Consider the following 144,179-nt stretch of genomic DNA (forward strand, 5'->3'; position numbering starts at 1 on the left):
TAGATATAGATAGATTGGTCAAGAAAATAGACAAAGTAGATTTATAGGCGACGGAAAGAATAATTTGTAGAATATTTCAAACGTTAAAGAGCGAATTTGTCAATGATTAAAAAGCAGCGCAAATATTGTCAAAAAAAAAAAAGCAGCGCAAAAGAAAATAAGAAGCAGAAGAAAAATAGTGCTCTTTAATTAAAATGACAGCAAATTATTTTCCATTTACACAATAAAAGCAAATTAATTTCAATTGTGTTTGACATTTAAATTCTTTTCATTAAAGACTGCTTTAATTATAACATCAAAAAGAAGAAAAAAATGCTAAAATATTTTTGAATTAGAGTCATTATCTTTCTTATTTTCTTTTAAATTGTGGTTTTAAAGTTATACTAGTAGGAAACCCGTGCCGTCGCACGGGTCTGGTCGGGATTTCACATTACTTGTATCTAATTGTGACTTGCAAAATTCTTTTATATATATCAAACATTTATGCAATAGTTTGTATTTCATAGATATGTTCACATCTACCCGTGAATTCAGATGAGTTAATAAACTCCAATTATAGTTAGTATTTCATAAATATGTTCACATCTACCCGTGAATCCATATGAGTTAATAAACTCCAATTAAATCCAAATGATTTAATTTTAAAAATTTATTAAATCTATTTTAGATATTATTCTATTTTTTCAAACCTAAAATATATGACAACTCCCGTCAAATTTCAAATTTACAAATTTTACAAATCTAAAATGTATGACAGTATCCCGTCAAAAGATTCAAGAGCAAAAGATAAAATATTTAAAAATTAAACAAATAATTAAAATATGAATATGTTATTACAGTAATTAGATCTGAATATCTATGGTTATACAAAAATAAAAATTTAAAACCTATGATAAATAATATATATTTATTCTTAGATATTTTAAAAAATCACATTAAGTAATTTTTATTGGATAGTGTAATAAATATAAGGATCTCAAATTTAAAATGCTTTGTTAAATTAATTCTAAAATAAAAAAATATTTAAAAATTTCATAATCTATTTTTTATTCTCATTTATACAAATAATTGTATAAATAGTTAAATTTATTATTTTCATAAAATTATTTTAAACTTATTCCCATTTATAAAAACAATTGTAGCTTATTCAGTTTATAAAATTGACTATATTAATAAATTTTTATCTTTTATCATTATTTTTTATGATTACCATTTTTCATTAAATTTTCACGACTACTATTTAACATATTTTTATCATGATTACAATTATGAAGCTAATTTAAAAAGATTCTGATAGGTTTTAGTTATTTCATAAGTTTACAAAAATTATAAAATCTCAATTGATTTTGTTTTGTATTATAAACCTTCCTATAAAAATCTAAATAATTTCAAAATATATTTTATCTCAAATAACGATCTAAATAATTACAAAATAATTTTTATTCTTATATTTTATAATAATAAATTAAATATTTACTCTTGGAATAAAAAAAAAGTTATAACTTGTAGTAAAAAGAATAATCGTAGTTTTTACTTTAGTTCTTATGTTTACTATTTTTGTAAAATATGTGATTTTTATTAATATTTCATAAAAATACATGATTTTTAATATTTTTTAGTAACTAAATGTTATTTAAACTATCATAATACTTACTTTCAATTTTAAAAAAATAAGAAACTCATTTTTTAAATAAAAGTTGTTTAAAAATTATAGTAAACATTATCACATTAAGTTAAAAAGACAACTCTTAAATTATTTTTATAGTAAAAATATTTTAAATTTAAAATAAATTACCAAATAAAATAAATCAATAATTAAATTTTATATAGGAAAGAGAAAAAAGAAAAATCTTTTTTATTCTAAAAATATTGAATAATTATTAATAAATAAATTAAATAATAATTTAACACTTATTAGTGTAGATAAAAAATTAATTTGACATTTATTTTTTATATACAACTTAATATATATTTATTCATTTTTATATAAAAATTCAAAAATTTAGGCAAAAATTTACTAATTCAAAAAAACTAAAACTCAACTTTCATTAGTATCAGAAGAAAAAACACATTAAAGTAGCGCTCAATCGGCTAAAATTCAACACTTTCACATAGATAACACTTTCACATATCATATTTATACTACATTAGCTTAGAGTAGTTATTTGAATACACATGAATATCTTCATCCTGCCAAATAAAATAAAGATGTTTTTTTATTATATGAAAAATATAAAAATAAATATGATAACACACATCAGACTTTAAAGATGTCATTTTATTATGTGAAAAATATAAAAATAAATAAGATAATGCACATCAGTCTTTTCTTAGTCTGTAAAAGAAGTGATATAGATTATGTTTTGGATTACAGATTTATATATAATTTGTTTCTCTTATGGAGGAAAGAAGTGATATAAATTAGGTTTTGGAGTACAGATTTATATATACCTGTTTCTCTTATGGAGGAACTGCATCTTGGAAAATATATATTTTCAATTAAGGATCCTCTCCTCCTGCCTTTTTCATTCATCTGTCATTCTTCCATAAATACAATGGTTGGAAAAAAATAAATGAATAAAAATCAAATGGTTAGGATTATACAATAAATGAATAAAAATCATAAATACAATGGTTGAAAAAAATAAATGAATAAAAATTAAATGGTTAGAATTATACAGAAATAAATGAATAAACAACTATCTTCAGTAAAAACTGTATATTATTTTCTATATTTTTATAAAGAGACAAAATTTACTTTTGATGCGGGGATAAAGCTTTATGATATCTGTATTAATTAAAAAAAATGATAATACATAATTGTAGAAATGTAAAAAGAATGATGAATTTATCTTTTTCATAATAAATTTATGTATTTTTCTATCACAATTGTCTCATGTTCTTTTATCAAACACAAATATTTATCACTGACATTTTTTTGATAAATTGAAATTTTAATATAATTTATTATATTTAAATAGAGATTTTAATTATATTTCATATATTACTAAAATTTTAAAAATAAAAACTTAAATAAATTTAATAACTACAACCACGTAAATTTTGAATACTAAAAGTAAAAGCGTATTTAAAAAAATATATTTTTAAACATTAAAGGTAAATCAGATTTAATATTAAATAATATTTGCTTTTATTTATTAGATTTTAGAAAAAAACTAAGTCAAATTAAATTAGGAGTTAAGTATTTTCTTTTTTGTTATATCATCTCATAATATTATATATGGTATGATTTTTCCCATCCATAAAATATTTTAAATGAATTCATAAAAATAATTTGTAATTATTATTTCTATATCAATAAATTTTTTCTCATTAACATGATTTATTTCTTGAATACTCTATTTATCATATTTTTTCATGAATATCATTTATCATTAATATCATTTATATTACCATAATAAAGTTAATTTGTAAATATTTTGTTTTCTTTTAGTAATTTTATAAGTTAAAAAATATATAATTCGAGTTAAGAAATCAAACATAGTTAGAGAATAAAATAATTGTTAGATATTTATTTCCTTTATTTAAATAGATCATAATTTTTATAAAATAATTGTTAGATATTTATCTTCTTTATTTAAATAGATCATAATTTTCATAGATTTACTTTCAAGTTAATCATACTTTATTATGTTTTTATACGGTAACAATTATAAGGAATAATGTTTCAACTTTTGCAAAAATAAATCAATAGCATAATATTATGAGAAATAATATTATAGTTTATTTTCATTAATTAAATTTTAATGAATCAATTAAACTTTTGATAATAATTTAATTGAATTAGTTGATCATTATTATCTTTGTACATAAATATTAAAATAGTCAATTAAAATCATTGGAAATAGTACCTAAGAAGTCAATTAAAATAAAAAAATTCAATTTATTCATCGATTTAGTATAATTCTTTTGTCATAGATAATTAAATATAAAAGTTATCAATTTTTCAACAAATTTCATTTTTATGAAATTTTATTTATCTTCAGCTGCAGAAAAACTCATGATATTTATTTATCTGGAAAAAAAATCTTTACAAACATATTATTCATATCATATATTCCAGAAGTGAATGAATTGAAAATTGAAAATTAGATAGTTTGGTGCACAAATTAGATAATGGTTTTTATCTGCTGATTTGGTGCACATCTTACATAATTGTCTTGCTGGAACATAGTCAATTTCATAATCAAATAAAAAGATCTACCTCTATTTTGCCTATTTGTAATATCATATTTAAAAAAAAACAGTTTGAGTAAAAACCTACTCTTACCCACCCAACAGACCGCAACAGATTATAATAGATGATTACAAATATAACAGTTTATAATAGATGATTACAAATATAACAGTTTATAATAGATGATTACAAACATACCGCAACAAACCTACTCTTACCCACCCAACAGACCGCAACATAGATGATTACAAATATAATCAGTTTATAATAGATGATTACAAACCGTCCGCAACAGTTAATAATAGATGATTACAAATATAATAGTTTATAATAAATGATTGCAAATATACAATAAGATTTCTGATTTATTAGTGTGAGACAATTACTCAATACCTCTCACAAAGTGAGGGATGCACATATGAATACTCGAATGATTAAGTTATTTAATTTCATAGTTCAGAGATTCATGGTTTAAGACAGTGCATATGTGAGTCATAAGTATGTGATTTAACATATTATCCCGAAATTGTATTTGGCACTTTTATTTTTTATTTTTTAATTTCACAATTGTCCATGATTAAATTTGAGGTTAGATTTTTTAAAATTTTTGATAACGTATCAAATTTTTGATAGCTTGTATATAAATTTCTGGTATGAATTTTTTAAAAATTAAAATAATTTTTTTTTATACCACCGAAATTTTTTGATAAATTTGTTTTGTTGAAAATGAACTAACGAATTTTTCAAAAAATTCAGTAATTTTGAAAAATTCTTAAAATTTCAAATAAATGCGAAATTAAATTTCATTTTTTTAAAGGGCATAAAAGTAATAGCATCAATTATTAGGAGGTGTCAGATATAAGTTTTGAGGTGGCATCTTGAATCCTCCATAAATAGGAGGGTTTTGGATTTAGAGACAATTGTCTCCTTGTTAGATAACGCTTTGAAATTGAACGGATCCAGACTTGAATCGAGAACGAAACACTTTCCGTATAGTATTTCAAGCACTCTCGAATGTCTTAGAGTTTTGATGCAGGAATACTCAGGATAATTAAGTTTTCTTCTAAAAGTTACAATGCTTGCCTACTACAATATTTACCAAGAACTGCATGTTTTCATTCTACAACACTTCATAAAGTATTGTCAACTTTCGAATTCAAAATTCAAAATAGAAGCAACGATACAAATAACAGCAACGATAATAGCACTGACAAAGGCCGCCCGTCGGCCGTCGTCTCATTAACACCGTGAATAGCCCGATTGCTCTGATGCGTTGTGCCTAAGTGCGGTCTACAAGCCGTCACTAGCGCCTCTATGCCCACGCCCTCGGTACCAAAGCCGATGTCGTCGGTAAGATGTTGTATAAATGAGACAAGTGACATAATATTTTATACCGCCACACTTGTCCATGTCACACTTTATCCTCTTTCATTCTTTTGTAAGTTGATGATATTAACTATTTATAAAGGCTTTCAATATGAATAAATGTTTTTATGTAAGACTATATCTCATGCAATTATTAGTATTTATTCACTTTTACTATTTTGTCGTTTTAAAACATATTTTTGTAATTAATTTTTATAAATTACAACACTCCTTGCACATGTGTCAAGAGGTTCTTTAAATTTTTTTATCTAATAATTTAAATGGAGTTTACATGTCATCTCAAATAATTTGAAGTAGGGATGACAACGAGACGGGTCAGGTGCGGGTTTCACACTATCCAAATTCGCATTCGAAATATTAGGTAGCACCCAAACCCAAAGACTATTCAGGTGGCAAAATAACACCCACGCACACATCCGTTGTGTTTGGGTTTTTTCATCCAAACCCGAATCCGTAGTAAAAAACATAAAATACATTTTTCCTACAATTTTTTTACAACTACATATATATATATATATATATATATATATATATATATATATATATATATATATATATATATATATATATATATATATATAATATTATGAGGGCATATCCTATGAGAATGTCTTTTTTATATGAGAATGCGAGAATGAATCTGAACCATTGGATTTTAAAATAAATGGTGGAGATTATGTGTGAATATTTTTTTCTCTCTCCTCCATCATTAAAATAAAAGATTGAAGAGAGATAAAAAAAGATTCACATATAATCTCTACCATTTATTTTAAAATCTAATGATTTAGATTCATTCTCATATAAAGAATGCATTCTCATATGATATGCCATATATATATATATATATATATATATATATATATATATATATATATATATATATATATATATATATATATATATATATATATATATATATATATATATATATATATATATATAAGCGGGTGTGAGTTTCACACTATCCAAACCCGCATCCGAAATATTTGGTGGCATCCGAACTTGAATCCAAATTCAATCAACTCGGATTTTTATCTGTTGATCCGGATTCGGATACGGTGGGCCCCGCGAGTTTGAATCTACATGTCATCCTGATAGGAAGTTGTTCCTATCAAAACTAGGGTTTATAGAATAGGAAAGGAAAACACTAAAAGACTAGAGAAGACAAATAAAAACTAATTAAAAAGATAAAATTCATTTGATTTCTTCATATCTAAAATGTGTCAAAGACACTACATTATATAATATCCCAAATGGATAACCAAATAAATCTAAACATTCAAAGCCCACTTAAATAGAAATAGAGAAAGCCCAATTAAATTCAACTAATAATATTAACTATCTATCATTACTCACCCCTTCAAAATCAACCTTGTCCTCAAGGTTGTAGAGAAGAAAAGAAATTGTTGATAGAATAATGTCTTAAATCCCACTGTTAAGGTAAGGTGCTCCATGAAGAACTAAATAACCAATCAATAGTTTCTCCTGAAACATGAATTAAACACCAAGGCCATAGGAATGTCATGACAGTAAGTGAAAGGTCTTCCAAGATCTTCAGGATATTGTGGAGGCAACCCATCTTGAGAAATATATTAATTGCACAGTAAATACTATCATCCACTATCCTAGCATGATTAGGAATAACAATAGCAAGTGGCTGAAATTTTTGCAACTTTAAGTTAGCATCAGGGAGTACTTCTTCTAAACAACTATCCATCAATGCCCTGTTTACTGATAGAGATATTCCAAATCCATTTCTATCTATGTAAGTATGAATCCATTTACCTTGAACAAACACATTAACATCATAACAAATGGAAATGACACACATTGGGCTCTGATAAGAAATTATGCTTTGTTGTACAATTTCATTGAGCAATTTAAGAGCTTCTCGATGTCGATTACTTTTAGCATCTTCACATACAATAAAAGGAGACTTTCCCCCAAGCTCCAAAGTTGCGGCCTTCAAATTGCTTTTAGCAGCTAGTTCAAGGATAATTTTTCCAGTAACAGTTGAACCGGTAAAAGCGATCTTATCCACATCCATATGACTAGCAATAGCGGCACCGGCAGTTGGACCAAAGCCATATACTATATTCAAAACACCTGGAGGAAGTCCAGCCTCATGAAATAGTTTTGCTGCATACAAAGCAGACAATGGTGTCTGTTCAGATGTTTTTAGAACAATAGTGTTGCTACATGCCAATGTCGGTCCAACCTTCCAACTAAACATGAGAAGAGGAAAATTCCATGGAATGATCTGACCAGCAACACCAATTGGTTCATGTAATGTATGCACCTGTGGCCCGTCGGCTGGAACTGTGAGACTATGAATCTTATCTGCCCAACCAGCATACCGAATTAAGCGTGTCAGCCTTGGAACTTCAATTTCCGCAGATTGTTCATATGGCTTCCCATCCCAAGTCTCAAGTGTTGCAAGTTCATGATTATGCTTTTCAAGCAAATCCGCAGCCGGTAACAATATCCTTTGCCTTTCCTCTTCCACTTCTTTCTCCAAACAGTGTTGAACGAAATGTTTTGAAAAACATGCCAGGAACAGTGACGATGTTTGAATGAATATCTTATCTGGTGGTTTTGGTGGAATCTCAAAATCAGCATCATCGTGAAAATATCCACTGTTGGAACCATCCGCTAGCCATGAGACAATACGTTGTTCAGACATTTTAGCAAACACCTTTTGTGCAGAGTACACCCAACCAAAATTTGCATAGAATTTTATCAAATAAATCAACCATTGTGTGTCATTCTGATAAGGTGGTTTTGGAGGCGGAAGTAAAGCCCGGTTTGCAATCCAGGACTCTTGCATGTTAAGATATCCTCCAGGGTCGAATAAAGGAAATGAGTGTTGGAGTGACGTTATGGAGGTAGTTTTCATCGTCGCCTTCATCGATGGAAACGTGAATGCTGAAGAGAAAGTCACGAGTATAACATAAGAGGAATGATCCATACCTTTATCCTTGCAGACTGCATTGATAAGATCTCTTTGTTCGCCGGCCACTACCGAAACAATGTCGAGACTTGTTGCTATGAGCTCATATGGTTGAATCGTGTTGTCGCCATCCTGATTTTTTGGCTCGACAAACAAAGGTGTGTGTAATGAGATTTCTGCCGGAACAGGGGATTGAACGACGAGATCTTTAACCGATAACGCTAAATCCAGATCTGAAACAACATGTGAAGAAGAAATTTGGTTGGAATCGTTGATTCTTTCATCCACCATTGTTGGTTGTTCATCAATGTTATCCCCTTGCACCAACTGTTGTGGTTCGACCTCCAACTCCTCTTCATCTGGTAAAGGTAGAATGACTCTCCACTCAGGCTTAAATTGCCAAAGAAACATTGTTGTGAATAAGTCCCAATCCACCCACCGATGACATGGATACCAATGGAGCCACCATGTTAGAGCTGGTCCTTTCATGGCAAGTCCAGCTACCGTCATCTTCAATGTTTCTGGTGTAAGCCATTTTTTGAAGTATTTTTCGGTGCAAAGCACCCACCAATAGGCATCCTCTTTGCCGTCAAAAATAGGGATTGACATCTTAGAATCTTCATATGTTTCAGAAAGAAAATCTTGCAAATCTTTTATTTGTGGAGTGGTTGTCGCTTTATGTGAATGATATGTTATGTGTTGAGAAAACGGTGAGTGTGAATCCGGTGAGTTTGCTGTTTGTTGTTGAAAGGTATGTTTGATGTGGGTTGAGTTGAGGTGCGTGTTTGATGTTGTTGCACTAGTACATGAAGGCTGCAGATGTGGTGTATAACCATGGGTGTAGTATAAGTTTTGTGAAGGGGTTATAAAGGAGATGTCGGTGGAATAAGATGGAAGAGTTTCGAATGGAAAAGATGGAAATGAGGGATTGATATGAGATGTAAGAAAGGGGTTTGTGGGATAGGTTTGATATTGATGAAGAGAGGGGTTTGTGGGATAGGTTTGATATTGATGAAATGATTGTGTGAAGTTGGAATACTCCATGGGAGAGATTGAGTGCAAGAATGAAAGCACCAATTGATAAGAAGTTGTTCCTATCAAAACTAAGGTTTATAGAATAGGAAAGGAAAACACTAAAAGACTAGAGAAGACAAATAAAAACTAATTAAAAAGATAAAATTCATTTGATTTCTTCATATCTAAAATGTGTCAAAGACACTACATTATATAATATCCCAAATGGATAACCAAATAAATCTAAACATTCAAAGCCCACTTAAATAGAAATAGAGAAAGCCCAATTAAATTCAACTAATAATATTAACTATCTATCATTAATTGATAAGAAGATTTTCTTATCAAGTCTATGAACTAGGGTTTTAAAGAAAGAACACTAAAAAAATTAAGGAAATTAAAATAAAAGATAAAGATAAACTTTGATTTCATTCATTGATCCCAAATGTCTCTATGAGACTACAATATATACTACTCTAAATGGATACTAAACCTACAAGCCCAACAACTATTAAAGGCCCAAATACAACTAGAATCCAATAACAATAATAATAAATAAATAACTATTATACCCTTCTATCATTGCCGTCGGGTTCACTTGAACCTTGTCCTCAAGGTTCTAAAATTCCACACTAACTAACAATAGGACTTCAATAGAATTTCTAACACTATTTGTTCCACCATCTTTAGTATGTTTCACAATTGCTACTCCTTTCTTGACTGCCCTTGTAATGTAAACAGAAAAAGTACAGCCCTAGTAATGTAAATAGAAAAAGTACAGCCCTTGTAATGTAGATAGGAAAAAATAGACAATAACACATATCATAGTTGAAAGTGCAGCCACCCAAAAGAGATTCTTTTTCTTCCTATCAATATACTTTGTTGTAAGAAGGAAAGCCAAGAAGGATACTCCAATCACTATTGTCTGCCAATTCCAGCAAAAGCTATATGAACATAGGCAAGAGACATCATAACTTTCACTGCCAGTGTAAGATCTAAGAAGGTAACAGTCATACTTTTCATTATCTTCATTAGATACTAAAAGATTAATCATATCTTGATCAACAGCAGCACCGTAAGAGGGATCAGGACATCTCAGCATCAAACATCCTGGACTGTCGTTAATTGAAGTTCCAATATATCCTCCCTAGCATGAAAAGCAATATGGATGGCTGTAAGAAGCAGTTTGAATCTTTGAAGGAGGATAAACTTTAAAACATATGCCACAAGTAAGCTCATTGGCATCAGGATTCCCATAAACTTTCTTCGCCAACAACTCAGTTATTTTTCGAACTTGTTCTTCATCAGCAAACCAAGCATCATTAACTTTACTGACGCTCCAATTATAGTGACGAAATAGGATACTCGCAGCACCCCGCGGTATGGAAAGAACTGCTGCTAATCTACTCACATCATCTTCCTGCTGTTGGCGGATACCTGATTCTTTCAATATAGTAAAATTTTGCTCAGGTCTGCGAGAGCCGGCGGGGTCAGAATCATCTCCATCATTAAAGTAATCATCAGCATCATCATCGTAGTCGGAGTAGTAATCCATGGGAGCATCTTCGGTTTTGCCACTGTAGAAATCGTCATCGAGAGACTCAAGATCGTTGGCATCGTGTATTTCATCTTCAAAATCTGTGGAAATGTCGGTTAGTGTACCTTGGAGATTACCTTCGTGAAGTGCTTTATTCCTTGAAACATCAATGAGTTGATTGTCCTTCATAGAATTTATCTCCCTCTCGATCATCTTTGTTGCATGTCGAATCACTTTAATCTGCGGTCCAAGCCACTGATGCGATGTTCGAAGCACATACCTATCTTGTTTCCGCTTCTGAAGTTGATCAATTTCATGAACTTTTTGTGCAGCCTTAAAGTAATAACTTCCATCTAAAATATGTTCTGTTATAGCAACAACCTCAATTTGACCAGGATGATGTTTTAACTTATGAGTCAAATGGTCACTGAATTCAGGATTTCCTCGCATAACCTCGGCGAAAATAACCAACAGAAGTTCTGAAAAAAATGCAAGTATATTTGTCTCAAAATTAACCAATGCATCCAAACTTAATCCAACAACATTACCATCCACCATGGCTAAACCTTCTCTAGGTTGCAACTCGAAAATACTAGTTTTGATTCCAGCTATATGAAAAGCTTCTTTAGAATCGAGAATTTTTCCATCAGGTCCAATAGATTTTGAGTTCTGTAATTCAATTAAAATCCCAACAACATATGATAAATGAACTAAGTCACCTGATGCATTGATTGTGCTTCTTAATGGAAGATACAATGTTATGTTATGGTTCAGAAATGTTGCTATTGCCTCCATGATTTCAATAATCATTTGTGAGTATCTTTGGCGCAGTTTCTTGATTCTAACCAACATGGATGATCCTGTAGTTGTATGAGGTAATGTTTGAATTAATTCTGTTCCATTGACGAAAATTCTAGCATTCAAAAATTGTGGTTGTGTTGTCTCTTTGGATAGTGACCGTGACTTTATCTTGGACAGTTTTCCCAAATTCATGAGAAATTCTGTAATTCTTCCCCTGTCAGTGCTTACAGATTGAAAGCTCATAAAGCATGAAGAACGGTCCATATCAAAACTTTCAAAGATGATGGCGAAGTTGTGGTTTAGACTACAGAAACTGATTGTGTTGACCAATGTTAAAACCCCATTGACAATACCCGAATCATCAACAATATTGCAGAGGGGTTTCTTGGAAAGTTGCGGTGAAGAACCCAATGGAGAAGGTGTCCGAGCAAAGTAACATGAGAAGTTGGCATCAAGATCTACCTCAGTGACGACTAACACAGATGAATCATAAATTGTTGGATTCATGAGGGACGATGCCATGGCCGCGATTCCGTCGGGAGGTTCTGGTGGGGGTATCTCATCATCGATTAGAACAATAGGGTTGTCGAAATTTTTGCGCGTTACTTCCGAGGAAATGGGTCGTCGATAGGAACCCACACAGGCTGTGGAATGTGTTAATGAGCAATGAGGAAGGAATTTAAGAAAATTAGGTTTTTGAATGCAAGAGCCTAGTTATTGTGGTGTTTCATCTTTAACAGTGTCACCAAGATTTTCAAAAACGTGAGAAGTAATGTTGGAGGAATTTGGGATTAGAGACAACCCATTGTCCCAATAATTTGCAACCTGGGCCTCTTCCTCATCTTTTGTCGATAATAGGGGTTGCTTATGTGGTGGTTCTGTTTCGATAACCAGATCTAGTTCCTCCTCCTCTTCTACTTCCTCATCTAAATCCATGAAAAAATGTCTCCATTTGGGTTTAAAATGCCAAAAAAATATTTCTGTGAAAGTATTCCAAGACATTGATGGATGAGGTTGAATCCTCCATAGCCACCATTTAAGAGCACATCCTCTCATTGCCATTGCAACTACCTTCATTTTCTCCCCATCCTCCACAATATTGTTGACTCTAAAATATTTTTCAATTGAAAAGATCCACCAAGATGATTCTTCTACTCCATAAAAATTACGCCAGAACCCCATTTTGCAGGAATGAGATCGAAATGAGAGCACCAATTGATAAGAAGATTTTCTTATCAAGTCTATGAACTAGGGTTTTAAAGAAAGAACACTAAAAAAATTAAGGAAATTAAAATAAAAGATAAAGATAAACTTTGATTTCATTCATTGATCCCAAATGTCTCTATGAGACTACAATATATACTACTCTAAATGGATATTAAACCTACAAGCCCAACAACTATTAAAGGCCCAAATACAACTAGAATCCAATAACAATAATAATAAATAAATAACTATTATACCCTTCTATCACATCCTTTTTTTTTTGATAAGCAAAATATATTAAATCGAGTACTAGGGGTACTCAACCCAATACAACAGGAACCAAATTAACATAGCTTTAAACATTGTTCAAGAAATCTAGAGGAGAATGCATCCAATTGTATAGATTTGTGACATGCTTTCCCTTATTGCTAAAAGCCATCCAATTCCAAGACACAACCTTAACATTCATCACTAAATCTTCAAGAATGCAGCTGCTACTGTAAAAAATAACAAAGTTCCTTGTAATCCAAATGGACCATAGCACTGCTAACCATATTATGGCCATATTCCTCCTCTTAATTTTCCCATCCAAAGCCATAGAGAATTGATTAAAGTGGCTTTCCCCTACATATTCCTCTCCCATGTCTATTTCCAGCCACGAAAAAATGCGACTCCATACTCTTAACGAAACAACACACTTAAAAAATAAATGCTCCAAATCTTCAAACAGGTTTCCGCATAAAACGCATACCTTGTCTTCTTCCGCCAAGTTGATCCCTCTCTTTGCCAATTGATCTTTGGTTGCCAATCTATTTATCATCACTCTCCACCCAAAAATTTTGATTTTTGAAGGAATCCTACCCTTTCAAAAACCGTGCAGAATCCCTATTTGAAGAGAAAATCGGTGCAAACGGAGTCAAAATAAAAAAATTATGAACTGAAGGTTGTGTAAACGGGATGAGTTAATGGTTGTCTTGGTATTTTTTAAAGTTAAAATGGTGGTATCATTTTAAATTATTTTTAAAGAAAATTCAACGTAATTATAAAATAATGATGAGTTTTAGAAATTAAAATTAAGAAAGCACATTTTATAATTTTGTCTACAAATTTTTTGTTTTACATTTTTGTTGTATAATGTTTTTTTATAAATTTCTAAAGTCCAATTCTATCTAATTCAATTTGATTCAATATTTGTACAGCTTTGTTTACGAGATTGAATTGTGTAACTTAGTTGTTAAGATTTATCCAAATTCGTCATGAAGTTTAATCAATAATTTTCTAATTTGACCATAGATCCGTTGATTTTGTGGCCATACCAGCAGGATGAATGAGTCGGTTTTTAAAACATTGTAATTTTAATAAATTTACACAGTGATGGGTTTGCGTTCACATATTAAAAAACAGAAATGATAGTTGTACACTGAAAACTACACCCACACCGTATATTCATACGGTTTCATGTCCCTTTCCTTTTTTTTTAATAATTTTTTTGTCTCGATTTTTGTGTCAAAGCTAAAGTGTTTTTAAAAAAGAATATGGTGTAGATACGGTGTAGTGGTTTTCCAATGTAAGCATAGCAGACCTGATTAAAAAACGACCTTTCGGTAGTTTGTGAAATATTTTATTTGAATGTTTTTTACAAATTTTGTTTTTTCCGTTTTTTAGTAAAAAAATATCTTTGGCTGACATGTGACAAGACACAGTCTGTAACTCTGTATACTGTTGCAGTCACCAAACATGACAGCTTTTTTTATTGAAAGGAAAAAAACTGAAGTCACTAGAAACCATAACGTGGTTTACGAGGCAGGCGCCCACTTGTTTATGTTTATCACATTTTCAGATCTTGTTGGCTCCCACGCACGAGTTCTACATCGAACCGTAAAAGGAAAAAAGATACTAGTACTCCTCGGGTCCCACTAAGACATGTCTTGTCTTAGAAAATGGATTTATTCGAAAAAATAAATACTATTAGAAAATAGATTTAGGAAATAGAATGGATCCTTACTCCTATTAAATTCTGTTTGGTAAGAAAATTATTGAGTTTATAATTTATGTCTTATAGCATATAAATTCATATGACAATAAAAAATTTGTTTGTTAATTGTCTTTTCATCATAAATTTATAGTTTATTTTACTGATTTATAGATTATTTTTCCAACGTTATTTCAAATAATGTTTAAACTTATAGCTTAAAGCTTATCATTTTTTCTTTTTATTTTGCCCATATTATTTTAAATAAAATTCATACCATCCTTTTATAATTTAATTTTAAAAAGAATAATTATATATTAAATCCTTTTAAGATTATTTTAATTTATCAACTAATTAAACCCCTAATTTTACCAAAGAATTTAATTAGCTTATCAGCTATGAGTCATCAGCTATAAACTATCAATCATCACCTATTAGTCATAAGTTATAAGCTATCAACTGGCTTATCAGCCGACCAATATGTTTATCAAATAGAGCCTTAGTATATTTTAAATTTATTTTTTCTTTTTAAATTATATATATGAGATATGATCAAATGACACTAAGGTTTCAAAGTTTAATTTGACATCAAATCTTAACCGTTAAAAAATAGATCAAACGGTCATATAAATAACATATTTTTTAGCCGAAAAAATATGATATATATATATATTTAATATGACCGTCAGATCATTTTTTAACGGTTGAGATTCGGTGTCAAATTAAACTTTGACACCTTTGTGTCATTTGATCATATATATATATATATGATCAAATGACACCAAGGTGTCAGTTTAATTTGACACCAAATCTCAACCGTTAAAATAATTAATCAAACGGTGATGCTAAATAGCCTATTGTTTAGGAGAAAAATATGCTATGTATTTTTTTATTATTATTTTGTTTCATTTAGCATCATCGCTTGATCAATTATTTTAACGATCGAGATTTAGTGTCAAATTAAACTTTGACACTTTTGTGTCATTTGATCCTATCACTATATATATATATATATATATATATATATATATATATATATATATATATATATATATATATATATATATATATATATATATATATATATATATATATATATATATATATATATATATATATATATATATATATAAGTGGGAGCATTTTCTAATAAGAGGTGAGAGAAATAAATATCAACCATTGGATTCATCAAGAGAGAGAATGTTAATACATTAATGTGGCTATTAATTTCTCTCACTTGATAAATCAAATGGTTGATATATATATATATATATATATATATATATATATATATATATATATATATATATATATATATATATATATATATATATATATATTTCTTCTCTTGCTTACATTTTGATATCTTAGGAGTATTTTGTAGAGGTTGAAAGTCCAATAAAGACTCACTAAAGTTTTCAAGGAAGTCCAACAATCCGTTTAATCAATGGATAAATACTCTTACATGCGTGACTCTTCACATTTTACTTTATCCATTTTTTATCTCTATCACTAGTGCTAATCTTGTAGATGCACCTCTGTGATCCCTCGCATCAAAGACTTGCAACACCATATTTGGAATCCAACCTTCTAACTCAAGCATAATTCTGATATGGGTTGATCTTGTATAGCTTCTTCAGGTTTAGGTTTAGGTTCAGGGTCATATTGAACAAGGTTGTTTTAGTCTTGAATGGTTTATTTAAGAATAGTTCCATGTTCAGAATGAACCAGGTTGGTATCAACTTTTGGTTGGGGAGTTTAAGAAGTTGTGGACTCCAAATGAATGGCTTGGAGGAGTGTGACACCCATATGCATAAACTCTGATTCATCAAAATCAGAGCTCGAGGTCGATGAAGATTGAAAGCTTAAGGATGTTATAGTTTGGTACTGAGGGCTAGATGTTGTTTTAGGTTGTTCTTATGGTATGATTTTCATGAAATGATCATTATCAGTCATGATGTTTAAGGGAGAGGGTTGTTCAGATACTAGAATAAGTGCTAGTTGGTTCTGTTCAGAAGTGAACTAACCAACCAGGTGTCTTGATAATTCATCTAAGATAGATGGATTAAGGATAGTTTCTACTTTCTAGTATATGAATTATGGTTTCAGAGTCGTAGGTTGAGGTAGGTTGAGGAGAACTCATAACAGATTCTAAGGGTAGATCCATGTCATGAATTAGTGAGGGTGTATATTTAGATGATTGTGAAGGTGATTGTGAGGGGTTGACGTTTTAGTTTTAGATGAGGGACAAGAAGAATCTAATACTGACTAAGAGATAAGATCCAAAATATTATCTATTTTTACAGTTTCTACAACATCTGGAGTAGCTTCAACAACTATCTCAATTTCCATAACAACTTCTGGAGCCTGAGTCTCTGCAGAAACCAATGACACTTGTTGAACCCCAGCCTTAGAAGATTCTCCAGCAGTCTTTAAAATAACTTCATCATCTTCTACTTCTTTGGCTTGGTGCCTCATAAACTCAACATCTAAAGGCCCTCTTTTAACTTCGTTCTTCGGAACAGATGTCAGAAACTTAGCTCTATCATGCATAGATTCTCTAAGTAGGTCATGAGGTTGCTTATTCATCTCATTGGCCTTCCTGACTAAAGGTTAATCATCTTCCTTTTCTTCTTCTTTCTCTTCATATTAAATAATCATTTTCCCGAGTTTCTTCTTCACAAGAGTAGTCGTGATAAAAAAAGTTCCCTTCAAAGGAGTTCTTCTAGTTGCTCCATTCCTTGTCTTGGTAGGCATCAAGATAGTAGAAAAGACTACCTCCTTCTGAACTAATCCAATTTCCTTCTTCTTTGGTGGCTTATGAGTTTCTTACTAATCTTCAGAAGCAGACACAACCCTCTTCCTTAAAGGCTTGTACACATTTATTGCTGCCTTTAGAATATCATCCATAGTTAAAATAACACTAGTGTATTCTATGGCCATCTTGATATATTCTGAAACACCTCTGGTTGTCCAGCTTAGAGATGATAGGAAAATCCTCAAATTAGGCAATCTTGATACAGTGGTACTTTTGATTCTTAGACCAACTTCTGACTTCATAACTTTAAATTAATCGGAATTGAAATATCTGAATGTTTAAAATTCTAAAAAAATTGAAATAAACATTTTATACTTTGGATTGTAGGAATCATGTGTAAAAAAATATAAAAATAAAATTAAACCAACCTTCTACACCTTTAGATTGTAGGATTCATATGTCCAAACATCTCAAAAATTTAAATTGAGTATTTTACACAATTAAATTATAATTTTTTTTGAAAACATTCAAATCTTATAAACTGCATTTGTAAAATAATTCTAATTTTTTTAAAGGGAGTGTTTAACAATTTCTTATAACTAAATATTATAGGATTTAAATATTCAAAATATTAAAAAAGTACCTTTGTATTATTAATTGGCACATGCGGCCCAACTACCCGTCGTTAAATAAGCCCACACATTTCTCATCCCTCCATTTCATGATTTCTGTTATTGCCACCTTTGCTTCAAGAGCTCATGTACAAACTAACTTCAACTTGTACGTAAGTTCTTAATACTGCAGTTATGGGTAAACTATCTCAATTTCAATTTTGATTCTTTCATATGTAAATTCTCAGTGAAGTTTCAACTACTATGTTGATTACTCTATTGATAGTTTTATAATTTTAATGTTTGGTTAATGTCTTAGATTTTTGAGATGATGTTGAAGTTGGTTTTCAAAAATTCAAAAAGAGAAAATGAGGAAGGTGGATAGATGTGTGTTTGGATTAGGAGTGAACTAATATTCAACCCGGACTTCTAATTCATTTCGGTCCAAATACAATTGGTTGGTTATGATAGGATAAAAAATATGGGCACCCTCCTAATTAAAAAGAGTCGTAAGAGAAAAAAAAGACATCCTCCATAATTTTATAAAAATCATTGTGAGAGCAAAATGAAAAATATATCCACCTCATCGCATCTTTGTGTTTATGATTAAAAAATTTATAAAAATTATTGTGAGAGAAAAAAGAAAAATATATCCACCTCATCACATCTTTGTGTTTTTGATAAAAAAATCCAATAGTAAAAATATTTATGAAATTAAGAGTAGAGGATCTAAAATAGAATGAGCACCTAAAGTTATGACCTGGGTTTTTATTGCAGGAATACTTAACAATTTTAAACGTTAAATGGTATATTTATAGGGTTTGTTTAAAGCATATGACTGATGATGAAACTTTATTTTCCTCTTTCAATACTAAGATGAGAGGTTTTATCTCTTATGGTGATAAAAATAAGGAATTTTTTTAAGGTTTTGGTACCATCGGTAAGTCCCCAAGTCTAACGATTAGAAAATTTATTTCGATTAAAGGGTAAAGCACAATTTACTTACTATAAGTTAACTAAGTTACAAGGGTAACATTGAGACCTTTGATTCTTCTAGATGCAGGGCCATAAAATCTAAATTAAATGAAACTTTATTTACGAGCTCAAGAAGTGGAAACATCTACACGGTGAATTTAAATGAAATTCCTTCAATTGATATATGTCTCCTGAGTACGATGATGATTCTTATTTATGACTCAAGAGAATAGCTCACATACATATGGACCACTTAAACAAGTTGGTCTACAATGTTCTCGTAGTCGGTCTGCCAGACTTGCATTTCAAAAAGAATAGTATAAGTGATGCATGCCAAAAGGGTAACCAAGTAAGGGCCTCTTTTAAAACAAAATATTGTTTCCACATATCGGCCCTTACAACTGCTCCATGTGGATCTCTTTGGCCCATCTAGAACCGTAAGTCTTGGTGGTAACATTTACGCTCTTGTAGTTGTGGATGACTACTCTCTCTACACCTGGACATTATTCTTATCTCAGAAAAGAGACGTGTTTGTTGTCTTTCAAAAACTAGCTAAGGTTATCCAGAATGAGAAAGGAGTAAGCATTGCATCTATCAAAAGTGATCATGATGGAGAATTCCAAAATGAGGTATTCGAAATATTTTTAACAAAAACGCTATCTAACATACCTTTTCAATTCCACTGACTCCCCGACAAAATAGGGTACTAGAGAGGGAAAATAGATATGAGTAATAGCTTGCGATGATGATGCTCAATGAGACAAATCTTTCAAAATAGTTATTGGTTGATGCAGTAAGCACTGCTTGCTATGAATCACATCTTCATAAGACCAATTCTAAAGTGTATGCCCTATGTGCTACATAAAGGAAGAAAGTCTAATATCTCTCATTTTAATTTCTTTGGGTGAAAATGGTGTATCCTTAATAACGGGAAGGATATTCTCGAAAAATTTGACCCAAAAGCCAATGACGGCATATTTATAGGATATTTCACTTCGGGCAAAACCTTTAGATATTTTAACAAAAGAATCCTAATTATGGAAGACTATGTTCATGTTAATTTTGATGAAAATAACTCAAAACCATTGGAAATAAAGGCTATTGATTGTATAGATATAATGGAAAAGAAAAACCTGGAAGAAAATGATCAAGAAGTAAAACAAGGTCAAAGTCAAGCTTTAGATCAAGAACATGTTCAAGATCCAAATGAAGACGCTCCTTCAGATCATCAAGATCTTCAAAGAGAATGAAGGTTGGCCAAGGACCATCTTATCTCTGAGGGAATTACTTTTCGACACTCCCTTAACAGGGTTTGTAACTTTGTGGCATTTGTTTCACAAATTGAGCCAACAAGAATTGGAGATCCTATCATTGATGAACATTAATCTCTTTCCATGCAAGAGGATCTAAATCAATTTGAATGAAACAATATTTGGGAACTCATTCCCAAAGCCTCAAAAAATTAAATGATTGGTCCCTATTGGGTCTTTCGTAACAAGCTGAACAAAGATGAAAATATTTTAATAAACAAAGCCATACTTGTTGCGAAGGGATACAATAAACAAGAATACATAGATTTCGATGAAACTTATGCTCATGTAGCTCGTTTAGAGGCAATAAGGAAGTTATTAGCTTTTTCATGCATCATGATTTTCAAAATATTTCAAATGAATGTAAATAGTGCTTTCTTAAACAGTTACATCCTAGAAGAGATATTTGTTGATCAACCTCCAGGTTTTATCAACATAACTTTTCCCAATCATGTTTTCAAGCTTAAGAAAGCGTTATATGGTCTAAAACAAGATCCTAGAGCGTGGTATGATCGTCTAAGCAATTTCTTGCTCGAAAACAAGTTTCAAAGAGGACAAGATGATAAAACTCTTTTTATTAAGAAAATTGGACATGAAACCTTACTAGTTCAGATTTATGTTGATGAAATCATATTCAATGCTACTAAAAAATCCTCGTGCTAATATTTTTCCTGAAATGATGGAGAACAAATTCGAAATGTCATAGATGGGGGAGCTTTGATACTTTCTAGGATTTCAAATTCACCAAGCTAAGGAATGAACATTCATAAATCAATACTAGTATTCTAAGGAGATTATAAAGAGGTTTGACATTGAGAAGTCCAAAGCTATATAAACTACAATGGCAACCTCTTATAATCTAGACAAGGACGAGAATGGAAAACTCTTAGAGGAAAGAAAATATCGATCTATGATAGGCTACCTCCCTATGTCAATGCATCATGTCATGATATCATGTTTGTTGTGTGTTTTTGTGCTTATTTCATAGCATCCCCAAAAGAATTACGTCTTAGTGCGGTCAAACGCACCTAAGAACATAATAAATGGGTTTATGGTACCCTTATGGAGAAGATTATGATTTATTTAGATAAACGGGTACTGATTTTGTTGGGTAAAAATTGGATAGGAAAATTTCCAAAGGTACGTGCCAAGGAAAACTTATTTTCATATGATTATGAATTGAATTTGGAATCTTAAATCAATCATCCATATATTAATATGATAAAATTTTCCTTCTTTTTTATTCTCTGTGATTATATGTGATCTATGTGCTATGTTTTACCGCCTTTTTATTGTGTCAAAGGGGGACAAGTATACTCTCAGGGGGAGTAAAGTATATTTTTTATTAATGTGAGGAAGAGTTTAACCATTCAAAATTTTATCTGTGTGTTTTATATTTTACCACATTTTTGATAAATGCGCTGTCATCATCAAAAAACGAACTTGAAAGGAACAGAGTTATGAAAGGAACTTGAAAGCTTCAGAGTTATGAAAGAGAGGAAGTCTGAAAGCTCGTATGATCGTGTCTCTATGAGTGACCAGAGTCCTGTTGAAGTAGGAGAGCAAATTCTAAGATGCTAAGGAAAATCACACCCCTCACACACAAATAGGCACACCAAAAATACTTTTAAGGTCTCTCTATATTTGATAAAATCACCTAAAAATAGTTTTAAAGTCTAGCAAACTAATTAATGGAATATCTAATTGATTGGATGATTTTTTTCAACTAAATAATCAATTAGACCTAAAGATGTAATATGTAATTTTCACTAAGTTGAGTCTAAAATTGTTTGGGACTGTCTCTTAATGATTGGTAATAGCTAAATATCAAAATATTCTATTTGTCGCTCGAATAATCGATTATTGGAGTTTAATAATCAATTATCCTAATTGATTATGACATTGATTCGGCCCCAAATTATTTCCACTTGAGCCTCATTTTCTCCTATATTAAGGAGGCCTCTGCTCATTCAAAATCACACAAGAATTCAGACTTTTCCTATTTCTTAACATTTATCACTCTCTTCCTCTCTTTTTAAATATTTTCTTCACCAATTGTTCTTTAGTTCCCTGCGAGTGGGAAATGTTTGTGAGATAATTATTATACTGGTGTATTGCCATTATTTTATTTTAAGAGTACGATACTCTTGAAGGTTCGAGTTTGGTTCTTGAGATTAACCCTTGAAGAATACTTGTTTGGTTAAAGAATTCAAGATGGTAAAAGTTGTGTTTGGTTATTGATATTAGTCGGCAAAAACTCTACTTGATTCATGAGTTCATCTTGTAGAAAAGCTCTCTTTTGGTTGAGGGAATAAGCCAGTGTAAAATCTCTCGATTCATGGGCATAACTTGTAAAATTTCCTCTAAAAGCTTGTATAAAAGGTTCATGGGCATAACTTGTAAAAACTCAAGTTATTTAGTAAACTTTCAAGAATATCTCTTGGGAATAGGACTAGGCCAACATTCGTCCGAACCTATATAAATCCAGGTGTCATCTCTATAACATTATCTCTTTAAATCTTGTCATTTAATTTATTGATGTTTTTCTCTCTGATTTTTTCCATACTAACATAAATTGTTTTTTAAGTAAGAATTTTTTTAAATTAATCACAAATTATAAATAACACAATTCACCTCCCCTCTTGTGCTTGAGGTCCATTTGAAGAGTATTATAAAGAGAATGGAAACTAAAATGTTTTAGAGGTGATAATGATGGTGAATATAGAGGTCAATTTGAAGAGTATTATAAAGAGAATGGAATGGCACTTGAGAAAACTATTCCAAAAATGCCTCAACATAAGGGAGTTGTAGAGAGAATGAATCGTACGATTAATGACAAAATCAAGTGTATGATCTCTCATGCAAAGTTATCAAAAGCCTTTTGGGGTGAAGCATTGACAACTGCAATGGATTTGATCAATCTTTCTCCTTCTATTTGACTTGATGGTGATGTTCCAAACAGAGTATGGACAAGGAAAGATATCTCTTATGGTTACTTGAGAGTGTGTGGCTACAGGGCTTTTGTTCACATTCCAAGAGATAAGAGATCCAAGCTTGATAAAAGATCTAAACAATGTGTGTTTATAGGTTATGGTCATGAAGAGTTTGGTTATAGATTATGGGATTCAGTTGACAAGAAAATTATCAGAAGTCGTGATGTGATATTTCTTGAAGACCAAACTATTTAAGATTTTGATAAAACAGAGAAGGCAAAATTTGATGGTAGAAGTTACACCGATGTTGTGCCTAAACCTTCTAGAGGAAATTTTATTGATGGGGGAGATATTCAGGTGTATGATGATAATGTAACAAATGACCAAGAATCTTACACTACTACAAAATGCGTTAACAACAACGCCATGGTCACCACGGTTCTTCACTACACCGTGATGTCATCTCTAAAATAAGGGGCTACCATATTATTTATGTTTTTTGATTAAAAATTAATTTTATATAACAATAGTTGAGTAGCCAACCCTGGTAAAACCACCAAGCTTTCATGGATTCGAACCTCAGCGTCATTATATATATTATTCCTTTAATGTTAAGGCACACCTTTTATTTTTTATTTATTTTTATATAAAAAACTTAAAGGGAAATGACTACAGTTGGTACGGTCCACCGTTGTGATATATGTATAATAAATAAATACTTATCATTACGGTTGGTAGATAACCGTTGTGAACTAATTTCCCCATATATAAGCGAATTAACTCTCACTTATTTACAGTAGCGCCGTTTCCTTCACAATGGAACTTTATTACCTATTTTTTCTCTTCTTCTTCGCCATTAGCCGTGAATATTCGGCTTCATACGTTAAGGTATTTTTCTTCTTACATTTTATTATTGGATAGTTCCTTCATTATCTCGTTTGTTGCATGTTGTTTTTGTTGATTAATTGTTCTCATTTTTTCAGATTCGTCTTCACTACCTTGACAAAGACTATACTTTAGCTATGGTACATATTGTTTGTGTAGCTATGGAAAAAGTACAAGAAGCATGAAACTATGATGGAAACTTCATCCACCTTGTATTTCTTCATAGCTTCACAAACAAGATGTTTTTCATGGTTATTGTAGGACTAAACAAGAACAACACATTTTAGTTAATGAAGAAACAACAGCGGCAACAAACTTCATCTAGTTTGAGATACAATAAAGAAATATAAGCATGAAGCTGTTGTGTAAGATTCTTCCTCCTTATATTTATTTTTCATTGCTTCACAACTAGATGAACTTCATAATTGATTCCTGTTCCACGATTAGTTTCAATAAAAGGTGTGTTCTAGAAATTTATAATATATCTTTTTCATTGCTCACAAATTTATAATATATGGTTCTGTTGTATGATGTTGTTTGAGTTTATTGTATTCTATGTAGATTGTTTGTTTCACTAATCTTTCATTAAAAATACATTTATTTAAATTGACATAGAAACTTATAATATGAAAAATTAAGTTGTATTTAAAAACCAACTTATACAAATAAATGTTTTTCGGATTACTTGCATCTCATCATTCAGTTCACACTCTTTAGCATTTAAAATCTGATTCAATGACCTGATTCCTTCAATACATCGATATCTTCTCTTATAGTGTAATTTGAATAAAATCTAATTATTGGCTGGGTCTACCTCATTGTTGTCGCTTATCGTCGTGATTGTTATGATAAGTATCATAACAATCACGATGATAAGCGACGACAATGAGAAAGACCCAACCAATAAATTACTGTTGTTCAAATTAATCTAGAATCGAAAACACAACAGGGTACTATTCCAGATAAGGACTAGCAGGTTATACAAATTGTTACAAACACTCTTTATGTTATTTGGTGGACTAGAAATCAATATATTTATACTAGCAAAGCATTATCTATTAAGGGAGCTATTCAAGAGCTCAACCATCTCAACAATAATGACTATGTACTCAACATTAACGAGGAATAACAAATGAGGGGATATCCATTACCAGAATGGGAAAACTATGGTGAAAAATCTCAAAATCTAGGTTACTGAAAAACGAAAAAGTTATAATTAGAGTAATCAGGAAGAGGGTATCAATAATCAGCTCAACAAAAAGGATGTCATAAGGGTCAATGAAGAGAAGTATGTTATGGTGGATCCAAATCTGTATTGTAAAAAGCAGAGCTCCTAAGATGGAATAGAGCCTATTTTTTGGATTATTATGTTAAAGGGATAAAGTTTTCACCTTTATATAGGGATGATTAATCTTTGTTAAAGAATTCCTGGGGAATCTTCTCAATAGAATTTTTCTATACACAGTAAGAAATTAACCCTTTAACTATTTGTTTTAAGAACTCAAATTTCTTACCACCTCATTTTTTTGACACTTTTATTTTAATGCAATTTATTTTACACTGATATGACTTGAAGTAAACTACTATATTTTAATTATGATTTTATACTGTATAAATAATCTTATCTTAATTATTATATATTTATTATCTATATAATTAATGTTTTATTGACCACTTCATATATATATATATATATATATATATATATATATATATATATATATATATATATATATTTTTATATAAAAAACTTAAAGGGAAATGACTACAGTTGGTACGGTCCACCGTTGTGATATATGTATAATAAATAAATACTTATCATTACGGTTGGTAGATAACCGTTGTGAACTAATTTCCCCATATATAAGCGAATTAACTCTCACTTATTTACAGTAGCGCCGTTTCCTTCACAATGGAACTTTATTACCTATTTTTTCTCTTCTTCTTCGCCATTAGCCGTGAATATTCGGCTTCATTACGGTTGATTACATTTGATTGAAATTTTCATTGTTAAATGTATTTCAGACCCATTTTATTCATTATTTAAAAAAAAAGTGTGCTATATTATTAGTAGGGGTCCAAATCGATTAAAAAAATTAAAAAGTTAAATAAATCGAATAATTTTGGATATGTTTGGATTCTCTTTTATAAAAATTGTTCATATTGAATCAAATTTTAAATTAATTTTTCAAAATCGTTTCAAATTGAACCGAACTTCGTTCATATTTTTAATATTTTTATTAGTATGATAATTGAACCGAACTTCGTTAAACTAATTTATTAGTCATTGAAATTAAATTTATTTAAATACTATTTATTAGTTTATTTATTTATTTTTAATATTTTATTAGATTAAAAATAATTGAACATTCTCATTATAATTTTAATTTTTAATATACTATTATAGTACTTTTAATCTAGTCAATTATTTTATAGTACTTTTAATATTACTACTAATATAAAAATTATAAATTATAAGAGAATTGATTTTGCCTCTTTGTCACTATTTTTGCATAATCTTTATTATATTTATAATATTTGAATCCTCTCTTTTAAAATAAAATAAATTGCACTTATCTAGATTTGTAGCTTGGATATAAAAAACCAATCAAAATTATGCCACATTAAATTTGATCAAATTGGAATGGATTTTTTAAATTAGTCTTACAAAATCGAATAGAATTGTGAGTAATTTTATCATTGAAATAGATGAATTTTTCTTTCAAAACCGACCCAAATGACATCTTGAACTAATTCTTATTGTGATAAATTCTAATTCAAAAGCATGATAAAGTCCCTTAAATTCATAAGATAAAAACAAAAGATTTCGTCAAGAATTGAACTGAGTTTGAGTTGGCCTAACTCATTCAAACAAATAACGTTAAACTAAATAAAACTACTAGCTTATAAATGACGATGAAGACAATATTGATAGTGGTGGTTCAATCAAATGTATTTAGGAAGTAAACTCAACCTTTAATCCATTAGGGTGAACAAGATTTTAATTTTTCTAGTGAAAGTTGTCTCTAATAAAATTGTATATCTAAGGTTAAGATTTGTTCAAAAATTTTATTGTCATAAAGAAATTATATATATATATATTTGATCCCTCCTTATATATATATATATATATATATATATATATATATATATATATATATATATATATATATATATATATATATATATATATATATATATATATATATATATATATATATATATATATATATATATATATATATATATATATATATATATAATTGTCTTGGTCAAAACTCTATTATATTTCCATTAGAAATTATAATATAAAATTTCAATTAAAAAATCTTCTTTTTCTTAATTTATTTGAATATTAATTTTAATTTCTAGTTTAATGTTAATACTCTATATATTATACTTTGATTGTATATAATGGTGGTCAATATAAACTAATACTTAACAAAAGTAATTTCATAAAATTTTATTATATATTATTTTATTTATATTATGTGGGAAAAAAGTGAGAGTTATTGACCAGAATTAAATTTTGAGTCTGAGTTGGTTAACTCACTCAAAAAATCTTTTCTGAATTTAGAGATTATAAATAAGAGTTTCTCAGTGCAAAAACAAGAAGTGCAAAAACAACTACAAAGTGTTATTGTACTGCAAGAGAAAGGGGAAGATCATATACTACTGGGTAAGATTCACGAAATTCACTACAATACATTTAAGTTTTATTTATTGTTTAAAAGAAATAAATTTCAAATAATTTTTTTATCTATAGTATATTTTTTATTTTATATCTATGATTGATTTGTAACTTTTTAAGTGAAAATAATATATGCTTTTATCCAGTGTTATTGTATTTTCTTCATGGGCATTTATTTATTTTTAAGATTTAATCAAATGTTTCTTCCTTGCTGAATTTTTTTCCTAAAAAGGATAAAACAACATATTTAATATGTTAATATTTTTATGCAATTGTCACTATATATTTGATATATATAGTGCCTAGATCTAATGTATATATCTCTTATTTTAATTTCTTCTTCTCTTTCTCTTATTTTTGTTTCATTAATTTCTATTGTACTTTTTTGATATATTTTTGTTTTTATTTTATCTGTTCATTTTTTTAATCAGGTATTGAAAATGGTGAAAAGAAAGAACTCACCTAACAAAGAAGAAAAGATTGATCTAAAGGTAAAAAAGCAAAATCATGAAAAAAATTGAGATTATTGACGGAGTAAAGCTATATCTCAAAGATGGTGAACAAAAATTGACTTCTACAAGTAAGTATAAAGGTGTTCGACTTAGATGGAGAAGATTCTCGGCTGAAATTCAAGATCCACTTGCAAAAAAAAGAATATGGCTAGGTACTTTTGATACTGAAATACAAGCTGCAATGGCTTATAGTCAAAAGATGGACGAGTATGAAGAAAGGAAATTAGCTGAAAATACACCGTTGGATGACTTTATTATTAGTCCATCATGCAATGAAGGGGGAGAATCATGTAATGACTATGATGATCTATCTGATGATGATGACGACAACGACATTGGTGGTGGTGGTTCAAATCAGATGCAGTTGGGTACTCATGATATGTTAGAGATTCAACCTTAAGCCTATTATGATGAATAAGATTTTTGTTTCGCATGTGTCGATGAAGAAATTATATATGTAAATTTAAAATTTGCTCAACAATTTCTTAGTCATAGAGAAATTGTAAATTTTTATTTTTAATTTAGTTGTGGATAAAACTCTATGAGTAAATTAAGTTGTTTTATTCAATAAATTAATTATGTATGTCTTTTATTATAAAGTTTTTTGTATATTAATATTTTATCAAATTCAATTCAACAAATAATATATTTAAAAATATAAATAAAAGAATTCATAAAAAAAATTATTGCCAATGTTTTTTTTTGGGCAAATACGCTAACTAAAACAATAAAAAAAATATTCGATGATTGTATTTGTGAAATTTAAAATTTATGAAGGGTTCTATTGAGTAACACTAAAAACACTAAAAAGGTGAAAGTTACTAACAAGATACTTTTTGTTTTGTTTTGGGATTCAATTTATATTTGTTCAATCCTAAGAATAATTTTTTTTATAAATTTGGAATCAAATACAATTAATTTTATATAACTCTTTATATATATATTTTTAATGTTAAACGGATATAGTGTTCACCTTTGAACAGGGATGACTATTTGTTTTAAGAACTCAAATTTCTTACTAGTTACCACTTGATTTTTTTTATTCTTTTATTTTAATAGAATGTATTTTAATTTTACACGGACTTGAACTAAACCATTATATTTTAATTATGATTTCATATTATAGAAATAGTCTTATTTTTATTATTATGTATTTATTAGCTATACAATTAATAGTTTATTGACCGCTTCATATATATTAAAAAATATATATAAATAAAAATAAAAATAAAAAATCTATTGGTAAATAAATTTCTTCAAATTTTGACTAAAATTTAAATTTTTAAAATCTAAATTCCAATTTAGCATTTGATGAAAAAATTTCATTTTTAACATTCTCTCAATGTATTTCAAACCCATTTTATTCATTATTTCCAAGAAAAGCAAACTTGTGCTATATATTCGATAAGGATTTTCAAATCCAAATTGATTCGAATAAATTTTCAAATCAATTAAAAGAACTAAAAAGTTCAATAAATCGAATAATTTTGAATATATCTGAATTCACTTTTATGAAAATTGTTCATATTGAATCAGATTTTAAATTGATTTTTCAATCAATCCAAACTGAACTAAAGCGTGTTTATATGTTTAATATTTTTTTATTAGTATAATATATTATATTAATTTATTACTTATTAATATTAAATTTGTTTGAATATTCAATATTAGTTTAATTTATCTATTTATTTTTAATATTTTATTTGTTTCAAACATAACTGATCATTCTCATATTTTAATTTTATTTTTTAATATAATATTATGTTGTATATTACTTTAAATTAAGTATTTTGTAGCATTTTAATATTAATATTAATAAAAAATTAATTTGTAATTTAAAAATTACAAATTATAAAAGGGTTGATTTTGCCACCCAAAAAGCGATAGTGACACAATTTATTGTTCGTTTGCCTATTCTATATATAATCTTTATTTTATATATATATATATATATATATATATATATATATATATATATATATATATATATATATATATATATATATATATATATATATATATATATATATATATATATATATAATATCTTTAATATATTGAAACAGAATACATGTTTAGGCGCTAATTTTAGACCAAAATCCTGCCTAAACACGTGCATCGCACGGGGTAAAGTACTAGTTTAAACGTAATAACTATTTCTTTTAAAATTAAATGAATTGCACTTATCCAGCACAATGACAATGGTCGCATATGGATATTCTGAAACAATAACAATGTTAAGATTCAAGACCTTATTTATACTAGTCATAGTAAAAAATTAAATTGAGTTTAAGTTGGTCTAATTCACTCAAACAAATAACGTCAAATTGAATAAAACTGTTAACTTATAAATGACGATGAGGATCTCACTCAAACAAATAAATACAACATAGATAAAGTTGTTAGCTTATAAATTACGATGACGTGGTGGTTCAAATCAAATGTGTTTAGAAAGTTAGCTCAACCTTTAATCTATTAGGATGAACAAAATTTTAATTTTTAAACTGAAAGTTGTCTTTAATGAAATTATATTTGTAAGCTTAAGATTTGCTCAACAATTTTTTTGTCATAGAAAAATTATAATATTTTATTTTTAATTTAGTTGTGGAATGACATTTTAAGAATAATTTAAAGTTTTAGCATAAATTAATTAACCAGCTTTTTTTATAAGGTTTTAGAATATTTAATAGTTTATCAAATAAATTCAGTTCAACAAATAATAATTTTTAAAAATATAAGTAAAAAAATCAAATATTATAAAATTTTACTGCTACAAATGTTTTTTTTGGAAATATACTGATTAAATAATACTAAAATATTCAATGATTATATTTGTAAAACTTAAAATTTGTAGAGCGTTAAATAAAGAAACACTAAAATATTATTCTAATTGACGATTTAGCTAATTTGAAACTGTTGTGAAAAAACGATGTCAAGAACAAAGTATAATAGGGATTAGGGAAGATAAGAAGAACACAAGAATTAGTTATAATTGATATTCTTTTACTTTCTCTTCAAACAAGATTACAAGTTTGCAAGAATAACAAATAACCTCTCTCACCCTAAATTAGGATTTGCTCCTTTTTCAATGATGAGAGACTAGTATGCTATTTATAATAACCTAACATACTAACTAATTGGCTTTTTCAGCAAGGCCCATTACACAAGCCAACTTAATAAACAAGCTAACTTAACAAATTAGGGTTTAAACACTAAATCTAATTTAACAAGCTAACAACCCTAGCATCTTCGACATCTGCATGCTAGACCCATCTTCGACTACAGCATGCACACTTCGACACCAGCATGTGAACAACCTTCGACTTCATGCTTAACTCTGTCGAACTACCGAATCAAGAAGCTACCTTCGGCCATACTACAGTTCGATCCAATATCTCACAAATCTCCACCTTGGATCCAACTCTACAACGTCAAGGGAACAAACTAGCTTTCTTCATGCAGCTTTATCAACTGCATACAGTGGAAAAACTTGCAACTCGGCAATGTCTTGGTGATCATATTAGCAGCACTGTCTTCAGTCGAAACCTTCAGCACTTGGACTTCTCCACACTCGATTACTCCTCTGACAAAATGCAGCCTCACATCAATGTGCTTAGTTCGCTCATGATAGGCTGAATTTTTCGACAGGTGTATTGCACTTTGACTATCACATTTAACAATGATACCTTGACCTTGAAGTTTCAGCTCCTTTGCAAAACCTTAAAGCCACAATGCTTCTTTCACAGCTTCAGTGAGAGCAATATATTCTGCTTCAGTGGTTTATAGAGCAACAACCTTCTGAAGTGTTGCTTTCCAACTAATTGATGTGCCAAACATAGTGAAAACATATCCAGAAATAGATTTTCTAGAATCCATACAACCTGCATAATCAGAGTCGACATATCCTTCGATTGCTGCTTTACTATCTTCACCCAAGGCTCCACCATAAATTAAGACTCTGTTCAGAGACCCATTTATGTACCTTAAAATCCACTTCAATGCTTGCCAATGAGTATTTCCAGGATTCTCTATGTACCTGCTTACAAGACTTACTGCATATGATATGTCGGGTCTAGTACAAACCATAGCATACATCAAAGAACCAACTATATTAGCATATGGGATGCTATTCATATAGGCTCTTTCGACATCAGTACTGAGACACTGATCAATACTCAACTTGAATTGAGGGTTTGTTGGAATCACAACTGGCTTCGAATTCGACATACCAAACTTTCCGAGAATCTTCCGTAGATATGCCTCTTGAGATAAGCATAACTTTGACTTCTTTCTATCTCTTCGAATGTCAATTCGAAGAATCTTGGAAGCAGCTCCCAGATCCTTCATATCAAACTCCTTATTGAGTTCAGCCTTCACCTTCATCACATCTTCGACATTGTTGCTTGCTATGACAATATCATCCACATAAAGCAACAAAATAACAAATGAATTACCAGGTCGAAATCTGAAGTAAACGCAGTGGTCGAACTGACTTCTAATGAAACATATGCGTGCCATGAACTTTTCGAATCTCCTATTCCACTGTCGAGGAGATTGTTTCAGCCCATATAAAGATCTCTTTAGCTTGCACAAATAGTCTTCCTTCCCCTTTTCGACATACCCTTCAGGTTGCCTCATCAGGATCGTTTCATCTAGATCACCATACAAGAACGCAGTCTTCACATCCATCTGTTCCAGTTCAAGATCGAACTGTGCTACCATGGCAAGTAACATTCGAATGGACCTATGCTTCACAACAGGAGAAAACACATCATTGAAGTCGACACCTTCTTTCTGAGTGAAACCCCTTGCAACTAACCTTGCCTTGTATCTTTTCGACGTCACTCCTTCAATTCCTTCCTTAACTTTGAAAGTCCATTTACAGCTGACTAACCTTGCCCCAACAGGTTTCTTGATCAGTTCCCAAGTATGATTATCATGAAGAGATTTCATCTCATCATCCATGGCCTTCAGCCATTCAGTCTTATTTCGACTCCTCATAACTTCCTTGTAGTCTCTAGGTTCTTCGTCTAGAACCTCACTTGCAGAGATTAAGGCATAAGCTATAAGATCTGCATACCCAAGCCTCTAAGGTGCCTTTATGACTCTTCTCGACCTATCTCTCGACAATAGGTAGTCATCGTCAGTTTCCTCAACTTCCTCAGCATCTTCGGCTTCTTTTTCAACTTCATCAGGGATATGCAATTCAGCATCAACATGCTCCACCTCAACAGGAATCTCTACCTGTTCCAGCTCTTCGTAAGATGTTTCTGTATTTTGACCAACATCAACAGTTTTCTTAAAAGCCATTTCAACTTCATTGAAAACTACATCTCGACTGGTGATACACCTCCCGTGACATGGCTCTAGGCACCATAGCCTATAAGCTTTGACTCCTTCAAGGTATCCCATGAACATGCATTTCAGAGCTCTAGGTTTGACCTTGTCTTGACTAATGTGAACATAGGCTACGCAGCCAATTACTCTCAGTTTGTCGAGATCTGGTGGAGGTCCCGACCAAACTTCTTCAGGTGTCTTCATATCTAACGCTGTCAAAGGACATCTGTTTATCAGATATGTTGCTGTCGAAACAGCCTCAGCCCAGAACACCTTCTTTAACCCCGCACTAGTCAACATGCATCTGACTCTCTCCAAAATAGTTCGATTAAACCTTTCAGCCAAACCATTTTGTTGTGGAGTACCTGCAGTAGTTCTATGTCTTGCAATACCAGAGGGCAGCACAAAAACTGTCGAATGCCTCATTGCAAAATTCAAGGTCATTGTCGGTTCTCAACCTCTTCACCTTTCTGCCAGTCTGATTTTCAACCAGAGTCTTCCAACTTTTGAAATTCTCAAAAGTTTCATCCTTAGTCTTCTGGATGAATACCCATAATTTTCTGGAATAATCATCTATTATGGATAGGAAATACCTTGCTCCTGAATGTGATGGACACCTTGCAGGCCCCCAAAGATCAGCATGGATGTAATCAAGGGATCCATGTGATGGACACCTCTACAAGATTTTCCAAGTATACAGGGTTCACAAAACTTCAGCTTTTCGACTTTGTCTCCACCAAGCAGATTTTGTTTCTCTAATTCGACCAGACCCCTTTCACTGACATGGCCCAATCTCATGTGTCAGATTTCTGTCTTCGACAAAGGTTTCGTGGATGCAACATTTGTCGAACCACTTACAACTTCAGCCTCAAGGGTATACAAGCCTTGTTTCTTCACGCCTCTCAAGACTTCTTTCGAACCCTTCATGACTCTTAGGATACTTTTCTCTCCTTGGAAAACATATCCTTTCTTGTCGAATTCACCAAGAGAAAGTAGATTTATCTTCAATCAGGAACATACCTGACTTCAGTCAACAACCTTATTGACTCATCATAGAGTTTGAAACTCACAGATCCAACACCTGCAATCTTGCAAGCCTTGTTGTTTCCCAACAATACTGATCCACCATCTTGATCACATAATTCCTCGAACAAGTCTTTGTTTGGAGTCATGTGCCAAATGCAACCTGAATCCATAATCCACTCTCTTCTCGAGTCACTGCTTGAAACCACAAGAACATCAGATGATTTGAAATCATCTTGAACAATGGCTGCATTGCCATTATCTTTACCTCCATGATATTTCAGGCGTTCAGGGCACACCTTTCTTGTGTGACCCTCCTTCTTACAATGATAGCATCGAATGCCAGATGCTTCGCCACTGTAAGATTTCGACTGGCTTTTACCCTTCTTCTTGTCAAACTTACCATCCTTTCGTAAGAGTTTTTCTTTAACGGTCAAACCTTCGCCAACAGTCAAAGGTTTATGCTCCTTTCGTTCGTTCAGGTCCTTTGAATATAGGGCTGATTGAACTTCTTCAAAGGTCAGGGACTCCCTTCCATACAAGAGAGTTTCTTTGAAGTGAGCATGGGATCGAGGCAAAGCGCACAATAGTAACAATGCTTGATCTTCATCATCGATCTTTACATCAATATTTTCAAGATCAAGAATCAGCTTGTTGAACATATCCAACTGCTCAGCCAACACTTTGTCATTCAATCATCTTGAATGAATACAAAGGCTGTTTCAGGTAGAGTCGATTTACCAGCGATTTGGTCATATACAAACTTTCAAGTTTCGCCCATAACCCTGATGCCGTCGTCTCCTTTGATACCTGTATGAGAACCTTATCACCAAGGCTCAACAAAATTGCGCTGTGTGCCTTCTCGATCATAGTCGTCTTCTCCGCTGTCGTTAATGCAGCATTCATGGCTGCCTCTCCCTTCAACGCTTCCAAACAACACTGCTAAACCAGTAGGGCTTTCATCTTCAAGCGCCACAGACCGAAATCATTCACTCCGGTGAACTTTTCAATCTCATACTTTGTTGACGGCATCTTATCCACGCTCACCGCACCAATTTGTTATGAAAAAACGATGTCAAGAATAAAGTATAATAGGGATTAGGGAAGGTAAGAAGAACACAAGAATTGGTTATAACTGCTATTCTTTTACTTTCTCTTCAAACAAGATTACAAGTTTACAAGAATAACAAATAACCTCTCTTACCCTAAATTAGGATTTGTTGTTTTTCAATGATGAGAGACTAGTATGTTATTTATAATAACCTAACATACTAACTAATGGACTTTTTCAGCAAGACCCATTACACAAGCCAACTTAATAAACAAGCTAACTTAACAAATTAGGGTTTAAACACTAAACCTAATTTAACAAGCTAACAACCCTAGCATCTTCGACATCTGCATGCTAGACCCATCTTCGACTACATCATGCACACTTCGACACCAGCATGTGAACAACCTTCGACTTCATGCTTAACTCTGTCGAACTGTCGAATCAAGAAGCTACCCTTCGGCCATACTAGAGTTCGATCCAATATCTCACAGAAACAATAAGTAAATGAATTTAATTAGAATACAATGACGGTATAAAGAAATTTTACACGGTCAGTGAATCACAACCGTTAATTTGTTAAAATTGTTTAACTTTTATTTTAATTTTGAGATTTATTAAAATACACTTTTAGTGTAAAATTACACCATCATTCTATTAGAATGGAGTATTTTAACACATAAGTATGGAATTAAAACTAAAAATAAATAAATTATAATTAAATTATTTTAATAACTATTTTTTTCATAATTCTCTCTTTCCATGTGTTAAAATACTTCATTTTAATTGGATGATGGTGTAAAGTTGTTTTACACTGACAGTGTATTCCAATTAATCTCTTTCATTTTATTTTAATTTTTTTAAAAATAATATAATTGAGTGGTTGTGATGCATTGACAGTGTAAAATTTTGTACACTACATGACAATTAAACTCATATTTCTTTAATTTTCATTGTTTTTTATTTTTATTTTTTTGAGATGGTGTTATTTCACTTTTTTAATTTATTATCATATCCTCACATTTTATTTATATTTATAAAAATCTTGAAAATCAATTTTTTATATATATAAATTTGGAAACAATGGTTTGTAATTTCTTTTTGGCGGGTTTTTCCCGTTTCTGTGTAATCAGATATTGAGAACATTTAGTTCTCCGTTTTATTGAAATCTTGCTTACACACAAAAAAAAAAAAATTACACTTATGTTTTTATGTTTTTGTAAGACTCGCTCATAACAGTTTTTTCCTATACACAAAGAGTAAGAAATTAATCCTATGATAATTTGTTTTAAGAACTCAAATTCCTTACCATTGTAATTTTTTTACTGTTTAATTTTAATAAAATTTATTTTACTAAGTTAAAACTGATGACTTGAACTAAACCATTATATTTTAATTATAATTTTAAATTTTATAAATAGCCTTATAAATATCATTGTATAATATTTTTTCACCAATACAATTAATTGACCATTTCATATATATTAAAAAAATGTAAATAAAAATAAAAGCAAAAATTTATTATTGAATATATTAGTTCAGATCTTGACTAAAATTTAAAAATTCAAAATCAAAATGTTAATTTATTTTACATTTGATCAAACTATAATTTTCATGTAACACTCTAAATTTCGAAACTTTTATTTAAAAAATTACTCTATAATTTAAGGTGTCACGGCAACAACTCTTCAACAATTCGAAAATATTTAGCAACATGCAACAAAATAATAAATAATATACAACATTTGTCATCACACGCTCGCCATATATTAGGCTCATTGCAGCGGAAAATTATTAAATCAAGTAATAACCACATAGCGACTCCATAATTTAGTCTCGTGACGATATAACTTTCATGAAGTAATTAAAACGGAATTGTATTGTTCAAATCTCAACAACTTCAAAATTTCAACAAACATGGTATTGAACTTCAACAAAATCACAATAAGCAAAAACAGACGTACGTTCTCGTGGAGGCTTCTTGAAATATTTGGGTTCATGTAATATATAAATTGCTTAGTTTTGAGGTGTGCTAGAAGAATTAAGATTAGAAATAGAGCTCAGATTTCGAGCTATCGTGTTTCATAAAGATTCTAAAGTGGTTGTTCAAAATATTTTGGATTCTAGATAGGATAGTATAATTAAAATGTCATTGATACAACAAGGTCAGCATTTGCCCAAACTGTATTGAGAGGTGCGAACTTATCATATTTACTGTGAGTCGAATACTTGTGCAAATAAACTTTTTAATATGAGGTGTGACGTAGATCCTAATTTAATGTTTTATTAGCGACTTCCTGCTAAAATTTCTCTTCTTTTATTAACTTTTTTTTCTCCATATTTTCATAAGTTTCATTATGAAAATAAATCAATTTTAAGTGTTTATGACACAGTATGAATACATGTGGAAGTTTAATCACTTCCATTAAATTAAATCTCTATTAATAAATACTTAAATTTTGAATGAATAAAAAAGAAGAAAAAATACATGACAATGATATTTGTTTCTTTTTTTTAAAATTAAATATAATACGACATTTCTGATAACTTTTTAACATCTATCTATATAATAAAATCCACTATTAAATTGAAAGTTATTAATATGTAGATATTGTTGATAAAAATCAACCTCAATCGAAAATTATTTAATATGTCAATGAGATGCATAAAAACTAACTTCTTATAAAACTGTAACAAAATCCTTAATTTTGATCATTCTCGTTGACATATTAAATGATTTTAGATTGATGTTAAATTTCTTAGACATGATCCATATAATAATAGTTTTCAATTCAACGCAGAATTTTTTTATACGGATATGCGATAAAGAATTATCAGAGATATTATATTACTAAATTTGAAATATTGATGTCATTTGATCCGGAATATATATATATATATATATATATATATATATATATATATATATATATATATATATATATATATATATATATATATATATATATATATATATATATATATATATATATATGATTTATTCCTTGGTCAAAACTCTATTATATTTCCATAAGAAATTATAATATAAAATTTTCTTTAAAAAATATTTTCTTTATCTTAATTTATTTAAATACTCTTTACATATTATATTTTGAGGGGTTAAATAAGTTTTTCGTCCCTATAAATAAGCCAACATTTAATTTTAGTCCCTAAATTTTTTTTCTTCAATGAATGGTTCTTTTAAAAAAAAAATTCATGCATTTTTAGTCCCTGCTATTTTTTAAAATTTTAAAAATTGTTTAATTATCCTTTAATTTTAAATTTTTTGAATAATTCTTTTATACATGTTTAGAATACTGTAAAATATTTATTTACTAAATTTTAGAGTTTTTTAGAATGACATGAATTAAATATGAATTTTTTAAATTTCAAAAAATAATGATAAAAGTAATGAAAATCTCAACTTAAAAAATCAAATTTTGAGTTCATTTTTTTTTCAAGAAACTTTTTAAAACATTCTTAATATGTCTCCAAAAGAATTATTCAAAAATACACATTTGTTGAACAGTATGGACTAAAATTAAGTGCATAATAATTTTGTAGAGACCAAAATATGTCATTTATTTTTACAGGAACTAAAAACAAAATTTACAATTTTATAGAGATAAAAACATATTTAGAGAGTATATAAGGTGGTTAATCTTAACTAATACTTAACAAAAGTAATTTGATAAAATTGTAAGTTCATTTCTTTATTTCTAATATTTTTATAATACGTGGAGAAAAATAGTGACTGTAATTGACCAGAATTAATTTCGGAGTCTGGGTTGGTTAACTCACTCAGAAAACCTCTTCTGAATTAGAGATTATAAATAAGAGTTTCTCATTGCAAGAACAAGAAGAAAAAAACAACTACAGAGTGTGATTGTATCGAAAGATAGAAAAAATATTGTATATTACTGGGTAAGATTCACAAATTCACTACAATTAATTTAAGTTTTATTTATGGTCAATAGAAAATTTTTAAATATATTTTTTTATATATATATTTATATGTTTTTATTTTATATTTAAGAATGATTTGTAACTTTTTAAATACGAACGATACATGCTTTTACCCATTATTATTGAATTATTTCATGAGCATTTATTTATTTATAAGATTTAGTCAAATATTCCTTCTTTGTTGAATTTTTTTCTAAAATGATAAAACAACATATTTAATATTTTAATGAAAATTTTACCACGTATTTGATAATATATAGTGGCTAGATCTGATGTATACCTATCTCTATCTTTATTTTCTTCTTCTCTTTCTCTTGTTTTGATTTCATTTTTTCGATTGTACTTTTTGATATAATTTAGTTTTTTTCAATTATTTTTGTTTGAATCAATTATATTTTTGTTCAAGAGTTTAAGATAAAAAAGGTATGTGCCTAAACATTGAATATTGTGAAATTTTTAGTTTGTTCGTTAATTTTAAGTCCAATAAATTGATTTTTTTTCTCGATTCAATTTTGTAATTAGGTATTGAAAATGGAGAAATGGAAGAACTCAACCAACGAAAAAGAAAATGTAGAAGTAACGGTCAAAAAACAAAATCATTCAACAACTCAAATTACACACATCAAATCTCAAGAAGTTGAGATTATTGACGGGGTGAAGCTTTATCTCAAAGATGGTGAACAGAAATTAACTTCTACAAGTAAATATAAAGGTGTTCGACTTAGATGGAGAAGATACTCTGCTGAGATTCGAGATCCATTTGCAAAGAAAAGAATATGGCTAGGTACTTTTGATACTGAAATACAAGCTGCTACGGCTTATAGTCGAAAGATGGATGAGTATGAAGAAAGAAAGCTAGTTGAAATTACATTGTTGGATGATTTTACTATTAGTCTATCATGCAAGGAAGAGGGGGAATCGTGTCATAACTATGACGATCCATCTAATGATGATGACAACGACAACATTGGTGGTGGTGGTGGTTTAAATATGATGCACTTAGGTGCTCATGATATGTCAGAGATTCGACCTTAGTCCATTATCATAGGGGGAACAAGATTTTTGTTTGGCAGGTGTCTAATGAAATTATATATGCAAACTTCAAATTTGCTCAACAATTCCTTAGTCATAGAGAAAATGTAATTTTCTATTTTTAATTTAGTTGTGGGATAAAACTCTATGAGTAAATTAAGTTGTTTTGTTGAATAAATGAAGGCTTAAATAATTTTTTGGTCCTTTTAAATTGGCGTATTTTTTATTTTTATCCCTGTATCTTTTTTTCTCAGATAAAGTTCTTAAGTGTTGAATTTAATTTGATTTTAATCCCTAAAACTAAAATCTGTAGATTTCGTGCGGATTTTAACTTTAAGACTAAAACATAAAGAATTTTAACATTCAAGAATCATTTCCAAGAAAAAAGAATATACAGGAACGAAAATAAAAAACACGTCAACTTATAGAGAAAAAAACTAATTAATTCATAAATTAATTATGTAAGTTTTTTTATAAAGTTTTAGAATATTTAATATTTTATCAAATTCAATTCAACAAATAATATATTTTAAAAATATACATAAAATATTTAATAAAAATTTTATTGTTAATGTTCATTCTAATTTTTTTGTCAAATACGCATTAAAACCATATGATTGAATTGGATTCAATTCAAATCAATTCAAACCAATTCAAACTGTCAGTAATTTTATCTTCAAATTAAATGAAATTTTCTTTTAAAGTCGACCGAAACCACATCATGAACAATTCTTATTGTGGGTAATTCCTATTCAAAAGCATGATAATGTCCCTTAAATTCATAAAATAAAAACAAACAATTTCATCAAGAATTATAGTGAGTTTGAGTTGGTCTGACTCACTCAAACAAATAACGCCAAAACTAAATAAAACTGGTAGCTTATAAATGACGATGACGAACTCACTCAAACAAATAACATCAAACTAAATAAAACTGATAGCTTATAAATGACGATGACGATGGTATTGATGGTGGTGGTTCAAATCAAATGTATTTAAGAAGTTAGTTGAGTCTTTAATCCATTATTAGGGTGAACGCGATTTTAATTTTTCAAGTGAAAGTTGTCTCTAATAAAATTATATAGGTAAGGTTAAGATTTGCTAAACAATTCTCTAGTCATAGAGAAATTGTAATTTTTTTTTATTTTTTATTTAGTTGTGGAATGAAACTTTAAGAATAATATTAAGTTTTATAAATTAATTAACCAGCTTTTTTTATAAGCTTTTAGAATAATTAATATTTTATGAAATACATTTAAGTTAATAAATAATATATTTTAAAAAATATAAGTAAAATATTTACTATAAAAGTTTATTCTTACAAAGGTCCATTCTATAGTTTTTTTCTTTGGAAAATATATATGCTAAATTAATATAAAAATATTCGATGATTATATTTGTAGAATTTAAAATTTATAGAGCGTTAAATAGAGAACTACTAAAAATATGAAAGTTGAGAAATAATGTTATTATGATTGAAGATTTAGTTAATTCGAAACAATTAGTAGTAGATTTGATTAAATTTAATTCATTAAAGTGGTTTTTGGGTGATCATTTTGCCTTATGCATGTTATGATTTTGTTTTTTTTAGTTTTGTAGAATTTTTCCTGTTATGAAAGCATCTATTTCTTTAGTTTTCATTGTTTTTATTTTTATTTTTTTAGGATTATTTTGTTTTGACTTTTTTTAATTCATTCTTATATTCTCACATTTCATTTATATTGGTACAAATCTTTAAAAAAAATAAAAAAATCCTAAAAATCAAATGTTTTAAAAAAATTTTGGAACCAAATACACTAATGTTTTTGTAGGCATGCTCCCAACAAAAGGATTTTTCTATATACATAAAGAGTAAGAAATCAAACCTCTGACAATTTGTTTAAGAACTCAAATTCTTTACCATTTAAATTTTAATCAGTTTAATTTTAATATTGTTTATTTTACATAGTTTTAACTGATGATTTGAATAAAACCATTATATTTTAATTATGACTTTATATCATATAAACAGTTTTATCTTAATATTTTCCCCACCTATACAATTAATGGTTTATTGACCATTCCATATACATTAAAAAAACAAAATTTATTATTAAATATATTTGGTCATATCTTGACTAGAATTTAAAATTTAAAAATCTAAACCACTACGCCAAACAAACTTTTAGACAATGTTTTTTTGGCACTATATAGCACTTAAAAGCGCCGTCTAAACCACAACTGCTATAAGTAAAGGCAACACTTTGGATTAATGTAAAAGCGCTGCTATATGTCCCCTTTAAGCAGCGCTTTGACTTTAAAAGCGCTTTCTTATGCCCCCCTTAGCAGCTCTTTTTCTTTAGACAACGCTTTGGAAAGTACCTTTTTAGCAGCGCTTTCTCTTTAGACAACGTTTTTGGTTATCTTTTAGGCATCACTTTAGACAACGTTTTTCTTTAAAGTGACACACAAAATAATAATAATAATAATAATAATAATAATAATAGTAATAATTAATAATAATAACATTGTTTGAAAATATGATACAAATGAAAATTCAAAACCACCTCAATAAGAAAATTAATGATGAAATGATAATATACAATCAACAGTTAACCTATTTACATTCTTTGATAATATACAATCAACAGTTAACCTATTTACATTATTTGATAATATACAATCAACAGTTAACCTATTTACATTCTTCATAACATAGTATATGCATGAGATTTTCCAACAAAAATATTATGTATATAAAAGTTATACGTGAGTGCCACTGCCATTGTCAGTTCCATCCCCATTATTCAAGCCTACACTTTCATTATCTTGCTCGTCATTACTTCACAAATTGTTATCAAACTTTTCATGACTCTTTGATTTCACAAATTTCTGGGTTTGTGTGCCACTTTCTCTGCCACTCCCACTAGACTGATGAGAAATAAACAAAGTAATAGTCATAACTAACAATATTGACCGATATTTAGCATTGCGGCGAGCCTAAAACCGCCATGTATATCCATCATTGTGCCGCCATGACAAATATTTGATAACACAATCATCACACTTTTATTAGCCTTTAGCAATTTATTGGTTAGAAAAATAAAAATGAAATGTAATGTTAGGAAAGGAAAGAAAATTCCAGTCAGCTTACACTATGACATCTCCTCCATTAGCAACCCTAGTAAAAGAGTGGCACTTTGACATAATGTAATTAGAAAGAAAAAATTGCTTCAATCCAAACATGTATAGGCAAAAACTTACTAATCACTTGAACATTTTTCCAAAATCTTCCAAGCTTGGAATCCATTTGCTGCTTCAATAACTGATACAAACAAAAACAAGATCCTATCTAACTCTGTTAGAAGAAAAAATGGAAGAAAAATTGGGAGAGAGATGGTAGGAACCGATTACTTCACCAAGTGATTTTATTTTATGATTTTATTTGAATAGCTTAGAGAATTTATACAACGAAAATCCATAATACAATTGCATTGCAGCTCTGTAATCCAACATTTGTTATTTTTCTTTAACCAATGAACATTTCATCCAGGTGATATCTACAATAGGTGAGAAAAATAGAAACAAGAGTACTTATGTAAGCTTAATCATAAGTACTTATTTTGATAACCACTTATGCTATAATTGTTTATCCAAACAGGCCCTTAAACTCTATCCAAATCAAGCTTAGTCAAGAAGCACTAACAGAAAAATAAATATCAAATGAAAGTTGCAATAATTTAAGGTTTTTTCGTCATAATTTCTCACAAGCTCTATCATTTAACTTGTCTACAAACAAACACCAACTTTTCAATAAGTAAAGAACTACAAACATGGTTTACTCATGAAACTTCTATAAGCTAGGAATCTCATCCAACCTGAACCTTAGGTAACTTCTCAGCTGATAAGAAGAAGTCTTGCAAGTTTAACAATGCTGGAAACGTTAATTTCAACTTATATACAAAAGTATTAAGTATTACTCATGACATAATAATTTCGAGAATCATATTCAATAACAAGAAAGCACAAAATTATAAGATTCAGAATTTTCAAGAACACATACCACATGAAAAAGTGAATATGATTTTACAGTAACCTCATCTTGAGAAAGAATCGCATAGTCAACATAAGTCCCCCTAATAGCAGTTGGATGCAAAGCCCCAAAAACCTATTGTCCAACACTCACTGCTGTAATCTCTATTTGACAACACTATATGCATATTTCTCAACGAAAGCATTGCAACCTTTTCACAAACACAAAGAAGGCAACACCAAAATTATCACACAACTCAAACTCTATATCCATAAACCCAAAATCTTAAATAAGAATAAAACCAATCAATCCAATAAACACAAACACATAACACAAAACTCAACATCAATAAAAATAAAAATGGGTGAGACAAATGGAAAAGCACTTACTGATACAGTTAATTTCTTCATTTCTGGTGAAGTACTTGTTCCCAGTTTTGTCTACCCAGCAAAATCTCCAGCCACAGTTCGATTGCTGAACAACCCATCAATTTTTCAACAACAACGGCTATTCAAGATAATATGCTCACAATCTCCACCGTGGAATCGAATCGAAACTAGAGGAGTCCTAGCCTAATTTAAGTTTTCAACAATTGTAAAATTAGAGGAACCATAAGTTTTAGGTTTTGAGAGTCTCTCGTGTAGTTTATAAGTCACCCATGTATCTTAGGATACTATGTGGTTGGCTGATTGTTACTTTACAGTTTGTCAAGTTATTATTTCTCACTCAAAGATCTTAATCAAGAGTTTGAGTTATTGTATTTGAAGTGTAATCTTCTAAATTTGGTTGAAACCAAGGCAGTCACTAGATTGGGACTGTTAGATATCATTGAGGTGATTTATGGAGTGAGATGAGTTTTTCTTATCTAGATTACGATTTATAGGTAGAAGTTGCACTAGGTAGTGATTAAGTGAGAAGTTGTAAACTAAGATTATTTAGCTTTGAATTAATGCTACTGATAGTGAATTTCCTTCATGGCTCGGATGCCCCCATAGTAGGTGATGTTGCACCAAACTGGGTTAATAACTCATTGTGTTATTTGTCATTCTACAGTTTTATTTTCTGTGTTAAATTCAATGTTATTTGTCTGGTTTGTTACCAGATGTTGTAACATCTGTTTCGACATCATGTGGAAGAATTTTGTTTGTATGTGTTGCATGTACCAGAATTTAAAATCCCATTAGGATAACCTAGAAAAACATATTTAGGGGCCCTAGGATCAAGTTTATCTCTATGTCTAGTAATGGTGTTGGCATAAGTCAAACTCCCAAAAAATTTGAGATGTGCAGAGGTAGGAGGTTCCTTGAATAGGAGCTCGTCGGGCGTGTTGTTATTTATTGTCGAATTGCATAGTCTATTAGTGAGGTATGTAGCATGGCATAAGGAAAAAGACAAAAGCATTTAGGTAAGTTGGACTGAAATAGAATGGATCTATTGACATTAAGAAGGTGCATGTGTTTTCTTTCAACAGTAGAATTTTGTTTGTGGGGGGGGGGGGGGGGATTCTACACAACTTCTTTGATGAAGGACTCCTAAGAAGGCATAAAAAGAGGGCGTGAGGAATCCACTACCAATATCAGTCTTAATAATTTTAATTTTTGCAGAAAATTGGGTTTGACAATAAGCAACAAAATTATGAATGTTAGTGTATCTAGTAAAGTCTTCCACAATAGTGACAAAATATTGATAATGTTGTGTATTAAGAAAGTCCAAATGTATCTAGTAAAGTCTTCCACAATAGTGACAAAATATTGATAACCATCTAAAATACACAAAAATATGACCCCAAATATCCATATGTAATAGTTCAAAACAAGTAAAAGTAATAGAATTACTAGTAGGAAAAGGTTATCTACATTGTTTAGCTAAATAACAAGCATGGCATAACAAATTTTTATGATATTTGATATTAGTAAAGGAAGTAGCCATATGTTGTAACACCTTATTAGAAGCGTGGCCTAATTTGTGGTTCCATATATCCAAATTAATAGAGGCATCATCATTCAGACTATCAATATTACAAGTAAAAGTGTGAACAGGGTGTATGCAAGTGTCCTTGTGCATAATGTATAGATTCCTATGTTGGACCACTTAACTAATTGTCTTCTTTGTAGACACGTCCTGAATATGACATGATTTAGGTGAGAAAGAAATGTGATAGTAATAATTGTGACATAATTTAGATATATAAATAAGGCCGAATCGAAACTCAGGAATATATAAAACATCGTGTAGAATTAAAGAGGGATCAAGAATGATAGTTCGTGAGAAATTGGCAATAATCATGTTCCCATTGAGGAGTTGAATGCGTATGGGTTCAATTAACTTAATTTCAGAAAAACACTTGATGTAGGGGCATAATGATCAGATGCCCCTGAATCAAGGATCCACATAGAAGATAAGTTAAAATCAGTACCTTTGTCAAAAATACCTAAAATGGTGTGAGAACTAAGATCTTTGTCATTAGTAGAGTTTTGAACATTCTTCTTAGATTATTGTAGGAGAAGAAGCAGATGCTGATAATCTTCTTTCGAGATTACACCATCCCTGTCAGCATTGTGAGTCTTAGAGTATGAGGAAGGTTTGTAGTTCTTGGTGCGATACCCAGGGGAAAACCATGTTTAAAATAACAGGAATCCACCATTTGATTTTTTTGTAACAATGAGTGCACAACATCGAACCTTAATTGGGAGTTTTTCCCCTTCCGCGACCATTGTTGGTGGAGTTGTTGGTATAAATGATTGTAGGTGTGGCATTGAAGGAAAACAGAGAAATGACTTATTAATTTACAATAATGGAATAAACACAACTGATAATGGGAAGATGATCAAGAAGAATTTGAATGCAGGTGTTGTGATATGTGTTATTCAATCCCTAGAGAGAAAAAGAAACGTATTCCATGTGTTTGTAACCACGAACAACGTTGGCCAAGTCACAAGTGCAGGGGACGATACAAGAACAAGAGAGTGTTGGATCCTCAAGTTCATCCCAGCGAATTTTTCAGATCGGTGAAATATTGTGAAAGGGAGCAGTCACATTGTTTGATGGAGTGAAGGTCACACAGAATATTGGAAAAGCGAAAATGGTTTCCCTTAGTGAATCTTTCGTGAAGGTCGTCCCAAATATTGAACACTGAGTCGAAGCAGATGGTACTTTAAGCAACATGTAGTGAAAGAGATTGATTGATCCATGAGAGTACCATGCTATTAGCACGTTCACAAAATTCAAAATCTTGGTGAGACGAAAGAAGTTTGGAGAGTGTGCCATTGATGAATCCAATCTTGTTCTTTTATGTTAAGACGCGACGCATATATTTTCTCCAGTTGTGGTAGTTGTTATCATCCAATGACGGCACCACAAGAACGACATCAGAGTTCTCACCAATATGAAGGTAGTAGCGGTTTCTGAAATTCAAGATAGAATCTTGAGGGTCGATTTTGTTGTTGTTGTTATCATTAGTGGTGGAATTTTGCATGGTCGAAATCTGTGTCGAAAGCCATGTTGGCCGAAGAGGAAGTAAGGAACGATGATGAATGCAAAAAACCCTAATTTTGAATGGATAAGGAAACAGAAGAAGGGTTGAAGTGTTTACACCTAATTCCCTATTATGGGAATGACATGTAAAGAGCCTATTGGCAAAGGAAAATATTATTATATGAATATATGTGGTTACAAGAGGAATACATGTCTTATATATAGACAATTGGGCCTGAAAACTAAATACACAATATACTAACCCAAACCCAAATAAAAAAATATTTTTATGTATCTAATAGTTATAGTCAAGTACAACATTCTTATCTTTACGTAGCTAATAGTTATAATAAAATACAACATTCTTATCTTTACTCAGAACTAGTAGATTTGGTGATATCCTTCCATTTTCCAATCGATCAAAGTCCCGTTTAATTCGACAACTCCACAAAGCTTCCCCACCAAACATCAAACTATAATTTGATTGATAAACCATCACCCATCATTCAAGGGATTTTTTTCTTTCAAAATTAAACTTAATTTCATTTTTTTAAATTTTAATTATAATCTTATAAAATCTAAATTTGAAAGTACATGATTTAAAAATTATTAAATTTTCTTTTCCAATATTTAATTTGTTTTTCTGACAAGATATTTAATTTGTTTTGTTAAAATGAAAATTTTGTTTTTGAAAATTTCTCTCTATCTTTATATCCCCCACCCTCTTTTGATTTTTAATGTCAAAATCATCGATTTATATAATAATTTGATTAATCTTATTTCTATAAATTTAAGTTATAAAAAATCATAATATTTACATTATGAAGAGAGTTTTTATAAATGATTATGCATACACTACAACGCGCAAGGCTTTTAAAAACGCTTTTTTTTGGCCTTTAACAGCGCTTTACAAAAAAAGTTCATCAACAAATCAATATAAAATATATTTCTTATTTTAATATTGAATATATATATATTTATTCAAAATACTTTTACATGAAAAATCATTTATTTCTCTCATCCTAACATAATATTTTCACTTGATATTTAACGGTTTAATTTATGTCAAAATTTTATAAATTTAAAAATATTTTTTAATTTTTTTTTCTTTAGAACACTTAAAACATGTAATATAAAATTTTGTCGATAAGTTGAAATCAAAATTAATAGCAAAAATTCTATATGTATTTAAAAATGATTTACTCATAAAAGTCATATTTAATTTAAAATATAAAATTAAATATCATTGACAACAGAAAAATGTAAATATATAAAATTTACAAAATAGATTATTCAAAAATAAAATAAATAATATTCTATATATTAAGAATAAAAGATTTAGATTTAAGAATAATTATAAGTGATTCCTTTTCTTAATAGAATTTTCAATCTATTTAAAATAGTTATAAGGATTTTTTTTTAATATATATATAGAATTTTCAATCCATGAGAATCGTCTCAGAAAGGAGCCACCTTTCTTCAGAAGCAAGAAACACAATTTTTAGGGTTTCTCTCTTCCGTTTCCGAGAAAGCACAGCGTTGGTTGTTGCTGCTTTGTACCATGGATGCCGTGGAGAAATTGGAGCGCTTTTCACTGGTTTCCAAGGTATGTACCGAGTTGGAATCTCATATCGGAACCGGCGATAAGATTCTCGCCAAATTTATTATCGATTTGGGTCACTCGTCGGAGTCTGTTGAAGATTTCGATTCCAAATTGAAAAAAAAGGGGGCTGACATGCCGGATTATTTCGTTCGAACTCTTCTTACTGTTATTCATGCTATTCATCCTCCTAATCCTAACCTGGAGACGGAGAAGGAGAATCCGACGAAGGAAAACGCTTCCTCGAAGACTAAGTTTAAGGCATTGGCGATTTCAGATGATAGGGATCAGGCTAAGGAGCTTTGGAATGAGATTGAAGCTGAGGCTAGACAGAAACAGAAGCAGATGGAACCAGACAGGTATGAAAAAGGTGCTATGCGCGAAAGAGATGATAGAAGGGGGAATGATAGAGAAAGAGGAAGATACAGAGATGATAGGCGCGGAAGAGATGATAGAATGGGGAATGATAGAGAAAGAGGAAGAGGCAGAGATGTTAGGCGCGGAAAAGATGATAGAAGGGGGAATGATAGAGACCGAGATAGGTACCAAAATAAAAGGGGGAATGATAGGGATAAATATGAGAGGCGGAGGAGAGATGACTATGAAGAGTATGAAGATGGAAGGGGAGGGAATATTGATGAGAAAGGTTGTAAAGAAAGAAATTTGAGGCGTGATGGATCCGGTGAACCTGAGTTGTATAGGGTTTATAAAGGAAGAATTTCTCGGGTGATGGATACTGGGTGTTTTGTGCAGTTGGATGATTTAAGAGGGAAGGAGGGTTTGGTTCATGTTTCTCAGATGGCTACTAGGAAGATCATTAATACTAAGGAAGTTGTTAAAAGGGATCAACAGGTTTATGTGAAGGTGATTTCAGTTTCTGGTTCTAAGTTGAGTCTTTCTATGAGGGATGTTGATCAGCGTACTGGGAAGGATCTTCTTCCATTGAAGAAGAGCTCAGAGGAGGAGGCTTTTAGGATAAATCCACAAGATTCGAAAGATGGGCCGGTGACTAGGACTGGGCTTTCTGGGATCAGGATTGTGGAGGAGGATGATATTGGTTCTACGCGCAGGCCGCTAAAGAGAATGAGCTCTCCTGAGATATGGGAAGCAAAACAGTTGATTGCTTCAGGGGTTTTGAGTGTATCGGAATATCCGACTTATGATGACGAGGGAGATGGAGTGATGTACCAAGAGGAAGGCGCCGAGGAAGAGCTTGAGATTGAGATGAATGACGATGAACCCGCCTTCTTGCAAGGGCAGAGCAGGTACTCAATGGATATGTCTCCTGTCAAGATCTTTAAGAATCCAGAAGGTTCTCTGGGTCGTGCTGCTGCGCTCCAATCTGCGCTTATAAAGGAGCGTAGGGAAGTAAGAGAACAGCAGCAGCGTACCATGCTAGATTCAATTCCAAAGGATCTCAATCGTCCTTGGGAGGACCCTATGCCAGAGTCCGGTGAAAGACATCTTGCCCAAGAGTTGAGGGGTGTTGGCCTATCGGCCTATGATATGCCAGAATGGAAGAAAGATGCCTATGGGAAAGCCATTACTTTTGGGCAAAGGTCAAAGCTTTCTATTCAAGAACAGAGGCAGAGTTTGCCAATTTACAAGTTGAAAAAAGAATTGATTCAGGCCGTCTTAGATAATCAGACCTTGGTTGTGATTGGTGAAACTGGTTCAGGTAAGACTACACAGGTCACACAGTATCTTGCTGAAGCAGGTTACACCACCAGAGGTAAAATTGGATGTACTCAACCCCGTAGAGTGGCTGCAACGTCCGTTGCAAAGAGAGTTGCAGAAGAGTTTGGGTGTAGATTAGGAGAGGAAGTTGGTTATGCCATTCGATTTGAGGATTGCACTGGACCTGATACTGTAATCAAGTACATGACTGATGGTATGCTTCTTAGGGAAATTTTGGTTGATGAGAATCTGTCACAGTATTCTGTTATCATGCTTGATGAAGCCCATGAGAGAACTATTCATACTGATGTTCTTTTTGGACTGCTCAAGCAGCTGGTGAAGCGGAGACCTGAGCTGCGATTGATTGTTACATCTGCTACTCTTGATGCTGAAAAATTTTCAGGATATTTCTTTAACTGTAACATCTTCACAATTCCTGGGAGAACTTTTCCCGTGGAGATACTTTATACCAAACAGCCAGAAAGCGATTACTTGGATGCGTCTTTGATCACTGTTCTACAGATCCACTTGACAGAACCTGAAGGAGACATTCTTCTCTTCTTAACTGGTCAGGAGGAGATTGATTTTGCTTGTCAGTCTCTCTACGAGAGAATGAAAGGTTTAGGTAGGGAAGTTCCAGAGCTGATCATTTTACCTGTTTACAGTGCACTTCCTAGTGAAATGCAATCTAGAATATTCGATCCCGCTCCTCCTGGGAAAAGGAAAGTGGTTGTTGCTACTAACATTGCTGAAGCTTCTTTGACTATTGACGGGATATTTTATGTTATTGATCCTGGTTTCGCTAAGCAAAATGTTTATAACCCGAAACAAGGTCTTGATTCCTTGGTGATAACTCCAATATCACAAGCCTCAGCCAAACAAAGAGCTGGACGAGCAGGGCGTACTGGACCTGGAAAGTGCTATCGCCTCTATACTGAGAGTGCATATAGGAATGAGATGTCACCTACTTCTGTTCCAGAGATTCAAAGGATAAATCTGGGCATGACTACTCTTAGCATGAAAGCCATGGGCATAAATGATCTTCTGTCATTTGATTTTATGGACCCACCATCACCCCAAGCACTTATTTCTGCCATGGAGCAGCTTTACAGTCTTGGAGCATTGGATGAAGAGGGCCTGCTAACCAAATTGGGGAGGAAAATGGCTGAATTTCCTCTAGACCCACCACTGTCCAAGATGCTACTTGCCAGTGTTGACCTTGGATGCAGTGATGAGATATTGACCATAATTGCCATGATCCAAACCGGCAATATATTTTACAGGCCCAGGGAAAAACAGGCCCAAGCAGATCAGAAAAGGGCGAGATTTTTCCAGCCAGAGGGTGACCATCTTACATTACTTGCTGTTTATGAGTCCTGGAAAAATAAAAACTTTTCTGGCCCCTGGTGTTTTGAGAATTTCGTCCAATCTCGATCTTTGAGAAGAGCCCAGGATGTAAGGAAACAACTTCTCACCATCATGGATAAGTAAGATATCTATCTATTTATATAATCTTCTAATATTTTGCTTGCTTTGATTCGTTCTGTTCTCTTCATTTGTTTTTTTAAAAGTTTTGTTCACATTAATGGGAGCCTTGTCCTACCTAACTTAAGAGATATGTGGTAATTTTTGTATCAAGCAAAGGGTTTGCAAGAGACTAATTTTATAATTAAAGTCCATGACCATTTTGTTGCAGTTATGGCTCTTCATCCGTTATGTCAAGGCTCCCCTTCAGTTTTATATATTTTGTTTGCACAATTTTTTTTGACTCTCAACGGTTTTTTACTGGCGAACTTAGTATTTTATTCTTTATATTTAAAGTATAATGAAAAGGAAAAATTCTTACCTAAGTATTTTCACTTTGGACTTTTTTGTTGCCATTATTGTTACCGATATTTTTCTGTTATCGGTTTATAGTTATGATGAATATTTTATAACATTATGTGGGGTTTATAGTTATGAAGAATTTTTTATGACATTATGTGGGGTCTATAGTAATGATTTTTTATGACATTAGTCTTGTAAATTATCATTTAGTGAGATTAAATTGTATTCTAAATCATCAAAACTGATATCTAGGTACAAATTGGATGTTGTGAGTGCTGGAAAAAACTTCACGAAGATTCGGAAGGCTATTACTGCTGGGTTCTTTTTTCATGCAGCTAGAAAGGACCCCCAAGAAGGTTATAGAACACTAGTTGAGAATCAGCCTGTATATATCCATCCAAGTTCAGCTCTGTTCCAGAGGCAGCCAGACTGGGTCATATACCATGAGCTTGTAATGACAACGAAGGAATATATGCGTGAGGTCACAGTCATAGACCCCAAGTGGCTTGTTGAATTGGCTCCAAGATTCTTTAAAGTGGCAGATCCTACAAAGATGAGCAAACGAAAGCGTCAAGAGCGTATTGAACCACTTTATGATAGATACCACGAGCCTAATTCATGGCGTTTGAGTAAACGCCGTGCATGATATGCCTTTGTCAGTTACTCTTAATGCAAGGTTATAGATACAATTTATGTTGGATTTAGTATTAAACGTAAGTTTTCTGCTTATATTTACGAGTTAAATGAAATTTTGGACATATTTTTGTTGGTGTTGCTAGTAAAATTTATGATGCATAAAGTTCCATTTTAAGTATACAATCTTATTTTTTTGACTGACCTTTATTCAGCCCCATCCCTCTCTCCCCCAATCACACCTGACAGAGAAGTCTGTTTTTACTCAAGTTTACATATTTTGCACTGTTGCATTAACTGTAACTTCATGAATTATGTGATTCATTTAAGTTTAGCAGAAGCTGTGCTTTATTTATTATAAATAGATTTGTCACTGATTTTAGTGGTGAGAAAGCCAGATTTTGGATCAACGAAAGTATGATGTGTTTGCTTCCTTTTGGACGATTTTATTTATTAAATTTTGAGCATATTTTTCTACATGCTTTCTCTTTTATCTTTGTGCTTAGTTCAAGATTTCTCTTTGACGATGAGCTGGCCCATTGATCCATGTCTTACCTACTAATCAAATGTTTATCCCTTTTTTTATATAGTTTTTTTAGGATATTAGTTTCCATGATATTTACTATTAATTTGTGGCATCGGTGATAGGGCCAAATAACATCAGTAGAATGGAAAACTAGGGTTGATGCAACAATCAAATGTTTTTGATGTCCTAAATCCTTGTCAAAATATTTAGTTGATCTGTTAGGCATTGTATTGTGCAAATATTTATTGTCAATAGGGCACTATATATCCCTGCTATAGCGGCATAGTGTGGCAGAGCAGCTTGTCACCGCCACGCCATCTGTCTGCTAACCGCCTTACAGAGCAGCCTCTCACTGCCATGCCATCTGTGCTAACAGTGTCTTCTGTGTTTTTCTTCGCATCTGTGTGTTCTGCATTTTTTTTGTTTCTTCCTGCATATTCTTCGACTGTCCTTTGCCTTTGTCTTTCTGTGTTTTCTTCCTGTGTTTCTTTGGTATGTATGTGCTCTTGCTCTGCGTTTTCTTGCTCTATTTCTCTACTAAGGTTTGCGTTTCTCTACTACTCTCTACTCTTTGCTCTGTTTAGGTTTATTTTCAAGTAATTTATTGATTTGTTTTAAGATGATTTTTTTTTGAAGTTTGTTCTAATATGTCGTCATATACAATTGAATACCTGCATAATTGTGAATGTTGAAGTGTGTGATAGTGTGATGAAAGAACAAAGTTTTTGTTTTTGAATAATACATGTACCTACTTAGTTGTTGGCTATATCAGCTAAAGAATTTCAAAGAGAAATGACTAAGGTATTAAGGTATCAACTACCTAACTAAGATTATAACATGTCTAAGAACATCCTTAATTACCCTTCAACTCAAAATTAATTTACACTAAATCATGTTGATTCTTTGAGTATTAGGGTTTTTCTTGATTTTTTCTGGTGAGCTTTCATGTTGATTTTTTGCAAGCAACACAATAAACCATTGATTCTCCTGTGTGTAAGTTTTTCTCGATTTTCTGTTTATTCTTCTAATTTTTTTTAGGGTTTCTATTTTTTCCTTTTATTTTTTTCCTTGCTGAAACTGGTTTGAACAGACTCTATATGTTTATGTAATTATTTAATAGATTGTGTTTGTGCTGATATGAATTTTATGTTTTTATTTTAAGAAGAACAGACTCTATTTGTTTGTGTTCATTAAAACAATGGAATAATGCTTATTTTATTTCAGCAAGAACAGACTCTATTTATGTTGATATGAATAATTTGTGCTGATATGAAGAACATACTCTATTTGTGCTTATATGAATAATTTAATAGGTTGTGTTCTTATTTTATTTCATTGTTTTTTAAGTTTATTATTTTTTGTATTTCAGGTTTAAGCTTTTTCTGTTTAAGCTGTTTTGTTTTATAAACTTTTCTATATATTTGTCCCAGCTTTTGGTAGAATAGTTCTCTAAGTCACATATTTGTCCATATTTGCATCTTGGTTTCTTACAAATAGAGTAATCTACATTATCTAAGTTTCTGATTTGTTTTTTCCGGGTTCTGATTTTATGTTCGCAGCGCAATGTCAAGACCCCTCATTCTGATATTTGATTTAAACAAGGGTTACATAATCTTAGGGAAATGTTGGAAACTTTGTCTTGGAGGTATGTTATGTTTTATATAAGATTGAAATAGAATTATCTTGAACAGGATTTGAAAAATGCCATGACTACTTTGCCGGAAAATTTTCAAAAGGAGTATGTCAAAACTGCTAATGAATTGGTTGATTACTTGACTGAGGTATATATGTATATTGTATGCTTAGCTTTGGTAATTTGATTAATGAATTCAACTATATGTTTTTTTTGAAACTATTGGCATAAAATTTGTGTTTTGGTATTGTGATTTTTGGTGTTTCTGTTTTCAGATGGATCGTTATGTTCGATCGCCAAAGATATATGAATCGTACTTATACTATGAGAAGACATTGAAATCAATAGATGAACTTGTAGCTATGATAGCATAGTAAAAAGTTTCAGCAGGTTGGTTTTAATAACAATAAACATTTTCTAATAACAATAATGTAGCTGTAAAAAGTCTACTATTCATATAAGGACCAACATTAGATAGGAAAAATGCTTCATCCTGCAATAAATCTACCAATACTTAATTGATGTTATGCCAACAACATTAGATATAGGAACCAAGCCTCAGGGTAACCAACTGTTTTCAGATATTATATTTCACTCTAACCTCTAGATATCCTTTTTTTTATATGTGTTTTGCTCCAGCCATTACACTTTCAATGAGGAAACAGTTATACACTCCAATACATAACACTAAACTGTATTAGATTTGTTGCTATAAACATTTCTTCAATTCATAAACAATACTTGGTTCTGAGCTATGGTGTACGTTTACTCTAAACTGTATATGTCACTTTTTAAATTTTGCAATGCCCTTGGAACATATTAGTTTTTACATGTTCTGTTCGTATTCTTTTTCAAAAAAATCATCAATGTATTGTGGCAGTTGTTGAATCTTGTCTAAAGTCTATTGATGGATGCCTGATGATACAGATCTCATAGACTCAGCCTAAATCAACCTTTCATAATGAACATCACCAACCACCAAGTACAGTTGAAGACATGTTCCCGATAGGGGTGGACAACAAGTCGGGTTGGGTGGGTTCGGGCCCAAAAGTCTCACTCACTCCAAACCGTGGTTGACTTTGAAAGGCCCATTTGCCCAATATTAAACTCGGTTTTTGCGGGTTGGCTGCGGGATATTGGATTGGCTGCGGGATATTGAAACAACTCTTGATTCTCTATCAGCAGGGTAGCGATATAGAGGTACAATATTAGAAGCCAATCTTAAACTTGTACATAAATGAAACACAAGATTCTTTTATCATTTTTCCATGCATTGCAACTGAACGTACTTCAACATAGTTTAAACACAAAATGACTTTTCTATAGAACAAAATAAGGCAGTAAGTGAAAAAAATAGCACAATTACAGATTTGAAATATTTTTTTTCAAAATATAGTACCTGTAACATGGAACACCTGCACCATGGAATATTTCAGAGTATATCACTATAGCATGTTACTAAGAATAACAAAAGTAACTAGTGAAACACAAACAATACTCACATAAGTTTCTCATATACATATTACCATTTCTATATGTATCAATAGTGTGCCAAATGAGACAACACTATAACAGTTATTATTGTATTCACCAAATTTTTTCACCTTCAATAAAATTGCTTGAACTATATTTGTTTATGCAACTGTGGTTTCAACATAAGCAGTTTATAATAAAATTCTGATGTCTTGGTCTGTTGGATTTTTGGTATTAGGAAAAATTAAGCGGGTGTCAGGTCAAAATAAAAGAGTGTCAGAAAATTAGTTTACTAATAACCTCTAGCACTCTTTTTTGGGTCTTGTATAAAATGAGTACAATACTTCAATCTAAGCCTAAAAAATCATTGATAAAAAAAATAAAAAAATGACATTAAGTATAAACTAATACTATAGGCAAACGTTTTATCTAAGTGATAGCTATAGGTCATAGGATTTAGTAGGAACTAACTGGTTTTGACAAGAGTATCACGATGTCATAGAATTCAAAACATGTGTCACAAAATAAGTTGCTGCAATTGTTCCATCAACTATGTGAAGATTTTAAGATACCATAATAATCCGTTTATATGAGATAAGATTCCTTAAATTTTGAGCTAATAGTAACATGCCACTTGTTATTGTATGATAGTTAAGCAAATTTGTTCTTTCTACGCATATGTCCCCTTTTGTGGATAGACTGTGGGTGGCAGTGGCATCTATGATAGAGAATGTAATGACAGGAAAGTTGTGGTAGAAAGGTGTACTGAAAATGTGTGGGAAGATTAGTTAGTAACATAAATGAGTAACATAAGATAGAGAAGATAAATTTCAAGACTATTTACGACTTCAAGATTATTTAAGATAAATGTGGTTTTGTCAAGGGTGCTAACATCCATTTCCGGTCCATAATACAACAATACTCTTGAATTGTACTCAAAAGGCTATATTCTTCGGTTTCCAACCCTCTTCAACAATTAGTTGAGTCAAATGCAAGACCGGGTTGTTGGAAAGTTTAGAAAAGACGGGTACAACGACGAGACTAATGCTTTAGGATTAAAGAGTGACTTTACTCTAAATTTTAAGATTTTATTTGAAAATTTGAATGGTAGAGGATAAGACTTCAAAATTTTGAAAGATGAAATTAAAAGAATTGAGAGATTTAAGTGGAGAAGATTTTGGACTATGTTTAAATCGATGGAACACAATGGTTTGAAATAAAATTTAAAACAATGTAATAGAGTGGACCTGAGTCAAATATAGATCTCATTTTATGGTTTGAATATTTTATTAATAATGTTCAATTTCATTGCATACACCCAAATCAGATGAAAAAAATGGAAGATTTGATGAAATGAGACGTAATGAATTTCATTGTGTTACATTTGATTTCATCCATTAATTACAAATCCAAACAACAAAATCACATTATTTCTCATTCCATTCTATCACGTACCACCAATCTAACATATTTTTGCGGTTTTCATTTTATTCGTAATACAAAAATCATTTAAATCAAGAAATTCAAAATTTGTATTGGAGAAAGAGTTTGAAGAGTTTAGATGAATTCTTCAATTATAATTTATATTATTATAATATATTTAAAATTAAAAATATATTAATGAGACATTAATTTATCTATTATAATTTTTTTTCTTTTCAAAAAACGTCAAAAGAAAAAATATTTGAAGACTTCATACTACTTGAAACGATTAGTCTTATAACTGGAGTTAGATTTTGATGTCATTTGTTAGCCAATTGACTCCAAATATGAGGGAGAGCGGTGAATTTTGTAGATTAAAAATTGAAACCAATTTCTAAAACTTCGTTATTTAAAATAATTATTTTGATTTTGATGATCACACTGAGATAAAATAAAGGAAATTAATAAAGAAATTCGAGATGAAGAAAGATGCGCAACAAATATAACATACACAACGGAAATAAAAGAGACAAGAGATGGAGACAGTACACTAGAGATTTATATACAGGTTCAGGCTAACCATTTGAACCACCTTTGTCTCCAAGAGTTTCCTCTTGAGAGCTCCACTAAACACCACGAGTTTCTATAAAATCTGCTCGCAAACCTTCAATGACAAACAAATAGAACTTATACAATAGTTAAGTTCAAGGACTAATAGACATAACCTTTACACAAGATTTGCTTATAAACCTTCAAACAGAGCTTTTACACCTGACAAACTCAAAAACCTACAACTAGAACTTTTATATAAGTCAAGTTCAAGAACCTACAATTAAAGCTTTATATAGGTTAATCTCAAGAACCTACAACCAAACTTTTATACAGGTTTAACTTGCAAGCTTTACAAAATAATTCCACAAGAGAAACTCACTCTTGGATATAGCAAATGAATGCACAACACCGATTACAACTAAAACTCTCACAAGAGTTTTTCAGTCTTTTGACACTACAACAATCTTCACCCTTCATCATCACTTCTCCTATCAAGTTACCATCTGCATCGACTATTTGGTATGGAAATATCTCATATTCAGCTAGCCTTGTCGACTTAGTTCTCATTCTAATCGAACTTCTGATATTTTTCTCAGGTGGTTCTTCACTTCGATTGCTTGTGACTTCATTTTGTTGATCTTCTTCTTCAAATATAATTGTGATTGTATCTTGTTCATGTCGAACTAACTTCAAATTCCAATTCTACCCTTTGCTTTCGTCTACCAGAACATCTCGAATGATCACTAGTTTATCATCATATGGTGAATACAACTTGTATGCACCAGTCGAATGATAGCCTATTAGCACCATGGTCTGACTTTGATCATCTAGTTTCTTTCTCAATTGCTCAGATACACGCCTAAAACACATTGATCCAAATCTTCTAAGATGATTAACATTCGACTTCAACCCTGTCCAAGCCTCATAAGATGTCTTGCCGACCAACTTCTTCATTGGATATCTATTTAGTATGTAAGCTACTATCAAAATTGCTTCTCCCCAAATTCTCTTTGACATTTCTTTAGCTTTCAACAAACTTCTAGCCTTGTTCAGTATACTTCGATTCTTTCTCTCAACTATACCATTATGCTGAGGAGTATAGGGTGCAATGACCTTATATGCTCTATACATTCCACATTGCATAACTTAGAAAATTCTCTAGAGGTGTATTCACCACCACCATCAGTTCTCAGTTTCTTTAACTTGCATCCATTTTGTTTCTTGACATGCAATTTTATCTTCTTGAACTATGTGAATACCTCACTTTTATTTTCAATCAGATAAACTCACATACATCTAGTGAATTCATCGATGAATGTTAGAAAGTAACAGTTACCTCCACTCGACCTAACTTTAAAAGGTCCACATACGTCAGAATAAATAAGCTCTAGCTTTTCTTTCGAATTTATGGGCAACATTCCTCACACTCCTGAATTGGTTCATTTTCCTGAGGTAACTCATACATCATCTTCTTCATGTTGAGCATTCCTAAACTTCTGAAGTTTAGATGTCCATACCTGTGGCGCCATAGCCAGTTCTTGTCTTCTCCTGCAGTCAAAGCAAGACATTGATGGTCAACCATATTAATCTCTACTTTGAAGGTCTTGTTGTCTTTCAATGGTGCTTTTAAAATCAACCTTCCCTTACCATCATGCACCTTTATTTGATGATTTTCGAGCTTAATGTTGTACCCTTTTGCAAGTAAATGACCTATGCTTATCAAATTACTTGTCATTAATGGTACGTACAATACATTAGTGATGTTGGCATTTCGACCATTATTTGTGAACACATATATGTATCTTTTTCCACCTGATGTGACGTGTCTGCCATCTGCAAACTTGTTCACCTTCTTAACTGATTCATCTAACTTGGCGAACCATTTCTTATTACCAGTCATGTGGTTACTGCATCCAGAATCCATGTACCACATGTTGGTTTGCTCAGTGTTCGACAGAGTTTCGGCCATGAGTAACACATCATCATAATCAATATCTCTAGCATGTGCATATTGTGCTTTATCACTATCTTTCGCTCGTGCTTCCTTCTTTCTTCGACAGTCTCGAGCATAGTGGCCAAATCCCTGACAGTTGTAACACTTCACCTCCTTCATGTCAACTGTCTTCCTAGAATACTTGTTGCCCATGCCTTTCTTGGATGAATCAGGATGATTCATTAAATTCTTGTTTGACTTCTCATCATTAGCAAGACTCTTTCCCTGCTCCGCCTTCTCTTTTCCAAATTTTTTGGTGAATCTTGCTTGTAGTGTATGTTCAACCACCTTCTCCCTTTTCGAGTTCCTCTACTTCAACCTCATCCCATGAGCCTTTAGTGAAGCTTGAAGTTCTTCCAACTTCATCTCAGATAGGTTCTTGGACTCTTCAATTGAAACTACAATGTAATCAAAATTTACAGTCAAAGATCTCAACACTTTCTCAATCTTTTGCAAATCGTTGATTGATTCACCACACACCTTCATCTAGTTCGTCAACAACACCACACATGAAAAATATTCCGAGACTGATTTATATTCCTTCATCTGAGTCATCTCAAATTGCTTTCTCAATGTGTGCAACTTCCCCCTATTTGGTTTTTCTTCTCCGTCGTACAAGCTTTTTAACTTGTCCCACGCTTCTCTAGTCATTTCTTGTTCAATAATCTTCTTAAACACTTTAGGATCCACACACTGGTGAATCAAGAACAGAGATTGTTCATCTTTCTTTCTTTTATCCTTGTGTATAACCTTCAGTTCATCATCCGCATTCTCTTCCATTGCATGTACTCCATCGTTCAGGATTTCAGCCACATCTTGAAATCTGAAGATGACCTTCATCTACGCAACCTACCGTCCGTAGTTCTCATCTTTGAAAACCGGTAGATTCCCTGGAAATTACATTGATGTTGTTGTTCCGTTTTCCATTACAAATTCTCTCTGAATCGCAACCCGAGCTCTTTGATACCAATTTGTTTGAACAATTAGGATTTTCAAGAAAGATGAGAGAAGAAGAGAGAAAAATGAGAAACTGAATTGTAAAAATATGATTTGTCTTAAGTGAGTTGGTATTACATCATACTATGCCCTTGTTGGTATTACATCATACTATGCCCTTTATATAGGCAACTTAAACTCGGACCCAAAACTCTACAAATCTACAAAAACCCAAAATATACAAAGCGTAAAATACAAAGCTACAAGTTACATTTCGACATAACAACTATAGGATGTATTCGACTCTGTTGAATACAGCTGACTCCTACTACTTCGACTGACTACTTCGACACTGTCAAATACTATATTTCTACAAAACATCGAATTACTACTTCTAACCGTTTACACTTCAACTAAAACTTAAATCTTATGACCGATGAATCTTGAGATATCTTCTTAATTCGATGTCATCATTAGAAGATTTACTTTTAAGAGTTGAAATCAATTCCTCCTATCGTATGAAACTCTCATTATTTAAAAAATTATTTGACGTGATATCTTTAAAATTGTTTCATTAGTTGTCATCCTCAAGGGTGAGATGAATGAAAGTGTGAAAAGTACTATAATATTATAAATTCCTTATTCAAGAACTTATTTAACCACTGAAATATTTCTATTCATGTACAAACCGATTCAAATTTCTTAATCGGCTACGCTATGAGTTTGTCATCAATTTGTGAAAGCCTTATATATTAGCAACCAACTTTAGATTCTTGTATTTATAACCTCTTTTAAAGCCTAGTATATTTTCCTTATCATGCGAGTTAGATATTTTTCTAATACTATACATGATTGTGCAAAACAAATAGAAACAAAAACATCACCCTCCAACAGTATCTGTCATCCATATATGCAAAAAACAGTGCAATTTATTGTTTTGATATATGTGTAATTTTAACTGGACCTGAATTTACATAAAATTCTATGGTGAACTAATTTTTGGACTTATTCCTATAATGTCAACACTCAAGGTTTGTTTTTGTATAGGCAATAGCTTTCTACTTTCTCTCACCCAATTGGAAACAATACATCCATTTCCTTCTTATCATTGATTTATCTATATACACCAATCTCAATTTTCACCTTTTGTTTTGTCCATAAATCCAATGTTTACATATTAGTATAGGATAAAAATTAATAATTAACCAATGAGAAAATTGGTTGGTTTGAATTTGTTGGTCAAAAAAGCTAGTCACCAATGTAACATATAGGGAAAAAAAATGTAAATCCTAAAATAACTAAATTTGGATAGTCAGTTTCAATCAAGTAACTCTAAAGATGAAATATTGTGCAAAAATTAGTTGAGTAAAATTGAACTCAAATCTCTTATAAAAAATAGCAAGTTAGAATTTTGCGAAAGTAAAAAAATCGATTGTGAAGAAAGATCTAACTAAAGATGGTCAGCAATATTTCCATATTAATGAATACTTCACATCAAGAATATTGTTTAAATAGAAGAAAGAAGAGCACATCAAAAACTAATTGAGTAAAACTAGATTCAAATCAATTCGGTTAAAAAAATCAACTGTTAAAAAAGATCTAACTAAAGATGGTTGGTTAGATTTTCACATTGATGAATATTTTGCATCAATAATATTTCTTAGGCTTAATTACAACTTTAGTCCCCCTATTTTGTCTTTTTCTTGATTTTGATCCTCTATTTTAAAAATCACTATTTTAGTCCCTTTTTAAAGTTTTTTGTGCAATTTTTGTCCCCCTATTTTGCTTTTTTCTGCAAAATTAGTCCCTATTTCTGTAGCTTTTTCAATAGAAAACTCAAAAGGGGGACCAAAATCGTGGTTTTAAAAATGAGGGAACTAAAATCGAGAAAAAGACAAAATAGAGGGACTAAAGTTGTAATTAAGCCTATTTCTTAAATAGAAGAGAGGACAACACATTGAAAATTAATCTAGTAACACTATACCCAGATCTATTGGGTTAAAATAAATCAATTGTGAAGAAAGACCTAATTAAAGATAGTCGGCTAGATTTCTAAGTTGATGAATACTTCACATCAATAACATTGCTTATATAGAAGGAAGGACACCACATCAAAAACTTATTAATCAAGTAAAACTAGACTCAAATCTATCGGGTTAAAGTAAAATCAACTATGAAAAAAGACCTAACTAAAGATAGTCGGCTAGATTTCCTAATTAATGAATACTTCACATCAATAATCTTGCTTATAAAAGGGCACATAACAAATAAAAAATTAGTCGAGTAAAACTATACTCATGTCATCATGCTATATTAAAATTGGCTTCGAAGAAAAATCTCATTAATAATGGTTAGACATGTTTCTCAATTAAACTTAGTCATCCCATGAAATTTCGCACATGATTTTAAATTGTAGTCCCCAACCGCAATTGTGACCGCAATATTATTAATGTTGTACCTTATATAACTGAATCAAACTGCAATTGCGATATGATTTTTAAATCATGAATGCTATCGCATTAGGAAATATGAGGAAGTGCATCACACAATTTCAACCATGTTTGTTCGATTATTTTCATCAAAAAATTAAAACTGTAAAATCCCAAAACTCAATATTTCGACTAATGTAATAAAAAATTATAACTTTAAGCGTCTCTCAACTATATTCTTCAAGTAATTCTCAATCAAAATTCACGCTACACAGTCACAATGTGACTCACCGCGACCGCGACCGCAACAGCATCTACAATTTACATCCCGGATTTCACATCTATAACATTGTTTAGGACAACGTAAAATAAGGGTAGAATGTCACTCCGGGTAAAGTGAAAGCAACCTAGTTGTTAAAGGGACCACAAAAATGCAGACAATATTGAATTATTATGCATGTAATGTAACAATACAAAAATGTCTTACTCAAAGTTTTAATGCACAAACAAATAATGGGTCCATAAGAAATCCTATAATTAACAAGATAACCAATGAGAATTCATAGAATAAGATTAACTTCAACTTCTATCCAATCACCACTAAGATGAGACCAATTGGTAGGTCCTATGAACCTCCATTAATATTCCTGTAGCAAATTACCAAAAGTGCAATAAGCAAAGAAGAAAAAAATATAACAGTCCCTACTCACATTAGTGTCTCCTTCATCACACTGTCTAGTTTTTTCAACATACATTAATTGAATCATTTTTTGATATTGGAAGGAAAAAAAAACCATAAAGAGTGTTATTATATCGTTTTTTTATGATAACCGATATGAAAAGTGGTGGTGCAGATGCAGGTGCCTTGGGAGCCAAGACAGCGAGAGCTTGTGATAGCTGTATGAGAAGAAGGGCACGTTGGTTCTGTGCTGCTGATGATGCTTTTCTTTGTCATGGTTGTGACAATTTGGTTCATTCGGCGAATCAGTTAGCGAGTAGACACGAAAGGGTTCGCCTTCAAACCGCGTCTGGTAAGGTAGCAACGACGACAGCAACTGCGAAAGCATGGCATAGTGGATTCACTAGAAAGGCGAGGACGCCGCGTCATAATAAGAATTCGTCGATTCAACAACAGCAGCAACGGCTTAAGGAGAAGGTTCTTTTTAATACTAGTTTTCTTCCGCTCGTTCCTGAGCTCGGAGGTGAGGAAGAAGAAGAAGAACGGGAACGGGAATTACTAGTTGATATTAATGAGATTGCGGGGGAGGAGGAGGAGGAGCAGTTGCTGTGTCGCGTCCCGGTTTTTGATGTAGGCCCTTTTGATTTAGAGAATTGTAATGTGAAAAATGATGCTGCTGATTTCGAGGACATGTGTGATTTGGATAGTTTCTGTGAGTTTGATGTTGATCTTGCTGAGTTTGCAGCAAATGTTGAGAGTTTACTTGGTGTTGGGAGTAGCGAGATTCATGAGAATTCGTCGGAACAAGTGTTTGATTATAAACAAGAGAATGAAATGGATCCATCCAAAAATGAAGTATTGAAGGTTAAAGATGAAGAACTTGATGACTTGGAATCGGTTTTTGATATGACAAGTGATGAAGTTTTTCATTGGAATATTGATCATGATGAATCAATGGGACACCAAGAGAAAGAGTTTATGCCTTTGAGTATTAATAGTAGTGTTGGTGTTAGTGAGAGTGTTATTACTAAAGAGGAAACTAAAAGAGAGAGATTTTTGAGACTAAACTATGAAGATGTTATTAGTGCTTGGACTAGGCAAGGCTCTCCTTCTCCATGGACTACCGGAAACCCTCCTAAGTTCAACTCCGAAGATGATTCATGGCAAAACTTCTTGGTACTTTCTTTTCTCAATTCTCTCTTTTACACTATTAAAGCGATATAAAATTAGCAGAAACATAATCAAAACGACAAGGGCTAAATCTCAATAAATCGTGGCAGACCAGACCACTATGGTCTGCTGCTTAGTTGTTTTATCACTAGTTACATACATGTATATGTTATTTTACGATAAAAGTTGAATCTCAATAAATCGTATGAGACCACTATATGATCATCCGCTTAGGTTTTTTTATTACTACGTACATGTATATGTTATTTTACGATAAGAACTAAGACTCAGTAAATCGTGATTTGACGCATAGTTGTTCATCCCTACATATATACATGTATATGTTTTTTTACGACAAGAGTTGTATCTCAACAAATTGTGTCAGACCAGTATGGTCTTCCGCTTAGTTGTTTTATCACTATATACATACATGTATATGTTATTTTACGATAAGAGCTGAGTCTCAGTAAATCGATATCTTATTTTATGATAAGGGCTGAGTTTTCAGTAAATCGTTATCTCTCGCATAGTTGTTTTATGACTTTATCACTACATACATACATGTATATAATAATATTTGACATGTGAGTGGTTTGTGAACATTGATTTCAGGGTTCAAGTGGTGTAGAAGGAGAAATAAGAACCCTAAGAGGGAACTTAATAGGAAGTAATGGAGATGGAGGAAGAGAAGCAAGAGTATCAAGGTATAGAGAGAAAAGAAGAACACGTTTGTTTGCAAAGAAGATAAGATATGAAGTAAGGAAATTGAATGCAGAGAAAAGACCAAGAATGAAAGGTCGTTTTGTTAAAAGAACAACATGTTTTGCTGGAGGAGCAACTTCATTTCCAACTAATTATCACTGACATGAAAATAATGATGAATTTGGTTATATTAATTGAGTTTCTATGTTTGCTTTTTCTGCAAACATGGAGTGATTAATATTTGGTGCATGTGGATTAATTAATGTGTATAGTATGTATTATAATAATTTTATTACTTGTTAAGAAGAATTGTTGCTTGGGATGTTTCAATGTAACTCTCTAGCTTCATGTTTAATTAGTAGTACTAATGGTATAACACTTTAATTATGAGCTAGTTGAAGATTTGGCTAATAGTTTTTGGAAGCCATTGATGTATTATTATTGTTGTTCCTTTTTAGAAGTTGGATCAAGTATTCAAATGTTGATGCTATGGTTACTTTGTTGGTTATTTTGGTTACATATGTTTAATATTAGGTTGAAACTAATATCTTTGTGATGTTGAAAACTTGATACAATGATTATGATTGTAAGATACATTTTATGATCCTAAATAAGCTCACCGATTATAAAAAAAATTCAGCCAATCATAACTAAGTATTTTTTTTAAATAAAAAATTTGTAAATAAAAGAGAAATACATAAGAAAAGATGGGGCAAGAATCTAACCCTTCAACAAAAAGTTAACATAAACAAAAAGTAGTTAAACCAAATGTAAGTGTATCTCTTATAAAACCATCTTTTACACGAATTGGGATATAGTCCCACTAAATCTCATCCTGAATATAAAATCATGGATTTACTATACGATTGAAATAATTATTATCTCTAAAGTAGATGTGAGTTACCTTGAATTGGAAGACCTAATGGTATGAAGACAATTTTTTTTATTTAGATAGAAGCTTCCAAATGACAATGGTAGTATTAGTGAATCCATGTATATCAAGTACAAGGTCACTTTTAATTCAAAGTTGATTCCATCATCTTTTAGAAGCATATTCTATTGTCAGAATGACACTTGTAAGTTCAATTTGAAAAGAGGTCGCGATACCTGATTTCACCTAACAAGGTGCCCAGCGAATTCCGGAAACTCCTCCACAGGTTGTAAAGTACATATTTCTCTTGAAATGTTCATTTGTGTTACATTTTACCTAATGTGGTTGTGGACATTTCTAATTAATTTTTTAATGTAGGGTGCAAGGGGGTTGATATTTGATATCAAAATGTTTCAAGATAGTGAACTCATGTATCAATGAGTACAATGTCCATTGAATCTAAGTTGGTTTATTGTGTGCCAAATTTTCCATATGATTAAGACAACGATTGCAATAATAAGATTTTTCAGTTGTGAATCCCAACCTCGGCTAATAATGTTGTATTGGCTTACAAAAGTAGTTTGATCAAATTGCATTATTCATAAAAAGGATTCCAACGATGTCTAGAATTGCAATGTGTGGCTGGAATTCAAGAACATGTGTTGAAATCCCTCCTTGTTAGTTAATACAAGGAGGAATTTTATAAATAAAAAAGCACTTTGACCAAAAAATGATCATCTTAACTAATGAGTGAACAACCATATATTCATTCGACGTTTAACAAATTTTACATTAATGTTGAAAAAATTTAATAACGATAAATTTGTCCTCTTAAATGCAATATATCATTGATCTTTGAATTAAGAATAGATATGAAAAACTCATACTTGAGAGGATAATTATTGGATTCAACTTTAAACTATTAGGGTCCGTTTTGTGCACAGGATAAAAGACAGGATAGGATATCTGTATCATATCCTATCTCAATTCAGTGTTTATTGACACAACATGATAAGATAAGCTAATCTTGAAACTTATCATATCCTACCTCACTAGTTCAAATTATTATCCTAAATATTTGAGCTGAATTAGAATCCGGCAGGATAAAATAAGAAAATGATTTACTAATTTATCCCTATAAAATATAATTTAAAATAAAAAATTAAATATGACAAAATATAAATAAAAATTAATTTGATATTAAATTAAAAATATTAATAATTAATTTAATAAAATAAAAAAATTAAAATATTTAAAAATAAAATAATTATTTAAATTTTAAAACTATGAATTCTAATTTTATTTTTTATCAAATTAAATATATGTTCTTGCAAGGGTAATTTTGTCAATAAATTTTTTTAGTTATAATTTTTTTTTAACCATTTATAAATTTTAAAATATTTACAAAATAGTTTTTAAAAAATATAATTGTTTTACAAGTTTATATATATATATATATATATATATATATATATATATATATATATATATATATATATATATATATTATTTGAAATTATTTACTCAATAGTATGAATGATTTTTTTTAATTATTGAAAAATATTAGTTTTTATTAATTTTAAAATGTTTTACAAAATAATTTAGAAAAATATAGTTATTTTACAAGCGTGTGTGTGTGTATATATATATATATATATATATATATATATATATATATATATATATATATATATATATATATATATATATATATATATATATATATATATATATATATATATATATATATATATATATATATATATATATATATATATATTATGCTGTGTCAATCAAACACAAACACATGATAGAATAAGTCTTATCATGTTTGTATCATATCCTATCCTTATCCTACTTCTTATCCTATTATTATGTCTCTATCATATCCTGCGCCTTAACCTATAAATAGGTTAAACAATAAATATATAAGAAAGATGCTTAATGTAATAATGTTTTAAAATTTTAAGTTGAGAGAAAAAATTTATTAGTTCAATACAACATTAAATATATAAATAAATAAAAATTAAATATATAAGAGATGTGATTGATATTAAATTTATTTTTTAATATTTTATGTCAGTTCAATTGGTAGTTGTACAATGATAAAAAACATATGGACGCAGGTTTGAATCTAGGATATTTTATTTTTATCTTGAGAATATTAATATAATTTAATAGCAATTTTTCTAATTTGTTTTATTATTTCTATTAAATAAATGGTATTATAATTTAAAATTGTAGTAGTAAATTTGAATGCGTAAAATAATCACTTATTATAATTAAAAAAAATGAATTGACTTGTTAGAGATTCAAGTGTATCTCAAAATATCTAGTCTACTTCTAAAATTTCTGTAGGGCTGTCCTACTTATAATAGAAAATAATTCAATTAGACTATCACACTCACACAACTCTAATGTTCAATTGAAAATAATATTCTTTTATATCATTATCTCTCTCATCTTATCTTATCTCTTATTTCCTTTTTATTTTTCTTTCTTACACACTAAAGTTATTCTATCTTTTATTTAAATAATTTGAAAAAGAGTTTTTTATAATAAAAAATATTAGGAGCTAGTTATGACACGAGAGTCAAAAACAGAAGGTATAATCTCCAACCATAAGATCATAATTAATATTGATGACCACTTATAAAGTCATATTTATTTTGTATTATTTAGGAGAAAAAAACCTCTCAACAGGATGTATCAGTTTGTGTTGGTGGTGGTAAGTACATGAAAATGAAATAATAGAATACTATGTCTTTCTGTAATCCCAAGAGTTGCTACTTAAACGACAGATCCTGAAATGTATGTTTTGTTCTCTTTCTATAAAAAGCAATATGGTCCCAAAAATATTGGGGTCAATGGGCCAGACTTTGTGAAAATGAATTAACAGAAACTTCAAAAAAGTGGATGGCATAGGGCTGTACCTCAACATGGTAGATGGACCATCATACAACATGTATGTAACCATCATCATCTTGTCACTATTTATAGGATTCAATTATTATAGACTACTAGGTTACTATATTTATCGAATCTTGATTGCAATGCTAGGTGGAGAAGTTGTAGGAGTGAATGTTAAATTTATAAGAGAGATGATATGGAAATCTATTGTTTTAAGATTTTAGGTAGAGATATGATGTATCTCTATTGTAGTATTGGAGCATTGGATGCCCGCTGTTGCTCTCAATTTCCTTGAATTCTCTTAACAAATGATATCAGAGTCGTGATTTGACTAGGTGGAAGAGTGGGGATGAATCCAGTTGAGTGGTTAAGTCTCATATTGCATATAAATGAATGAAATATTAAATTTATAAGAGACGACATTCATATAACTAATAGTTTAAGAATTTTGGTAGAGATGTGGTCCTGAAATATTGACGGACGTTGTTGCTCTCGGCTTTCTCAAGCGCCCGCAACATCCTAATATCTTTTAATCTCAATATCTTAATCATGATTTTAAATTATATTGACACCCCTAAAAACCTTTACCCTCTATCAAAGTGGATAGTCTCCAACAAATATATATATTTTTTTTACTAAAATTGATGACATTTACATATATAAACTTTCTTCTAGTTAAGAAATATAACAAAATTTAGGAGAAAATTTATATACAATTTCTTCTGTGGTTTTTATTATTTTTCAATAAAAATATAACAAATGTATTTAAATATAATTTATGGAGTGAAAATAAGAGGAAAGATTATATATGTAAAAAAAAATTACACACTTGTCATATTTTCATCGAAAAATAATAAAAGTCACACCTAAAGAATAGTATTTAAGTTTTTTTCCTAAAATCTATATTATAATAGAAGACAAACGGAAAATAAGTTACCGTCCTACCACCCCCTATCCCTTAAAATATATAAATTATTTAAAAAATGGTTAAATATGTTTGTTGTTCGCCTAAATATTTTAAATTTTGTTTTTAGTTCATCAAAATATTTTCTTTAAAGAATGATCCTTCTAAAATTTTTCATCCATACTTTTGGTTCCTAATACTAAAATTATATATCTTGATTGCAATTGTAGGAGGAGAAGTTGCACATTGCATATTAATGAGTGAATGTTGAATTTATAAGAGAGGTGATATGTATATCTATTGTCTTAAGGTTTTAGATGCAGATGTGATATTTCTCTTTTGTGGTATATTGGAGCATTGGACACCCGCTGTTGCTCTTAACTTCCTCGAACTCTTCCAACAAGTGGTATCAGAGTCATGCTTTGACTAGGTGGAAGATCGGGGATGAATCCAGTTGAGTGGTTAAGTCTCACATCACATATGAATGAGTAAAATATTAAATTTATAAGAGAGAGCATTCATATACATAATAATTTAAAGAATTTTGATAGAGATGTGGTCGTGAAACATTAAGCGGACATTGTTGCTCTCAGCTTCCCTAAGCACCCCAAGATCCTAATATCTTTTAATCTTAATATCTTAAATTAATTATATGAACACCCTAAAAGCCTTCCCCCTTTATCAAATAAGATAGTCTCCAACAAATACTTTTTTTTACCAAAATTGGTGATATTTAGGTGTATAAACCTTCTTCAAGTTAAAATATATAATAAAATTTATACTTATATACAATTTTTTAAGTGTGATTTTTATTATTTTTTAATGAAAATATGACAAATGTACTTAAATATCGTTTATGGAGTGAAAATAGGAGGAAATCTATAATATAAGAAAATTAGTTATTCTAGAAATCACAAATTTACCCTTCTTTGATCTTTTGCCACATCATCATTTTATGGTCAAATTTTGTCCATTTCTAATTATTTCCAACCAAATTGTATATGTGGTTAGGGATGGCAAGAAGACCCAAACTCGCGGGACCCACCCGTACCCGAACCCAAGTCAACGGGTGAAAACTCGAGTTGACTGGGTTTGGGTTTGGGTTTGGGTGCCACCCGATATTTCGGATGCGGGTTTGGGTAGTGTGAAACCCGCACCCGAAATCCAAAATCACACCCGCTTATATATATATATATAAATATTTTGTAGAAAATTGTAGAAAAAATGTATTTTATGTATTTTATTGCGGGTTTGGGTTTGGGTGAAAAAACTCGAACCCAACGGGTGTGGACGTGGATGTTATTTTCCCACCCGAACATCCTTTGGGTTTGAGTTCGGGTTCGGATGTCGATTTTGGGTGCGGGTTTGGGTAGTTCAAAACCCGCACCTGACCCGACCCATTGCCATCCCTATACGTGGTTCTAACCGAAACATATTTACTTTCATTTGTTTAAAAAATTGCAAACACCTTTTATCTTAATAATGCTACTACAACTAAATGACTTGGGAAAAATATTTTTTTTTTAAATTTAAAAAAGCTTTTTGAGATAACTGTGCCACCTATTCCCCAAGACAACTCACTTTTGAAATCAACAGTCTTCCAAAGTCTGACATGTTATCACACACGCAACACCCTCTCTTCTCAAGACAATGTTCCCTTCATCTTTTTCTTCCTAATCTTTATTCTTCAACTCAGCCTTCCACTTTCATCTTCTTCCACCGTCAACTTCTGCTTCTTACACACAACACACTGAAGAACATGAAAGTTTCATGAACAAGTTCTTTTTTTTATGCCTTTTCAATTTGGGTATTTCAATGTTGGAAAAAGTTTTAATTTTGATTTGTTTTTTTGTTGTTTCTTCATGTTACTCATTTGTTGAACATTCTTGGCTTTGGCGGATTTTGTTTCCTCTTAGAGGCAAGTAAGTTGTTTAATCTATCATTTGAACATTTAAATACAAATTATTATTATTATTTTTGTTTTGATTTTAAATTTACATTATTTTATTTTACAGTAAAAGAATTGATCGAAATGGAATCCAATGCGATGTTATTTTAGGTTCGATTTCAACTCCAAACGAAACTCTCTGAAAATTTGCATAATTTTGAAACATTTTTCACAATTTTATGCACTTTGGATGACTATCAAAATCACTCAACAAGCTGTGTAGAAGAATACGTTTTTGAGACGGAGAAACTCACTATAGCTCAACGAAAGAGAATTTGTAAGAAGAAGATGAAGGAAGAATCCATCCTCTATGGAAAGTTAATTGGCCTGTGAATGCCTCCATCCCAGTGAAAACAGGCTTTGGATGATGATCCTCCACCTGTTCGATAAAAAATCTATTATTGGTCTAAATAGTTTTATATACGAAAATTTACTATTGATCTAGATATTTTTGTAAATGATACATAAACAAAAATAATATTTGTATACGGGAAAAATCTATTATTGATTTAAATATTTTTATATACGAAAATATCTATTATTGATTTAAATATTTTTTTCTTTTTTAATATTTTTTAAATAAATATATCATGTAAACAAATGCGCGTAGCAGACCAGAACTCGTGCGTACGCACAAGTTTGTTACTAGTTGTATATGTGTAAGAGGAAATTATACATTTATCCTATTTTCATTAAAAAAATAGTAAAAATCACCCATAAAGAATTTTAATTATATTTTTTTCTAAAATTTATACCGTAATAGAAGACAAACAGACAGTAAGTTACGGTCCTACCGCCCCTACCTTTAAAGTATACAAATTGTTTTAAAAAAGGGTTTAATATGTGTGTGGTTAGAATATCTCAAATTTCGTTTTTTGTCTCTATAAATATATTTTTTTTCCAAAGAATGACCCTCTTAAAAATTAACATCCATACTTTTGGTCCTTAATACTAAAAGCTTCGCTAAAACTGTCGCTAATCCAATCACTAAATATTAAACCATCACTAAAACATCGTTAATTTTATCGTTAAGTTGTAAAAATCGTCGCTTAGTTAAAGAGTGGATAAAAAATATGGATGAAAAAATTTAAGAGGATCATTTGTCAAAAAAATTATTTTGAGAAACTAAACGAATTTGAAATATTAGAAGAACCATATATATATATATATATATATATATATATATATATATATATATATATATATATATATATATTTAATCCTTTCAAAAATGGCATAAGTTTTTAGTAGGTGTAGTGGTTAATGATATCTTTCTTTTATTCACTTGATCATGGTTTTATTATTGGCATTTAGCTTTTTTTAAAAAAAATTATAATATAAGAAAATTAGATGGTATGGAAATTTCATCGGCCATTTCTTCTTATTTTGTCACCTTATTATATTGAGGCACTTTGTATTCAAAATTTACTTTTTCCAACCAACCAATGATGTCACTTTATTCTATTTCAACTACATGTTTGATCTATTATGTATTTGGTTGTCAAGTTTGGATCAATTGATGATGTCATCTAATTCAATTACAATTTTCTTCTTTTCTTTAATATTGCTTTATATCAAATATTTTTTATTCAAAAATGGTATACGAGAAAAAATTTATTATTGATCTAAATATTTTTATATACGAAAATTTACTACTGATCTAAATATTTTTGTAAATGATACCTAAACAAAGTTAAAATTTGTAAACGGAAAAAAAATCGATTATTGAACTATATATTTTTATATTCGAAAAATGGTATTTATGATTCAAATATTTTTAATTCAAACATGGTAAACATGAAAAAATCTATTATTAATCTAAATATTTGTATATACAAAAATTTATTATTGATCCAAATATTTTTGTAAATGATACCTAAACAAAAATAAATTCTGTATACGGGAAAAAAATCTATTATTGATCTATATATTTTATATACGAAAAATGGTATTTATGATCCAAATATTTTTAATTCAAAAATGGTATACGGGAAAAAATCTATTATTGATCTAAATATTTTTATATATGAAAATTTATCATTGATCCAAATATTTTTGTAAATGATACCTAAACAAAAATAATATTTGTATACAAAAAAATCATTATTGATCTATATGTTTTTATATACGAAAAATGGTATTTATTATCCAAATATTTTTTATTTAAAAATGGCATACGGGAAAAAAATTCTATTATTAATCTAAATATTTTTATATACGAAAATTTACTATTGATCAAAATATTTTTATAAATGATACATAAACAAAAATGAAGTCTGTATACGAGAAAAAATATCTATTATTGATCTATATATTTCATATAGGAGAAAAAAGTTATTTATAAATATTTTTATTCAAAAATAGTATACAAGAAAAAGTTTATTATTAATCTAAATATTTTTATATAAGAAAAAAAAATCTATTATTGATATAATTTTTTTTTCTTTTTTAACCTTCTATTTAAAATAAATATATTATATAAACAAATGCGCGTAACATATCAAAACTCGTGCATATGCACTAGTTAAAATATAAAAGAGGAGCCATATAAGACCATTGAAAAAAAAACATTTGTTAAATCGGTTAAAAATAATCTTTTAGGTCAATTCCTTAACCGACTTAAAAGTAGGCATTGTAAAAAGTCTTAACTTGTTAAGTCGGACGTTTCACACACTTAAGAAAAATTGTTTAAGTCAGGTGATATCTTAACCGACCTAATCAATATTATTATAATTTTAAGAAACTAAATTTTTCCATAGTGTAAACTATCTTTTTGAAACTAAAATATTATAGTTTGTCACCAATCCAAATATTCTTCAACATACTCCAAATGCAATCTAGATTATTATGCATATCAAGCAAGAACGAGAAATACTTGCATGGATACGAACTTAAATCCATATTTTTAGGAACAACCAATAAAAAGTGAAAAAATTGAAATTTATTAAAAATTTGATTTCGTTTTTAATTGTCATCATGGAGATGGTTGGTTTAATGGAGAAAAGAGACAATTTTATTTTAATTTTTTAATTAATAAAAAATTTAAGTTTAGTTGTGTGTAAATCCAGATATTATAGTTGTGTTTATATAAGTATTTTCAAAAAAAAAACACTATTTTCGTTAACATGCATAAATAAATACTAATCCATCCATAATCTTTTTAGAGGCAAACCAAACTTAAAAGTGCATGTAAGTCATGAAAATAAAATTGAAAGTGAAGAAAACATATATGGGGAATAATTGTAAGGGATGTATGGAATCTCCACTCACACAAGTTGTGACTACATTGATTTGTATTCATTCTCGTTACCACCAATGTCAAACATAGCTTGATCTTTGCTTGGGGGGAGAAATGACAATCTTTTCTTCTTGGCACCTCCTTATTCACCACCACAAATCGAAATTACACACATTTCAAATCATGGAATTATGTTCATAAGCACCTAATTAATTACATTTTCAATAAAGTATTAGTACTCAATATCATTGTATCAAATAATCTTGTATAGTAAAATACCAGATCCATAGAAAATAATTAATGAAAACAAACTTTCATAATATTTGCATCAAAAACTGAAAACTGGTGCAAATCACATATTGTGATAATCATTTTATAAACAACCACCCACCCATCAATGTCTACTACTAATAATATTTATCAAATCAAAGTAAAAAATTTACCAAGTGTTCCACTTAGTCACTAACCATAGTACTAATAACTTCTAGTAAAAATAAACCAACCCTAATTCTTGTCGAGAATAATGCAAGTGTGAGTGTGGATAAAAGTCTCACATTGGAAATGCATGTGATGACTTGAGCATATATAAGTGGGAGAACTCACTCACCTATCACCTTAAGGTTTTAGGTGGAGATGTGGTGTGTCTCCCACAAAGGTGTGTTGCTCAAGTGGAATGTCCCGAAAATTAACAATGCTCCCGACTCGACCCTCCTCCGATTGTTACGCTAACAATTCTTAGTAGAATGTGATACTGATATTTCACACAATGTGACTCATTTAAATACTTCAAAAATTTATTAGGTAGACAAACTATTTGGAACACCTCTGCACATAACACCAAGTTCAGAACTAGGAGCAAGTAATTCATAAGACAAACTTTTAGGGTTTTTTCTGAAACCGGGTCGCAAACCCGCCCCACGAACCCGGATTCCTGGGGCTAAGAAGAGAAACGGTAGTTGTTCCCAAAAACGGCGATTATACCGTTTTTACACGCTATCACTACGATTCTGTCCGTTCCTACCAAAAAATGATTCTGGTCATTTTCCGGCACGGTGGAGAGTTGCAAAATAGTAAAATCATACGACCCTACGAGTGGGATTGAGATTTTGACTACCATGGTTAAATTAAAAAAATATGTACAAACATAAAATTGGATTTGACCAAAAATCTAAATGTATTTAGCTTTGTGGAGGCCCTTGTACTATTTTTGAGCCTGGTCATCCCCTTGCTCGGCATACTGAAGCCTTTAAATCAACTCCCTCACTTGTTTTTTCAGTTAAGCATATTAATCTGATACTGCCACAAGTTTTGATTTCAACATGTTGACTCTATCTGAAGATTCACATTCAGCTGTTTTCCTGCCAAAAATATCATGATGAAAATTATGCTTGTTATGCAACTCTCATAGAAGGATACAACATCCAATAAACGAAAAACTAGTAAAACAAAGGCACATTAAAAAATCGCATTCTTCGAAGTCAAGGGGACATTGACAGTAAACTAATTTCTAACCATTGATGGAAGAGTAGATTCGTTCTCTTTCAAACCAGGAAACTACAACACCAGTACAATTTTTCTTTGAACCAACTTCAATCAAAGTAAAAGTAGGAGGTGTAAGGAAAGTTGTTTTAACTTCAATCAAGGTGTTTAACTTCACTATTAAAAGTTGCTTTGTTATAACCGAGTGCCGTAAAAAACAAACCAAAATTATGAGAAAGATTGAATTTTTTGAACAGACATAAAAAAACTCTATTAAATTTTCACAAAAGAGAAAGGGGAGGGAAGAAGAAAAAGAAGAAAAACATGATTGATCATAATTATTTTACTATTCACTTACTCAACAAGGGTTCAAAGATTCCAAGTGAATAACAACAACCAACCTGAGAGAACTAGTCTATTTATAGAATACTAAATTAACTTAAATAATTGTTAGAACAAGAAATGTTCTGATCAAAATTCTTAATTTTGATGATAACATTATGTATGAATTTTGTATAAGACAATGTGGTACTCTAATCCTTTACGTTTTCCATTTCAGGAAATATATAAAGAGTATGCACAAATCAGCGTTCAGAAGCACTTACTCAGAAGGTTCTGGATGGCTACATCAGAACATAGTCTGGCAAGACATCAGAAGATGGTCATGCAGAATCAGAACATGAACTGGAAAGCATCAAAAGAATGGAAGTCAGAAGTACAAGCTCTGAATTATGATGGTATCACGCTCAAAGCTCTTCAAGTCAGAAGACAGAAGATGCTCTGCACCAAAGCTGATGACTCTGATATTCAAACGTTGTTATCTACAAAATAGTTTTGAAATGTTAAAGAGTTTATCTAACCGTATCGATTACATAATCAACGAAATTAAAAATTTACAATTGAAAGTAAATGAGAGAGAGGACATAAGGAATTTTTAGGCAGTTCGCAAATCATCCTCTCTACGGCTACGTCTTCCCCAAATTCCAAATGAAACTGAGATAATTAATCTTACTTTGCAAAAATTGTTTACAAGAGAATAGTAGCGATCCAACTCTACAAACCATATGTTTGATGTTGATTCTAACTCCTTCTCTTTCCTTGATCTTGAGCTCGATTAAGTAATCCGATAATACAAATTGATCCTCCGATTACCGCTACTCTTTCGACATAATCATCTTCTTCGAAAATTTTACTCGACTGAATCCAATTGCGAATTATCGTGACCCAAGATTTCCAAACGATCCTCTGGTTAGTGCTACTCCTTCTACATAACCACCTTCTTCGAAGCTTTCAATCGGTTGAATCCCAATTGTGAAATCTTGTGCAAAACCCCCAAATCAACAACTTGATCTTTGAGGATAAACCCTAACTAGTTTTCTCAATGAAACCGCCAAAAATTTTCAACCCAATTTACAAATCAACAACCTAAATTAGACGTTATCAATCTGAATCTAGATGGCACCCAATAAAAATGATTATGTGTAATTTTTGTGTGTATGCATAGAGCCTACCAGCTTTAAAACGCATGCACATGTCTCGACTCATAGACCGTATGTGTCGACAGATAGACTTGTTTTTCATATAAAACATATTTGTAATGCGTAAAACATTTTTTAAATGCATTCTAAGCTTCCTAATACTAGGATTCACATTAAGGCTCAGAGATACCGTCCAATATACATAAATGCTACACTTTTCCTAGTTTTGACATCATGTAAAACATCTCTAATGGGATAGTGCACTCACATCACCTTCAACAAAGGTCGTCCCGTTTACAGGACAGGTCTAAACGGGGTGAGCATGCCCGTTTGCTACCCCTAGCTAAATCTCTTTATGTTGAGCAATGTGAGGTTTAATGAAAACTAGTATTTTGTGTTAGCGTGATGTGGCTTGAAGTTATACATTTTACTATGTGAAATAATATTATACATTTGTTTCTTTTGAGTTGAGAGATTAATTAACTAACAAACTTCATAAGTTGTTGAAAATAATAGGATATAAATGTTCACTTGATTAGTCACTTTAAAGAAAAAGGACTACAACTATATGGGAAAGTAAGAGATACAAAAAGACATGCTTTAAGGTTATTGTGAGACATCGAGAGTTGTTCCGTTGACTTATTATATATGCCTTGATGATGTAAACATGCACCACTAGATCACCTCATGCCTCATCTGTCACAACAAATTTCATCAAACTCACACACAAAATATGAACTTCATTAGATGGGTCATTGTCCAACATGCCTCTTATTGTTGATTCAATTATCTTCACTTATATTTTATTGTATTTCAACCTCAATCTGTGACAATTCAATATTATTACTACCTTTTTGCTCATGATTATTCACAAGATTTTAATGAAAGAATCAATTTAAGTTATCACAATCTATGTGGGATTGATACTCTTACATTTACATCATTTGCTATTATTTGACTATATATACATAACAATAGTTCACACAAAAGTGAGACAAACAACTCTTAAAGCTCATGCAAAAGACTCATGCATAGCAATGTTGTGTCTTCTATGACAATAAATATTGTTTTTAAAAAGATTAATTTTGTCATTAAAAAAAAATAAATCGACACAACTTATTGTTCATTTGCTTTTTTCTTATAAATATTAAACAATTATTATCAAATAAAAAATAAATCAATTTTAAATAATCACAAATAAAAATTAAAAAAAAAAAACCGTTTGAAAAAAACAACAAAACATTATACTTACATTACACTAATGAGCGCACGTTCCCTACAAATTTTGTCAACACAAGACATGGAAGAAATGTTGTGGCATCGTGCTCTTATATTCTATTCATTTTGATGTTTAGTTATGGCGCTGGCGCCAAACGATTCATTCCTTGTGACGCACAGAGCTTTTCTCGGAACCATTCTTTCTCTTTCCTTCCAACTTTTTCCAACTAAACTAACATTACCACCTAACACACTAAACATTCTAATCAATTATTAATCATTAATTTAATTTTTAATTAATTAATTTAACTTAATTAATTACGTAACACAATCTAATGGATGCATGTTTCATTCATTCTCCTCAACCACCTTTCTTCTTTCAACCTCTACATTCCCAGGTTTCAATTCTTCTTTCTTTTTCTTTTCAATAATAATCTAACATTTTCTTCATTCTTTTTTAATAATTTTATTAGACAAGTCAAATGACAACGTAAATGTTTTTAAGAATTCAAAACAACATGCATGAGAATGTTTGGTTTGGTTCTTTCCTGGTAATTTTCTCATAATTTCAATATTGATTTTGAATTTTGCATGCAAACAAACCAATTTGTCCTATATATCAGGAAATTTCTAAAACCCGTTTTACAAGTTTTCTTCCTTTGGACGTTTCTTCATAAAATTGTATGAAAAATGTTCATTTTCTGTTCTTTAAGGTTTGTTTGATCCTGTTTAGCTATATACTCCTTACTTGCATATTTGAACTGCATGTTCTTAAGGGTTTGTTTCATCCTTTTTAGCTATCAATAGTGTTTTTGTTGGTTGTAATCTCTATAGCACCAACACCTCTGAAAAAATGTGTGTATGTGTCTGTGTCGGTATTAGAAACCAACACAGATAAAATTATTATCAAAGTGGCTGCGTAGGTATCGTGTTTCTGGTGTCTGTGTTTCATAGGTTGTAACTTGTAGCTGCATATTAATAATTCTGACTAGTGTTAACTCACAGGAATTTGAACAAATTGTTATTATTCTGCGATACGCTATTTAGTAGTAAGGGTTGAATTTCAGGCTTTGAAGAATTCTTTGGGTGACACAAGACAACAAAGGGAATTATTACTTTGAGATGTATCTTATGATATGATCTAGTAATGAATTCCCCATCTGATATAAAGATTAAAATACCCAAAGAATTGGATAGTCCTGATGACTGTTTCAATGGAATTGAAAGAAATGGTCATTTAGGATTATCCGCTCACGGCGAGGTCGAAGGTATGGACATCGTTCATTCGAATTAAACCCTATTTGTAGTTTTTCATGTTATTCATATTGACCTTTTGTTTTAATGTTTTCAGCTAAACATCGATTGGTTTTGGTTCAATGGTTAAATAGTTTTCTTCCTTCGTTGGACTTCTCGACGAATGTCACGGATGGTGAGTTAAGAGCTTGCTTAAGCAATGGTACAGTTTTGTGCCAGATACTTAACAAACTACGACCCGGTTCCGTGACTATGGTAATACTTTTTTTAGCTTTCGGTTAACTTCAACAATAGATTTGGCGAATTTGATTTCAGAGTTCATGTAGATTCTTGTGTTGTAGGTTAGCGAGTCCGATCATTCGCTGCCATCACAATCCGAAAACGTTAAAACCTTTCTGAAAGCCTTGGATGGATTAGGGTTGCCGCGGTTTGAAATATCAGACCTAGAGAAGGTATAAGAGACCTCACTTTATACCGATCTTTTTCGCATCATGATTTTATGCTTAGCATTGTTTCATGCTTCGTTGCCACTGTCTGTTTTGTTGTGTAGGGATCGATGAAGCCTGTTGTGGATTGTCTTTTAATACTCCGAATCAAAAGCTTGATGAATTCTTTGGGAGATAATGTTTCTTCGACTAGTTCCACTGCCTCGAGCCCTCGTGGATATGCGGCTTCAAGTTTCCATTATTCCCCACCATTTAGTGTGGATCAGCGGAAGGCTTTGGCTGATTCAAGGTTTCATCGTGTTATGAGTAGCCCTGTTATGGCGGGTCCGGTGAATTTTATTAAACACATCCTCTTCCTTCTGTATGTTTTTGTTGTAAAATATATATTGATATAGTGAGATCCAATTTCCTAAACATGGAAACTTGTTAAAGATAAACCTTATCTATGATGTATGTAATTTGAACCGAACCGACGTTGATTGTGTGTGTGACATAAGTGGACGCTTTCAATTTGTCAACAACGTTTATACGTCTACATTGATATTCTGTAGACCGATTATATCGTGTCCTTGTCTTTATAAGTGACTGATGGATTCTATTCGTTTGAATGCTGTGCAGAACCGTCGGCTTCATTGATATACCAAGTCGGTAATAAGTTCCATGAGGTGTTTCAAATTAAACCTAGAAGCTACGCGGATCTTCCCGCTGCAAAAATATCCGAAATGATGAAATCAAACAGTTTAGATGTAAGTTCTTAAAGTCAACCTTTAGATACATATATTCACACTTACAATGTTTGTTTCGTGAAAGATTTATGGAAGTGTCTATTGTTGCAGAATGCTCCCACTCAGTCGCTGCTAAGTGTAGTCAATGGTATTCTTGAAGAAAGCGTCGAAAAAAGAAATGGAGAAATACCTCATGTATGGAGAAATACAAGTATATATCCATGTGAATGACTTGCTACTCAAACTCATGTAACCGAAACAGTTTCATAATTATTCTTTATCGCTTTTGTTTGTTTAGCGGGTGGCGTGCTTGTTGAGAAAGGTTTCACAGGAGATTGAGCGGCGCATATCAACTCAAGCGGAACATTTACGAACTGTACGTCCATTTCATAACTCTTAACAGAAATTTTTACTTATTATTTTCTCAGTCGGTTTCCTCACGTCACTTTCTTAATCTACATTCAGCAAAGTAATCTTTTTAAGGCCCGGGAAGAAAAGTATCAGTCGAGAATAAGAGTGCTCGAGGCAATCGCATCTGGAAATAAAGAAGAGAGTGAGGTATTTCAAAATATTATCGTTTAGTCATTTTTCTAGAAGACGATTTTTTATTTTCCTTCGTATTTTGCTAACTGATATCAGAGAGAACTTTCGTCACAGCTATTCGCTAGCCAGCTTCAACAGTTGAAGGTAACAGTTTCTTACTTGCGTCATAAGCAACGAATGTATTGATATATATACCATAGAGGCGGGATAATAATTCGATTATTTTCATGTTTTGACTCTTGAATACAGGTTGAGAAGGTCAAAGAGGAAGAAAAGAAAGAATGTGAAAAAAAAATTATTAGGTTGATGAAAATGCTAGAGGACAAAAATTTGGTAATTTTAGAATTGACACAAAAACTGGAAGAAACCAAAAACCAATACGAAACGCAATGCTCGCAGTTGGAAGAAGAAGCCGGTGATGCTAAAGAAGAGTTGAGACAGAAATCTCATGAATATGAGCATCAATCAGAAGAGTTGAGGAACGAGGTTAAAGAACTCGAGACTTCTTCGGATTCAAAATATCAGGAGTGGAACATGAAAAAGAACCAATTGCAGGCTGTTATAAATCTTCAATTTAGTTCCCTACAGGTACACTTAAAAATGTGTCAATGTCAATGTTATAATTATGGTGCCAATCATTACAATTTTGTGCTTGATTTGTAAACATCCAGAAATTGAAATTGTCTTGGGAATCGATTAGGCAAGATGTTATGAAAGAGCAAGCGGTTTATGCAGAAGAGTGTAATCAATTCGGTAGGCATTTGTCATTAGAATGTCATTTTAGTAAAATCTTCTTTTGGAATGTGATCGCTAATATTTCAAACGTAACTTGTTCAGGTGTAAATCTCAAACCGCTCATACATGCATCTCAGAACTATCAAGTCATCCTTGCGGAAAATAAAAAATTATTTAATGAAGTTCAAGAACTAAAAGGTAGCATTTCCCGCATATTCCTTCTCGTGTTCTTTTATGTAAGTGTACTACGACGAATTCACACATGGTTTTTTTATGCAGGAAACATCAGAGTATTTTGTCGAATTAGACCATTCCATGTAGGCAAAAAGGAAACACAGACAATTATAGAAGACATAGGTGAAAATGATTTGGTTGTGGAAAATCCCACCAAAGGGAAAGATGCGCTTCGATCATTTAAATTCAACAAGATATTCAGTCCTTCCGCGACTCAAGGTTTATTTCTATATACTCTCCGTTTTTTAAGATTAGGCTATGGAGATTTTGTATCGTTTTTCCTGTGTATCCATATTACAGTTTTTCATTATTTTTAGTTGTAATGTCGATATTCTGACGTTGTTCCGTGATTCTACTCTGAATTCTGCATAGGGGATGTATACTCTGACATTCAACCTTTTGTAAGATCGGTACTAGATGGATATAATGTCTGTATGTTCGCTTACGGCCAAACTGGTTCGGGGAAAACTTACACAATGGTATAAACCCTCTTGACATATCGGTTTCATCTTATACTTCAAGCTATTAAAGAAATTTCTTATAGTACAAAAAATCATCTTTTCTCAGACTGGTCCAAGCGGAGCAACAAACGAAAATCTTGGTGTTAATTATCGAGCACTAAACGATCTCTTCAGAATTTCCACAAGTAGAGCAGGCTTCACAGACTATGAGATTTGGGTTCAAATGGTTGAGATATATAACGAGCAAGTTCGTGACTTGTTATCAACCGACGATTCTCAAAAAAGATATCCTTTTTTAGTATCTTCATAGACAATTTATTTTTTCGCGTGAACTTTTTTTTCTCTAGTTTTTTCTTATCTGGTTTCCTTGATTTGCACACACTTGGGATATTGACTCAATCTCAATCCAACGGTATAGCAGTACCAGATGCCAGCATGTTTCCTGTTAAGTCACCTTCAGATGTCATTAAGTTGATGGACATTGGACTTAAAAATCGGGCTATTGGCGCGACCGCTATGAATGAAAGAAGTAGTCGTTCTCATAGGTTAGATCATGTCTTTCTTTCCTTGACAGACGGGCATATCTGCTTTTCTATTGCGCTTCATTGTGTATTGAATTTAACGTGCTTTTACGCTTTACGTTATATAAACTTTACTTGCACAGTGTGGTCTCGATTCATGTTCGCGGGAAGGATTTCAAGTCAGGTTCTACTCAGTATGGCAATCTTCATTTGGTAGATTTGGCGGGAAGTGAAAGAGTAGATCGTTCTGAAGTAACCGGCGATAGGCTTAGGGAAGCACAACATATAAACAAATCACTTTCTGCCCTCGGAGATGTCATTTTCGCCCTTTCTCAAAAGAGCTCCCATGTACCATACAGAAACAGCAAGCTTACTCAACTTCTGCAAAATTCTCTTGGTAAATCGATGTTCATCATTTATTGTGTCAACATGCATTGCATTACCTTTTTGGTTTAGATTTTGATTTGAATATTGTCTTTGATTTCGCTGCACAGGTGGTCATGCAAAGACTCTGATGTTTGTCCAAATTAACTCGGACGCGAATTCATATTCTGAAACAATGAGTACTTTAAAGTTTGCGGAGAGAGTTTCTTCAGTTGAACTAGGAGCTGCACGGAATAACAAGGACGCGAGAGAATTATTGGAACAGGTATTTTACCTTGTTCGTGTAAATTGAATATGTTGGCATGGTCTTTTCGGCTTACATGAATGCATAAAAAATGCTTTCCTTTTGTTTCATCTTATACTAGGTGACTTCTATGAAGAGCATTATTTCGAAAAAAGACGAGGAGATCGAGCGTCTCAAGTCGCTAAACCCGCCGGTTGGTGGTATTTCTAAGCAAATTCAAAAACAACCAAGTGGAAGTTATAAGCATCTTGTTGAAGGTGATATCCAACATCGAATGTTCGATCATATACAGCAAAATGAACTTCACCATCCACCTGAAAACACTAGGCGAAAAACTCAAGGATTTTCAGAGACAGGTTTTAATGAAAAATCAAGTGATAGCTCTGACCATAATAGTCATGCTTTGGGCAACGAAACCGATGGTTCTTCTGATAACAACTCCATTATCAGCCGCGATAGCAAAAAAACTTCAGATAAGATGAAGAAGTGAGTAGTGCTTATATTATTACAACATATATATATATGCATTATAACTGGAACTCAAGTCTAAAATTTTGATTTGTATCTTACAGGTCTAAAGTATTAACCAAAACCGTCAATGCGGTAAGGAAATTAGGCCGAATTCCCTCTAGCACGGGTATAGAAAAGGACACCTTGAAGAAAGGACCAGGTAAACGCAAGCTAAAATGAAATCTTCTCGATTTGTGTTTGTCATCCTTGCACTTGCGCAGACGTCATGTTAATCTTCGCTACGATGTTAGTAAAATATTTCAGAATTTTCAACTTTCTTCGTAAATTTGATTTCAGGTCTCACAAAAAGCCCGAGTATTAGCCACATTAAAGCTACAAAAAGGTGGCAGTAAAATCGGAGGCAGTAGCTACAATTAAGTTGCAGAGTTTTCACAATTCGAAATGTGCCATGTAAATACGAATTCAGATTCCACGCATTTGTAAATGCGTAGCGGAGTTATTGATCCAGACTATTCGATTTCAAACTAATGATGAAGATTATCTGAAGGTGTTTGGAGTAAGGCCTAATATGAGCTGACTGATGAAACTCGTGTTGATGGCCGGAATCAATTGCAGTGAGTTCGGATTCATGTAAATATAATTGTATAATTAATTCATTGGTACGTTGGAACTTGTAACACTTGAATTGTTAGTTACATTTTTGTGGATAACATTGTAACAGATTTGGTGTTCATAGTCATATGAAAAGAAAAACAGGTTTTGTAACAGAAGTTCCATAAACTGATATAGTCACAGTAGTGATGAACTGTGTATGCTTGGGCTGAAAATTAGTAATAATTACGCGCTTAGTTTTATGATAGAGATGTGTGTTTTCTGGCTACTAGTATGAACCACATGCATCTGTGAGCTGTGAAATGATGGTTGCCTAAAATTTGAGTAACAATAAATGCACGTGACTCACTTTGTCTTAAATATCTCTAAGATCTTTAAATATATCAGTTATAAAAATATCAATAACTCATGTCTATTATTAATCAACCAAAGATTATGGCATTTGATGTAACCATGAAAATAAACTCAATATATGGTGTGTTTGGTTTAGCGTTGAGTTTTTTAGAATTACGGTAGATTTCCACGTTTATTCAGAAGTTACTTTTTGGAGCTTTTATAAATCATGGTAGTAAGGAGCACACATACGTGCGTTTGGTAGATGAAAAATCAAGGTAGATTTCCACGTTTACCCAGAAGCTACCTTTTGGAGCTTCTATAAATCACGGTAGTGAGAAGCACACAAAAGTGCGTTTGGAGCAGACAGACGTGTGTTTGGTGGATGAAAAATCAAGGTAGATTTTCACGTTTAACATGTAGATAATCTAAGAATGTAACTATTTAGGCCGTTCATAAGGACTAAGATAAAGGCTCAATAGTAAAACAAAAGAAATAAAGTGCATAACAAGTAGACTCCTTTTTCCATTTTGAACAGGCGATTCTACGCGCGAGAACCTTGATGACCGTACAGATCAATCTGACGGTTGACCATGATCCACGTCTCACTTCACGCTTTCAGTTGACAACCGTTTCTCTTATTTAAGAAGGGTACAGTGTCACTTCTCTAATATTCAAATTCATTCTCGTTCACTTAACACTTTTCACATTCTTATTGAGTGTTAACCTTGTCAAACTCATTCTCATTTACGCAACACTTTTCACTTTCTTACTAGCTAGAGTTAGAATGTTAACCTTATAAGTTAACTCCTCTTCCACCGTAATCAGAAGTTCAAAACTACCGCAACAAACCCAGCCTCCTTATTTACCGATCAACACTAATTCCACTACGGAACAATAATTAAAACAAGAATTAACTTTTTCTTGTACCTAATTTTGACTTTTTCATCTTGCAACTGACAAGTGCAAGTGGCAATTTATTTCACAGTTTGGCATTACCATCCAACTTGTCTGATACCGAGTCTTACATGCTTGAATTGAGAAAGCATTACGCAACATCGAATCTCATCTTCACATGGGACCCTTAAATGAATAATATAGTAACATGTTTCAAGATCAACCACTAACAATGAAAGCCACAACACATCATGTGTTTGCCACATGACACAATCACATGCTCTTATCACACACATAGCTGACTCATCATCTCATCTTCATCTCACTTTTTCTTTACCCTTTCACATCACCAAATACTAATCCTCTTTTCCAAACAATTCTATTCAATCCACCACACAACACAACACAACACAACACAACACAAATCATTAAAAAAAAACAATCTATTTGATGCTTCCTAAGATCCTGTTAAACCTATACACTAGTAGTGTGTCTTTCTCATAACAACACAATCATGAAACATCTTATCAAATAAACAACACCTTCAAAATCTCATTATGATAATAGTAACAATAATATGATGTACAAAATTCCAATTTCCTCCAAATTACAATTACATAGGAAGGATCTGATCTGAGTAACATAAAACATAAACCTTAAACTCTCCACAAACCTAACAACAAAACAGAAGAAAATGGCTTCTTTTCTTACCTTGTTAACTCTGATTTGTTCTCTCTCTTTTATTGATTAACATCATCAAACTTGAAACATCACAATTATATATACATCAAACAGTACTAATTATTAAGATTAGATCCTCTTTCCAAAGGAAACAAAAACAAAACTCCTCTGCTCATTCTTGGTATTGAGTTGTGTTGTGTTCTCTCTCTCTCTCTATTTTCTATCTTCCTTTTCTTTCTTCAAAAATGGATTAGGCTACAGCAGAAATACTCCTTCTATCTCTTCTAAGACAGTCAAAACCTTCAATTCTAACAGCAACCGGTGTGTTGCCGAATTTCATCGGAACTCCACACCCTCGAGCCGATGGCGAAGGCGATGCCACGGTAAATGGACAACTAAAATTCCCATTACCGAATCGCTCGTCTTGGATTACAGGGTTCGAAGCCCTGCTCGGTGGAGATCCGATGAAATACGGCGGCGACGATGCCAACAATTTATCCGCCGCCGATGCCGATCTCTCCGGATAGCAGCTTCCCTACAAGCAAATCAAGTTTGATTCTTTAAAAGGAACTATTATAAATCATCACCAAAATTTGAGTATCACAAAAATCAAACATGAACTATTAGGTTAGATTCTTTGAAAAAGACACAAACATAGGAAAAATACAATTCTGTTACATAGAAAGGAAAAAAAAAACTAGTACTATGATAGACATAAAGATTGCATAGGAAAGTACAAAACAGAAACACAAACCTTGGGATGAATGATGTCTAGAAGTTCTGACCCAACTTCTGAATCTTCAATCTCAGATTGGTAGCTGATTTTCAAGGAACAAAAAGTAAGAAAAACATGATTTTTATTGAAAAAAAACATGATTTTTATTATAAAAAAAAAAAAACATGATTTTTATTGAAAAAAACAAAATTTAAGAATCAACAAGAAAGGGTTCAAGAAAATAGGAAATTACCTAATAGGACACCTAAAGGGTCTGTTGATGGAAGGATATCGACGAGGTTTAGGACAAACCACTTCTTCAAAGCTGTTTGTCATTGTGTTCATCTGAGGGAATCCATAGTAGCAATTCATCTTCTCTTGAGAAAAAAATCACAAATCTCAACAAAAACACCTACAACAACAACAACAACAAAAACATCATTAAAATCACCAAAAAAACAACAAAAAACATCATTAAAACTCACAAAAAAAAAAAACATAAACAAAAGACAGGAACAACAAGAAAGAAAGGGTGCAAAGAGAGAGATAGAGAATACATAAGAAGGAAGCAGAGGTAGAAAGAGAAAGGATATTGTTGGGTGCTTGGTGGGTATTCATAGTGAAGAAGAATATTGTAGAGTAGGTGTAAGTGTATAGTAAGTGATGTAAGACCGCACTTAGTTAGCGTTTGTTGGGTTTTAGATCTTATGTACTATGTGTGATGAGTCAACGTTTGATGAACATGTTCAAGTGTTTGTTTGTGTGAATTTACTTTTTTACCCTTTGGAAAGTCAGAGAGGGACATTACATTACAGTCTGTTAAAAAACATTGTGTTGGAAAGTGGGCAGTTGATGGGTAACGTGAATGTATTTATTGTGTCTCACATTACTAGGATTTTTTTTAAAGGTCTTTTGCTAAGTTGTTCCTTTGAAATAAGGGTAATTGTCAAAGTCAAAAAGTGATTATTAAAAGGGAATAAAGAGATGGAGTGCATACATTTTATCTTGAAAAGAATATATTTTGAATTTTTATAAAATAAATTCACAATTTTCAATATGATGATTACCTGAGTTTGAATTGGCGGTTAACAGAATTGATTTTGATAGAATTGAGTTTGATAAAATTAATTTAACATAGTTTATGTTTGGAATTCATGAAAATTCACACTAGAAACTCACGGTGAGTAGGTTTTGAAAATCACGATGGAGAGGATCTAAACGTGCGGTGACAATAGTGGGTCACGTTTCCAAACACACATTGATTTATGTTTGAATACACTTATGTAAAAGTGAATTAAACAACAAATTTCAGTATAAAAATCATGTTTTAACTCAGAAGCTATGAATTTTATCTTCAAGTAGAATCAATTCTGAAAAAACAAGTTCAAGTTGGCTCTTAATATTTGAACTTGAATTTTCCCCGTACGTTTGTTATGTGCCAACTTTGGTAACCTTTCATGGACAAGTTATTTTCATTTCCTTCAACTTCTCCAAGGATTGTACTATCCTTCAACTTCTCCAAAGATTGTAGCATTTGCTCATTATCTTCTTCAAGGTTCAACTTTATGAACTTATATTCTTATCTATAAGCCTTAGAATAAACGAGTTTTTTATCTCGATTTCGTTCTTTCCAATTCTTCTTAAGGTTTTTAACGTAACACTACCTAGCCACCGATTGTTCTACATGTATTGTAGAAATCTTTCCATTTGCCAAAGGAAACTCCATCTCCAAGTTAGATGTTGACACGTTGACTCCAAGTGCATTTAGTATTAGTTTTGTAGTAATGAGTTTGCAATTCAATGACTCGTGTAAGGATTGATTCATGTTTATCGTTGTCATGTTGGGATATTGAGGCATAGAAAACTTTAGTGGGACTCGCCATGGTTGTTAATATTCTCGTGTGAACTTACGAGATGAATCGCTTGAAATGATATAGTAATTATGTTACTATATGTGATCTTGAAGTGTTATGCCTTACTCTAAGCTAAGAGATAAAAGTTTAATCTTCTAACTTTAAAGTAGAGAGTTCAAACCCTTGTGGGACCATTTTGACCATTAATGTCCTTTAATTAATGAATTTTTCATTTTAATTTTTTTTACAAAATTATTTATGTTGGAATCATACACAATTATAATGAGACGTTTATAACGAGACAAAATATAATTAAAATGAATTTTTTAGTAAATAATATTTATTTTATTAATAAAATTAATACAATTAAGTCTCGTTAAGTCGGCACGATTGATAGGTGTGCAATCAGTCTTTGATGAAAAATGAAAAATAAACAAATACTAAAATGTGATTAAAAAGTGACTATCATATTACTATCATATTTTATCTTTATTCAACTCATTTTCATATCATATCTCAATACTATTGTGCGCACCAACCGAATATTTATAGTAAATCAATATGAATAGTTATTATCACATAGAAATAGAAATAAAAAAGTTTGAAAAAAAGTCTTATTTTAAATTTTCAATATAGTTTTAATTGAATTTTTTAATTATACATTCTAGTTAATATTATGTGCATCACCCCTAAATTACAATTTTCCAATATATATTTAATAACTAAAATATATTAATTATTAATAAGAATAATTTATAGAATCAAATTTTTTTCTTTTTCTTTTTTTAATAATCTTTTTTTTTTTATTACCACATGTATAGTCCGATTAGGTGGTCAGTTCTGGCATCAAGTGGTTTCAGCTTTCTCCGATCACAATTGCGGAGGATCAAACTGTGGTCCTTCTTATCAAATTCAGCGTCAATCACCACAGAACCAACTAACGATTGATTAATAATCTATCATGTTTTAATTCATATAAAATAATCAAATGTTAATTGATTAATAATGGGGACAACTTCTCTACCCATCACTAAAAGTTGGGTAGTGTACCTTCAACCAATCACACGATTCCATCTCATTTAACACATTTAATTATTTATTAAAATACTAAAAATGTTTGTTGTTTTCAAAACATTTTACAAAGGAGGTAACCTTACCCAACTTTTTGAGTTGGGTAGATAAGAATTCACCTTAATAATTACAGCCTAAAACCTTATAAATATAAGAGTGTAATCGGCAAATATTAATGTAGGACATTGTCGGTTTTATAATTAAAATAATAATAATAAAGATAATATTCAATTTAGTAATATTTCAAATCAATTTTTAACTTTACTTTTCAAGAGTGAATTACCTTTTCTTTTATATCATACTATTTATTATAGTTATTCTTCTTTTGTAAATAATAATTAATTAATTAATTCAATTAATTTTTTAAATAAAATTGATTTATAAGTATCAGCAACTTAGTTACATTAGTATATTAGTAGAAATTGCATCATGAACCAACAATTTACACTTATCCGATTCAACTAGTTACTAGCACATACCACTTTAGATAGTTCACCCGCTTCTTAAATTTTAAAAATAATTTTATATAAAATTTCCAAAAAAAAATATTTTATAAAAAAAATGACATAACAAAATCATGCTAAAAATATATTAAAAGATGACATAACAAAATCATGCTAAAAATATATTAGGCTTAAAAGTATTTTTAGTCTTCATATTTTATTTTTAATTTATAATTTTTTTAGTTCACTTTAAAAGATCAATCTTTTGGAACCCTATTCAATTTTATTTTATTTTTTTTGGATTTTTTCCCCTTTATATTTGTATAGTTAGCAGTTTTATGATGTAGCTCTACATGGCATTGTGTATGTGGTGCCACATCACAAAATATTTGCCATATTAATTAAAAGTTAAAAAAATATTTTATTTTATTAAAATTAACTATATTTAACAATCTTGCCTATGTTAGTTTGTTATGCATCATCGGTCTCAAGCTTAGATAAAATGAGAGTTTGTATTAGGTAGTTGACAAACCAACGTAAAACTTTGTCAAATCTCTATGACATAGCTCAATTATAAAATAATGTGAATATTAGGTCGTTTCCCGTAAGTACCACTTTGTATGGCTTGAGTACAATGTCAAAAGAGCAAGGGTCGCTATATAGTCGCCTGGATGTTGTGAAAAAGCAAGGGTTCCCATATTTTCGTGAATGGACATGGGTAAAAAAAGTTAGTTCATGAGAGTACCATTTGTTTTGGATCATATAATATAGGCACACTTACTGAAAAATCTATGAAAATAGTGGACATTATGGTTAGGAGGAAGATCAATTTTATGTGCCTACAAGAAACTAAGTGGATATGTGAAAAAGTGAAAGAATTAGACAACTCACGATTTAAGCTCTGATACTTTGAAAAAGTTAGATCAAGAAATGAGATATTATTATGGACAATGAGTGGAAGAATGATATTGTGGGTGTGAAAAAAAGTTGGAGATTGATTCATATGCTTAAAACTTATAATGGAACAATACACCTTTAATGTTATTAGTGCTTACACACCTCAGATTTGTTTAGTAGAACACCTTAAGGTAAAATTTTGAGAAGATTTAAAAAGCTTACTTCAGGATATACTCCAAGAAGATAAGTTTTTTCTAAGAAGGGATCTAAATGGACATGTATGGAGCATAGCTAGAGGTTTTAAGAGAGAGCATGAGGGTACGGTCTAGGGGAGGTGAATGCGAAGAATAAATCCATCTTGGAGTTTTTGTCGGCTTCAGATCTTACTATAGAAAATACATGGTTTAGGAAAATAGATGAACATCTTATCACATATAAAAGTGAGTGACATGTTCTTAGAAAGATTTATTTCTTATTAGGAAGTCATATAGGAATATTTTCTTAGACTGTAAAGTTATTTGAGAAAAGCCCTAGATTACCCAACATAGAGTATAGCTAAGAAAATAGAAAGAAAGACAAGAGATTTAGATCAAGTGAATTGTGTTAAAAATGAAGAACGCGAAGTACTTGTTAAAGAAAATAATATAACAGATAGGTGAAAGATACATTTTAAAAAAAAATTAATGAAGAATATGATATCTCACTGAACTCTAACAACTCAGCACTAGAAAAGATTATCGAAACTATAATTACTACCATCGAATTAAAAAAAAAAAGGTAAAAGAAGTGTTGAAAAGAATGAGTAATAATAAGGCGGTTAGACCAAACAATATACATATTGAAGTATGGAAAATTCTGGGAGATAGAGATATTGAATGACTAATAAACTCTTTGATGAAATTATCATATCAAAGCAAATGTCGGATAAATGGAGAAGAAGCACTTTAGTTCCAAGTTATAGAACAATAGGGATATATAAAATTTTGAAAATTATAGGGGGTTAAACTTATGAGTCATATCATGAAGTTATGGGAAATAGTGATTATTGAAAAGAGACTCAAGTCACTGGGAATCAATTTGTGAAACCTTATTTTGCAGGTAATACATTTTCTACCAATGCATCATCTTTTGATGATGACAACAATGGTGGGGTGGCGCTAAGACACATGAAGGCATGAATGGATGATCTGAAGGTGCATGCCCGAGAAGTGGATAAAGAAAGTTTGATCATACAAATAGAGGTGGACAGTTTAAAGAAATTGCTTGGGGAAGCCCAAAGTGATCTCGAAGGAACGGAGGAGCGCATCTCCCAGCTTACAGACAAATTCGTGGTGTCCTTCGTCAGTCATTTTCAGGAGGCGAGAAGGCAGGTGGCTTTCCTTTATCCCTATTTGGATTTGAGACCCCTGGACCCCATTAAGGTGGTCCTGAAAAGGGAGATAGTGTTAGGTCATCATGAGGCAGAAGCATTACATTGCGACAAACACTCACCTAAAAGTCTAAGATTTACCAAAATAAATGAGAAAAGCACCACACATTCACTCAAAACCTCAAGGTGATAGGTGTAAGGGTCCTCTCATTTATAAAGTTCTCAGCCTCCACTTTTCTAAGCAATGTGGGACTTAGAACTCACACTTTTTCTCCATATAACTCACACTTGTTTATTAGTAATCTCCCCATCAAGTGTGATTCCATCCACAATGTCCCGATCAAGAGAAAGCTCTTTCATCCACATGCTTGTATCGTCGTTGAGAGACACCCTTATCTCGTCATGGGCACTTCAACGGGACATGCCGTCTGACCACCATGCCAAGAATACTTTTGACACAAAGAGTCGGCCCCTTTCTCAAACAGGGCTCTAATACCACTGTTGGGTCAACATGAATGGGGGTGCATTCATATTGGGTCAAACACTCACTTAAAGGTTAAATACTCATTCAAACAAATGAGAGAGATGCCACATAATCACTCAGAACCTTAAGGAGATAGGTGTATGAATCCTCTCATTTATAAAGTGCTCAACCTCCACTTTTCTAAGCAATATAGGACTTAAAACTCACACTTGTTTCTCCACAGAACTAACACTTGTTTCTCAATAGTTTGTGGATGAAGAATGACTCCTCGCCTCTTTTTCCTTTTGGTCGTAATTTTGATTGTTCCCTCTGGGGGATTTTTGTAATCGTTTAGAACAGCGGCGCCCCTCAGGTGGCGTCTTTATGTTAATTTGTTTTAGTATTTGATCTACCCTGTCGTTTCCCTTTTTAGACGTCTTGTGGTCATGGTCTCCCTTTTAGGGCGACAGAGATCCACCCTTGGGAGATCCAATAAACATAATTGTCATTATGGGCGACAAGGAACTACTCTTGGGGGATCCAGCAAACATAATTGCCACTAGGGTGGAAAACGGGCATGCCCGCCCCGTTTAGGCCCACCCCACAAAAGTCTGCAAAAAAACAGGGCGGGCAGCATAGTTGAAATCTAGACCCGCCCCACAAAAAAGTGAAAGCGGGGCGGGGAAAGCCCGCGGGTACTGCACCTTTTAAGCCTAAAAATGCAAAATTTTATGTTAATACTCGTGTCCGCAAAAGACCGTGAAGAAAACGAGGTGGGGCGGGGCGGTCCCATTAGAAGGCGAGAGCTTAAATTCTTAGCGCAAAACAGGCATGCTCAATGGCCCGGGCCTATTTTGCCACCCCTAATTTCCACTATGGGTGGCAAGGATTCATCCTTGGTGGATCCAACAAACATAATTTCCACTATGAATGGTAAGGATCCACCCTTGGGGATTCAACAAATATAATTGTTCTCACGGAGATGCCTCGTTAAGAACCCTCGTCCTTGGAGGCGTTGAGGGAAAAGAGTGCATATCGCCCAGTAAATTGTTCTTACAACCGGCAGAGTTTTAATACTTGGCCACAGAAAAATGTCAACTAAGTAAATAATAGAAGACAAAACAACTAACACAAATAATAATGAAAAATCAGAAGACTCATATTAAGTTCTCTTGAAGAAAAGGAATTTCCTTTTGCTTTCAGGATTCGTTGTATTCTGGAGATGGATGAGGAACCTCCTTTCCCTTGCCTATCTCGTCGTGGGGTGTTATCCCAGGGCTGACCTTTTTCCCCTTCACACTTAGGGGTACGTTCTCTTTAAGTTAAGGCTTTCTAGATAGCACTTTCTAGTGATCTACTAGTTTCTGTGTACGCCCCACACGCCCGTTGGGGAAGAGGTATTTCATGCATAGATAAAAGGTGGATAAAGTGGCTCCCATTCGGTTAAAGAATGGTCACCCAATGATCATGTTATATAAAAAGGGGCGTCAAGGACTAAGTACTTAACCATTATTTCCTTGGTATGGTCTTGCTCTCCAAACATGATCCTCAAGGTGAGGTAGCCTTTCACATGTATGTGTTCTCCTAAGAATCCCACCAATGATCCTATGAAAGGCTTCAGGTCATCGGCATCGAGGCAGAATCTCACAAAGGCATCCCATTATAGTATGTAAGTGGAACCTTCCTAATCGACTAAGACTCTTTTGGCCTTTCATTCTTTGCACTTGACTATAATGACCATGGGATCATCATGGTGAGGGTGAATGTCAAGCGCGTCTTCCTCTGAAAATATGATCACGGACTCTGGCGTCTCCGTACTTGCCATCTCAAGAAAGTTGTCCGTGCTCAAGACTTGACGGATGTATCTCTTTCGGGTGGAGCTAGTTTTGGCGCCTTTAGCTATGGTGTTAAGAGTATGATGTACCTCCTGCTCGCCGACTTCCTTGGGAATTTCCTTAGCCTTGCTAGACCCTGGGTTTTTTTGTATCTTCTTGATCATGCGAGTCACGTCGTTCTGTCTGGTTCACGTACTTCTTGAGGTAGCCCTCATGTATAATTTTTTTTATTTCCTTCTTTAACTGATAGCTAGTAGTGGTCGGTATGATTCCCTTTGACTCTATGGAGTGTACAACATCTTTTTGATTCAGATCCCATTACCTCGGACCTTGGGGGAAGATGAGGTTGGGATGTTATATAGATGGAGCACGTCGCGTCAGATTTGTTCTCAGCAGGTGTTCAAAGGCGCGAACCTTTCTATAGCTTTTCCTGCCCCTTGAACATGGATTTGTCTTTTATACGCGAGGTGTAGCTATTCTTCTTTGAGGGATGAGAGCTTTCGGCGTCGACGACATGCTCTTTAGCATCACGTGCCTTCTTTTCAATGTTGCTCTCATTGCCTTTAATATAGCATTCCACCCTAGTGACTACTTCGACGAGCGAGAGCGCATGCTTTTGGGGCAAAGGATTCATTGAAGTGCCCCACCTTTAGTCCATTTTGGAACGCTCCCACAAACATTTCTTGGTTAGAATGGATTACCTTGATGGTGACTTCATTGAAGTGGCCAAAATAGTCCCTTAGTGATTCCAACTGACCCTGGCGGATGTTGAACACACTGGTGGTGGACATCATTTTGTGGCGAATGGCGGAGGACTGGTGTACCATCTTCTTTACCAATTCTTGGTAGCAATTGATAGAGGCCCGGGGGGCCCATGTACCATCGGAGGGCGGCCTCCTTGAGGGTAAATAAAAAGCTTACACTTTAGGGAGTTTGACGCTCATATGATGGTCATTTGTGTGTTGATGGAGACAACGTGTTTGTATGGGTCGTCGGGCCCATCGAACTTGACCAAGGATGGAGGCTTGATACCTTCGGGAACAGGGGCCTTCCATATTTCTTCTGAGAGGGGCTTGGGATCCAATAACTCCATCTTTTTTGGGCGATTGACCTCATGTTGGAATTGTTTGATGTTTTGGACATCATCTTCCAATGGTGGCTCGCAGCTCTGCCATGACTTCAGTGTCTCATGTACCTCTCGTACCCTCGGGAGTAAGGGATGGGGATCTTTTGTTCACCATGTATGGTAATGGGTAGAAGTTGAAGTCGAGGGTACAGTATGGAAGGTGAGGTTATTAGGAAGAGATATGGCCCATGTTAATTTTACCGGGCCTCACAGTGGGCGCCACTGTACTGTCCAAAAAAGTACAGGTGGTGTGTGTTCTCCATATAAGTGCAGAGAGACTCAGAGGCCCTAGTATGTACATTATATGTTTGGAGTAAGGGCTAGTCCACGAAGGCGAGTAGCCATGTACACTGGTTTTTAGGCTGTTTTAGGGACCAGCTCACGTAAGGTGAGAGATCTTGCTATTAGTCGTTGCTGCTAGGATGCAGGTTGGACAGTTTGAGTGATGTTGCTAGGGTTACTCAAAGTGGAGTGCTCTCTGAGTAGTGTTTGAATGGTGTAAGTAAGTGTTAATTGAGATATGTCTTTATCCCCTTAAGGGATAGTGTATTTATATGAGTTCTGAAGAACTAGGATTTATGGTCCCTTAGACGTAGTCTTAATTGTTCCGTTTAATAAGGAGATCACAAGCCGACTACATTTTCAAAGTCAACAAATACTTACTCTTACTTAACTGTCACGTCGGGTGGACTGTAAGGTCGGCTATATTGGGTTTCGTCCATGATACTTATTTGCTAGGCGATGGCCGTCCTAATCTTGAACTTTTTCCAAATAGGACACTAAACAGTCCCTTAAGTACGATGATTTTTCCACTAAAGGGTAAAGTGTTTAAAACCGTTCTTTTCGAGGGCGCCTATCGCCTTGATGACAACTCTTATGACTGAGGATTGTTGGGGGGCAACCCTCATTTTTCGGTTAGTCCCTTAGCATATGGCGATTAAAGTGGCAGACGAGTCCCTCAATGCAAAAGGTTTAGCAACATCACAATAACAGTTAAAAGTAGCTACCGAAGCAACCTCAACACTTCTGTGATGAATAAACAAAGCTAATGAAACTTGCATAAAAAACATCCATAAATCATTCATATACCATTAAAATTCACTCATCCTTTGAACATCAAAAGTCATTGAATTGATGATTTTGCCACTGCTATCTCCCTCTATTTTGATTTAAACGAAAGTGCCAAACCTTTACCATAGATCATTGACACCAACATTGATTGCATCCTAACACCAACCTGTTGGAACTTAAACATATAGTACCTTTGTTATTTTTTTAATGATGTAAAAAATTAAAATTTGGGCCACATTAACAAAGTGGTAAGTAACTATATTATGGACCTTCTTGAAACACTTGAGAAATCAATTTTTAATTATACTTAAGAAATCATTTTTTTTTGGAGCAATAAAGAATATATATATTTCCAAAAACAGAGTATTACAAGCTGATCCAATCGGATCCAAGCATCAAAAAGACAAAACAAGGTTAAAGAAAACTATAGCTCATTAGCATATAGCCATAAAGCCCTATTTTTTTGAATTCTGCCCTTGATTCTATATTGAATTTCCTGTATATCTAACTGTTCCTCTTTTGAGGGGAGAAACAATCTCGTATTTCGTTTAATCCAAACATGGTAGATTGTCTCAGCAGTGCACACCTTTAGCAATTGAGCTCTTTTACTTTTGCCTCTAGTATGAGCAATGATCCATGGCAATTCTCTATCCCATTCATAAGGTCTATGGTCAAACTTCATCCACTGCAGTAGCATAGACCAGAGGCGCCGAATTTCTTCACAATCGAAAAAAAGATGGTTGCAAGACTCAAGTTCCCTACAAAACACACAGAGTCCATCAGTTTGAACCCCAAACTTCAACAGCCTGTCCTTAGTTTGGAGTCTTCTTTGACATGTCATCCATATAATGAAGATGGCACGAGGGCTGGCACTGTTGTCTCGCATCAGATTCCTCCAAGGTACACTTTCTCTGCTCCCTCTAAGCTCATCATACATCAATCTGGTTTTATAAGTACCTGTAGTCACAAACAGATTCCATGCAGCAGAATTAAACAAGACATCTTTATTTTTAAACATAGCTTTCAGTATCCAAGAATCAGACTGCTTGGATACATATGTGCTAGCATCACAGTTTCGCAAATAGAAGTGGTTAATCTAGTTTATCCACATCCTATCTTTTTTAGCATTCAAATTCCACAACATTTTACCAATAGAAGCTCTATTCCAAATGCCAAGGTCAATCACATTTAACCCTCCAGCTGCCACAGGATCACAAATATGCTCCCAGGATATAGGAGCTTTGTTGCTGTTAGAATCTTTCCCAGTCCACAAGTAAATTCTACAGATGCTCTCAATGTGCTTGAGGACTTTCTTAGGCAGAGGAAATATCTGCAACCAGTAGTTAGCTATTGAAAAAATAATGCTCTTTACCAACTGAAGCCTTCCAGCATAGGACAACATCCTAGTGCTCCAGTGTTTGATTCTGCACATCATCCTATCAATGAGAGGTTGGCAATTGTTGATAGTGATCTTCCTACTATCCAGAGGCACACCCAGATATTTGAAAGGCATCACACCAATTTGGAATCCAGTCAATTGCTGCATTTGGCTTTGTCTGCAACTGTCCACACCACCAAAATAGATCTTACTTTTAGGGACACTCATATAAAGTCCTGTTGCCTTGGAAAATTCCTTGACTTTATCCATGAGGATCCTAATAGAATTCATGTCAGCCCTGGAAAACAGGATAATATCATCAGCAAAACAGACATTAACAATATTCATCTTCTTGCACTTGGGGTGATATCTAAAACCAGGATTATCTTTCAGACTTTGGAGGACCCTATACAGATATTCCATAATCAAGACAAACAGCAGGGGAGAGATGGGATCCCCCTGCCGCAGACCTCTTTTAGCCTTAAGTAACTCACTAGGTTCACCATTAAGTGCAAACCTGTAAGAAACAGTTTCCACACAAGCCATAACCCACATGACAAACTTGTTTGGAAAACCAAGGTGTCGCGGGTCAAAAAATGATCGCCACGAAATTGTAACAAACAGAGTCGCCACCAAATTTTATTTATTCCAATGGGAAAAGGAAAATATTGATAAAACCCTCAAATGAAATGAAATGGATAAAAATGGTCTTTGTAACCAAATTTGGGTTCGGGAGTCGGTTAAGCAAGGGGAAGGTATTAGCACCCCTTACCTCCATCGTACTCGATGGGACCCATTTAGTTGTTTCGCAATCGAGCGTTAGCTTAAGTCTACGTTTATTTCATTAAGAGAAAAGAACATGTTTTTGGTTTTTTATTAGGGAGAACAAAGAAAAGATTTTTTTTATTATTATGCTCGCCAAGACATTTGTGTCTTGTGCCTACGTATTCCCAATGGGGAAAGTCAGAGCAATCGTAGTTCGAGAGAACTACGAAATTGTGTTTTTTATTATTAGTGTGCTCGCCAAGACATTTGAATCTTGTGCCTACATATCTTCAATGGAAGAATCAGAGCGAATGTAGTTCGAAAGAACTACGAAATTGTGTTTTTTATTATTAGTGTGCTCGCCAAGACATTTGAATCTTGTGCCTACATATCTTCAATGGAAGAATCAGAGCGAATGTAGTTCGAAAGAACTACGAGTTTGTTGATTGATTTTAGGATGGATGATTGCGGACGTTTAGTAAAGTATTTGAGCAAGGTGTTCACCTAGCGCGTCCTTTATCCAAGGTATTCAACAGGAGAGAGCCCCATTGTCACTTGTTGTCCTTGTTAATTAATGTATTTTGATTCAAAAGATCAAGATATTCAAGAGGTGTCCACCCCTTGTCACTTAACCTCTTGGTTTGATTAAAGTGTTTTGATTCCAAAGGTCAAGGTATTCAAGAGGTGTTCACCCCTTGTCACTTGTTCTCTTTGTTTGATTAAAGTTTTTTAGTTCAAAAGATTAAGGTATTCAAGAGGTGTTCACCCCTTGTCACTTAACCTCTTGATTTGATTAAAAAAATTTTAGATTCAAAAGATCAAGGTATTCAAGAGGTGTTCACCCCTTGTCACTTAATCTCTTGGTTTGATTAATTCGATTCAAAGGATCAAAGGTATTCAAGAGATGTGCATCCCTTGTCACTTAATCACTTTGATTTAATTAATAAAGGTTTAATTCAAAGGATCGAAGGTATTCAAGAGGTGTTCACCCCTTGTCACTTAATCACTTTGATTATAATTAAGAAAGAGTTTTAATTCAAAAGATCAAGGTATTCAAGAGGTGTCCACCCCTTGTCACTTGTTCTCTTGATTCGATTAATGTATTTAAATTCAAACGATCAAGGTATTCAAGCGGTGTTCACCACTTGTCACTTGATCACTTTGATATAGTTAAAAAAAGAAGATTAACAACTTGACGTTGGATCAAGCGTTTTAGGGTTTATGAAATGGGTCTAATCGCACTTGGGCGGAAAAGACAAATTTTGGAATGAGATTCACACGTGGGTGAAATTTGCACTTGGGCAATGAAAAGACTTCGCGCTTGGGCGAAAAAATGAAGTGATGAGTTTAAATTGCTTTTTTGAAGTTTTTTGTGAGAAGATTTGAAATGAACTCGACGTTGGATCGAGATTTTATTGAATGAAAATTATTTGTGAAAAGATTTGAAATTTGAAACAACTTGGCATCAGACCAAGTTTTGTGAATTGTTGAATTGAAAGATTGATTAATTAATTAAAAGCATTCTACATAATTAATCAAAATAATTAGAAATTAACTAATAAAATTAATTAATTAAATAAATTTAATTAATCAATTAAAATAGTTAATATTCAATTAATAGAATTAATTAATCAAATGAATTTTAACCAATTTATTCAAAATGAAAGATAAGAGTTTTTTTTATAAAAAAAGAACCACGCTGGGGCGTTTGGGGTGTTCTGAATATGGATCGGGTTAGGCCCAAGAAGCCTAAAAAATCTAAACCGCTGATCAGACAACATTGAGGCAAACAGAATTCCAAACTTCTCTCTCTGCTCATCTCTCGCCTCTCATTACGCTTTCCTCTCAACCTCATTCAATTTCAAATTTCACGTTTCCTCACACTCTCTATATCCCTCTCGATTTGCTCTCTCGCAATTTTCCTCATTCTCTGTGTAACAAAAATGGTGAAAAAGCTCTCGATCTCTCCTCTCTTGATTCGAAGAACACAGTAATATTCACAAAATCTCGACGCAACAAAACACGATCAAACAACAAACTCAAAACCCAAATCCCAGCATAAGCCCTAAATCCCCAATTTCATTATTGTTCTTGATGATTACATGATTGCAAATTAAACAGATTAATGGAAAATGGAAAGATACCGGTAAAAACGAAGTCGGAAGCTCAGCAGTAACACTCAGGTAACCTTCTTCTCCGATCTGCTTGCGTTGCTTCGTCTTCCTTCTGAGATTCTCTTTGATTTGTTTCGGTTACCGTAACTTTGTTGTGGGTTTGCGTTTGATATGATGGGTGAGGTGAGTGGCTGCGCAAATGAAGGTTCAGAGCGGAGTGAGGTTTGATTTAGGTGTTTTGAGTTTGAGGGAGGTGAGGTCAATTTGGTGTTAGTGAAGGTTAAGGGTGATGAGCGGTGAGTATGAGTGTGATAGTGGTTGTTGTCGTTTGTATTCTGCAGAGATTTTAAGCAGAGGTTTGTGTTCAAATGAGCAGAGTTTTCTCTGGTTTTTTGTTCGTGGCCCCCCTCTGTTGCTGAAGAATGAGGCTCTTTATATAGGGAGGAGATTAGGGTTTTTGATGAGACTTTGAGGGGGAAAACTTGGTGAATTTGAACATTTTTGATGTACTGATCTTGTGACTTTTCTGATACAGGTTATTGTATGACTATTTTAGTGAAAGGTTTGGCTTCTTGCTGCAGCTCTGTATGAAGTATTGCTGCAGAGGTTTTGGACAGATTAGAGCAGTCTTGTGGTGAAGAGGTGGAGCAGAACAGCTCTTTTTTTTTTTTGTACAGGTTGGTGGTGGTGATGCCCTGCGGTTCAAGAAGAAACAACAACTTCTCTTTTTTGGTTGCTGTTTGTCTTAATGGGCCAATGGTTGGACTTATTTTCCTTCTTTTTGTAATGGACCTCATGGAATTTTGTAGCAATGCTATAAAAAGAATTTAGTGCATATAATACAATATGAATCTTATAATTTCCATTTTTATTTTAATCTAAATTGATAATAACTAAATAATAGTTTAATTGTTATCAGTCTAAATAAAATTTCAAAAGGAAAAATGCAAGATTTAATTTATTAATAGGTGAATAAAAATGCAAATGATAAAATTGAACTCAAGATGCAAAACTTAATGAAAATATGCAAAACTTAAAATGATTTACTAATTGGAATGATGAGAAATTAATTGCAAATTTCATGCTGATTTGAAATGTAACGTGCGGAGTCAAAACTTAATATGGATGCAGATGAATTGATTAATGCTAATGCGAATGAATCAGATGAAAAAACTTAGGTCAAAATTTAGGGTATGACAGATGCCCCTATTTAATTATCTTTAGCCAGATAGCTCGAACGACTTTGTTCTTCGGGATATCAAGGGCGAAAAGGTAATTAAATACTAAGTGACCTGAATTTTGGCCTTTGATGCCGTGAAATGTCGTGAATGTATGGATGCATGAATTCTTGTTGGGGATATGAAGTTGAAAACTTTGTGGGGATTATGAAATGACTTGTCAAGGAGTTCCAATGAGAATTCTTGCTCGGGAAATGCAATGGTACCAAAAATCGTTCTCAACCAATGAGTTGATTTGATTAAAATAAGGGAACAACCAACATTAACCAACGAGTTAATGAAGGTAAACAACAATTCATTATCAACCAATGAGTTGAAAAAAAGACAAAACTAACATCAACCACTACGCTGATGAAAGTCGACACATCGTTCTCAACCAATGAGTCGAGTATGATTAAAACAGGAAACGCCAACATTAATCAATGAGTTAATGTAGGTAAACAACAATTCGGTATCAACCAATGAGTTGACTAAAACAAGGAAACAACCAACATCGACCATTGAGCTAATGTAGGTAAACAACAATTCGGTATCAACCAATGAGTTGACTTTAAAAGACATAACTGACATCAACCAATGAGCTGATGAAATTCGACACATCGTCCACAACCAATGGGTTGAGTATGATTTAAAACAAGAAACGCCAACATCAACCAACGAGTTAATGAAGGTAAACAACAATTCGTTATCAACCAATGAGTTGAAAAAAGACATAACTAACATCAACCACTAAGTTAATGTAAGTAAACAACAATTCGTTATCAACCAATGAGTTGACTTTGAAAGACATAACTGACATCAACCAATGAGCTGATGAAAGTCGACACATCGTCCACAACCAATGAGTTGAGTACGATTTAAAACAAGAAACTCCAACATCAACCAACGAGTTAATGAAGGTAAACAACAATTCGTTATCAACCAATGAGTTGAAAAAAGACATAACTAACATCAACCACTTAGTTAATGTAAGTAAACAACAATTCGTTATCAACCAATGAGTTGAAAAAAGACATAACTGACATCAACCACTAAGCTGATGAAAGTCGACACGTCGTCCACAACCAATGAGTTGAGTACGATTTAGAACAGATAGACGCCAACATCAACCAACGAGTAGATGAAGGTAAACAACAATTTGTTATCAACCAATGAGCTGATGAGGGTATGAAGAAATTGATTTCAACCAATGAGTTGACTTATGTTAATCGGAAAATGAAAGACCAGCCTCAACCAATGAGTTGAGGAGGTAAATGATAAATTTTAACCAATGGGTTGACAAGAAGAGACCGATTATTTTCAACCAATGAGTTGATTCAAATGACAATGAAATTGATTGATTTCAACCAATGGGTTGACAAAAGTTAACAAGAAGATAATGACCCCCTATGCATGCTTTTTGCTTATGTATGAGACATCTTTGTATTTTTTTCTTTTGTGCAAATTGATGCACGTGTAATGATGTAAGATGGTTGATCAATGCAAGTAACTAATTTACTGGATGTGTGCCAATGGGCAGTGAATTTTTTGGGTATCCATGGTGGACCAGGCTTGGTTTTCAATGGAAAAGACCGAGCAAGATTAACATTTTGATTTGATGTTGTGGGAGATTGCCCCATGAATGATATGCATGATTAATGAATGCATGCAATGAATGAAATATATGGTTGGAATGTTTTGACATGTGCCCCAGTGGAGGGTCATGATTTTTTTTGAAGTGGGAAAGGCCCCTTGGTAGAAGGTTAGTGGAAGCATAATTCCCAACACTAATTTTGAGTTTAAGGATTTCCTGATATGGTATAGTCTGCTTGGACCGCTTGAAGGAAAGGTTTTGGCCTTGATTTGCCCCAGAATGCTGAGTTTATGGAGAATTTTTCTTCAACAAAGTTTTGGATTCAAATTGATGATCTTGAGATGACATGCCCCAGTCCTTGGGAACTTTGAAATGAATTGCCCCAGTGAAGGACTTGTGAAGTGATGCAACCCTGATAGTTCCCCTATAGGCTCTTCAAATGATTTTCATTATCGAAAATTCCTTGATGGAAAGTGTTGATTTGCAGATGAAACTATTCAATTCAAAAATGGTAATTTTAATGCGACGTGCATGCAAGTTTTGAAAATAAATCATTTATTGAAATGAAATTGTGGTATTCGATGAATAAATCCCAATGAGGATGCAAGTTTGAAATTCAAGATGTGAAAGATGACGTGATAGTGTGGTATTAAACAAATGATTAGCAAATATTCAGGAGTCAGGTTAACGCAACCTTGCTTTAGTATGCTTTCAAAAGAAACCTTGCTTCAATTAGGACTTTTGAAGGTTGTAACGTGGTCAGGTTCACGGTTCAAGAAACAAAGGATATAGGCTCAAATTTTGAATTTTACCCACCCATTCTTCGTGATGTTCCTCAGTCCTAAGTTCAGTTAATTCTCACAAGTATTCGACTTCCAAGAGAAATTTGCAGATGATGTTTGAGAACCAATGGATTCTAAGGTGGCAGTCACCAATTCTTCTTTGGAAGTCACACAAGTTTGTTCTTGTTTTTTTTCTTTTGATAATGATCTTCTGATCTCATTTTATTTATTTCTTATCCCTAATTTTTGCCTAAGTCTCCTTTTTAGGTTTTGACTTAGCGGGATTTTCTTTGGTTTTTGGAACAAACTTGTATGAAATGTGTTCAATGATATGAAAATTTGAGAGTTGTGACTGCCATATTGATGTTCCAAGGGAAACAACTGTTGTAAGTTTTGGATGTTCACTACTACTTCGACATTGTGTACGAAGAGAGGATACAGTTGACTCTTTGGTCGGGAATGGTTCCCATGAAATGATTCTCTTGGAAATCAGATGTATTAATCATTTTAACTGAACAACTACCCTGCCCCAGGTTTTGATGAAGGGTTTAAATTTCGTACAGAAAGAAAACACCTACTTCTAAGGCTCAAAAGGGTTAACGAGGGATTATCTTCCTTATATCTCCAGTGTTTGGGGATTTGAAGCAATGCCTGTACATCATCAACAAAGTTTTATTTGAAAGCACACTGATGCAAATTGGATATTTCGTTTATCGTCATTCTCCCTCTAATCTTGCTTAGACAGAAAGCTGATAAAGAAAGTGAAGTGGAAATGCATATTTTTTGTAGTTTTGAATTTGTGTAAGTGATACGAAAATAAAACAAGATAACACAATATGATTGGTTCAAAACAAAATGCAATGCTCATTTCATTAAAATTACGATTAAGGATTACAGAATTCAAATGCGACAAAACACAGTACAAACAAGGAAAATTAAGAAATGAAAAGACAAATGCCTAGTAACTATCAGCAGCAAGGATGAGCTTTCCCGTCTGATATCTGGCTTTAGGAGCATCCCTTGTGTTTCAGCACTCACCGGGGTAGAGGATTAGTGACCACATTCGGATTAACATCTCGAAAGGTGAGCATCTTGCTCTCGATCAGGTCTTGAACCTTCTCTTTCAGAACCCAACAGTCTTCAATGGAATGACCAACTACTCCACTATGAAAAGCACACTTAGCATTCGGATTATATCCTTTGGAGAATGGTGGCGTTGGAGCTTTAGTTGGCCTAGGAGCTATCAACGACTTATGGATTAGCGCATGCCACAATTCAGTGTAAGTCATCGGAATTGGGTCGATGCGGCGAGGCTCTTTTGGTGGACCTTTCTGAGACCTATTCTGATTATTCTGCTCATCCTGCCTTTGTTGAGAATTCTGTGGAGTACTTTGCGGAGCATTCTGATGAGAAGCATTCCCTGGTTGTTGATGCGATGGCATGGGTAAGTATGGTTGTTGATGTTGAGCAGCTGCGACATACGGATACTGATAGTAAGGCATGAATGGCGTTTGTGGATAAATCGAAGCTTGGTAGGGTTGTGGATTCTGAGTTCCTTCACCACCAGTCACTACAGCATTAGCTTCACCTTCTTTCTTTCTCTGGAAGTTTCCTGGGAATCTCTTTGGTTGGTTGTTGTTGGGTGATCCAGCAGCATTGACAATCTTGCCATTTTTCAAACCTTCTTCGACCCTTTCTCCAATGGTGACTAGGTCAGCAAAGCTAGAAGATACACTTCCAATCATTTTCTCATAGAAAACTGGATGCAAGGTATCCATGAACATGCCAGTAAGCTCTTTTTCAGCAAGAGGAGGTTCGACTTGAGCAGCTAACTCTCTCCAGCGTTGGGCATACACTTTGAAAGTTTCCCTATCTCTCATAGTCATAGTCTGGAGTTGTCTGCGATCAGGGGCTAAGTCCATGTTGTACTTGTATTGTTTCAGGAAAGCTTCGCCTAAGTCTCTCCATGTTTGGATATGCTCCCTCTTCAAACTCATGTACCATTTCAGAGAAGCTCCAGCCAAGCTATCTTGAAAGATGTGAACGAGCAATTTGTCATTGTTGGCATAGGCAGCCATCTTACGAAAGTACATAGTCAGATGATCTTTAGGACAAGTATGCCCCTTGTATTTCTCGAACTCAGGGACTTTGAACTTTGCAGGCACAGTTAAGTCAGAAACCAAGCAGAGGTTCATGGTATCAAATCCAAAAATGTCATTCCCTTCAACGACTTTCAATCTTTTCTCGAGGACATTGTACTTTTCTTTCACCTTTTCCACCTCGTGGTTGGGTTCTTGATCACCACGTTCGGAATCATCAACATGATAGACAAAAGGAGGAGGCTGAACAGTAGTGTGAACAATCGGAGGCTGTTCAGCAATGACTGGTATTGGTGCAATCTGTTGCGCAGAAAGTCCTACTCCCAAAGTATTCGCGAATGGGGGAGTGTAACCAGGTGGTAAACCAAATTCTGGCCATGTAGAAGGTGGCCTTTGAACAGGAATGAGATCCTCATCAACTTCGGAGACTTCAGCTATGACAGTTCTTTGGGGCACAACATCCCTAGCAATCATTACTTGCATCATCTCAGTGAGTTTGGTGATGCTTCCTTTCAACTCATCGATTTCCATCCTAACTTCCATGTTGTGTTGCTCTTGGTCAGCCATTCTTTTCCGAGAAACACTACGTGTCTGATAGGGATGTCGGGGAATCAGCTTGCCTTGTTAACTGTTGGAGGAAGAAAGGTATGAATATTGGATTCTGGGAAATGCATGTTTTAATGAATGCAAATGCATGATGATTGTTTATGCAAGAGTGATTCTTATGAGATGCAATGGCATACATACCTTATGAAATATAATACGATGCTATAAAATAGATGGATGTAATCTGGAAAAACACAACCTAATGAGGAAGGCTCCTTATGATGGGATAGTTCAAAGTTCTTTTACCCAAAGATCCCCTCACATGATGGCTCTAAGATTTTTGATAGTAGAGATGTCTACATCACCATAGATGGAACGGGTTCTAAAGGTCCTTGGAGTTAACGACGAAGTCAGATTTTCGTCATGCGATAGGTGAACCATCTTATGACAAATCTCATGAATAAGTCTCCTCCAAGTGGGGTTTTCGTATTAGCCATTCAAGGTGTTCACCTTGGGGACTAGCACTACACAACCACCTCCTAACTTATGTTTTCTCTCTTGTTTTTTCAAAAGCTCGGGTTGAGAGCTTCACTCAAATATCATTCCCATACCCACAGATGAATATATACGGAAATAAAATAAAAGCGATAAAGCAAGATTAAATAAACATAAACAACAAAAGAGTAAACATAGAGAATATAAGAATAAGCATAAAGAACATAAGAATAAACAAACAAAAGCAAACACTCAAATGCAAAATGAACTAAATTAGGGTTGACTCTCTTAGGATATCCCCAGCAGAGTCGCCAGCTGTCGCGGGTCAAAAAATGATCGCCACGAAATTGTAACAAACAGAGTCGCCACCAAATTTTATTTATTCCAATGGGAAAAGGAAAATATTGATAAAACCCTCAAATGAAATGAAATGGATAAAAATGGTCTTTGTAACCAAATTTGGGTTCGGGAGTCGGTTAAGCAAGGGGAAGGTATTAGCACCCCTTACCTCCATCGTACTCGATGGGACCCATTTAGTTGTTTCGCAATCGAGCGTTAGCTTAAGTCTACGTTTATTTCATTAAGAGAAAAGAACATGTTTTTGGTTTTTTATTAGGGAGAACAAAGAAAAGATTTTTTTTATTATTATGCTCGCCAAGACATTTGTGTCTTGTGCCTACGTATTCCCAATGGGGAAAGTCAGAGCAATCGTAGTTCGAGAGAACTACGAAATTGTGTTTTTTATTATTAGTGTGCTCGCCAAGACATTTGAATCTTGTGCCTACATATCTTCAATGGAAGAATCAGAGCGAATGTAGTTCGAAAGAACTACGAAATTGTGTTTTTTATTATTAGTGTGCTCGCCAAGACATTTGAATCTTGTGCCTACATATCTTCAATGGAAGAATCAGAGCGAATGTAGTTCGAAAGAACTACGAGTTTGTTGATTGATTTTAGGATGGATGATTGCGGACGTTTAGTAAAGTATTTGAGCAAGGTGTTCACCTAGCGCGTCCTTTATCCAAGGTATTCAACAGGAGAGAGCCCCATTGTCACTTGTTGTCCTTGTTAATTAATGTATTTTGATTCAAAAGATCAAGATATTCAAGAGGTGTCCACCCCTTGTCACTTAACCTCTTGGTTTGATTAAAGTGTTTTGATTCCAAAGGTCAAGGTATTCAAGAGGTGTTCACCCCTTGTCACTTGTTCTCTTTGTTTGATTAAAGTTTTTTAGTTCAAAAGATTAAGGTATTCAAGAGGTGTTCACCCCTTGTCACTTAACCTCTTGATTTGATTAAAAAAATTTTAGATTCAAAAGATCAAGGTATTCAAGAGGTGTTCACCCCTTGTCACTTAATCTCTTGGTTTGATTAATTCGATTCAAAGGATCAAAGGTATTCAAGAGATGTGCATCCCTTGTCACTTAATCACTTTGATTTAATTAATAAAGGTTTAATTCAAAGGATCGAAGGTATTCAAGAGGTGTTCACCCCTTGTCACTTAATCACTTTGATTATAATTAAGAAAGAGTTTTAATTCAAAAGATCAAGGTATTCAAGAGGTGTCCACCCCTTGTCACTTGTTCTCTTGATTCGATTAATGTATTTAAATTCAAACGATCAAGGTATTCAAGCGGTGTTCACCACTTGTCACTTGATCACTTTGATATAGTTAAAAAAAGAAGATTAACAACTTGACGTTGGATCAAGCGTTTTAGGGTTTATGAAATGGGTCTAATCGCACTTGGGCGGAAAAGACAAATTTTGGAATGAGATTCACACGTGGGTGAAATTTGCACTTGGGCAATGAAAAGACTTCGCGCTTGGGCGAAAAAATGAAGTGATGAGTTTAAATTGCTTTTTTGAAGTTTTTTGTGAGAAGATTTGAAATGAACTCGACGTTGGATCGAGATTTTATTGAATGAAAATTATTTGTGAAAAGATTTGAAATTTGAAACAACTTGGCATCAGACCAAGTTTTGTGAATTGTTGAATTGAAAGATTGATTAATTAATTAAAAGCATTCTACATAATTAATCAAAATAATTAGAAATTAACTAATAAAATTAATTAATTAAATAAATTTAATTAATCAATTAAAATAGTTAATATTCAATTAATAGAATTAATTAATCAAATGAATTTTAACCAATTTATTCAAAATGAAAGATAAGAGTTTTTTTTATAAAAAAAGAACCACGCTGGGGCGTTTGGGGTGTTCTGAATATGGATCGGGTTAGGCCCAAGAAGCCTAAAAAATCTAAACCGCTGATCAGACAACATTGAGGCAAACAGAATTCCAAACTTCTCTCTCTGCTCATCTCTCGCCTCTCATTACGCTTTCCTCTCAACCTCATTCAATTTCAAATTTCACGTTTCCTCACACTCTCTATATCCCTCTCGATTTGCTCTCTCGCAATTTTCCTCATTCTCTGTGTAACAAAAATGGTGAAAAAGCTCTCGATCTCTCCTCTCTTGATTCGAAGAACACAGTAATATTCACAAAATCTCGACGCAACAAAACACGATCAAACAACAAACTCAAAACCCAAATCCCAGCATAAGCCCTAAATCCCCAATTTCATTATTGTTCTTGATGATTACATGATTGCAAATTAAACAGATTAATGGAAAATGGAAAGATACCGGTAAAAACGAAGTCGGAAGCTCAGCAGTAACACTCAGGTAACCTTCTTCTCCGATCTGCTTGCGTTGCTTCGTCTTCCTTCTGAGATTCTCTTTGATTTGTTTCGGTTACCGTAACTTTGTTGTGGGTTTGCGTTTGATATGATGGGTGAGGTGAGTGGCTGCGCAAATGAAGGTTCAGAGCGGAGTGAGGTTTGATTTAGGTGTTTTGAGTTTGAGGGAGGTGAGGTCAATTTGGTGTTAGTGAAGGTTAAGGGTGATGAGCGGTGAGTATGAGTGTGATAGTGGTTGTTGTCGTTTGTATTCTGCAGAGATTTTAAGCAGAGGTTTGTGTTCAAATGAGCAGAGTTTTCTCTGGTTTTTTGTTCGTGGCCCCCCCTCTGTTGCTGAAGAATGAGGCTCTTTATATAGGGAGGAGATTAGGGTTTTTGATGAGACTTTGAGGGGGAAAACTTGGTGAATTTGAACATTTTTGATGTACTGATCTTGTGACTTTTCTGATACAGGTTATTGTATGACTATTTTAGTGAAAGGTTTGGCTTCTTGCTGCAGCTCTGTATGAAGTATTGCTGCAGAGGTTTTGGACAGATTAGAGCAGTCTTGTGGTGAAGAGGTGGAGTAGAACAGCTCTTTTTTTTTTTTGTACAGGTTGGTGGTGGTGATGCCCTGCGGTTCAAGAAGAAACAACAACTTCTCTTTTTTGGTTGCTGTTTGTCTTAATGGGCCAATGGTTGGACTTATTTTCCTTCTTTTTGTAATGGACCTCATGGAATTTTGTAGCAATGCTATAAAAAGAATTTAGTGCATATAATACAATATGAATCTTATAATTTCCATTTTTATTTTAATCTAAATTGATAATAACTAAATAATAGTTTAATTGTTATCAGTCTAAATAAAATTTCAAAAGGAAAAATGCAAGATTTAATTTATTAATAGGTGAATAAAAATGCAAATGATAAAATTGAACTCAAGATGCAAAACTTAATGAAAATATGCAAAACTTAAAATGATTTACTAATTGGAATGATGAGAAATTAATTGCAAATTTCATGCTGATTTGAAATGTAACGTGCGGAGTCAAAACTTAATATGGATGCAGATGAATTGATTAATGCTAATGCGAATGAATCAGATGAAAAAACTTAGGTCAAAATTTAGGGTATGACACAAGGGCATTCAAAATCTGATGAAGAGCAGTCCATTCTACAGTATCATACGCTTTTTGTATATCCATTTGGATCATGCATCTAGGAGAAATGTTCTTCCTGCCATAACCTCTGACTAGCTCTTGAGTGATCATGATGTTGTCATGAATAATCCTTCCAGGAATGAACGCAGACTGGTTCTCATTCACTACAGTGCCAATTACTCTACTTAGCCTTCTAGTGAGTACCTTAGACAAAATCTTGTAAAAAGTGCTACAGCAAGAGATGGGTCTCCAATCCTTTATAGTTTTGGCCTCATTAGATTTGGGAATTAAGGTAATTAAAGAGCAATTCAGTCCTTTATGCATTTTGCCAGTCTGATAGAACTCTTGCATAGCTGCCATCACATCATCCTTAATTATTTGCCAAGAATTTTTGAAAAAGAATGAATTGAATCCATCCATACCAGGAGCCTTGGTGTTTCCTATGCCATTAAGAGCCTCCCACACTTCCTGTTCAGAGAATGGTTGGATAAGGCTAAGAGAATCCATCCTAGACAAAGTGCTCCCTCTCATAAGACAAGGCATATCAATACCCTGGAGAGCAGGTGCAGCAGTCCCTACCAGAGATCTGTAAAAACCAATTATCTCTTCAGCAATGTCCTCTTTTTTGCTGAGCTCAATACCTGTTAGAGAGGTAAGACTGACCATGTTCTTCTGCTTGTTTTTCTCTCTCACTACAGTGTGGAAATAAGAGTTGTTACCATCTCCAAGTTGTAACCAATCCACCTTTGCTTTCTGTTTAAGAATGTCTTCTTCCATTAGGCTAAGCTCCATACCTAACTCAGTTTGACTTTTGACCTGGTCAATGATGTTGCTATTAAACAAGTCAGTCAAAAGCATTTGGTGGGAATTACTCAAGTCTTGCCTGGCCTGCTGCAGCTGAATTTGTATCCCATGGAAACTTTTCTGAAGATGCCTTATAGGATTTTGTAACCTCTTCAGCTTGAACCACAGTCTATGCATAGCATTACCATGAACACTCTGCTCCCAATTGCTCCTCACAACATCCTGGTAATTCTCCTTCCTTGTAGTACAATTAAGAAATTTGAACATATGCTTCCTATTGATGTGTGTACTGCTCAGACAAACCCTCACAGGGGAGTGGTCAGAAATGTTAGGGTGAAGTACTTCTACATTAGCATCTGGAAATGCCTGAAACCATTGAACATTACCAATCATTCTATCAATCCTCGAGTATATGGTACCAGTCATGTGCTTGTTAGACCAGGTATAGTGACAGCCTCTAGAAGAAGCCTCAAACAACCCCTGCCTTTGCATCATACCATCAAGATCACAATACTCATAAATGTGCACAGGGCTACCTCCTATTCTATCCTTATTAGAGAGGACATTGTTGAAGTCTCCCATCACAATCCATGGCATGTTAATGGCATTGCCCAAATTATCAATTTGTTCCCACAACACTCTCCTTCTATTAAGCTGGTTCAAGGCATACACTATGGTAACAAAATACTGAAATCTGCCATCCAGTCCCCTCACTTCCACATGAATGAATTGTTCCTCCTCACATACCAAATTTATTTGTACAACCTGGCTTTTCCACATTAACCAAATCCTACCATTATTGTGGTGAGAGTAATTGTCCAAATAGGACCAATCCTTCCCAAAGTTCTGCCTAATCTTACTAGCATTATCTTTTTTTACCCTAGTTTCAAGCAAAGCTATAATAGGAACATTAAAAGTAGAGAAGTAGGAGCAAACCTCTATATGCCTTGCAACTTTATTGATGCCCCTTACATTCCATGTTGTTATCATTTACAACCACTACTTCCCTCCCCTGGAACAACTCCAATCCCAAGAGGTGTGAAAACATTTTGCACTGACATGTCAACTCCAGGTGTGAACAGGATTTTCTTCTTTGCTTTATCGGATTTGTTTGAACTAACCACAGTCCACTTCTCCTCAGGTGTATCAGTACTAGTGCCCTCTAAACTAGGAACTTCAATGATACTCTCAAGTTTCTTAACTTCAAGAGCTGCTTTAGGTGGTTTCTTCCTAGGCTGCCATACCTTCTGTTGAGGATTTTGTTGCACTCCTCCCTTCTTGGCCTCACAATCATGCCCAATTTTCAGACAAATTTGACAATATTTAGGTCGCCACTCGTACTCAATGTGTTGTGCCCACTCCCTACCACTGTGATCCTTTATGGTAACAAATTCCTTCATAGGTTTAGTTATATCCACTTCCACTAACACCCTAGCATACGAGATCCTCAACTTCCTAGCCGTGCATTCATCTGTTGTAATTGGTTTCCCTATAGCACTCGTAATCTTGGATATGCTCTTTTTTCCCCATAGATGGAGAGGCAGATTTGGCAATGTGATCCAAAGTGGTAATACACTTAGGAGATCAGCTTTCAATTCAAAATCAATAGTCCAATATTTGATAAACAGTGGTTTACCATATATGAAATAAGGTCCTTGCTCCATCACCTGACTCATCTCCTCGTGACTCTTGAAGCGAACAATGAAGTATCCTGATTCATTGAAGTACAGCTCAGGCATCGCAACGAAATTCCAGGTCTTCTCCATAAAGTTTTTAACCGCGTGCATCGAAAGAGATTCTCCGAGTGCAAAGAGAATAATCGCATTCTCCCAGTAATTCAGTTCCTCTACCACATCTTCTTCTTCGATGATTATCTTCTCAGCACCATCAATGAATTGAGTGGCCACAAACTCCACAGGCATACCACGATTCAGGTTCCTATTACCTTGGAGAACTTCCACCCAAGGCTTCGGCGCAACCTTCTCCGCATCCGGCGATAACTTCAGTGATTCCGCCGGTTTCTCCACGAGCCTCGTCGTCTCAAGGTCCTCAACCGTCTTTACAGTTGGGGAAATCAGATTATCATGTGTCACAGTGTTAGCAGCTAGTTTTTCCGTTGAACCGGGTGGCGCCGCCGCCGTGGATTTTGGTCGGCCGACGCGACGTTTCGCTTTGGTCATCAAAACCCTAGCAGAGGTTCACGAAATTTTTACCATATTTGTTTTCTTTTGTGGGGGTAGAACTAAGAAATCATTTTTTACTACAAAATAAAAAATATAAAGTTTATTTGAAAAAAATTAAATATTTCATTAACTTAAAATTGCATAATTTTTTAAAATTAAATTGATATTTGTCAAATATTTTAATATATTTAAAAAAATTATATTTAAAGTGTGACAATGTATATACTTTAATAAAAAGCAATAATAGTATATTTCATCTACTTAAACCTTTCTCAGCAAACACATTAAAATGATTTTTTTTTTAAATTGCAAATAGATTAAAATAAAAAAGCTAAGTGTAAAATATCTGAGCGGATAAAAACCAAAACTCAGCAATACAGAACAACCTACCGTAAATAAAAAAAAAAAACATTAATTTAAATTCTAAGCTAACAAACACACTACAAATACAACCCAACGAATTCCCGTGGGGCGTGAAACCGAATTGTAAAACACATAATTCAAATCTCTAAGACTAACGAATGAATCTGACCGCCAATAAGAAAATAAGTCCACACCAAAACAATTTATTGTATTAACACACCACAAAAACTCTATGATAAAAACAATTAGTAAAACAACTCTTTTGAGCCAAACATTCCAATGTCAAAAAATATATAGATATCCACTTATTCTGATATCAATCATGATGACTGATATAAATATAAAATCGGTATCGGTGCATAGGAGGCAAACCTTAAAACTCCAATTTTACAGATCTCAACAGATCTAAAAACAATAAAAAGATCAAAAAATAAGGACACCAAACTTACACTAAAAACACAAATATGCGACTGTGGCAAAACCAGAGTCATTAAATAGATCCACCGACGAAGATGATGGAACTGCCGATGTCAGAGAACTAAAAACAACCACAAAAACGCCAGCAAAAAAAGAAACCACCTCCGTAAACAACTCACTGGCAAAATCAAAATGGTATTAAATGGATCAACCGGCTAAGTATTGTCCTTAAATTATTACTATATTATTAATTCGTCTGGAAGATTCCGAATAAATTAGAAAATAAGAAAATAAGTCCACACCAAAACAATTTATTGTATTAACACACCACAAAAACTCTATGATAAAAACAATTAGTAAAACAACTCTTTTGAGCCAAACATTCCAATGTCAAAAAATATATAGATATCCACTTATTCTGATATCAATCATGATGACTGATATAAATATAAAATCGGTATCGGTGCATAGGAGGCAAACCTTAAAACTCCAATTTTACAGATCTCAACAGATCTAAAAACAATAAAAAGATCAAAAAATAAGGACACCAAACTTACACTAAAAACACAAATATGCGACTGTGGCAAAACCAGAGTCATTAAATAGATCCACCGACGAAGATGATGGAACTGCCGATGTCAGAGAACTAAAAACAACCACAAAAACGCCAGCAAAAAAAGAAACCACCTCCGTAAACAACTCACTGGCAAAATCAAAATGGTATTAAATGGATCAACCGGCTAAGTATTGTCCTTAAATTATTACTATATTATTAATTCGTCTGGAAGATTCCGAATAAATTAGAGTAGTTCAAATGAAACAAAACATATATAAATCTTATTAAACAATGGCTACAATCTTTTATTTAATCATGACAAATTTTAAACTATTTATGATATTATGCCTTATACAATTTCAAAGATGGCTTTACATATGATTATAAACAAATTATTGTCAATTTTTTATTACATGAACTATATATCTATAAATTTAATTCAACAAGTATAGAATTACAAAATTGAAAAATACAAATACAAAGTTGTAACCTTGCCATTGAAGGAGTGTATTTATTCCCCAAATTTTCCCACCTTTATCCTGTCTTTATTCACATCTCAAATTTGACATAATCTCCTAAGTAAGAAAGCTAGTTCACTAGCCTAGCATCTTCATTGTCACATTTTTCTCTCTCTAGTCTCTTCTCTCTCACTTCCAAAATGCTTCAACAACATAAACATTCATCATAATTCATCCCTCTTTTCATTGTAATTAAGACTCCAAATGTTTGTTATTTGATGAGTGTTCATGTTCCATTTTCTTTTTTGTCCAATGACCAAATAATGATGATGGTGCAATCAATTTGAAGGAAAGAAAAGTGGAGTTGAATAATCCCTACAAAGTTTCCCTTGCACAACTCTCACTTTACTCATCTTTTTTTCACACCAATGCAATTTTTCTTCACTTAATTCTTCCATTCTCAATACCCTTGACACCACTTTTAAGTCTATTAGTGCCATTAACATTTCAATCTCTTCTTCCACCTTTAACTTTCTCCTTTTCAATCCTTTTCCTGAATGGCTTATATCCTTAACCTTCACCCTCTTCTGCATGCATGTATACTTGTGTTAGTTAGGTGAATGAACTAGAAAATATCTATATATCTATGTAGTACCGACATCTCTGGAGAAAAAAAAATATGTAAAAATGTGTTTGCGTCAGAATAAATGTAAATGTCTAAAACCGACATCGACACGTTTAATTTATTTATTTTTTTAAATTATTTATCGGTGCCGAGGTGTCTATAGAGAAATATTTAACATGCCTTTTGATTAACTTTCTTCATTAGCTTGAGTAGTGTTGGATCAACCATGCTTCTTTTGCTTCTCCTAAAGTAATGTGTTAGGATCTCACATGATTTTTCTTTATCAGCTTTCAGAAAATTCATGAATGTGTTGATCCCACCTTCCATTATCTTAAGAAATGAAGCTGAAGATATCAAATCACTTTCCATCTGATTTTCCTCTGAATCTTTGTAACAAAAACAAGAAAATTAGTTCAATATAATCAAATGCATCGGTCTCGTGTTAGCGTCAGACGCTTATACGTGTTAGGTGACATCAGACACTGATACGTGTCAGACACCATACACATCTTTAATTAGAAGTGTCGATAGTATAAAAATAACAAACACTAATACGTGTCCAATACCAGACACGTCTTCAATCAGAAGTGTCGACAGTACTGAGATAACAATGATAAAATACATGTATTTGAGAAATTTATTTCTAGAAGAGAGGGAGAAAATAGTAATTATATCATATTCGTACCGTGATATTCGGGCACTAGGAGCAACTTTGGTGCTAGAAGTCTCATTCTAGCATAGATTTCAGGTCTTCTGCCATGCTCATAAGGCTCATTCTCTATGTATCTCTGCAACAAAACCTGAAACTGCTGAAATTGTTGTGCAATCAATGCAGAACAGCCGACATCGAGATTATGTCGCGATTGTGACGCGTGTTTGGAACGAAAATTTATGTAGTTCCAACTAAGAGCTTCCCATGTTAAGCAAATTTGCGCAACATATGCAGCCTCTAGTTCATGATATGGATTATGACCTACGTCGGTCGGCTTTTTGTTTATAGTCGAAAACTTGCTCGCAATTCGCTCTGATATCGATCTTGGTGACATTTTGATTGATCTTAAAGACTCTGAAAAATGGAATTACTAAATAAGTATTTATCGTTTAAATGCTTACGCCAGTATATAAGTTCAAATAAGTCAATCGAAACAGACTAAATTAATTCGCGATAGTTACCACTTACCGGTTTCGTGAAGTTTGTTTTGCGCATTAATTCGGTCTAAGAATGCATTTTCTTCATCATATTTTTCAAACAAAGTATATGATTCCCACTTAGGACAACTTCTTCTAGATGAAGCAGAAAATTCATCATCTGTTGCTGAATCCCTGCTATGAATTGAGCTTCTGTATTCATAAGAGGAGCAAGAATCATCATCATCATCATCATCATTATCTTTCTCTTCATCAACAATCATCTTCTTACTATTCAATTGCTTAGAAGGAAAAACAAAGAATCTCTCATCCCTAGTTTGGCTTGTTTCTTGCACTTTTTTATTTTTAATTATTCCAACACCAACTTGATCATCTACATAATAAAGTAATGTCAATATACAAGATTAAAAATCCTCGATCGCGTTAGTCTTTTCGGATCGATCGATTAATTCACGAAAATCGTCTTAAAATACTCAAAAATTTTGTTAATACCTTTATAGTTTTTGTTACTTTTGTATAGGTTCAAGTTGATCATGGAAGAGGTTGGACTACTTTCAAATTGAACATAACTTGGAACAGAATCAACAACATTTCTCGATTGAAATTCTTCTCGAAACGCTTTAGTCCCTTCGTTTTCAAAATGAGAAACTTGTGGCGAGTTATGAATAGACAATGTTTCATAACAAACATTTTCTTCTAAGTCTTCAACGAAACTCTCTCGCGGAGTAATGAACTCTTCAGAATGACTAGAATGAGTCATTCGACGCTCTACCTTGTCACACGAAACAACACAAGAATAATTCTCTTGAGTTTCTTCATCGTCTTCTTCTTCCTCCTCCTCTTCTTCATCGTCCGAAAACACATATTCATATTCTTGATCCCTACAATATGTAAATATACAAGTATATATAAAGTTTTAGATTAATGTTATATGCAAAATAAATATGCGAGCGAGTTGAAAAAGAAGAGAAATAACAAGACCTTTGGATTAAGGGGAATCGACCGGTGAAGGTTAAGAAAGTGAGAAGAAAAATGGCAATAGAAAAGAGTAGCAAGAAGAGAAGTTGGAAAGAGGAAGAGACATTGTTGAAGAGTTTAAGAAGAACATGTTGTTTGGGACATAGCATTTTGTTTGAGGTTGTTCCAAAGTGAGGAGTCCACCACTAAGCAAAGCAAAGAAAAGAAAAGTTATGTTAAGTTGCTTTCATGATGATATCTATCATTTTTGTTTTTCGAATGTCAAAATAAGGTAAGTTTTTGTTTTCCTATTTGAGGTAAAAGCAAAAGAGAAGAGACCAAAACCAAGTCACACGCATAGGTAGACAAACATGAACTTCACTCTTTTATTGATCCTTGTCTTTAACGTGGTCATTAAGATTGCAGATTATCAACAAGTGTTGTCTACAAGGAATAACTTATACTTTACAACTTTTATAATGTTTAAAAGTAATAAATCTAGGAATTTTAAGTGTCACAAATCACAATTATATTCAAATTCAACCATTTTCTATATATGATTACTTTCTTGAAGTAATTGAGAACTATTTTAAGAATTAAATTGGTTTTATTTTCTATAAAACATAGGACACCTTAAATATGACCTCTGCACTAACATGACGATACTTATAATAATTTTAAAATAATTCATTAATTAAATATAATTAGAAATATAAATATCGGACGCCAAACTTTTTTTAAAAGTGTCGGCATTTCACAGAGAGCAGTGAATTAAATCCTACTAATGTAAATGCATCTTATATCCCTACAATTTAAAAAATTCAATTTTATTTTTCATATGTATTTACCTTTATTTACTCGCAAAATCTTTACAAATCAAAAAATTGGTAGCTAAAGTATAAATCTGATAGATTTTTTTTTAACATTTAATAAATGAAAAGATTGTGAGTGTTGATTTTGATTTTATTTTAAGTTACCTTATAAAGATTTAAGATAGAAAGGAGAATGCTCGGAAAGATTTTACGTTTATCTAGCCATTTGAATTTTATAAATTTATGTAGGTATATTATTAATTTATTTTATGTAATATTTGATAGATATTTTGACTCAACCAGAGAATTTATCATAGACATAAAGTATTGGTCAACAGCACAGTATTATTATGCTTACCATTTGTTTTGATATAGCCAATGGAATAATAGGCAAGTGGGAACAACTAGTTTTTGGTTGTGAAAGGGGGGAGGGGGTATACAAAAACAATAGAAATGCAACGGTCACTTATAACAAAAGGGTCAAGTGTTCTTTTCGTTTGAAATCAGTATCAAGTGTTGATGGTCGGATCATAAAAATTAGATGTGATATTCAAAATTATAATGTAGCAAAAACTTTAGACAATCATGATATATTCGCTCATTTAAAATTAGATGAAAGACAATTTAAAAACGATATGACAAAGTATCACATGCCGACGAGGTTCATAATGGGTGCATTGGAAGATTGAAATCCTGATAATTTGACAAGCGTCATGCAAGTGTTCAAAGAAAGAGATACATATCGGTCCATAAACATAAATGCAATACTTAATGTGTTTAATTCATGATAAGAAGTATTTGTGTTGGACAAGAAATAAGGAAGACTTAGAAGTTGTGGATGATATATTCCTAACACATCCTGATTCTATGAAACTTTTGAATATGTTTCATTTGGTTGTGATCTTTGACTCCACGTACACAATGGAAAAGTTAATGGATTTGTTCACATCCGAGAAGTTGATTCCCAAAATTATGGATCATGATTGAGAACTTGATTTGATGAATGTTATTGATGTTGTTTTCCCAATATTAGTCCACCTTCTATATACTTTTTATGTTATGAAAAACGTTGGAGAAAAACTCAAGTTGCATGTTAATGATAATAGATAAGATTCAGTGACAGATATGTGTAATCATATCATGTATTCGAAGCGGGTGGTTGGGTATGAGCAAAACTTGCCAAATTTTGTTGGTTTTGTTAGTCAAACACGGTTGTCTCCCTACACTGAAAAATTTGTTGCTCTATGGACCAACTAAATCATTTACTTAGGGAACACAATAACAAACATGTGATTACAATTAATACGGAAATAGAACTACTGTTTTAACATAGTTTTGTAATAATATTTTACAGAGCTCAGTTTGCTCATTGGCGGCTTAAAAACATGTTGCATACTAGCAGAGAAGGTCTATATAGAAACTAGGATGTGGTCAACTCCATGTTGAATCCGCAACTTGGTTCAATCAAGGCTTCATTTCACAAAAGCATCATTAACATTAAGCATCAACATAACACAACTTTTTATGCAAAATCGCATGGTCTCATGTCAATAAAATGTACGCACCACATTACAAAATATTTGAAAGTGTGAAACAAGTAAATGTTGACCAGGTTGCATGTACAGATAGAAAACGAGCTTGTCTTCCCATTAAGACCCATCCCATAAAAGTCCTCAAAAAAACCGGGAGGAGAGGGACGTTGTAACACCCTTCTAAAACCCCACGGTAAAATAATATAATCAGAGTAATAACACATCAAGGATGTTACAATTATTAAATAAATAAAACATCAAAGTCGATTGTCATGCTTTTATTAAAATTAACCAAACTTCAACATGTGTTCATCACAGCGGAAACTTATTTCAAACAATGTTAGGAGCATATCCAAACAGCTCATCAATACATAATCCATAAACAAAATAACAACATAGTATCTCAAGTAACGCTAAGACTAAACGATCCCAGTGTTACAATCAGAGCATGACTCGACACGAACTACGGGCTAGCTTATAAGCTATCTTCACCCAATCACACGCCGCTACATCCTTAATCTGAAATCATCAAAGTAAGGGTGAGTTTCATTCGAATTAATAACCATTATACAATCATAAGCAATGGAATATCATAGCAATTATCATCCACTCATCATACATAGAATCGGAATTTGTTATAACAACCAAACATCAGTACATAAGCATATTCTATCACTCCACACAATCGTTCAGTCATATCATAATATAATGCAATGAATGAACTGACACTAATGCATGTGGTACCATCCATGGGATAAACCCATCCAACCGATCTTTTTCATCACCAAGATACAGTTTTAACCAGCACAAATTCCACACAATGGGAATTATGCCCACCATTTTGATCCACTTTCATCACCGGGATCCATCACCAAAAATGTATGCCAATGAATGCAACATATAACATGCTTACAACATCACCAATCCGATGTAACACATCGTCTCATTATCATCACCAAATCATCACCAATAAGCATGTATATATATTCTTAGCATTCATACAAACATATCACACGCATACATGAAAGTCATCAACCAAGAAATAATATAATCACAAATAAACAACTTGGACTTCACATCCATACCACCTATTCATCATATAGGCCTTTAATTCAGCTTCACAATGCTCAAAACGGCACATAAATCGGATACTCGGATCAAAAGTTATGAGCTTTCAAAGATAAAACATTTTTAGAAAAATGCTGCAGGAACGGGGTTGTCCCTACGTGGGAACCGGTTCCTGGCAGTTCCAGAATCACGCCTCGGATATTTACTATGGGGAACCGGGTTGTCCCTACATGGGAACCGGTTCCCAGCTACCCAGAACCCATATTTCTCTGTTTTTACAAGGGGGAACCGGTTCGTCCCACATGGGAACCGGTTCCTACGTACCTGCACAACAAAATTCACCATTTTGACAGCTTTTACCCTATCCCATAACCCCAATTTCAGGTACATACGAACATAGCACACAATTATCATTGTTTTTCACACAATTACACATTTCAACTAGGTTATTGACATGTATTAACATCATATATCACAAGTATCAACAGGATTATGTCAATTCATACAAGATTATCAAAACCTAACAAATTCCCAACCCGACACGTACGAATGAACTAAACAATAATCCTAATCAATCCTACTACCTATAATCGCATAAGGATTACTAACCCGAAGAATCCCCCCCTTACCTTAGAGTCGGATCTTCGAAGTTCTTCTCCCCCTTTGGCTCTTCTCACTTTCACGTGTTCTTCAGTCCCAAAATCTGCTTCTACTGCTCTGCTTCTCTTTTTCCCAATTTCCTTTATTTTATGAAAAATAAAATAAAACATTCTTAATGGGCTTGCTTAGTTAACACCCCCTTTCTACTAACTATCACACTCAGCCCAACACCATATTTTTATTATTTTCCAAATAATTCCCACAGATTATTAATTCTAATAATTTAATTAATAAAATAATTAAATTAATACACTAGAATTAACGGGGTGTTACAGACGTGCATAGTTAAAGCTACGGGCCTAGAACTTTGCCCACTTCACAAAAATATGAGGGCGGGACCACGAGCATTGCACTTTTAAAGCCTAAAATTTAAAAAAATTTATGTTAGTGATCGCGCCCTCAAAATCCCGTAAAAAATGGGGAGCGGCAAACATATTAGAGGGTGCGGACCTAAAATCTTGGTCCATCCATGAAAAAGTAAGGGGAAAATGGGCAATTCCCCCATTTCGCCACCCTTAGTTGCATGTGAATTCTTCAACAAGGAAACTTATGGCCTCCTTAGTGCTTATGAACCTGTACCTCTTCAAGTACAAGGGGAGCATATTCTTTGGATGTCATTCATATATTTTGGAGAAAATAACATATTAAATAATATAAATTTATTGAAGAAGAAAGTGAGACACAATTAGATTCAAACAAGAAATTTGAAGGTCTATAGATATGATTTAGTACCTTAGATATTGTTTCTTAGAGGATGATGAATAAAAATGTATTAATTTGAACTTATATATCTTTAAGCCAAAACATGATATAATTCTTTTACTTTTAACTATATGCTTGATGTTTGATTCAGGAACTTTGTTGAAATTTCACCTGATTTTCATAGACATGTTAATTGGCTATTAGAAGATTATCATCTAACATTAGAAGATTTGGAATCATAAGAATTGATGAAGATGCATGAAGTATGCTCTGATGATCTAAGCATCTAAGAAGAATATATCCGTTAGAAGTAATGAACTCTATAAAATGAATCTTGCTTTGACACTACGAATTCTTCAGAAGCTATGAACCTTCTGAGGGAAGTAGGTTTAATTATGCCTTGATAAAATGCATGTTTCAGAAGTTGTGAACTTCCTAAAAATACGGTTAAATGAACCTCTAATACCCTACATTGTTCAGAAGTTGTGAACTGTCTGAAAGTAAGGTAATTATGTTTTGATAACACCTATTGTTCAGAAGTTGTGAACTTTCTAAAGGTATGATGATCAAACTTTGAGGCTTTAGAAGTTGTGAACTTTCTTAAAGCATGACAAGGGTAATCTGTTACAAAGCATTTTTCAGAAGTTGTAAACTGCCTAAAAGAATTCCAACGTGAGCTCTAGCAACATTTGCTCCAATTCTAATAAGCTGTTCAAAAGTTGTAAACTGTCAGAAAGTTTTGTAACCAATTAATGATAAACCAGACTATGGTACTTCAGAAGATGTGGACTTTTTGGAAGTGTAGTAAGTTTGTTTTGAACTAGGCATCGTTTAGAGGTTGTGGACCTTCTGAAGACGTGTTCTAAGACGTAATCTAAGACATGATCTAAGACATGGTCAAAAAACATGATCTAAGACATGGTAAGAAGACATAATCTAAGACATGGTATAAAACATGGTCAGAAAACACGATCTAAGACATGGTTTAAAGACATTGTCAGAAGACTTGATCAAGGACATGGTCAGTCAGGCAACAGTTTAGGTGCTAAACCTTGTGATGAAATGATGCTTATCACCTTCTGGTGGCATGATCAAGTTTTTGGAAAAACCATAGGTTTAGTTCTGATGTTTGATGTGAGGCATCAAGACAGTTACTAAACAGATTCTAATACTTCATAGTGTCCTGATAGTAAGCCAAAATATGAGATGAAGACCAGGCATTTCTAGTCAGACTCTAATGAGATGTTAATGGGTAAGAATTTCTTCTTTATGTTACTTTCTATACTACAAAAATTATTTTGTGTGCCTTAGGCTCATGGGGAGACTCTGAACAAGCATAAATGAATTTTGGGTATTAATAGATTTAGGGGGAGCTGGTTAGATTTGCTGAGTTTGTGTCCTATGGTGATTACCTTGTATGAATTGTTCTATCAAAATACATGGTTTTGTCATCATCAAAAAAGGGAGATTGTAAGAACAAGATTGATTCTGCACCTGGCCTTGAGTTTTGATGATATCTTTACATGGTATCTTAGAGAATAATTGTGTACTCTAATGGTTTTTGTCTAGTGTGTAGATTTTGCTAAAGAGGTTTTGACTCTAGTAAGAAGGCGGTGAGGTCATTAGATTCTGAACTCAACACTCTGGAAAAATACCTTTGATATGTTACAGAGATACGTCAAGATTCTAGAATGCCTCTTACTCAGCGGTTCTAAAGAACGTTAGTACAAGAGCTTATGATCGTGACTTTACAAGGAAGCTTTGGAGCCCTTCTAAAGTTTTGCTTTTACTGTCTCAAGCTCTAAAGATGCTGAAGACAATGTTCTGTTGAACGAGTTCTGAAGATCTGAAGACATTACTTCTAAAGACATAATGCTGAAGACTCTGAAGACAAGGGTCTTCTGAATAAGTTCTGAAGACTCAAAAGACTTAGGTTAATAAGACTCACACCCTGATCCTTCTATAACATGCTTCAATCAACATACATCATAAGCCTCTAAATAAATATAAGATATAAATCAAGACTGACTTGCATGAGATGGTGAGTATAAAAGTACAAAGTACACTAGGACCACTACTTTAATAGGGTTACGTAAGAACAGTCCTTTTTGTACTTTTGTCTACCATTTCCACCATGACCGTCGGGGACAAAACAAATAGTTTTATGTTTCCTATTCTACACTCCAACAAAATTCTTTTACAACTATAAAAGGAAGACTTGGAAAAATTTGAATGCAACGAATCAGTTCTACGAAAGTACGTTAAAGCGCTGCACAAACTGTGATATTCTTTGTATAGTTTTGTATTCTTAGCAAAGAGCTTTTTTTTATATCTTGCTATCAACATTTTTGTGTTGTTGTAGTTAAACATTATGCAATCTGCTTGTCAAAAGCATCTCTATGTACACTTATTTGTAATCAACAATTGTTGATAGGTTCCTTGAGAGACTAGGTGTAGTCAGGATTCTAAAGAAGACTTTTGGTTGCAGTCATTATGGTTTGACAATAAGGATCGACTGACTTGTTGGGGTTGTCAACAAGTTTGATCAAACTTATTATTGTTGTCTGCATCTTGACAATAAGGATCGACGGACTTGTTGAGGTTGTCAACAAGGTTGATCAAACTTATTATGGTTGTCTGTGGCCTAACAATATGGATCTGCGGACTTGTTAGGCTTGTCAACAAGGTTGATCGGACCTATTTTAGTTATCCATAATCAATTGATTATAGTGGATTAAGTCTTTGTTATGGATAAGGAAAATCACCTTGAGGGATGGACTGAAGCAACTTAGTTAACAGTGAACCAAGATAAAAATAATTGTGTTCATTTTTTTATTCACTTGTTAGCTTTTTGTTTGAAGTTGTGAAAATATTATATTTGATGCAATCCAATTTAAACCCCCTTTTTTGTGTTTCTCGCAACTTCATGAATGTTATATAAATATGCTTCAGTTGCTCTTAGTAAATTATTAAAAAATATTAAATCAATATTTTTACCTTGAATTTATTTACTTTACCATTAGAAACCTTCCATTTGCATTTAGGGTTACAAATAATATCACTCTGGTCTGTTGGATCTAAAGTCCAAAATCGAGAATCTCTCACACCATAAAGATAATCAAAGAATGGTTAAAATTGATTATTGTTCCCTTGAGATAAGCGTTCTTTAAAAAAAATAAGATTCAGTAAATTTGAGCTCAAGATCGAGGAAGATGTAAGAAAAATGTGGAGTATATTTCGCCGTTACGAAACTAAGGGTCATGCCAAGGTGGATGCAACACTTATGAGATCAATAAAAAAATATTCTAATAATGATAAAACATCATAGAACTACTTGTGATAATGGTGAAACTATGTTATGTAAGATTTATGTCATGCTAGATTTATGTTAATTTCAATATGTTTATGTCGCGGAGGAAATTTGAGATTAAGCTATTGATTAACTTAACTTGCAAAGCAAAAGTCGCCACCGAACTTTATTATTTACAAGGGAAAGGGAAAATATCGATAAAACTCAACAAATAATAGATCTAGATACGGGGGTTGGTTATGCAAGGTGAAGATATTAGCACCCCTCACATTTGTAGTAATCCATAAGAACCTTTTGAAAATCTGTGTTTTTTAGGCTAAAGGGTTAAAGTTTGCAAAAGATTGATGAGATAAGGAAATAATTATTTTTATTTTTGTATGCTTGGCAAGATGTCACATATTGTGTCTACATACCCCTTCTGTGCAATAGAGAAGTCCGAACATTTGTAGTTGTGCTCAAAAAGAAAACACGGAACTTTGTTTTGTTTGATTTTAATGGAAAAGGCATTTCGCCGCTTTCGAGTGAAAAACACCAATTGTCATCCACAAGTATGAGGGAGTGTGTATTTTGGTCATCTTGATATGAAGAGTTTTACTTGGATTTAATCAACAAGCATGTCTCACACTCAAGTGAAAAATATCAACAGCTGCAATCACAACTTAGGGTCTTAGGGTTTGCATCATTGCAAGAATTGGACTAATGTTCTTCCTTTCTGAAAAAAAATTAAAAGAAAAAGTGCACAACGGCACAAAGAGAAAGTTTGATGATGGTTGTCTTTTTTATGTTTTTTTTTAAAATGTTTGAATATGCTTAAGTTCTTTAGAATTTATTAAGAAAAAAGTTTGAAGATCACTTAACTTTGTCAAGTTTTATTATGAAAGGTTTTAAGTTTGAAAACAACAAGGTTTTGAAAAAGAGAGAAGTTTTGAAAATTGAAGAAGTGGGAGGAGATGAAGGGACTATCCTAAAGCATAGAGTAAATAACATGAAATAAAAGGTCTCATTGTTAGGTAGCCTAAGAGAAAGTCTTTGTGTGTACAAGTGAACTAACCACAAGATGGAGCAAGCATTTGATATCAATGACCATAAGCATTCATTTCACTTTGGACTTTAACAATAAGAAAGCAAAGCAATATGACCAGATGAATCCCAAAGCCTCATATGAAAGCCAAACATCAAATGTAATACAAGACCACAAGTGTATTAGATGAACATTAAAATCATAGAGCACCAAATTAAGTTGCAAGTTCAAAGGTTCAACTATGTATAAAGATATGGGCAAAGTTCTCATATGAATATCCAAGGTCTAGATGAACCAAAGGATCAGATGAATCTCCAAGCAAAGAGAAAACATTATAAGTCTAAGTCCAAAGTCCAAAGTCCAAAATCCAAAATCCATAACCATGGGATAGTAACGTCAAGTCCATACAAAATTATTAAGAATTTTTAGGATTCTCTCAAATTTAAGTGTTTTTGGATCTTTTGAATAAAAGAAGAAATAGAAGCCCAATGGGCAAAGAGAAAGAGGCATAAAAGTAAAGAGCTTGAAATATAAATGACATGAATGTAAATGGCATAAAGTAAATGACATTAAAATAAAGTGCATAATAATCAAGTTAGCATAATAAATGGTTAATGTTATTGATCAATCAACCGAATCGAGATAATTTAACGCTATGTTAACAATCGTAAGTGTACCTATATGAGGTCGGTCAATAGCAAATTTATGTACCATACTTGTTAAAGAAATGATAGAAATCATTCTCCTAAAACCAGCACCACAAGTCAAAACAAAATCATGAAGATGGGAAGAATAGAACTGAGAATTGATCAAGCACAAAGGCAAAGGGATTGAATCATTACTTTAAACAACACTCTTCATGATACTTGGGACACCTTTATCATCAAACCAAAGTACTGAAAATGTTCAGATGATCATTTAAAAGTATATTTGAAATTAAGAAAGTTCATCAAGTCTCAATCTAAGATAAATCAAACAATATGAAACTTCAGTCAACCTAATTGATCAAGCCAACCAAAAAGTCGGAGCTAAAGTCAAACAAAACAAACAAAATCAAATTAAAATATTTTTAAATGGATTATAAGGGAATTCAAAGAGAACATTCAAAATAAATATCAAATAAGCAAATAAATGATCAAGAAAATTATGGAAGATCAAGAAAATCATGTGAAACAAGATATCAAAAGGTAGATCTCAAAATATTTGAGAATCGTGGAGAAATAATTTTGGAAATGAATTAAAAGAAAATAAGAGAAAAATGACAAAATAATATTTTTAATTTATGGGAAAAAATATAAGATAGAAAATATCTATATAGAATTATAGAAAAAAATTGGAGTTAAAAAGGTTAAGGGAGTTATTTTTAATAATTGTTTGAAATAAAAAATTGATAAAATATTTGTTGAGAGTGGGATTTGAACCCACGCCCTTTCGGACCAGAACCTTAATCTTGTATTTTTATATTTTTTAAACTATAATTAAATTTTTTAAAAAATTTTGTTTTCAAAATAAAAAGTATTAATATTTTAGGTCAATAGATATTTTGGTGTATGAGTTGGTAGGATGAAAGCATACATGTGTCAAAGGTTTTTCATTTGCGGGACTCATAAGTAAAAGTTTTTCTTTGAAACATACAACTGTAAAAATTGTTTCAAATAAAGTGGTCAAACATGATAAAACATGTTTTGACAATTAACATGCTTTTATACTATTTTTATTTGACACATTTGACTTCTTAATACTAAAAAAAGTTGATCTTTTACCGATAGTTTAAATACTCATGCATAACAATAGTATATCTTAGAGCAATAAATATAATTGTTAAGATGTATTTTTAAGATGTTTGATTTTATTATCTAAAAAGATAATGACATAGCTATTTGTTTGCTTACTTCCATTTTTATATAATATTTACATGTTAAATGAAATATCACCTTAATTTAATTGATTGAAAAAATATAGTATAAATAATATACTATTCCCAAACTATTCCTACCTATGCAGAAAAAGAATAAACATACCAGCAAGAAGTCAAAGAAAGATTACCTATAAGGATCAAAGCAAAAATGACGAATTTCAAAGCAAGCATGATAAAACCTGCGATACTAATGTACGTGAAGCCTTTATGGCATATTTTTAAATAATAGTTTCCTATCTAAAAATAACTGTTACTTTTATCTTAAATTTTTTATGTTAAAAAGTTCATATTTAATTTATTTAATATTAAAATATTTAAAATTTTAGTTTTTTTAATGATGTTCAAAATATATTTGTGAAAAATCATTAAGTTGGTCCTTTATTTTACAAACATTGCTATTTAGTTCTTAAATTTACTTGTTAGTCTATTATTTTAATTTGTAACTTTTTTTTGTGTGTTTTAAAACCGATTTAGTCCGATCAGTTGTCAGTTTTAAAATCAAGTAGTTTCAGCCTCATCCTAATTGAAATTGCGGGATATCAAACAATAGTTTTCCCTACTAAATCTAGTATCAATCATCACTGAACCAACTAACGATTGAGTGTCTTTCATAGATTTTATTATTTTCTTTAATTTGAAGTGTTTGATCTTTTTAACAAATATCACACATGTGAATATTGAAAGTCTATAGAATCTAACGATCAACCTCAACACCTAATATTTTTATACAAAGTCTATAGAATCTAACGATCAACCTCAACACCTAATATTTCTATACTCTATCCAATAATTAAATCCATAAAATTTCAAGGGACAAATTTAACTAAATTTATCATTAATTTTAAACACTAACAAAGTCATTCTTGCAATTCGATGTAAAATGCCTCTCTTATTTTGTCATGAGATTCAAGCATCCATTGAAGTTTTTATTTTATCATGCTTGACAGGTCCTTCGATTCTTCTATGGCTACTACCATATGATCAAATTTTGGAAGCAATGACCTCAAGATCTTTTCAACTATTGATCTTGATGCTAACACTTCTCCACCATCTTGATTTGATTTGATTCATAAGTTTTCTTACCCTAGTAAAGAAAGAAGCCACACTTTCACTTTCTTCCATCTAAAGCAACTCATACGTTCTTTTGTGAGTTTGTAACCTCGCATCTTTCACCTTCTCAGCTCCTCCAAAATATTTCTCCCAAATGTCTCATGCTTCCTTCAATGAGTCTACATCTCCAAGATTCTCAATGTTGTATGGATCTACACATTGATGGATTATAAAGAGAGTTTTATAATATTTGTTCTTCAAATCTTTATGTGCAACCTTTTGTTCATCCGTTGCATTTTTGCTAATTGGTGTTACTTCATTCTTCACAAGATCCCAACATCTTGATAGTAGAAGACAAAAATCATTTTCTTACATCAATTATCATAATTTATGTCGTTCAACATGGGAGAATTTGCTGGAAAATGCCCGTTTGGATGAGAAGTCATTTCACTATGCTTCCCAAGAATCGCGTACATTGTTATAGATACCACATGTTAGAACCAATTTTGATGGAACGAGATTCAATCACTTTCTCAATTGATTCAAGATTCTTGTTCTTCATACTAGTGATTCAACCATACCTTGGTTGCAAGACGATTCCCTTGCACAATGATTTTGAAAAGAAAAGAAAATCTTTGAAAGAAAAAAAGGGTACGAGAAGAGAGAAAATCAGGTTTAGGGAGAAGAGAAGAAGAATATGTTTATTTATTCTACTAAATACAGAGTTTCTCTCTGTTTGAGTTCACAACTGTGAATTCTCTCTATATTCAAACAATAGGTGCCCTCCTATTTATAATAAGATTTCTTTGCGCATTAAAAAATCTCAAAATAACTAATAGACTAATTTTGACATGCTATATTTGACTCTGTGTCGAATAAATACAACTTAGACTAACACTTGCTGGATTCAACTCTCTATCGAATACATGCATATTCATCTTCTAAGAACTAAATTCGACTTTATCAACTATATACAGCTTCAGCTCTGTCAAAATTACAACCATGCTTGACATAAATAATTACACATTTATAGAACTAAGTTTGTGTATTCCATTTGAATTTGTTCTTTACAAGGTTCTAAGTTTATTCAATTTATGGGTTTTTGGTCGTAGAATTTCACAAAAATTTAACCAGATTATTTAGGTGGGTTTGAAATTGTTACTAGTTAAGATTTCTTGATTATGGTTGTTGGTCTAGTAATTGCTTCAAGAGGTAGGTGACGATGTTTTATTGTATTTTTTGGTTGATTGAGATGTCAAATAATAATAATAATAATAATAATAATAATAATAATAATAATAATAATAATAATAATAATAATAATAATAATAATGTCTTTAGAATATATCCTTTCTTAAGCCACTTTCGTTTTTTTGATAGTTGTTATTTTTGGACATTTAAAACTCTTTATTGTTGATTGAAGCTATTACTTTTTGACTACGAATATTATCAAGCTCCAATTTTTTAAATTTGGTGCTTCTGTAAATAGTTTCTTGACTAAATAATACATTGTTGTGTTTTAAATGCATGATTAATTTAATTAGATTTGTCCCTTAGACTATGTTTGGATTGATGAAACATAACGCAGCGGAGCATAATGAAACATAACGGAGCAGAATGGAGTGTAGTAGAATGGAATATAAATCCTATTCCATTGTTTGTTTATTTTATTAAAAATGTCTCGTTCTATCACATACACTCCAAAATGGATAGAACAAAAAATGAGAAATTAGATGAAATGGATTCCATCATGTTCCATTTCATTTCATCCATTATTTGCAAATCCAAACAATGGAATCTCATTAATAACCACTCCATTTTATTACATTTCATCTCATTCCACCAATCCAAACATACCTTTAAAATTGATTGGATTTAATTATTTTTTAAAGTTTGAAATGATTGTTTATGAAAGTAAAAATTAAGATGGAGAATGATAAGAGGGAAGAAGATGAAGAAATATCAAAATATTAGGTGTTGATGGTTTATCGTTAGATTATATATACTTTCAATATCAAACTATGTGATATTTGTTAAAAAGATTGAATGATTTAAATTAAAGGAAATAATAAAGTCTACAATGGACACTCAACAATATTGATCCACCTTAGATACTTAAAATTAGACGAATTACATATAGTATACTAAATAGTAACACTTTTAAATAAAGGACAAACATGAAACTAATAATTAAGTTAAGGTACCAGCCGTGTAACTCAGCCTTAAAAAATATGAAAAAACTTAGCATAAGACATTTTGTAAGTATTCTAGAGCAGCCAAACAACCGAATAAGACCGACCCAAAGGAAGGCCCAATCCAGTGCACCCAATGTTCAAATCGACGAATATGTGTGCCCTTGTTAAGGAGCCACACATAGATTCAGGCACCATGCTGATTTCAACCATTAGAATTCCTCCAATGGCCCTCATTACTAGGTGTTGTATTCACTAGGGCGGTTCTAACCATCATTCATATATAAGTGTGGTTTCGCACCACATCAAGTTACGATTCATTGCATATTTGCAAGTTTGTCCTCTTTACCTTTACTAACTTGGGCGTTGGAGTGCTAAACTTGTAAGTACATCATATATATATATATATATATATATATATATATATATATATATATATATATATATATATATATATATATATATATATATCCACTAGATACTTTCACCACTGTGCTAGAGGCCTTCCATAGTAAACTTCACCAACTCGTCATAAATTTAATGTTCCACATTGAAATAGTGGCACTGTTTGTGAGAAACATATCTTGATTATCACAAAATTCCACTTTGGACTTCTTAGATTTCTTCAATTGTATCGCCACAACCATTATTATTAAAATATTCAATCACTAATAACTTTTATAATTGTTAGCAATGGTAACTTCCTAAGCGAAATGATCAGTCGCTTATTGCAACGCTGCCTCAACACTTGAAACCATTGCATTGGCCCTCGCCATCGCACGGGAAGAGCCATATTGAAGGATAGAAAAACACTTAGAAAGGGGGGTTTGAATAAGTGTAGCTTTAAAACTTGTAAGATAAAAACAATTTGCACAATGATTTTTATCCTGGTTCGTTGTTAACTAAACTACTCCAGTCCACCCCCTTGGAGTGATTTACCTCACCTGAGGATTTAATCCACTAATCACACGAGATTACAATGGTTTTCCACTTAGACAACTTCTAAGTCTTCTAGAGTATACTGATCACAACCTGATCACTCTAGGAACAATCTGCTTAGATACCCTCTAAGACTCTCTAGAGTATACTGATCAACAACCTGATCACTCTAGTTCTTACAACTTAATGTAAACAAATTCTAAGAGTTACAATGCTTCTAATAAAGCTATTATCACAACTGTGATTTTCTCTTAAGTTTAAGCTTAATCTCACTAATATATTACAACAGCAATGTAGTGAGTTTGAAGATGAAGTTTGAGAGCTTTTGATTTGAACAGCGTTTGTGCAAGTTGGTTCAGAGTTCGTAATTCGTAACATAGCTTCTCATCAGAACTTCATATTTATAAGCGTTTGAGAAGATGACCGTTGGGAGCATTTAATGCTTTGCGTATTCCGTACAGCATTGCATTTAATGTTTCACTCTTTTGTCAACTACCTCGAGCCTTGCTTTCGCTGTGTCTACTGACGTTGCCTTTAATAGCTTTCAACGTTCCTTTTGTCAGTCAGCGTAGCCTGCCAGCTAGTACTTGCTTCTGATCTGATGTTTGTGTAAACAACGTTTGAATATCATCAGAGTCAAACAGCTTGGTGCAGAGCATCTTCTTATCTTTTGACCTTGAAGTGCTTCTGAGCGTGATACCATGAGAACTTCAATGCTTCTGCTTCTGATCTCAAGTCTTTCTGATGCTTCCATAGACCATGTTCTGATTCTGCTTGACCATCTTCTGATGTCTTGCCAGACCATGTTCTGATGTTGCATGCTGAACCTTCTGAGTCAGTGCTTCTTGCGCTGATTTTGTGCATACTCTGTATATAATTCCTGAAATGGAAATTGCATAGTATTAGAGTACCACATTATCTCATACAAAATTCATATACATTGTTATCATCAAAACTAAGAATATTGATCAGAACAAATCGTGTTCTAACACATATCTCCCATAGAGAGTACAAGCTCTAGTTGTTATAACCCTTACAACAACTTTGCCTTGTCAATAGCAATCCCAAGACAGAATGTCAAAATGATTTCTGCCTCCACCGCAGTTATAGTCGTCAAAGTCAAAGATGTCAATAGAACCTCCAATTGCTAGAGACCACATTTGAAATACAAGTCGATAAAAATCTCGTTGAGATCATATATAACTTAATTGCAACTCATTTATATATACTTCAACACAATTATCACATAACTGTTACAATCACTCATTTCTCTCCCCATCTTGAGCAAGAAGAATCTCATCTTATATCCTCTGTTATGGGAGGACTATTCCTCTTAAAAGAACCGGTTAAGAAAACTACAAAGAGACCGATCGTAGAGTAAAAAATGATGAGCGAAAAATAAGGAGGCAACAAACGAAAGACCCATTTTGGGGTTCACAAACTATGAAAAAGTTGGTAGTATCCCCAACAAAGTATTTCCACTAGTAACAATGACTAGAATAACAAAACGCGAATTGTCAAGGATCTAATTGATGGAGGAACTTATGTGACATCATATGTACAATGAACTCTTTAAAAGGTTAGGCTTGGAAAGGGAAAGATTATCGTCATATGTAGGCACCCATCTACAAACATATGATGGCTCTATAATCCACCTCAGAGTGGTCTCCATATCCTCCATTAATTTATTTTATAAGTAGTTTAGAGTAACTCATTGTTCCTAGTCAAAGCAGCTTTGGTGCCAAACAAAGATGTCTAAACATCACCCAAAGGTTTCTCATTCTTGTTTACCAGCAACTCTAAATCTTTCACTTTTGCGTATAGGGAGGAAGGGGAATTGTACTCCTTCATTTCTTTCTCTGCAACCTCTAAGAGTTTCCTCACATCAACAAGTTTCTTTATAAGGTCGTATCTCTCTAGGATGGAGTCAAATCACTTTTGCAAGACCTCCTTATTCTTTTTGAGCCTGTTTAGGGCCAAAACGTCTTATTTGTTAGCTACACCAATGGACAACACACAGGCCGCTTGGTGCATATCGTAAGGCATCTCTGCCATCGCCTCCCAGTGGCTCAACTCAATTAAGCTAAAAAGAAGGTGTAGTCATTTTTTGGGAGGCTGAACCGGACATCCTTGGTCAATCCACTGCCAATAGTAAAAAGAAAAGGATGCATGGTGTAAGTAGGCGACACACCCTGAGTCCCACCCATTATCAACTTCCTAGACTTGGGCATCCTCGTTTAAGCCTCTTAGAAGTCGGCCCATTGATAATAGGCCTTTTGTTCTTCTCTCGCCTGGAATAATCTTCACTAACCGTCCTTGATGAAGATAGATCATAAGCATGGTGGTTGGGGTGATCATGAATTTTTTTACTCCAACCCTCAAAAATCGGAGGGACTTAGTTTTCTACATCCTCTAACCTATCTCTTTGGGGTTGAACCTTTGACAACTCTATTTTCTGTTGCACACCTCCATGCTCAACCATTTTATGGGCCTCAACTAGATAATGTAGAGGTGGAACAAGTGGAGGATGTGTGCTTTTAGCAACACATCTCTTCATCACCACCATCGAGTTGAGGATGCTCATGTTATCTGCAAGGCAGATAATAAGCGATGAATACATAAAGGAAATCATGCAATATTAAAAACTTAAAAATAAACTATGGTTCATTTCCTCACCAAAAATGTTCTTCCTCTCTTTCTTGGTGTCGCCTCTACCAACAACCATGCCTATAAATGGCGCCTCTTCCTTTTTGGGCGAGATTGACCTTTAAACTCCCATCCTCTTAAGATAGATTACAATGTATGTAGATGTAAGTGTTGAATCCCTTCAAAAAATGATTATCCCTTTAATATCTTGAGAACTTGTCCACACACTTTGGAGCCATTGGATTATCTTGAGGAGAAGAAGGGGCATGCCTCGAGGGAGGTCTATACGATCCATATGATCCTTCGGTATCCCAAAAAAGATTTCATGGGCATCACGACTAAGAGAAGTAACCAAATAATACCCATACTGAAGAGCCTGTTGTCCCCTTCACACCAAATCAGTCTCACAGTCAATAGATAAAAAATTGCAGCTGTGATTGGAACTCTATCCACCCTTAGCCTTATTTTCACTAGGTTTACGACAATTAATGTGCGTAAAACTATTGATATAGATTTGGGCCTTTGATTCATCAGTGTAAATATCTATAATCTCCAGGTTCGACATAGGAAGCTCGGGAAGGCAAGACCACGAGTGACTTCTTTGATGTCAAACGTGAAGGATTAAATTCCCCTTCTCTAGTCACACCCATCTCGGGATTTCCCACTTAAATGGAATCTTCCAACTCATCAACATCCTCGCTTGGACTCCCCACATTATCAAAACTCTCATTAATTTGTATGAAGTCTACTAAGGGATGTCTTACATCTAAAAAGGACACTTTCAATATTTATATGTTTATCACTTCGGTTCAGGAAGAGACATAACTTATATCATCATCATTAAGAAAATCTACGAACAAATGTCTGTGTTTCCTATACTGGCCATATCTTAAAATAAACACAAGCAACCAAAACGACAAAGGAAGAGAGTGGTGCCTTGAGTATGTGTTGGATTCAAGGGAATAATAAATAGAACCACCAAAGAGCCAAAAATATCGCAAAATCAGAGATATCTAATGAACTAGGAAGATCATTGGAAACATGATGATCCCTTGAAAGATTTAAGAAACATAGTACTTTGAAGCAAAGAAAACCAAAAGAGAAATCAATCACATTCCCTCAATTTATAGGTAGATATGGGGCATTTTGATCTACGACCAAGAATCAATGAAATATCAAAAGATGTGATCAACGACCCAAATTCAACCTTAGATCGATAACGACACTCTAGTACACTCAAACGTTCTAATATCATCGACTCTCTATCTTAGAGGCCTAGGTTGACGTGAGAGACCTCTATAAAAACATCTTAGTGATGAAACGAGTATTTAATGCACGTATTCCTACGACCACTTACCCTCTTTCAAGTGTCTCCCAATTTGCCCAAAAAACTCTTACGATTGTCGCAGAACGTTAGAACAAGACTTTCTTGAGGCTGCTCTCAACAAATTTACAACAATAATTCTAGTTTCACATCCGATAACAAAGACCAACCAAAACGACCCAATAAAATTGGAGAAAAACAAACACCCAATCCAGGCCGATCCACATTGACTATTTGTATAATGCCGATAAATTAATTTAATTGTATCAAATTATTAGAGAGTTCCATTTGCTTAATTAAAATTTTTAAATATTTTAAAGTTCAATCCAATATTATTAGTAACTATTAATTTAAATAGGCTAAATTACAGTTTTGGTCCCCCTGTTTTAGGTTTTTCACGATTTTGGTCCCCCTATTTTCTTTTTAAACAGTTTTGGTCTCCATCCCAATTTTGTCCATGAACAGTGCATGAACAGTACATGTTCGTACATGAACAGTTGCATCAAAATTGGGATGGGGACCAAAACTGTTTAAAAAGAAAATAGGGGGACCAAAATCGTGAAAAACCCAAAACAGATGGACCAAAACTGTAATTTAGCCATTTAAATAATATATTTAATTATTAATTATAAAGTAGAAAGTAGAAACTAATAAATTATTAAGGTGTTATAGGAAAAAAATAAATAATGAATATAAATAATAAAGTATACAAATTAACAAACTCTGGTTGTGCGTTGAAACGCTGTACAGTATTTTGCATACAAACGCTGAGCAATGGCCGGAAAACAGGCGAGCGGCGAGGTTTTACCGGTGAACCTCGCCGGAATGTCAAAGAATCAACTTTACGATATCATGTCTCAGATGAAGGTAACAAACATTGCATACTCTTTTTCACTCTCCACGAACCAATTACTACGCGCTATTGCTAAACCTAACCTTTTCGATTTTGTTTCCGATTCAGAATCTGATCGAGCAGAACCAGAAACAAGCTAGGCAGATTCTCATTCAAAACCCTATGTTGACAAAATCACTTTTTCAGGTTTTTATGCTTTTCCAATTGCTTATACTAGTTCTCAATTGATTGCATTGCATAAGATAAAACCCTAAATTGAATTTTCTAGTGATTAAATGTAGAGCTGTGATTTTCCCCTAGCGCGTTAAGCTTCGGTTATAAGATAAAACCCTAAATTTAATTTTATGAAAGTATGGTTAACGGCAATTATGTAACTTCTTCTTTCAATTGAAAGCAAGGAGTGCTGTTGTGGTATCGTTTTAAGGGTATTATTATTATTTATACATTACATGTTGGAGGAGTAGTAAGGGTGCTCATAACGATTAGCTTTGGAGTGG

The 144,179-nt window shown here is 32.6% G+C and overlaps 9 protein-coding genes and 1 long non-coding RNA gene across 20 annotated transcripts in view; 6 read left to right on the forward strand and 4 right to left on the reverse strand.

Moving 5' to 3' along the window:
* Window positions 1–28,734: 28,734 nt before the first annotated feature.
* On the forward strand, window positions 28,735–29,139 carry LOC131606009 (ethylene-responsive transcription factor 9-like). The gene has a single exon (XM_058878298.1). The coding sequence runs from the start codon at window positions 28,735–28,737 to the stop codon at window positions 29,137–29,139; it is 405 nt and encodes a 134-aa protein (XP_058734281.1).
* Window positions 29,140–40,647: 11,508 nt separating this feature from the next.
* LOC131606010 (ethylene-responsive transcription factor 11-like) lies at window positions 40,648–41,151 on the forward strand. Its single transcript, XM_058878299.1, has one exon. It carries the CDS (start codon window positions 40,648–40,650, stop codon window positions 41,149–41,151), a length of 504 nt encoding a protein of 167 aa, XP_058734282.1.
* Window positions 41,152–50,092: 8,941 nt separating this feature from the next.
* On the forward strand, window positions 50,093–59,115 carry LOC131603896 (probable pre-mRNA-splicing factor ATP-dependent RNA helicase DEAH5). 7 transcript variants are annotated; one of them, XR_009284540.1, is made up of 5 exons: window positions 50,093–53,398; window positions 53,991–54,451; window positions 56,457–56,678; window positions 56,806–56,920; window positions 57,458–59,112. XR_009284540.1 is itself a non-coding variant. In XM_058876349.1 (2 exons), exons 1-2 carry the CDS (start codon window positions 50,196–50,198, stop codon window positions 54,382–54,384), a joined length of 3,597 nt encoding a protein of 1,198 aa, XP_058732332.1. In that variant the 5' UTR covers window positions 50,093–50,195; the 3' UTR covers window positions 54,385–54,506. The 7 variants fall into 7 exon arrangements, 1 of the variants encoding a protein (XP_058732332.1); XR_009284542.1 differs by having other exon boundaries at window positions 56,457–56,542; window positions 57,458–59,111; XR_009284544.1 differs by having other exon boundaries at window positions 53,991–54,414; window positions 56,457–56,542; window positions 57,458–59,111.
* Window positions 59,116–65,994: 6,879 nt separating this feature from the next.
* On the forward strand, window positions 65,995–68,280 carry LOC131603897 (zinc finger protein CONSTANS-LIKE 6-like). The gene is made up of 2 exons (XM_058876351.1): window positions 65,995–67,190; window positions 67,797–68,280. Exons 1-2 carry the CDS (start codon window positions 66,159–66,161, stop codon window positions 68,046–68,048), a joined length of 1,284 nt encoding a protein of 427 aa, XP_058732334.1. The 5' UTR covers window positions 65,995–66,158; the 3' UTR covers window positions 68,049–68,280.
* A 13,972-nt stretch (window positions 68,281–82,252) lies between these two features.
* Window positions 82,253–88,809, forward strand: LOC131603898 (kinesin-like protein KIN-14C). Of its 5 annotated transcripts, none has more exons than XM_058876352.1 (22): window positions 82,253–82,330; window positions 83,000–83,200; window positions 83,284–83,441; window positions 83,528–83,638; window positions 83,737–83,956; window positions 84,251–84,378; window positions 84,469–84,552; window positions 84,656–84,733; window positions 84,823–84,915; window positions 84,997–85,044; window positions 85,150–85,488; window positions 85,572–85,653; window positions 85,738–85,833; window positions 85,915–86,088; window positions 86,242–86,348; window positions 86,437–86,615; window positions 86,711–86,875; window positions 86,995–87,248; window positions 87,346–87,500; window positions 87,601–87,965; window positions 88,052–88,149; window positions 88,287–88,809. In XM_058876352.1, exons 2-22 carry the CDS (start codon window positions 83,080–83,082, stop codon window positions 88,340–88,342), a joined length of 3,111 nt encoding a protein of 1,036 aa, XP_058732335.1. In that variant the 5' UTR covers window positions 82,253–82,330; window positions 83,000–83,079; the 3' UTR covers window positions 88,343–88,809. The 5 variants fall into 5 exon arrangements, with proteins under 5 accessions (XP_058732335.1, XP_058732339.1, XP_058732337.1 ...); XM_058876356.1 differs by having other exon boundaries at window positions 85,015–85,044; XM_058876354.1 differs by having other exon boundaries at window positions 82,279–82,330; window positions 82,938–83,200.
* Window positions 88,810–90,324: 1,515 nt separating this feature from the next.
* LOC131603899 (uncharacterized) lies at window positions 90,325–91,891 on the reverse strand. The gene is made up of 4 exons (XM_058876357.1): window positions 91,746–91,891; window positions 91,442–91,600; window positions 91,228–91,291; window positions 90,325–91,008 (listed from the first exon to the last, which is right to left on the reverse strand). Exons 2-4 carry the CDS (start codon window positions 91,558–91,560, stop codon window positions 90,724–90,726), a joined length of 468 nt encoding a protein of 155 aa, XP_058732340.1. The 5' UTR covers window positions 91,561–91,600; window positions 91,746–91,891; the 3' UTR covers window positions 90,325–90,723.
* An 18,309-nt stretch (window positions 91,892–110,200) lies between these two features.
* On the reverse strand, window positions 110,201–111,832 carry LOC131606011 (uncharacterized). The gene has a single exon (XM_058878300.1). The coding sequence runs from the start codon at window positions 111,830–111,832 to the stop codon at window positions 110,201–110,203; it is 1,632 nt and encodes a 543-aa protein (XP_058734283.1).
* Window positions 111,833–120,852: 9,020 nt separating this feature from the next.
* Window positions 120,853–123,908, reverse strand: LOC131608196 (uncharacterized). Its single transcript, XM_058880122.1, has 6 exons — window positions 123,680–123,908; window positions 123,191–123,579; window positions 122,730–123,071; window positions 122,235–122,615; window positions 121,730–121,935; window positions 120,853–121,511 (listed from the first exon to the last, which is right to left on the reverse strand). Exons 1-6 carry the CDS (start codon window positions 123,823–123,825, stop codon window positions 121,263–121,265), a joined length of 1,713 nt encoding a protein of 570 aa, XP_058736105.1. The 5' UTR covers window positions 123,826–123,908; the 3' UTR covers window positions 120,853–121,262.
* A 2,337-nt stretch (window positions 123,909–126,245) lies between these two features.
* LOC131608197 (uncharacterized) lies at window positions 126,246–127,780 on the reverse strand. Its single transcript, XR_009285526.1, has 2 exons — window positions 127,697–127,780; window positions 126,246–126,518 (listed from the first exon to the last, which is right to left on the reverse strand). It is a non-coding gene; the product is annotated as an uncharacterized LOC131608197 (long non-coding RNA).
* Window positions 127,781–143,535: 15,755 nt separating this feature from the next.
* LOC131603900 (proline-rich extensin-like protein EPR1) overlaps window positions 143,536–144,179 on the forward strand; it is a 6,699-nt gene continuing 6,055 nt past the window's right edge. Inside the window, exons 1-2 of the mRNA XM_058876359.1 lie at window positions 143,536–143,696; window positions 143,791–143,868. Coding sequence (XP_058732342.1) covers window positions 143,604–143,696; window positions 143,791–143,868 — 171 coding nt within the window. The 5' untranslated portion in view covers window positions 143,536–143,603. The remainder of the gene's footprint in view (window positions 143,697–143,790; window positions 143,869–144,179) is intronic.

This window comes from Vicia villosa, linkage group LG5 (assembly GCF_029867415.1).
Source record: "Vicia villosa cultivar HV-30 ecotype Madison, WI linkage group LG5, Vvil1.0, whole genome shotgun sequence".
In the NCBI taxonomy this organism is placed as follows: Eukaryota; Viridiplantae; Streptophyta; class Magnoliopsida; order Fabales; family Fabaceae; genus Vicia; species Vicia villosa.

Bases quoted from the DNA above. Each gene is read 5' to 3' on its own strand.
- LOC131606009 (XM_058878298.1), top strand. From the start codon at position 28,735: ATGAAAAAAATTGAGATTATTGACGGAGTAAAGCTATATCTCAAAGAT.
- LOC131606010 (XM_058878299.1), top strand. From the start codon at position 40,648: ATGGAGAAATGGAAGAACTCAACCAACGAAAAAGAAAATGTAGAAGTA.
- LOC131603896 (XM_058876349.1), top strand. From the start codon at position 50,196: ATGGATGCCGTGGAGAAATTGGAGCGCTTTTCACTGGTTTCCAAGGTA. The intron at 53,399-53,990 runs GTAAGATATCTA...ACTGATATCTAG, and splicing joins CTTCTCACCATCATGGATAA to GTACAAATTGGATGTTGTGA.
- LOC131603897 (XM_058876351.1), top strand. From the start codon at position 66,159: ATGATAACCGATATGAAAAGTGGTGGTGCAGATGCAGGTGCCTTGGGA. The intron at 67,191-67,796 runs GTACTTTCTTTT...CATTGATTTCAG, and splicing joins ATTCATGGCAAAACTTCTTG to GGTTCAAGTGGTGTAGAAGG.
- LOC131603898 (XM_058876352.1), top strand. From the start codon at position 83,080: ATGAATTCCCCATCTGATATAAAGATTAAAATACCCAAAGAATTGGAT. The intron at 84,553-84,655 runs GTATGGAGAAAT...TTGTTTGTTTAG, and splicing joins GAAATGGAGAAATACCTCAT to CGGGTGGCGTGCTTGTTGAG. The intron at 84,916-84,996 runs GTATTTCAAAAT...AACTGATATCAG, and splicing joins GAAATAAAGAAGAGAGTGAG to AGAGAACTTTCGTCACAGCT.
- LOC131603899 (XM_058876357.1), bottom strand. From the start codon at position 91,560: ATGAATTGCTACTATGGATTCCCTCAGATGAACACAATGACAAACAGC. The intron at 91,292-91,441 runs GTAATTTCCTAT...CTTGAAAATCAG, and splicing joins CCCTTTAGGTGTCCTATTAG to CTACCAATCTGAGATTGAAG. The intron at 91,009-91,227 runs GTTTGTGTTTCT...ATTTGCTTGTAG, and splicing joins TAGACATCATTCATCCCAAG to GGAAGCTGCTATCCGGAGAG.
- LOC131606011 (XM_058878300.1), bottom strand. From the start codon at position 111,832: ATGGCTGACCAAGAGCAACACAACATGGAAGTTAGGATGGAAATCGAT.
- LOC131608196 (XM_058880122.1), bottom strand. From the start codon at position 123,825: ATGCTATGTCCCAAACAACATGTTCTTCTTAAACTCTTCAACAATGTC. The intron at 123,580-123,679 runs GTCTTGTTATTT...TACATATTGTAG, and splicing joins CGATTCCCCTTAATCCAAAG to GGATCAAGAATATGAATATG. The intron at 122,616-122,729 runs GTAAGTGGTAAC...TCCATTTTTCAG, and splicing joins AAACAAACTTCACGAAACCG to AGTCTTTAAGATCAATCAAA.